Source organism: Pinus tabuliformis, chromosome 3_2 (genome assembly GCF_031772625.1).
Source record: "Pinus tabuliformis cultivar Carrire ecotype Pingquan chromosome 3_2, CPIR1, whole genome shotgun sequence".
Taxonomy (NCBI): domain Eukaryota; kingdom Viridiplantae; phylum Streptophyta; class Pinopsida; order Pinales; family Pinaceae; genus Pinus; species Pinus tabuliformis.
In genome coordinates this window covers 684,678,340-684,822,518 of record NC_142302.1, presented here as the reverse complement: position 1 = coordinate 684,822,518, position 144,179 = coordinate 684,678,340, and positions in this window count along the sequence as shown.

The window sequence follows — 144,179 nt, the reverse complement described above, 5'->3', positions numbered from 1 at the left end:
AAAGAGGATAGTGACAGAGGGGGTGAGACCAATGCAAGTCTCCTTTTTTGTTGTGGTACTGGATCTCAGTGAGACAGAGGAGGCATATCGATATTTGCCGAGATAACTTAGTACAAAAATAATGATTCACCTAGAAACATGAAACTGAGAAATAAAATACATGTTGAATGCTACATGATATGCTGGCATAAATGAGCCAAAAAATAACGTAATGTCTCCCACGTACATAATGCGCCTGGAAAAAACATGAGCCAGGACTGAATACAATAACATCTGAGTACATGAGATATAATGGCCTTTCCCTTAGAAAATGGGTGGTAGGGAGGGTAGAACAATCAAATAAGCCCTGTTGGACAGGAAAGGGCTATGCAAAACTGAATGGATCATATGAAGGAGACATGTATGCTATGAATGATGCAAGCGGCAGGAACCGAACCCATCAGATATGTGGAACTGCATGTGAGGCCGTAACATAATAAGAAGGTATCTGGGCATGTGGGAGGCTACCTGTAGGGCCACCCCCTCATGAGGTCAGAAACATCTCATGCACACAGGGGAATCACTAGTATAATCTGTTACATCACTAGACCGTCAAGTGTATGAATCAAGAGAATGAAACAACCAAGTCAAAGGGTAATGATGATTCCCTTTTCTTGATCCGAGGTACCAAATAGATCGGATGTTGGAACCAAGTAACACCACCCTCTAGGTCATTCTTCTGGAATATATGTGTTGATGTTGATAGAATAGGGCCTGCCATAGGTAAGGCAATGAGGATCCTCAACTAAGGCATGAGGGAAAATAGTAATGTAACTGATCCAATGACACTAGGGAAAATGAAGAAAATGGGATTGAGGGACGAACAGATGACTTCCCTTGTCAAAGCATAAAGTGCATGGTTGACCTGGCAACGACTATCTCAACTCTGGAGGGGATGGTGGACAATATAAATGAAGGTCAAAATGGGCCATGCAGGATGAATGGTATGCAAATATGGATGGAATACTGTGACATGATACAATGGGATGCAAAACATACTCCATAGATGCAAAGGTGACTCATTGTGGATACTCTGAACAAGGGTGACTCGATGACACTGCCACATAGCATAGGCCTAGTGGGGACCATGAAAACATGAGCAAATGATGGTTACTCATGATGAAAACTAACACTTGATATGACAAGCATTAAGAGGAGGTGGTACTCGAGGTACAAGAATTGCATCTGAATATATTCGATTTTGAGAGGCGACGAAGTGGCCCTTATTGGAAAAATGGTTTCCTAGTGAAGTGTTAAATCATCAAAACAAAGAGAGACCCATTAGAGTACTCGGTGAGAGATTTCCAATGGTGATGATAGTTTGTCAAATAGAGCTGAAATCTGGTCACAATGTGCAGTAGAAAAACTGTGGGTTTTCCTAGAAAAGGGTTTTTTCTTCCAATTTAATTCATTTGCTAAGTGAGTTGTGGTGAATTTGGAGAGGAGGAAAAGTCCCTATATCTTATGGAGAAGGTAGTAGAAAAAAAAACCATCAAAAGCGGGGTCTGCGACTTTGACATTAGTGGCCTTACTTGTCTAAAGATGGCCTTAATTCTTCTAGGAATGATGGTTCTTGGTGAAGAACTAAGGGAAGAGGAAAACGAGAATGAACTAATAGAGGAGGTCTAGAATCATCCTCATCGACTAAGTCAAACATGGGGACTATGTGCTATAGAGTAGAATATTTCAAGATGTGGTATCAAACATCTATGATATGGGATGTGAATATGGCTCGTCGGAGAGGCGGGTAGGACAAACTATCCGAGTAATGGGAGGATGATCGACCATACTTAGATTCGGTGGGATCAAGGTCGAGACTTATGTTAATCAATTTAGAAGGTGGCTAGGGAAAGCCATCATGCCCCCAAGCATAGGATACTGCCTGCAAGCATATGTGATGGAGGGGATTGATCTTATATGTAAAGCTGGGAATGATGCCCCCTAATAGGAGGAGTTTGGGAAGCGCCATTGTGTTTCAAGTGATCCAAAATTGATTCAAGCATCTTGGCCCAACTTGGCATGAGATCCTCTAAAGAATGAGAAGGAGATGTAGGGGCCTATGTGCCCACTAGTATTCTATGGGTGTACTCGATGTATTTAGAGTGGTGGTCTCCAAATATGGAAGGAAGTGCACATGATGGTGCATATCATCCCAAGGATAATAAGATGTAGTCGTGGCTTCCATGATGTCCTTGTCAGAATGGAAGATGGGCGGATGGGAGGATGATTGATTACATGATGTGGTAGCGGGACCTGGATTATCATCCTGAGAAAGAATCTTCACATACGCATCATCTAGAATGGTAGACAACGAGCTAGTAGATGGAAAATCTAACGATGTTGAGACCCAGGTTTCCGAAGAGGGAGGTTTGACAAAAGCGCACACAGGAACCTCATAGAGGTTTTCCTGTGAGGATCTCAAGGATGATGACAGGTAAAGTGTATGTACCATGGAGTCTATCATCTTGACAGTGGGGGGAGAGATCACGATGGTGGGACCAAAGTCCCCCTATTTTGGTTTACTAGTGGTACCAAAATCCATAGGTAGAGGAGTAGATGATCCACTATGAGTGGCCTAAAAGTCGTGAAGCACTTGGAGGAAATCACAAAATTCATTGAGACGAGGGAAACAATCGAAATAATGACCATAATGATCGCACAAGGCACAAGGGTGATTTGTGCACAACATTTTAATACTTTTGGCTAAATCCAGTAAGGTAACTTTGACCTAAGGGATACCTGACTTAGGGAATGTTTCATGAACCAATTGTTTGACACGAGGAAGCTCGGGACAATTATTGGTGGCATGCCCAACAACCTCACATACAGTGCACAATGGTATTGACTTTCGACCTTTGGGAGCTGGAGGTGCTTGGGGAGCCTTGTCCTTAGGTTCCTTATTCTTGGCTTTGCCCCGCTGTCGAGATGCTTTCGTAACAGGAGTGGGTTCCTCTTGAGGTGGCGGTGGAACTGGAGCAGTGACAGGGGTTACAGGGACTAGTTGAACCAAGGTCAAAGCATGATATGGTCTTAGCTAACCAAGCGGAGTGTTCCGATGGGGATAAATGTACCACACTGAGATACCCAAAGTCATATTAGGGAGAATCAATGAAGCCGTGACAGGGACAAAAAAGATTCCAGGAGGAGGAAACAAGAAAGTATCTGTCCTGCAGGGTAATTTCATGGTGAAACAACTCTTGTATGGTTGAGACCTAGAGGAATAATTCCTGGTGGGAACAGAGGGGAGTCACCCACAAAAGGAGGAGGTCCTAGGGGGTGGATCCGGATGGCTTGGCCAAAATGGTAACCGTGAGGTGCTGAGGAGTTACTTACATATCAGATGTACCAGACTGCTTTTGAGCAGCTTGTGACGTTTGTAACATTTGAACACTCAAAGAGCTAGGGTGAGAGATAGGAGGGGGAGGACCAAAGAAAGAACCCAACAATGAGGAATCTTTGTAGACTCCGAGTGAAACACCAATGAGAGGCGTAGAAGATTGCTTGTCAGATATCGACGAGATAATGGACTCATGGGAGGTGAAGGATGATGACTCGTAGTATGTCAACTGATCGATGGTGATGATCTTCCCATAATGTGGGAAGCACATGTTGCGGAAAACCGCAGACCTGACAGCTGACATGTCATAAGTTTAACTATGACCCAAAATAATGTTGTAATCTAGAGGGGCATCAATAACCTTGATGTCTACATGAACAGTCTTACTCGCAAGAGTCACTGGACAATTGTGATACATGTCGAGAGGCTAGGAGGACTAATTTTCCCAAGCATGCAAAGTGATGGTGGATGGGGATAGTTCAGGTGACTTGAGTTGCTTCCAAATGACATCAAACATCACGCAGGTTGATGTACCTTCATCAATAATTCATTAGGAGATGATGGCACTACGGACTAGGACTAGTATTTGGAAAGCAACGGATGGAGGTAATGGAGGATGTTCTGACGTATCAACAGGAAATAAAATGAAACAATCATCGGAAGGATCTACTATGCCCAAAGAAGTTAGTAGAGATTTATTTTGAGATGGGCATGACTCGAGCACTTCCAGTGTCGACATGGTAGCAAGTGATTATGCCAAGTCGTCTACTATATTGTATGTATGGGAAACTTAGATAGAAGTCACGTTATGGTTTAGTGGTCCCTTTTGGATCTTAGGAATTGTCAACTTTAGGTTGAGGGATCTATAGCAGACAATTTGGTTTTGTAAGAGGCTCAGTAGATGCTTTAGTTTTGGATTCAGTGCCGGACAAAGTTGATGGCTCGTCATATTGACGTGACCAAGTTTGCAAGTTGACATCAGAGGTATTGACCTCATAAAAATTCTTCATGATCTAGTAGTCACAGGACTGAAGGTTGTGTAAGGTGGATGTGACCAGGTTGGGAAACAATAAATCTTGTGAGGTAAAGGATGAGAATGTCTGAGATTAGGATTATGAGTCGCTGCATGGGCGGTTGACCTCTAGATTGCTTGGGCTATTCGTGCATCTAAGGTAATGGACACTCATGAGATGGCTATATAACATGCACAAGGATTGTTGGTGCGATAATCTTGGGTGTCACCTGTTGCTGATGTTAAGACTGAACAGTTACCCTGGACTTGTTACCTTTCCCTTATAATCTGAAGATTGGTCGTAGTTTACTGTGAAAACACTTGACTAAGCGATGGCTAGGGCTAAGGATGCAGAGGTTCACTAATGCCTGAGGGGCTAGAGTGCTCGGTGAAGCATAGGTATAATATGGTGAGGGGGAACGGTCTTTAGATAGGTTGAGCACTAGTTGGCCCTGACATTTGCTGATGTGGTTGGGTAAAAGCATAAGATGTGCTTTGTCCTGAATACACATTGTTGGAAGGAGGGGCATAAGTGTTGGAGGAACTATTGCCCCCCCTGTAGATAGCCATAACTATCTGAGTATATGTTGAAGGACGTAAAATAGCTCTAACGATACCATCGACAATGTGAGATTCCCCCAACACATTGGCACTGCTAGGACGGGGGAGGTCTGGTATCATGTTATAAACATAATCGGATTGAGCATAAATCAAGTCATATCTCAGATGAGTCTAGAGAGCCTCTTCCTTTGTCTGAGGAAAGTGAGACGCAAAATATTTGGCAATAGGTGCTAAAATAGTCCTAAGAAATGAATCAAGGTAGACACAGTCTTCAAAGGGCGGAGCAAGGCACATGCTCCTCCTTCTACGCCATTCCTAGACATGATCAGAAAGACGGGTGGTAGAGGACTAACACAATGCGGTCAAGAGCTCCATACGAGTGTCGTATAGGAGAGGTAACTGAAAATACAAAAGGAACCCTTTAGTAAGCATCGTGAAAGTGGAGTGGGAGGTAGTGGGTTGGTCAACTTACCACTTGGTAGCATCTCCAGTGAGTGTGCATTGGAACAACCAAAGACGATTAGAATCATTAGTGATGGAGTTGGATGAACACCACATATGGAAGGAGAGGACATGATTGGTGGGGTCCCCTCCAGAATTACCCTCAAACTTGGGAATGTCAGAGGGGAGCTTAGTCGACATAGCTGGTCAACTATCATCGTGGTGTATAGGGTCGTTAATCAACTAGCTAAAATCCAAGAGGCTTAACCCAACCATGAAAGGTAGCATGGGAGCTGTCGGAATGGGTCTTGAGACAGTTTCGCTTGATGTGACTACTGAGGTAGAACCAGAGCCAAAACTAGGTTAGTTTCCTACACCTACAGTCGGTCTTGATATGATGATGGTATGTGGTGAAGGAGTCTTGAAATCAGATGAGGAATCAGATGAAAGAGTGTAGGTTTTAACCCCGTAAAGAAATTACCTGCATACGAATTCTAAAACACATAAAATAAACAATGCGAGAGCATAACACATAAAACACATATACACAGAGATTTTCCCTTGGATCCCAAAACCGGGACTACCAGCTTCATTTTTCATGATGTTCCTTTGAATGTTATAATACATATTTATACATGCCGAAGCATCCAATACCATGGAACGAAAACCATCGTGTCCAAAAACATGTGCGAAAATCATGCACAAAACCATAGGTGGGTCCGCCCAACCTAACATAGGTTCCAAAACCAAAATTTTCTAGGGCGCTGCCCCAGACGCCATACAGTGGGGTTACTTGCACCCCTCAAACCCCCTATGAGCCCCCCGCTACGCAATTGGCGCAACGAAGGGGGGGCTTTGCCTCCCCCTCTAACCCCCCAGTTAACTACATGGCTAGTCGTGGAAAGAATATAACACAACCCAAAAATGAGAAGAGGAGTCGGTATGGGGACCCAGGGGCCTATGAACTCGAACCCTATGAGAAGGAGTAATATGCCCAAGTAGAAACTAGGGATGAAGGCCTAAGATTCTCTGTGACAAATGCCTTGGTGGCGTAATGGTTGTAAGACACAAGTGACACAGAAATGGAGAAGGGAGATCAACAAGATGCTTTTGTCTCTATGTGGGAAGATAAATTAATTAAGTTAAGTCTTGGGTAGGTAGTGTAAAACAAGCGACCTTGCCTTAAGGTTTGCTTATGTGTGTAAGTTTGCTTATTAATTAAGCCCAGATCATGTTTGAAAAAGGAAAAATATTGTTGAAATAAACTGAAACTACAAAAATAAAATAAACAACAAATCAACTTTCTAAACCCCACCCAAACTAGGTTTCCAAACACTGTGATGGTTGGTGGAGAAATCAACTGATAAACAAAAAAATTCCAAGAGGTCTAAGTGTCGATGTGATTGGGATCAAATGGCACTATGATGATGGAAGGTGGTGCAGCAATAGCAAAAAACTAGGGAGGAAAATTGTTGCAGAAAGATAGGGGTATGGGTGTGAAACCTAGGGAAAAAAATGGGACCCTAAGGAAAATGACCAAATGAGGTTTAAGATGAAACTTTGGATGGAAACAACCTACCTTTGAAGATCTAAAATAGGAAGGTATAGATTTGGAAAATATGGTTGAAAGCTCTGCAAAAACTCAGACTTGTTACTCAGTTAAACTCCTCTTATAAAGGTGGAAGTGTACTAGAATCCCTAAAGGGGCTAAATTCCACTTGAACAAGAAAAACAGAGTAGATAGAGGCCTAAGCGGGGTAAGACAATGGTCAACCAACCCAGTAGACAACTCTTAGCAAAACCCAGAAACAAATTAGAAAAAATCCCATAAAACCTAAAAATCGCAGGTACTGACCTGTTTAGGGGGAGATCACACTTTTTGGGCTAGAAAGTGTGATGTGGACCTCCAAATCACACTTTTGGGGTAGAAAAGTGTGATTTTTTCTCCTTGACTCTTGGTCGGAAAGTCTCAGAAAAATTTCCATCTCTTTCACGACTGGTGTCTGTGACCTGCGAAAATGACCAGAAAACTTGAGAAAGTTAGAAATTTGATTGATCTAGGGTTAGAATGCTAGTAAACAACATTAAGAGACTAAAGAAGGAAAACCCTAAACTGAAAAATGAAGATCCCCAAGGTTTTTGGATCAGAATTAAAAACGTAATGGAGTCGCCAATTTGTTATGTAGTTTTCTTCTTGAATGTGTACGAAAGGAAACTACTTTAGGTTGTGGATGACAAACAACCCTAACAATAAAAATGGTTTTGGAATAGTGTAGATCTACAGCAAATGATAGAAACAAGACCTGCTAAAGCCCTGATATATGCCACATTCATAGTTAAACAACAAAATGGAATAGTAAAATAAGCGCAAGTAACTCCAATAATCCAATCCAAACCATATATATAAATAATATATTCTATTAAACAATAGTTGTGAAGGGAACAAATAATGTTACCAGTCCCCCTCTATGGGATGGGTTCTTGGCTATCCTCAAATGTCTTCAACTTTTGTAGAGTCTCTCTCCTATATAATGTGTAAAAGCTAGCAAACAAAATGTTTGAGCTCAATGAGAACTCAAATAAAAAAGAAGATGGTGTGTGACAATGATAATAATCAGAGCTACAATAGTGAGTGCAACAATGAAAATAACCAATAGTGAAGAATGAAGGGAAAACCCTTCTATTTATAACAAAATATTTGGTTATCCTTGAATAATGAGAAATAATAAAATATTATTAACCCCATTCTAGAATTAACCATTTGGAATTTTTTATTATATTTGGTTAGAGGCAAAAATTATTTAAACTTTTATTTAAAAATAAAAAATGAATAAATGATTTATTTATCATTTCAAGAAATATGGTTAAGGAATCATAAACAACTAATAATTTATTTAAGTATTCCTATGGGATTTAGTCAAACTTAACGAGGAATAATAACTAATTAGTGAATAATTAATTATTTCTAGAGAAAAGGAAGATAATTAATGATTTATCTATTTATTTCTTATAACTGGGTCAAATGTGACAAGGAATATTAATAGTGATTTATTTATGGTTTAATTATGGTTTTGGATATACAAATAATCATTTATTTAATTATTCTTCATGATTTAACTATAAATGACTTAACAAATGTGGTTTATTAAGTAATTTTTCACAGTGAAAGAAATTTTACTATGGTAAAATTGGCCCTACGTGGTGTACTTCAATCCATCTAGTAAATTATGGCTAGATGATTAATTTTTTGTGATAACAGGGATAAAAATGGAAGGAATATTCCTTTTAGTGGGATTGAAACTATCTACAGGGACACCTGCCACCATTTCTTCTCCTCGGAGTCTTGATAGTCATAAAAATCCTAGTACCCTTGTTTAGGATATATATTTTCCTACTGCCAAATTTTAAGACTATGAAAGGGTATCCTCAACCTCTTCATTAAGGTGAATTAAATTTGTACAGAGCAAGAAGACAAACTATTCCCATTCATCAGCCAACTCTGCTATGAGACCTATATGAATAATTTATTTCTTGCATCCTCTACCCTAAACTTGTGGTTCTTGAGCCTTTGCATCCACAAGAAAAAAGCATCTTGCACTTCAAGAGCTCTCATTAAAATTTCTGATAAGTTGGAGTTCTTTGATAATATCTACTGTCCAAGTTGTCCAATTTCCAATCATAGGAAATGAGGTCATCAGGGACTTCCATATGATTGAGAAATTATTTATCTTCTTTCTTGGATTGTGAAACTAGTCTATTGTAGAGGCATCTCGGATGTACTTGAACTTCATTACTCACCCCCACCAAGCCATGCTATTTTCAAGGCTCCATAGGCTACTCATAATTAGAGCCTGAGAGAAAAAATGGAAAATTTTCAACCCACATGCCCCCTACGGGTTTGGTGTAGCTACTATTTCCCATTTAACGAGTAGAATTATTTTTTCTTTCCTACTACCAATCCATAAAACTGAAATTATTTCTTCTTGATTTTATTGAGAACCCCTTTGAGGATGTATGCAATCAAGGACCAATAAATTGAAATACTTTGGATTATTGCTTTCAATAAAACCAAATGTCCTCCCAAGGAGAGGAACTAACATTTCAATCAAGTTAGATGTTCTTATATTTTTTTGTAGAGCCACAACTAGTTGACAAATTGATAAGAGTTGGGCTTTAAAAAGAATCCCAAGTACTTGAAGGCCTCAACAATTAGCTTGGTTTAAAGGGAAGCTAGTTGAGTTGATTTTGCAAAACACATTACTAGAGGTTGTTTATTATCATACTTGTTTCTTTACGAAACAAATCCAATGAGTTTTTAATTGCTATCAAATTTCTATCCCATCCATCCCCAAATAGGTAAACATTGTCCATAAATTGTATATTAAGTGAGGGATTCATGCCTTGAAACCTTGACTCCTCTTATATCTCTGGAAGATTTTATGTGGGATAATATCAAACTTAGGCCTTTAGCAATGATGAGAAAGAGAAAAGGAAACAATGGTCATCCTTGGAAAAGCCCCATGGAACAAATAGAGAATCTTGAAGGGGTCCCATAGATTAGAACCCTGATAGAAGTAGATTGAGTACAACCTATGATCCAATCAGGTATGTGACAATATACTCCGATACGAACCAAATCTATCCTAATAAAAATCCAATTTTCCTGTCATAAGATTTCAACAAATTTATCTTTCAGCGAAAACAAGGATAATTTATTCTTCACCATAAAATGCAGGTATTATTGAGCTAATATTACTACACCATGGATTATAGTTCTTTGCGAGAACCCAAACTGCTCCTCCAATATTATTTCACTCAAGAATGGTTAGAGCCCACTTGCTATGATATGAGGAATTAATTTGTATATTACGTTGAAATAAGAGATAGGTTGGAAATCCTGTAGAGAAACTACATCTTTCTTTTAGGGAATCAAGGTGATGAAGGTTGATTAGAATTTGCCTAGAACTCTACCTGAAGCTTTAGATTTGTTAATGATGTTCAAGAGATATTCCTTGATCATGACATAGAACCCAATGTGGAATTCAACTGTGAGCACATAAAAACCTTATCCTTTTCCTTTATTCATAGACAATAAGATATACAAGAGATTTTCTTTAGATACTTATTCCATGAGAGAGGCATTAATTTCTTTCGAAAACGTTGTGGGGAAGAGCCTCACCATATCGATAATTTCGACGATGGTGCATTAAAATGGTTCCTAAAATAGCTGGTGGAAGTAATTTATTCTTGCTTCTTCCTTGTGGTAAAAAGTGGACGTCGCGTTCAAATCTAAATCCTTCAAATCCCATATTGTATTTAATTTCTTTTTATGCTTTGAATAATTATAGAAGAATTTCACGTTGTTGTTCCCTTATTTGATCCATAGGGCTAATTTCTTCAGTCACCAATCCACTTCTTCTTGAACTAGAATCTTGTATTTTTGTTCTTTAGATATTTTAACCTCTAGATTTCCTCGAGGATAATGATTTTCATTCTTTGATGAGGATATTGAGCTTCCCTTCAATCTCTAAAAGGAAGGCCTATTCTCGTTTCCAAAATAGTTTTTACCATTTTCAAGATACATTCTTAACTAGTGCTATCATCAAATTTTTGCATATATTAGCTTTCCCTATCTTCTATCAAAATTCTCCACATGGATGTAATGAGGTCCCTATAGGCTTCCTTCTATATCCAAGTGGTGTTGAATTTAAAGGGGGGAAATGACTTCCATTCTTTTGAGATTATATTTAATCGAATTGGCTGATGATCCAAAATGCTTATGGAGACCACTAATGGCATCAAAAGGAAAGGGCCTTCCTTCTGATATGCTAAAATTAGAAAGAAATACATCCTCTCTACAAGGACCTCCCCATCACTCCAATTGTTCCTCCATGTTGGGACTAATTTTACAAGCTCTATACCCACCGGATAATTAGAATAAAAGATGTGGAAGAAGAAATTTCTTAAAGTACCCGGATGAGGATGATGATCCTATACCTACCAAATTAAGAGGGTGTTGTCCAAATCACCTCCCAAAAGGAGGAGAGGGGTTTTCATGATGTATTGATGAAAAAAATATTCCCAAAATTTGCTTTCTCCCCATGAACGGGACATAAAAATTCAACACACTTATGGTGGCCCTTAACTCCTAGATCTGAAAATCCACACTAATGGATGATTTCCCAGAAGAAGAGGCAAATACCTAAAGGGTAGAGTTCTAATCGATAAAAGACATCTTGAATGGCCATTAATAATAGGCATACAGAAAGACCGTCCTAGTAACCAAGGGCTGTAGAGCTACTTTATCTTTCTCCCTTGGTACCATCGTCTATTGAATGAGGAGGATGTTAGGTGTTGAGGTGCAAAAGAGACCTTTTAGGGACAAGATTTTATGGGCTAATCCGACCCCGCGCATTACAAGAGAGGCACTTTTTCATGGGGCCCTTGGATTGGTAGAAGCTCTAAGGGTGCACGAGATAGTTTTTTTTCCATTTAGACTTAATGCCTTAAGAATGTTGAAGCTAATAATTTCTGAAAATGGACTTACACCATATGGGACGAAAGGAAGGGGGGTCTAGTATTAAATCCCCCAATGGGGGAATAACATCTGAAACAACTAATTTCGAGCTAAGTAGTATAGCCTTACAAATATATTTTACCAAGAGGAATTTTTTTGTAGGGATTAGTTGAAGAGTTGGCCAAATCCTTAGCCTCGAAAATGGAAGAAGATAGGGAATGGGGCATAACTTGGGTGAGTCCCACCTTCAGGGAGGGAGAAACCAATATTTTAACCACTTATTCATTTGGATAATCAACATGAAGAAAGAAGGCATTTTTTAGGGAATGCGATCTTTCTAACTTTTGGACATGATGTGTCTGAGAGAGGCTATTCCTGTGGGGATCCCAAGAATGGGCTTGCCATGTATATTAAGATGGAGGGAGATTCTTCCATATGCTTCGTCTCCTTTTTTTACATATTTATCACATGTTACCTTCATCCTTCTTAGGAAAGCTGAATAATAGGTGACCCACCTCATGGCAACTGAAACACCAAAATGGGATCCACCAATAATTGAGATCTTGCACCCATGTTCAACCTGCAACATGCCCACCTATGGTCCACTTTAGAATCTCATTGTCTCTCGAGTCTTGTGAATTTTCCAATGTTGTTCCCTATTTCTTGCAAGGTTGATTTCTCCTAAAATTTGAGCATAAGGCTTAATAAAATTACTCATACCTCCTTCGTTTTAGAGCCTACTACTATGCATCAAAATTTACTAACCAATGTTGGAGTACTAAACCTAATGTCCCCCATCACCACTGCTTCTCCAAAAGTTTCTCCACATCAGGTTGTGAGTTCTTTAATAAATATAACCTTCCATTTAGCAATTGATAAAAGGAGGGGATATAACTAAACGACTTCTCCCAATTCTCCATTATCCACTTCCTAGTCACTACAATGGATGATGACCCCCTAGATTATAACCTACCTACTACAATTTTTTATAGGAAGAATGCAACCAGATCCAATTCTATTATGTCCCTTATGATCGATTACTCTATTTTATTTTTTTAGAAAATACCTTTGGGGCCATGAATTTTTGTAATCCGTTGTTGAGAGATGGAGGGAGGTAGATTAACAACTTATTTGATTTTCCCACCACCAAATTACTTTGGGAGAATTCATTGCCTGAGGTGTGTTTTTTAGTGCATTCACATGCCCAATCCTTTGTATGAGCACTCATTGTCACCATTAATACCTTGAAATGCTTTTGAAATGAAATAGAGGGGAATCACTGTATTCTCCTTCTGTCAGGCCTCAGTTCATAATCCATTCATATCCATCCATCCCTTCTCCCATCCAGTTCATAATCTACCAAGGCTTGCTTAATTTACTCTGCTAGCTTTGAAAAAATCACAAAACACTAACAAACAACACCTACCGCTAATAAGATAGTTGAAACAAAAAACACACACACCTTTTAAAATTAAATACATAGATTAATATACCTAAATTATTGTTTAAGTTCTTATAACATTAAGAAAATGGGAATTATATTAATCAAATTACTCATACGATAGGTACAAAATTAATAGGAGAATAGGCCTTACTTTGAATTCTCTATACACACAAATTTTAAAATTAAATATATTTGCTACAATTGCATACACTCTCTCTCTCTATATATATTTATATATATTTATTTGAAACTATTGGGTGTTGTTGATATGATTTAATTTTTGAATTTCATTTATTTATAATAATTACAATTTAACTGAATAAAAGTTGAAATTTTTGTATATTTTATTACGAGAATTTTAATTTAAATGGGTCATTTACTTGATTAAAATTAATAATTATTTTTATTTTTTAGAAAACTATTAATTATTATATTTATAATAGATTCATCTTAAAAGTTTTTAAAATAAATCTATTTTAAAAGTTTAAAATTTATTCAATATATTAGTTTTAATAATAATAATAATAATTATTATTATTTAGTATTAGTATTATTATTAATGAATTTTTAGAAACTTTTAAGACATTGTCATTGTTTTGGGAGTACAATTTATAATTCTTTTAAATAAAAATAAAGTAGTAGTTAAAAAAAAAACTATATAAATAAATGTATTCGTAATCATATCAACATTTGTAAGCGTAATGTAAAAGAAAACCTAAAAGACCTATTACCAATAGAACAATGCATATGAATAAACTAAGTATAAAATCATTATGAATAATATATATATTGCAAGGAATTCCATCACTCTAATAATCTATTATCTCTTTTCTTCCTTATATTATTTTTGTTTATTATTCCTTATCTCCATGAGGAACTATAGCTTTCACCTTATGGTCAATGTTTCTTGACCATGTATTGCTTCATGTGTTTTTCTAACTTTAGTAAAAGTTTATGGAAAATGATAAATATTTCCCTTTTCTGTAAAATGAAAAATATTTTTTAAATTTTTGAAAATCTTATTTATAATTTTTCATTGGCTAAGCGAGGCTTGGTGTGACATAATTCCCCTGGTGGAGTGTATTTTTTCTATTATTTTTTATGTTTGAAAAATCATTTTAAATTTGAAAAAAAGAGTAATTTTATAAATGGTTATTATGTTGACAAGTGATTTGCCACTGTTACGCCTAACATTGTTAGTTCTCTACCCAATTCCTTTATGTAAGCGGGAGGTGGGGGAGGGGATTCCACAACTATGGTGAGCTTTCTAAATAAAGTGAAGAGGTAATTGTTCAGAACAACAAGTGTATGGAGTCCATGATGTGTGCAAAATAAAGGATGTACAAAAGAATGGGTATGTGCAGGAGAAAAATGGATGAACACACTTTCTTCTGTAGACATGAAACTCTGCTAACTTTGAGCATAAACTTCAAAATATTCATATTTTAATGTGGATATGTCATTTTATTATTATTATTTAATCTTCAAAAATGATACAATAGAGTAAACATTTGAGAATTTTTTAACCATCAAAACTAATGTCGATCCATTAACCACCATCAAGAATTCACCTTCTTCCAACAACTTCTACTTCGCAATGAATGTATTTCCATTGGTTGAATACCAAGGTTTAATATCATTTTCTTGGTCGGCCCAAGTGGACTTCAATTCTTGATGCATGAAGGCAAATGTTGGAGTTTGAAAAAGGAATTTATGCCAAATATGTTATGGAGGCAGTAAATTATTTAAATATAGAATACAGTGAAGTCCTAGTTGTATATTTAGTCTTTTGTTACAATTTATACTTATGGTAACAAGTGGAAAAAATCAGTGATGGTTGTCCCTTTCATTTTTCTAGTTTATAATTGTTTCTTTTTTCTTTTTAAATATTCATTTATACTAAATTATTGTTTGTATAAAAGGGTTATGTTGTGCATGAATACAATGCATTATCTGTATTTCAAGTAGTTGTCTATATGCAAATTTCATGGATCCCCATTCTTGTTGACCTAGGGTTCAATGATCAAGCATGAGTGGCTAGAAGGTTATTGTAAAAGTTCAACAAACATGCCACCTTTTCATAGTATAATCCCTCAGTGGTAGGTTTAGCGGTTAGGATACTCAAGAAAGTCTTTGTAAATTTACTGAGTAAACCATGTTGCAATGATAAGAATGAGATGCATTGCATTAAAATAGAAAAGGAAAAAAGACTTGCAATCCATGTCATAGTGAATTCACAAGTACTTCAAAGTGTTTTATGAATCCTATAGTATAAATGGATAACAAAGCTTCAAATGGAAAAATGATTTCTACACATAGAGAAATAATGGCGTATGTATTCCCACAATTGATTTGATTTATGCCATATGGATAATATAACAATATTGAAGCTAGTTGATACCTATTTAGTAGTCTTATTTTTAATTCTTGGGATCACAAAAATTCAAATAAATTCATGGATAGTCAACTATACCCATCACTTGACATTCTCTATGCCTAGTGGAAGAAATTGGAATTGTACCAAAGGCGGTATCAAGCATGGGCATAAGTAGTTTAGACAAACCTCAAAGCATCATGATGAGGACATATCTAACTCTCACATAAATTGTGTGATCAAACCACAAAAGAGGTCAACGTCCAATGAGGTGATGTCATGTCATCATACTAGTGTGGGTCATGCTATGTATTGGGTGGTTTGGCAGAGTTAACTAACTCATTACTTTACAACTTGAAATGTCCTCTCCATCATTGATCTCATTGGGGATTCATCCACCATATATCGCTCTAGGGTGCTTTAGATTGCACCATGTGTAGGATCATGTTTTTTGCTTCGTATTACCTTCACGCAACAAAAAACAAAGCACAATACAAAATGAAAAGATTGACATGTCACTCATTTAGTCAGACATTGTTGAGCAACAAAGAGTGTACAACTGGATCTGTAATTGGGTTTCTCATTTTTGTTATGAATAATATCATTTTCCATTTACGTAATAAAATATTATGATGGTGTGAGAAAAATATTCTAGTATTTTATTGATAAAAATGATTTCACATAATCTTTAACTCAAAGCACTATCACTTGTTTCACTACTTAGAGATTTGGATGGAGGGGTTAATTCTCATTTAATATTAGTGAAATGGAACATTGGTAAAAATATAACAAACACAAAGTGGAGATAATGACAATAGTAGTCACAAAATCATGTAGTAGAGTGGAAATAAATGCACACATTAGTAATTTAAAAATCATTAATATACTTGTGTCTTGAAAATATAAACCATATATTTTCTGGGATTGGAGGTTGGAATTATAAATTTGAAAATATAATTCAAGTGGAAAATGTTATACTCATCACATATACAACATGGCATATATTTTATCAACAATTTCCCCATATATATCCAAGATGATATATATATTCGATGATCAATTTCCCCCAATGTATGCCCTTATAGGGAAAACAAACAAAATGCCATGTTATAATATTTTTTAAAAATAATTGAACAACATGGGGACATGCCTTAAAAATGTTGGGGAATGAATTCACAATGCCATGTGATGTTGAAAATGTTGGAAAATTCAAAGAGGGAGATTACTAAATCAATTTTCCTTCACCTTAATATTTTCTTGTGAACTTAGTTAGTCTTATTTTGTTATTTATTTAGATATTTCCATCAATTAAATATTAAGAACATAAACAACAACTTAGGAAACATAAATTAGGCTTTCAGCAAGGGAAAAAACCTCCACGGAGAAAAGCCAAAAAATCCAGCTTCTTATAAAATCCGGTTCCAATGAGGCAATGAAAACCCTCTTGGAAAAATTAACAATGTTCAGTCTTCAATAATGTACTTGATTCATTATGTAATGTACTTGTCAAAAGAATAAAGAAAAATAATTTTTATTCTTATTATTGTGACTGATTAAAGAATGGGTTTCATGCTTGGGTCACCATGTTTTAGTTCAAACTCCCCATTGAGGACTTCTAGGATTTATTCTAAGTCTATAGAATTATTATACATTTAAAGAGACCCTTATTGGGATTTTGGAAAATGTAAAAATGTTAAGAATTGAGTCAAATATGAATTATGTAACCTCCACACCATGTCGGCCTAAGAGAATATCAACTTTGGCTAAGGATGCTATTCGACCCCACAAGAAGCCTATAAAAGGATGGACATCGAATTCATTTGGAGCATCACGTATGAATTCTCCTGTCGCTAGGAAGAAGTGTGAAGCTCTCTTGAACCTGAGAAGGTATGTTGTCGGGAATTTGAAGTGAGTGTGAACTTGGGGAAGTCTAAGGAGACAAGGAAAAACAAAATTTTTGTCTCTCTCTCTCTCTCTCTGTTTTGTGCCCTGGATTGCGAGATCAAAGTCTTCCAAGTTTCCCTATTGCCAGAAGCTTTCAGTTGTTGTATGTTGCTGCATAGTCCAAGTTGCTGGAAAGAGGTCGAAATTTTGGGAGGTTGGCTTGGTGTGGAGGGAAGGTCTGGTCTTGGTCTAGGGTGAAGAGTCTCAAAGAATACTATTGAAAGGAAGAATTACCATAACTAGGTTTTCCACTCAAGGGGGGTTTTGCCCTGGCATGTGCCTACATCTAGTGTGTATTTTTTGATGTGTTGATGCTTTTGGTAATTGCTTGATGAACTAAAGAAGGAAGATATAAAGAATTGTAATAATAAGAAACATCACAAGTAATTATAAAGATCAATAAAATATTTACTTCCTTTCTGATTTTCCAACAAACTAAAACCTTAGACCACGTCCTTCTCCAAGTGCCAATTCAGCCCTCCAACAAGTCATTTATTTGATTCTATACTAACCCACTTCAAACTGCAATTTCGACCTTCTTGCTTCAACATTGCAACTTGAATTGCATCTTTGACCTAAGAGTTACTACTATAAAACTCTAATCCAACTTCCTCTTGAGACCTTCCTTCATAAAGACAACTCCTCCCAATCATCGAGGTCCAAATAGTATATTCGCTCTTCCTGCAACTTGATGTTGCAACCCAATCTCTTGCAACTAAGTTATGAAATTTTATCCCTTCTTAGAAGTTGTAGAAACCCTGATCCTTCACATGTGTGAGAGAGATTATACTTGAAAATAATATTTCCATCCTTCCTTTCTTATTCTAGACATTCATTCTCTTCTTCTTTTATTTCCTAGCTACATATCAAGCTTCTTTCTTAAGATCAAACTTTTGAGACAGAGTGAGTCACAAATGAGGTCAAACTACTCCTTTATATAGCCTTCTCAAGAGGTCAAATCCCTTCATTAGGCTGACTTGAAGCTTCCAAGGATGACTTGTACTTTTGGAGTTTCAAGGACTTTCTAGACTAAAAATAAATTATCTTACAAGATATATGTTGCTTGGAAGGGTTTTATAAACATGATTCAAACCACCCCTCCCACATTTACCCACATTTAGAAGCTCCCAAGGGTAAAAATGAACCTAGGGTCACTATGACATGAACTGATCTCCAAGTTATATTTATGGAAGTGGGACTAACAAATAGATAACTAACTGACGTCCCACAAGGACTACAGACCACTCAGGAGCCTACAAACCACCCCATGTGATCAATCCCTGAGTTGGATCTCTTTTTCACTAGGTTTACACCCCAACCACACCATTGTCACCATGTGCATGTAGTTATGAGGCTTCCAGCACACCCATAAGCCTACCTACATGCAGTTATAACCAAAATTTCCTAGTTCAATACATGCGGTTGCGTGATTTATGCCACTTCTTTCACACAACACTCTAGACCACTGCCTAGAACTTCTTGTAACTTTCAAGAATCATGATTAAGATTAAAAAAATGGAAAAAATTCAAACTTGAACAACACCTTGACTAGGACATGACTAGTACACAGCAAAAATTTCATCAAACATATGGTAAACATGAAAGGTACAGGTCATGAATTCATATCTGATCATAAACTTCTAAAGTTCACCTCAGAATCACCAATAAGGCTCCAAGCCCTCTCTAACTAGCTACAACAACACTTGTTAGTTCATGCTTTCATCAACCATACAATAACTTAACAAATCATGAACAAGATCCATAGCTAGAGAAACTCATATAAATAGGCATGTAACTAGCAGATAACCAAATAAAAGACCATAACAAATCAATCATAATATCATAATGATAATGAGTACAAGTGTTGATAGATCACTATAGAAAAATAACTCATATTAACATATGAAGATTCCAACCAAGTCAAGGACTTGCATGTACCACCCGACCTATTGATGTGAAAACACAACACCCCCATTTTTTACTTATTTATTTCAAACAATGGTGATCCTTCCCGTAAAACTTTCACTAAATCACCTTTTAAATATTTTCTTTTGGTTAAGTGTCCTACAATTTTGCCAATTTCTCATTTTCTTCTAAATTTCCTTTTGATTTCTTGATCGTGTTCTATTTTTCACGAGATTTCTATCAAATTTTGTTTCATCTCATTTGGATGCACGGTTTGCAAATGGTGCTTATCTAATTTTTGATACTTTTTACTACCACAACTAAAAAAATGTATAAAATGTATAAAATGTATATTATCTTAATTTTTTAAAATATTGGTTTTTAGTTAATTTTTTACTAACTAATTCAATTTTCACTAATGATCCTACAAAATCATTGTAGCCAAATTGCAGAGCAATTAAAATTATGTGTTATCAGCATCTCGAAAGTCTATTCCAATTCCCAATTTAAAAAAAAATGAGGATATGAAATATCAATATTACCAAGTGGTTTTAGTTATCGGAAGGGACCCACTCTACGTGGGATCCACTTTACCTTATACCCCCACTCCAACCCTCCCTTGGTACACATCATAATATCAAAACTTTTAAATGAAACCTCTGATGCTCAGATATTAATCTTCTCGATTTCCCATATATTAATTTTGCAATGTCCAATGTATAAAATCCCTAATACCCTTGTAATCCATCAGACCTCAGATTTTGGTTTTATCATAACATTAATTTCTAAAAAGCTCTGATAGTCTTACTGTATCTCCTCTAATAAGCTTACTCTCTCTCCAATGATTTCTCTCTCCTTTGATACTCCCCTCCGCACATAAGGTTTATTGGACCTCAGAAATTTTATAATATCGAAGCTTTCATTATAATATAATCTCCGATGTGTAATAATTCTCCATCCTCTAAGGTTCTCTCACCTGCAATGACAATGGTTCTCTCTCCTCCGACAACATTTATCGGAAGCTCGGCACATGATATGCCATTGGGACCTTTTGATATCAGAAGCAATTGTTTAAAAAACTTATGATATTTGCCACTTTTGATATCACTCTTCTGATATCATAAATAGCCTCCAAGCCTATGATGTCTACCCTTCATTGGACTTCAATGATTCCAATGACTAATTAATATGAGGGTAATTTTATTAAAGTTTGTTTGGTAAAATGGTTATTTAATATGAAACGATTGAAGGATGTGGTGTGTAAGAATTAAACAAATATGGTTTGAAATTTAAATTAAAGTATTTTAATTTTATTGTTTAATAAATCAATAAAATTAAAATAATTTTAATTAAATTTTAATAAAATATTTTTGTATATAATTAATTTTTATATATAACTTAATTAATCGATAAATAAACAAAATTATAATTAATTGTGATCATATTTAATGATTTTAAATTAGATTTTATATAATCAATTTAATAATTGTAATTAATTAGAAAATAATTAATTTTCGTTCTACATTTATTTACAATTAGACTTTTAATTAAATTTTCTAAATTTTAGCCAAGGGAGACATTTTTCTACAATTCATATTATATTGGCAGCTCATCTTTAGAGAGACATATCTCAAGATTTACTCAACCAAATAAAGCCCACAATCACTTGTTGGAAAGCTAAGACAAAGGAGGATAACTTGGGCTGGTTCATTTTAATAAGTATCATCATTTAATAACCCGGAAATCCAACCGAAATGAAAGTGATGAATTTGAAACAAAATTATTATTTTTTATGTTGATTTGGACAAATTTTATTAGCTTTGGAAAACTATTGTTACTAATTCCTCTTCCAGCATTACTCCAAAGTAAATTAGATTCAACATAAGAAATTGCATATTGAAATTTATTTGGATTTTAATATTGTTTTACTTTTAATAATATGTTGAGAATGGGTTTTTGTTTTCTATTTTCTTCATCAAATCTGTTTTAATTATGAATTTCAATTGGTTGTTGTAGGATAGAATTTGAGGAGATAAGGAAGAAACAATTTTGGTCAATAGAATCGCTCCAACAGGAGAGGAAATAAAAATTCTACCAATCAATTTATTGTAGCAAATTTATTCTCCAACAATTCTCTCATTTTAATTCTCTTTTGTAATTATAAATTAGGCTTTTGTTGAATGGAGTTGGAGGAGTTCCAGATCTGAACGTGGGGAGAAATTTTTTTGCAAAGAGAGGGCTTTTTGCACTACTGTAGGAAGCAATATTTTTGTAGAGAATTAGCTAGTTTAGACCAGACTTGAGGAGATTAAAGGAGATGTATTTTAGCTCTAAAAATTTCACGCTATCATGAAAATTTCTGAGAATTTTATGTACTGAAAGGCTATAATCAAATCTTTAATTCTTGTACACTACTAGCATAGATATAGTTTGATTGGTGGCCTACAATTAATAAAATTTGAGGCAATTATTGATCCAGATAAGTATGTGTTTTTGATATTTTCCACTATTATGAATTCATTCGAATACATGCTTGTTTTAATCATTTGAAAGTTATATTTTAATGATGGATCTAATTGATCTCAAGTTAAATTCTGAATTCAAATAGATAAACAGGGCATACTTGTAAACTATTTAGCAGATTCATGACATGTTTATCATGGTTCTAATATGGATTATTTTATGAGAACTATTTCCTTAATGCAGTCACACATATGTTTTAATTTGAATTCATTTTATTTGAATTTGGATGTATGTGTATCAGATATCTAATGATTATTCATTAGATAGTTGAATACATATACTTCCTTGAATTAGTAATAAGTCTTGAAACTCTTTCCTTGGCTTATTGACTTCATTTTTATTCTAGATTCAAAGTAGGTCCAAATCCCCTTTTACATTGCTCTTGGTTGAGAGGGGTACTAATCCTTACTTCAATCGAGATAGATTTAGGATTTATTTTTTGTTAATTGGAGAAGATTTACATTTAGTTTTAAATATTACATTCTAGAACTCCTCTTACTTAGTGGTAGATTTTAGAGTGTCGTGTCTTGGCTAGGCCAATAATTCAGCTTGCGGATCACTTTCTTGCATGAGCTCTATAAGAAGGAAGATTTGATGTCTCTTCTCTTTTGGAAAGTAAAATATATACTATAAGCTAATAAGGTAAGAGAAAGGTAACTAGACCCAATTGAACCAGTCACATCCACCATTTCAAATGAAAATGAGATGCCTTAATTTCTCGACTGGGTAGACTCCCTTATAATGATGAGATGGTAATTTTGGGCCATCAACATTTTTGGCACTAGAAGGAGGGCCTGACGACTTGTTGACTTTTGGAGTTTTTTTATTTTAAAGTTTTATTTTAATCACAATGGATCCCCCCAAACTTCTGATTTGGAGTTGCATCTCTGGACGTTCATCCGCCAATACTCCAACATAAATAGTAACACACTTGTCAAAGGTAAAATTTAATAGTAGGAATAACATTTCTCCATTTGATCATGCCTTGAAATTTATTCAAAATTTTGTAAATTCTTTTTTTCATGATATTGATGAAGGTATTTTGTCTAGGATTTTTACTCTTACATTCTCGAGAAATGCCAGAAGATGGTGTCATTCTCTTCTAGTTGCCTCTATTCAAAGTTGGGATCAATTTATCACAAAGTTACTTTATTAATTTGAAGGTTATTATTATGAAGAGGTATGTGACAAATTTGAAAAATTATGAAGGTTTGAAAATGAATCTTTTATGGATTTTACTATTAGATTTGGATTAAATTGCTTAAGATTCAAATTTGAAGATAAACCTTCAGAAAATGAATTGATGGATTGGTTTGAATATGTTTGTTCCCTTCCTTGCATTCCAAATCCAAATGATACAATTACAAGCTTTGATGAATATTCTTCAACCTTTATTAACACAATTGAGAATTTCAATATGGATGTGCATACCAATCATAACATAGTTACTGATCAAACGAGAAAATTGTTGAGTACCCATTTTTTTGAGGTAGCAAAAAATCACCTGATTTTGAAAATGGTGATTCAGGATACACCTTTTTTTTGGAGCATATTTTGGCACTTTAAATTTCCTTATGTATCAAGTATGAACATTTTTTTTAAAAGTGAGTGATTTTCATGATGATTTTAAAAAATGTTGACGCAACATCAACCCCTTTTTTTAAAGGGTTTATTTTTTACACTTTAAATTTTATATTGTTTTCTTCTTCCCTAAGATATTTATTTTTAAGTTTATTTATGTATTTGTATGTTTCTATTTTTCTTTTCATTTTTTTTTTGTAATGAAAGCTTGATTTTTTCACATAGTTAAAAAAAAATGGTCAATATTTTAAAGTTAGTATTTTCTATATGTTTATGTAATGTTAATTAATATTTCAATGTCATGAAATAATTGTCACTAAAACAAAATTAAATATTTGACCAAAAAATACACATTTTCAATATAAATATAATGAAAAAACTACACATTTTGAGACTTTTTGTCAAAAATGACATGTCAAATAATTTTTTTTTATGGGAAAATCCTAACAAAAAAACTTTAAAAAATACATTATTTTGTGAATTTTATGTTAAAATTAATAGAAATCACAATTTTTTTACCCAAAAAAAATGATTCACATAAAAATTAAAATGAAAATTAGACAATACAAATATTGAACATTTAACAACAATAATTGAATGTGCATTCTTCTAATAAAATCTCAAAGTCAAAACATTACAAATAAAACTAATGAATATCTCTCAAGATTGAGCTTGATTTGCAAGCATAACTTAAAGGTCATAAAAAGTATCATATAATCCATCTTCATCATCTTCTACAACTTCATTATTTTCTTCTTCCACAATATTTTATGCTTGAGTTTCCTCATTTTCCTCTTCTAATAGATCTTTCACGTCTGCAAATATCTCAAAGTGACCTTTTCCAGTGATTCAATATAATGGTGGTTGAGGTTCCTGTTCCTTTTTTTTCCAGATGTGATTCATTAAAATCTCCTTTCCTCAAACCAACTTTCTGCACTACATCTGGAAGGAATTGAAGAGCATGAATTCTTTGTTGAATAAAATTGCATTGTGGTGGGTATTTTTCAATTGCAATGCAATTTCTTCCTTTTTGTAGGTAGCATGCTAGTGTTGTACTTAATTTTCAAGCACAAAAGAAATAAGTAATTAAATTAGCATAAGCACATAAAAAGATAAAACATTAAAATTCAATTTTATATAATAAAACTTTTGTGAACCTGAAAATAAATCCAAAACCCAATTTCCTTCATTTTGACATAAAAATATAAGATATTTAATCAATGTTTGCAATTTTTGGTAGATGTTAACTATCTCTTCTTTGGAAACTTTATCCTCATATGTCAACTTTTTTACGACAACATCCATGAACTAGTACTTGGCTATGTGTTATAGACATATTTGGGCACTTCAACCCAAATCTTATATGTCGATAAACTAGGACTCTTAACCCCCTAAAAGTGTTGTTTCTTACCCTAAAAGATCATGGCCAACTGATTACATCATTCCCCAAAAGTTCCACTTGAAAAACCATCGAGAATTGGCCTAAACTGGACCATACAGACTGCTCCACTTTCATGGTGCGATGCATACTGACTTCTACACTAGCCAAGTGTGATGCATACCGATGAGGCCTTCTGTAGGGTGCTATGAGCGAGGATGGAAAAATGTTCGGGATAGTTCTCTAAGTGGATGCTCATAGTCTTCTAGAGGCTTCCCTTTTGACACTTGCCTCTCTGAATTCACCCAAGGATGAGTAAGAGATCTGAACTTTAGTTATCTCCCCTCTTGTGGAACCAAATTTAACAAGTGGAATGACACTAATCAAAACCGAGAGATGAATCACACCCTTGCACACATCTATAAATGGATCCCTCATCTGAGAGATTTGGAGGCTAGAAGATTGTGAATTGCAAGTAGGTGCTAATAGTTTGTATTTAGGAGAGAGCATTGTATTGTTGGTGTGATCTTGCTATTTCATGAGGTGAAGAGGGTTTCATGCTAGGAGGATGATGCTGGATCAGACAACTGGGTTGTAATTCTCCCTTCTATATAATAAAGTTCTTTGAGTTTTCTTCCATATAACTGTGCAATTGTGAATGTTATTATTCGTGAATGCCATTGTATGTTCATTATATTTCTGATTCCGTAATGATTATGATATAATAGATCAAGATGCTTTGACGGTTCTTTGTTACTGTGTTCCTACAGGTACTCTCCAAGGAGGATAAGTACGGAGAGGAGTTGCAAGCTCTGTCAAGGGGGAGAGAGATCAAGCAAGGAGTTAAGAAGAAGATCCAGGTTGGTTCCTTTGTCTTTCTCTTATCTATTATACATAGAAGAAATCACGAATTGCTTTAAACTATTGTTTCTAGGGTAGCTACCAAACCTAGAGGGTTAGTCAATCGAAAAGACACTAGTTTTCCCAGAAACAAATTGGTGACTCCACTGGGGATCGAATAGATGTTTGTTTGTTGTTATTGTTTGTTTTATAAACTATAGAAAAAGCCTAAAGTCAGCCAGGTAGACTTCGAACTGCTCTTACTTTACAATTACATAGTAGATGAATGCTGCTTCAGTCAATCTCCGGTTTAGTTTATGGATTAAACATTTGAATTACAAGCATTCTAGATGCCCTTTTGGTAGCTCAATAACCTCTTGAGATTATTCCTCCGTACTTTTCTCTTTACTGTCCATCATAGCTCAGCTTTACTCACTGAAATCAGCTGTAATTTTGAGCCAAAACCCACTTCAGTTGTGCTCCTTGGACCATCACATTGTCTGTCACTGTAACCCAGTATGCATCGCACCTTCTAAGTGTAGTAGGTGTGATTCACATTTGTTTCTGTGAAGCCTAGGTGCGATGACTGACTGAACCTATTTCCATTCTTGAAATTTAGGGTTTTTGTTTTTGTTTTCAGTTCTGTTTAGTTGATTAGTTGCTTATGAACAGTGCCTCCTTACTAAAGCCTCTTTGCATCACATAGATCAGCCTCCATTGATTAGGATTAGTAAATTTTTTTATGTATTTTTCCATCATTTACAATCCTTTGTCAAAAAGTTGCTTAAATCGATCTGTCGTTTTGGTACAAAAACTGTCGTAACTGTTGTTTTGTGTCAAAAAGAGAAGTGTCGTTGAGTCTTCCTTCCTTGGATAGTCGATTGAACTTTTTTTCAAGTATTTGATTTGATTTGTTGATATTTGAAGTGTTGAAAGCATTTTCTATTTGAAATTGAAAAGTGTCGTTTAGCCTTCCTTTCTATTTTGAAAAAGAAATTTTCGAAAATGTCGCTTTGAGTAAAATATTTCAGATCTTTGCTACACTTAGTTTTCCTTTTTGGCATTTTTCATATTAAGGGGAATGAAAAACAAATACATGCATTTGCATTTGCATTTGCATTTAGTTTTTGTGCGAAAAATGATTTAGGAAAATGCAATAGTGTGTGCTCTTTTCTCTTTGTTTGAAAGAATTGTAATCTTCTTTCCCTAGTAGCTAAGATTTTCATTGATCAAAATAAACAACACTTGTTTATCATTGTAGATTGAATTTTTAGGAATTTAAATCAACATCACGCGATGAACCATTGAAAGGAAAACTTTAAACAAGATCAACTCTAAAATAAATTTCAATGAACTTAACAACGCTTTGGAACTTAACACAACACATCTAGAGGTCTAGGCTAGAGACGTGTTCTGGTGTCATAAAATCTAGTAACTATCATTTTCATTGAAGGTTGGGTGTTTCCTCCTCCTTGATATGACAAGTGCTATCACGGACTTGTTCTCCCCATACCATCGCGTATATATTGGGAGACCACAATAGGCTTATATCCTTTATCCATAGGAAGCCGAGTCTGCCGCCCTATCGATCGCAATGCACTGAACACAACATTAAGGAAGATTGAATATTGTACATAAGTCCTTGGTAATTTCTCTTTAATTTATCGCCAAGGTGTATTTTTTAGTTTTGCGATTGGTTTGGTAATCTCTCTGTCTAGATTTCCAGAGTAGTCAGTTTCATTCCTTTTCGACTCTTTAAAAGAAAAGGTCCATTTGAGCACTTGTCACTTCAGTCTCATTAAAAATCAAAGGGGACTACAGTCATCTTTAGCTTTTTTTGACTCTTAAAAATTGAAAAAGAAAAGTTGCGTCAAAGTGTCTTTAAAATTTATTAAATTCGAAATGACATCCCTGTTCCTTCGTTGATCTTAGGTTGAGATAATGGAGTCCACCAATCAAGGAATCCATTTGGAGGGGAATCCTAGTCCTTTTACATATTGGGGAATATTGGTGCTCCTCATATGGCCACATTGTCCCTTCCGAGACTTACCATTGGCTTGCTAGTATGGTTGTTCTCAACCTCTGTGGTTCAAAATACCATGATTCCTCAGCAATCAAATCAGCATCTAATTAATACTGAAGTTGAACCTTCACCTTCTTCTTCATTTGTTTCTCCCTCCCCTCCTTCCTCTTCACTTGGTGAAAGTAGTGATGTTAGTAACTAGGTGACTGAGAAGAAGAAGAAAGGGAAGGAGAAGAAGAAGAAGAAGTTAGTTCAGCAAGGGGTCAACCATGAATCATCTAGTGAAAATCCTAAACCCAGATTTCCTTGCATAATTTGTAGAGCAGACCATTTTCATTTAGATTGTCCCTGGCTTCCTCGGATCTTGAGATAATGGTCTTCCCATTCGCACCACCCAGTGTCATCAACCTTTGATGATCATGTTGATATCACACCATCAACTAGTAATAGTGAAGTTCATGGACAGAAAGGAAAGGTCAAAGTTCCATGTAGGTTATGTGAAGGAGACCATACCCTTCCCTGTTGTCCTTTTTTGGATGAATCCAAAAGAGTCGTGCATAACCATCCTGCTTCACCGTAGCGACTTCCATCTGGATACAGGAAAGTCTCCCCATATCCTTTACTAGTTGAAAATCCGACTGACATAACTTAACCTTCGGTCGAGACACCTCTCACTGAGAGTGAATCTTCTAAGTCTATACCCAACCAGAGTCAACAGGTCGAGGTGATAGTTGACCCAGTTTTACCTTCAGAAGATCATACCCTTCCCAAAGAGAGTAAGAACGATACCGTTCAAATTCTTTTTGTTATTTCAGAGTTAGATGAACTTGGGGGAAATCCGCTCGTTCCTTAACAATAGGAGAAAAATCCCCCAGTTCCTGCTACTCAAAGGGTTAATTCAACCATTTATTCAGTACCCCCTCCAAGTAGTCTAGTCACTTCCTTTGATTGGAATCGACTAGCAAGATCCCACCTTCCCTCTTACGTGCCTTTCCGGATCGTAGTACAAGTTTACAAAATGATCTTGTCTGGCACTATCATAGATGAAGGGGCATCAGTGAGTATCCTTTCCTCAACTGCTTGGAAAGTGCTTGGTTTTCCGACGCTTATGCCTGTCACATAAAATTTATCAGGCTTTAACAAAGGAACCAGTCACCGTTAGGGATCCTTCCTAAGTTACCGATAACTTTGGGAAGGAAAATCATTCACTTGAACGTAATGGTAGTCCAAGGACCATTAGATTACAATCTACTCCTTGGACGTGAATATGTTTATAACATGGAGGCTATTGTTTCAACACTCTTTTGAGTGATGTGTTTCCCACATGAAGGCAAAATTTTCATTATTGACCAGCTTTCATTTCCTGATTCAAGCATAACTCCAAGTCGACCATCATCCCTAAATGGTCCTTGTACATTAGCAGTGTCTCTCGAACCTTCATTCCATCCACCTAATTACTGTGAGTAGTTTGGTGGATGTAACAAAGCATAGGGGGCATGCACCCTTGTCTGCGTTGTTGGATGAACCCAGCTGAAAAGATAGGTTTCCCTATAGGTTATGTTATTGGAAGTGCCATCCCACACCATTCACATTTTTCCACTTTGTGGATGAAGCCCAGGAAGTGTTTTGTCTAACCATTGATGAAACCATCCTACCATATGAATTTCCCTGTAAATTAAGTGATTGGTTTGACACACCATTCACCTTTGTTTGCTCTGCAGACAAAGCCAAGGAAGTGTTTTGTCTAACCACTGACAAAAACCATCCTGCTTAACTACAGTGATTTCCATATCGTTACTGGAGATTCTCCTTTTCATCATGTTGGGGGCATGCAAACCTTTTTTAATTTCATTCTCTAGTTTTTTTTAGCCTTTTAGCTTTTTAGTTGTTTAGCTTCTTAGGTGAGGTGATTGGTCTGACCACCATTCACATTCTTCTGCACCGCAGACGAAGAAAAGGAAGTGTTTTCTCTAACCGCTAACAAAAAACCATCCTACCTAACCTCAGTAGTTCCTTAGCTTTTTAGTTTTTCTAGCTTTTTAGTTTTGTCATTTCTAGTTCGCATAAAAAGAAAAACTAAAAACTGAGAATATGTTGTCGTATGGTTCAAGCTCATTAAAAAATAAACCTACCACTGAGCATGGTTCCCCATGGTTCAAGCTAGTTAAAAAATGAACCAACCTTTGGTAAATAACCTTTGTGATTGCCATACTATCAGCCTTTTGAGCCTTGGTTGTGTTCCTACCATCACCTCCATTCTCTTGGCCGATCATACGCTTCCACTTGATTGTTTACCTTTTTTAGGAACAACTATGATGAGTGGTCCTATTAGCCACCCTCTTCACATCACCATGTTTTGAGAATTTCCAAGCTTACCCGGAACCAGTTGTTACCCTAAACACCACTCGTTCCTAAAAAATGAGCCTTCTTTAGACCCCTTTCAGACTTGTTAAATATGAAAACATTATCGAGAAATTGGCCTTTCCAGCTCGTTAAAGTGATTGGAAATTCCATCCCTTCTGTATATTTTAATATTTTTCAGACCTGAGGGATTATCTCAAGAAAAAGTTCGAGCACTTGTCTTTTTTGGCTCGTTAAAGTGATCGAAAAGTCATCCCTTTTTTCTTACTTTAATCTTTTTCAGACTTAAGGGATTATCCTATGAAAAAGAACCTCTAGAGTTTCCTTTTTGTTCCTTTTAAAACTCTCTAAACATGAAAAGGACCAAGTTATCTTTGTCGTTAAACTCATTAAAACAATAGCGACAAACTTGTCCACCTGGACAAGAACGAGTTTCATTGTCGCTAGACTCATTAAAACATAGCGACAGGTTTGCCCGAAGGGAAAATTATAGAACAAGCATATGTTATACTCCTCAAGCTTGACAAAAATAAAGAGGTACTGGTCAGCAATGACTGGAGAAAAAGGGAAGAAAACTTGAAAAATTTATGGTATCAGGTCGCTCTTGAACATGACACTTTCACTCCACCACCATGATTCAGCCGGGTTGGGTTATTCCGTTCACCGATCACTTCACCATTGGTCTTTCACACCATCCATTTTTGGGGTTAACACTACCAATCCATCTCAGTGTCGCCAATATGTTCAAAAGAAGTCATTCAGTTGAGAATTCACCATCCATTTAATGCCTCATTCACTACAATATCTTCAACCTCCATTTTCCATGATTGCCATTCCTGAACCTTGTGTCATCAGATCATTTTCACCTCCAAAAAATAATTTTATTTGTTTCGTGATGTAGATGTGGGATACAGTAAGGCCCTCCTATGACGAGTCACTTCTTGTCGACATTAGCTCATTATCCAAGAAGTTGACTTAAAAACAACCCTTTTAGTACTTTGAAGCTTACATGCCTCAATGGCAAGTTTCTCACTTTTGGCGACAAGTTGACATCAATGGCCTTCAATTGAAAGATTTTACTTGGTGTTCTACATCGGATCATATATTCATGCCACGTGAATTGTACTGTAGTACCTTGAGGGTCATCATCGTTATCAGTGATTCCTCTCATCTCTGTTAACAACTAACATTATTGGCTGGTAATCAGGCGATGTCTTTCCATGTTCGACTTCAGAACATCTTTTCACATGGATCGACTTGTACATTAGGTGAAGATTCAACGAGTTTGAAGACCCCGGATCTAGTTTCATCCATCTGGGCTACGATATATTCAGGGATATAAAGACATCAAATATACACAAAAGCTACATAGATAGTCATCCAAGCTAGGGAGGATGACTCTACATTTGAATAATCACCAATCTGCAACTGCAGACGATTATCTGTTCTATGTACATGAAATGAATTTATAAAGCTGAGCATGGGAATGCCCGCCTCAGCTACATCATTGTTATAGACATATTTGGGCACTGCAACCCCAATCACATATGTCCATAAACCAAGGGCTTCTAAACCCCTAAAAGTATTGTTTCATACCCTAAAGGAACAAGGTCAGCTGATTACATTATTTCCTAGAAGTTCTCCCTAAAAAACTGCTTAGAACTGGTCAAAATTGGACCATACAGACTGCTCCATGTTGAGGATGTGATGAATCTCACTTGTTACACATATGAGGTGCAATGCATAGTGAAAATCCCTTCTGTAGGGTGCGATGAGCGAGAGTAGACAAATGGAAGAAGTAGTTTGCTTCGTGGAAACTCAAAGAATCTTCAAGAAACTGCTCATATGACACTTGCCTCTCTGAATTCGCCTAGGGATGAGTAAGAGATCATGAAATCTCCAAGTGGAACCAAGAACTATCAATGAAATGAAACTAATCAAAATCCCAGAAGCTGACTCACTCTTCTGCAAACATCTATATATGGATCCCTCATCCTAGAGATCCAGAGGCTGGAATTTTGTAATTTGCAAGGAAGTGCGGTTGGTTTCTCTTTCAAGACATTGTTGGGTGATCTTGCTTTGTATGAGGTGAAGAGGGCTTTCATGCTGGGAGGATGATGCTGGATCAGATAGCTTGGTTGTAATCCTCTCTTCTACTACTTCTATCAATAAAGCTATTTGAGTTTTCCTCCATATGCTTGTATATCTCTGAATCTTGTATTTCTATATGCATTTATATGGTTAATATACATCTGATCCTACATTGTTTATGGTTATAGATCTCTATGCTTTGATGGTATTTTGCTGCTTTAACTCTACAGGTGTTCTTTGAAGTGGGACAAGTGAGAAAGAAGTGGTGAAAGCTCTATCAAAGGAGAGAGGAAACAAGTAAGGAGATTAGCAAAAGACTGAGTTTGGTACTCTCTGCTTCTCTCTCATCTATCACTCATAAAGGAAAACACAAGTGACTTTGGTTTGTTTGTTTCTAAGATAGCTACCTGTCTTAGTGGGACTAGCAGCTCTGAATGGACACTAGTTTTCCCCATAATGATCATGAAAAATTATATTTTGATGATGTATTGTATTGTATCTTATACAGGTCACCTTCTAGTTCGAAACCTCAGATCCTCATGTTAAAGGATTTCACCTAACATCAAAGATTTACGACTTAATGCTTTAGGGGGCAACTATTATAGACATATTTGGGCATTTCAACCCCAATCTTATATGTCGATAAACTATGGCTCTTCACCCCCTAAAGGTGTTGTTTCATACCCTAAAAGATCATGGTCAATTGATTACATCATTCCCCAAAAGTTCCACTTGAAAAACCATCTAGAATTGGCCTAAACTGGACCATACTGACTGCTCCACTAGCCAGGTGCGATGCATACTGATGAGGCCTTCTGTAGGGTGTGATGAGCGAGGATGGACAAATGTCTAGGATAGTTTGCTAAGTAGATGCTCATAGAATCTTCAAGAAACTTCCCTTCTGACACTTTCCTCTCTGAATTCACCCAAGGATGAGTAAGAGATCTGAACTTCAGTTATCTCCCCTCTTGTGGAACCAAATGTAACAAGTGAAATGACACTAATCAAAACTCAGAGATGACTCACACCCTTGCACATGTCTATAAATGGATCCCTCATCTGAGAGATCTGGAGGCTAGAAGATTGTGAATTGCAAGTAGGTGTTGATAGTTTGTATTTAGGAGAGAGTGTTGTATTCTTGGTGTGAGATTGCTATTTCATGAGGTGAAGTGGGCTTCATGCTAGGAGGATGATGTTGGATCAGACAACTGGGTTGTAATTCTCCCTTCTATATAATAAAGTTTGTTTTTTCTTCCATATAATTGTGCAATTGTGAATGTTATTATTCATAAATGCCATTGTATGTTCATTATATTTCTAATTACGTAATGATTATGATATAATAGAGCAAGATGCTTTGATGGTTCTTTTTACTGTGTTCCTACAGGTACTCTCCAAGCAGGATAAGTACAGATAGGAGTTGCAAGCTCTGTCAAGGGGGAGAGAGATCAAGCAAGGAGTTAAGTGAAAGATCCAAGTTGGTTCCTTTGTCTTTCTATTATCTATTATACATAGAAGAAATCATGAATTGCTTTAAACTGTTGTTTCTAGGGTACCTACCAAACCTAGAGGGCTAGTCGATCGAAAAGACACTAGTTTTCCCATAAACACTATGACTCCTTCCATCTACTTGACTTAGAAGAATAGACTTATAGTTATCATCTTTTGTGCAACATTCAACATGGATGAAATCACAATCACTTATAATTGGATGATCTCTAGAAGAAATAAGATTTGACTTTTTCTTATAACATGACATAGTAAAAGTTCAATTAACTTGTGCATAAATAAAAAAATTTAACATTAATCAAACAACAATTTCAATGTCTTACCATGTAAGTTATATCCTTGAATTCTATTTTCCCTTGGAGCTTGTTAATGACATTGTAAATTGTGTGTCTAATTGAAATCTCAAAAATATCCAAAGTGGTGATGTTGTGTCTACTTGAAATCTCATAACCACTTTATTAAAATCTCGATAAGTATAAGCCTCACTATGATATCCAATGTCTTTGAAATTCAAACCATGAGGAATGTGTGCAATAAGCAGGCCATGTTCCCTTTTAGGTATGAGTTTTGAAATGTCTTGACAATCACCTTGTGTTATTTGATATTGGATAGTGTCAAGCCCATTCCAAATGAAATGACTAAGAGTAGGATCAAGTTCAACATTCCTAAGACGCTACTTTCTCAGTCTTTCCAACCTAATTTTTTCATAATCTTTTGAAAGTATTTGGTACTCCGCCTGCATCCTTCTTCGACATATTTAATGAAATAAAAAAAAAAAAATATGGGTATAAGTAAAACAATAAAATAAAATTACATATGAATAAAATGAATGTAAAAATCAACATACCATTTTGAATACAAGATGAAAATGTTTAAGTGCTGCTATAGAACTTGATTCTAGGTAGTTGCATAAAACATCATCCTAACTCTCTTCATTCAGGATTCTAACCAAATGTTCTTGTATTTTCATATAAATGTTATTACTCAATAAATAAAGTAAAAATCGTTAATATAGTGATATGTATAACAAATACTACCAGTAAAAATATGTTATATGTAAAAGAAAATTACAATCCAAGAAAAAGTAAAAATAATTCAATAGACGTATTTTTGAAATTCTCAACACATTTCATCCAATGACAATTATCCTAACTTCACACGACATAGTATTGATTTGACTAGTCTGTCATCCTTCACTCCTTTTAATGTTTTCCAAGTTGTGATAGTCATATCATCAGGAATTTGCTGCATTTTGGGACTTGTCTTATTGTTCATACATATTATGGGTTTAGACTTCTTAACCTTCTGATTCTTAATGGAAATATTCTCCCACATGTCAAAAATATCATCAATCAACTCCCATATCTTCCATGTTCTAAATTCCAACTGGAAAATGTTATCCATGCCTCTTAATAATTCAAAATTTACTTTTCCATCTTTTGAATTAATTTTATCCTCAATTTGATAATATTCTTCCATACAACATTCCTTTTGAGATCTTAAATTGACTTTTGTCTTATCCCCGCCGCATTTTTCTCCAAATTAATTATGAATAAATCTGACCCTTTAGATGAAATTCATAGACATTCTATACTCATTAGCTACATTATGTTCCCATGACAATAATGTTTCCTCTGTTTTTGTTAGACCAACATAAATTATGCATTTCAATGTTTCAAAAAGAGAGTTATTGGGATATTCTTCAATCAATTGTCTTTTATCCTTTGTTGAATGGTTCCCTCGAATTACATAATATTTGTATTTGAAACATAGTTTCCTATCAAATCCCTCTTTATTGCAAACTTGATTTGGATCAACAAGAACCACATAATCCACCACAGGTACATATGGATTGTACCTAAACAATGTTTTCAAATTATGGACATGTAGGTGATGTGCCCTTCTAATTTGATATTGAGATTGCCCTTCATCTGACCTATAGAATTAGTTGATATTAACCTGAAATGTTTTAACACCATTAATTAATTTATTCTTCATCAAGTGATCTCAAATGGAATTTTGTTTTGTTTTAATAATGTCATCCTCTAAATCAGCACATGGTGTTATGATTTCTTTACTTCATGTATAACTTTCACTTTGGTCTTCACTATTGCCTATGCTTTTAACAGATTGACAAACTTTTGATTTCTTCTTCTCACTGGTTAACATATCTTCTTATACATAAACAATCTCCTCATCATCAACTCGAAGAGAGACACTTGTGACCATTTTTCGTTTTTGTGTTTTATTTGTTTTCTCCTTTTGAACAAAAATTCTAATATCCTCCTCATTAATGGTAACATATTTTTCATCTTCAGCGTCAACTTCAATTTCCCCATCTTCAAAAGAAACATGGTTATCTTTGCTAGTTTAAACCGCCTTAGGGACTCTTTGATGATCGCTTGTATGTACTATTGTAGTGTCATGGATTGTTGCTCTTTTCTTCCTTCTCCTTTTTTATTTTTTATCTGTATGGAAACTGCTCATAGAATTCATAATATCTGGCTCTAGATAATAAATACCCTCCAACATCATTAAAATAATCTCAGCAAAATCCTATAAAAAAATACAATATGTCAATGATTAATCATTTATAAGAAAGGTAATAATCCTTACAATGATGCACAATGTGTAAATATAAATAAGCATACTTACAATGTTATTTGAAATTCTCACTGTGATTTATTCACACAATGGTGTAGATTCTTCATATGTGTTATACTTGACCTTTGAGAGACGATATCTAACTTTTTCATGTATCTTAGGAAATTTTGGAAGAACATAAATAATGTTTGCATTCGGCACCAAACACATGTCTCGTACTCTCCCCACCACTTCATATGGTTCACCAAAGTTAATCATACCACAGTATATATAGATATGTGTACTATCATCAGTTTCAATATATTTAACATGCCATGTAAAATTTGTTTTATTTATTTCTTGTGAATTAATCCATTCAAAAATAATCTTGAATGTACTTGACAGGTAAGTTGCTTGACTCTTATGATTTTTCTCAGTTCGGGTATGTCTAAATGGAACTTTAGATGATGGAATTGTTGTCTTTGTTCCCAAAACTTTCAGAAGGACCTTCTTTGATGCCATCTTCCTAACACACACACACACACACACACACATAAACATGTAAAGTAGTTAATTAAAAAAACGCATATATTACTTAAAAAAAATTAAAAAATTGATAGTATAAATGTTATTTAAAAAAAATATGGATATAAAAAAAATTTAAATTTAATGTTAATTTTTTTTAAATCAATATAAATTAAAAAAATTATAAATTATTATCCACTTGGGGTAGCTCAATTGGCAATGGTCGTGGAAATGAAGTCTCAATGAACCAGAAGTCTTGGGTTCAAATCTTGTGCTATACCCCTCATTTGGGATGAGAAGTTGGGCATGATGAAGCTGTAGTCCTACCAAGCTTACAATTTTTTTTTTATAAATTATTAATTTGATTTTAATAAAAATTAAACCCTTATAATATATAAATAAAAAAAATAAAGAAATTTAAATAATTTAAATTTAAGTTTAAGGCAGGCCCATCCACGAGCTTGATCTAATGGGGGAGTGAAGGCCTGCAGGTAGGCCTACTCGAGCCCGGGAAGGCCTCAAGCCTTCGCCGCTATTTTTTTTAAATATAAAAAACTATATTAATAAAAAAAAAGGTTTCGTTTTTTCAAATAAAACCATATTGATATAGTTTAAAAAATAAAATCAATTTTAAAACAATTTCAAAAAACAATATAATTATTTCAAAAATAATAATTTTAAATTTTTTTATGCATGTTTGAAAAAAAATAAATAAATGGAATTTGTTTTCAAATGGGATAATGTTTTTTTTTTCGTACAAGAATTGAAATCCTCCCTGTTATCAGGAAAACTAGTGTCCATTTAGAGCTGCTAGTCCCACTAAGATGGGTAGCTATCTTAGAAACAAACAAACTAAAGTTACTTGTGTTTTCCTTTATGAGAGATAGATGAGAGAGAAGCAGAGAGTACCAACCTCAGTCTTTCGCTAGTCTCCTCGCTTGTTTCCTCTCTCCTTTGATAGAGCTTTCGCCACTCCTTTCTCACTTGTCCCGCTTCAAAGAACACCTGTAGAGTCAAAGCAACAAAATACCATCAAAGCATAGAGATCTATAACCATAAAAAATGTAGGATCAGATGTACATTAACCATATAAATGCATATACAAATACAAGATTTAGAGATATACAAGCATATGGAGGAAAACTCAAATAGCTTTATTGATAGAAGTAGTAGAAGAGATGATTACAACCGAGCTGTCTAATCCAGCATCATCCTCCCAGCATGAAAGCCCTCTTCACCTCATACAAAGCAAGATCACCCAACAATGTCTTCAAAGAGAAACCAACAACACTTCCTTGCAAATTACAAAATTCCAACCTCTAGATCTCTAGGATGAGGGATCCATATATAGATGTTTGCAGGAGAGTGAGTCAGCTTCTGGGATTTTGATTAGTGTCATTTCACTGATAGTTCTTGGTTCCACTTGGAGATTTCATGATCTATTACTCATCCCTAGGTGAATTTAAAGAGGCAAGTGTCATATGAGCAGTTTCTAAAAGATTCTTTGAGTTTCCACCTGGCAAACTGCTTCTGCCATTTGTCTGCTCTCGCTCATCACACCCTACAGAAGGGATTTTCAGTATGCATCACACCTCCCATGTGTAACGGGTGAGATGCATCGCACCCTCAACATGGAGCAGTCTGTATGGTCTAGTTTTGATCAGTTCTGAGCAGTTTTTTAGGGAGAACTTCTGGGAAATTATGTAATCAGCTGACCTTGTTCCTTTAGCGTATGAAAAAACACTTTTAGGGGTTTATAAGCCCTTGGTTTATGGACATATGTGATTGGGGTTGCAGTGCCCAAATATGTCTATAACAGTTGCCCCTTAAAGCATGAGGTCGTAAATCTTCTGATGTCGGGTGAAATGCTTTATCATGAGGATCCAAGGTTTTTTGAACTGGAAGGTGACATGTAATAAGATACAATACAATACAATATCTTCTTAATATTTTCATGATCTAGCTGAGGCGGGAATTCCCATGCTCAGATTTTATAAATTCATTTTCATGTACATAGGACAGACAATCATCTGTGTGGCAGAATGATGATTCTGATAGAGCCATCATCCTTTAGCTTCGATGATTATCTGTGCAGCAATGATGTACATTTGATGTTTTTATTTTCTTGAATATATATCGCAGCCCGGATGGATGAAACTAGATCCGGGGTCTTCAAACTCGTTCAATCTTCGCCTGGAGTAGAAGTCAATCCATGTGAAAAGATGTTCTGATGTTGAACATGGAAAGACATTGCCTGATTACTATCCAATGATGTAAGTTGTTAACAGGCGCGAGAGGAGTCACCGATAATGATAATGACCCTCAAGGTACTGCAGCACAAGTCACTTGGTGTGAATACATGAGTTGATTTCGAACACCATAAAAAATCTTTCGGGCGAAGGCCATTGATGTAAACCTATCGCCAGAAGTGAGAAACTTGCCATTGAGGCATGCAAGCTTAAAAGTATTGAAAGTGTTGTTCCTAAGTCAACTCCTTGGATAATGAGCTGATGTCGACAAGAAGTGACTCGTCGTAGGAGGGCCTTAATGAATCCCACATCTACGACACAAAACTGAGCAAATGATTTTGTGGAGGTCAAAATGTTCTGATGATATAAGGTTCAGAGTGGCGGTCATGAAAAATGGAGAGTGAAGGTATTGCAGTGGATGAGACGTTAGCTGGGTTGGTGAATTCTCTGAGTGACTTCTCTTGAATATATCAGTGACACTGAAATGGATTGGTAGTGTTAACCCCAAAATGGATGGTATGGTGGACCAATGGTGATATGACCGGTGAATGGAATAACCCAACCCGACTCAATCATGGTGATGGAGTGAAAGTGTCATGTTCAAGAGCGACCTGCTACCAATGAAGTTATTCAAGTTTTCTTCCCTTTTTCCTCAATCATTGCTGACCAGTACCTCTTTATTCTTGTCAAGCTTGAGGAGGATAACATATGCTTGTTCTATAATTTTCCCTTCAAACAAACCTGTTGCTATGTTTTAACGAGCCTAGCGACAGTGAAACTCGCTCTCGTCTGCATGGACAAGTTTGTCGCTATTGTTTTAACGAGTTTAACGACAAAGATAATTCGGCCCTTTGCAATTTTAGAGAGTCTAAAAAGAGATGTAAAGGCAACTCCAGTAGTCCTTTTTCATAATATAATCCCTTAAGTCTGAAAAAGTATAAAATAATACAAAATGGATGACTTTTCGATAGTTTTAATGAGCCAAACAAGACAAGTGCTCGATATTTTTCTGTAATGACCCCTCAGGTCCAAGAAGATTAAAATCTAGAGGAGGGATGGCACTTACGATTGCTTTAACGAGCTGGAGACACATATTGCTCAACAATCTTTTCATATTTTACGAGTCAGATGAAAATAGCTTAAAGGAGACTCGTTTTTTGAGGAACGAGTGATGTTTTTGGGTAGCAACTGGTTCCAAGTAAGGTTTGGAACTTTTCAATCATGACAGTGGAAAGAAGGTGGCTAATAGAATCACTCGTTGCAGCTGTTCCTCAAAAGGGTAAACAATCAAATGGAGGCATATGATCGGCTAGAAAAGAGTCGAGGTGATGGTAAGAACATGACCAAGGTTCAAAAGCTGATAATTATGTGATCGCAATGGTTATTTACCAAAGGTGGGTTCATTTTTTAATGAGATTGAACTCTAGGGGAAAATTTTCTCATTGCTAGGTTTATTTTTTAACGAGCTTGAACTTCGTGTAAAACTGCTCGTGCCAGTCGTATAATAAGGATGTCTCATCGATAGGTTCATTTTTTAGGGAGTTTTCCCCATTCAAAACTTTTCTTCGAAGCCTTTTATTATGCAAGCTAGGAACAACCAACCTACGAGTTTAAAGGGTTGAGAGCCTACAAACTAAGAAAATAAATGGTCACTTTTCACTTGCATGCAAAAAGGTTTGCATGTCCCCAAGTATAACGAAATAGAGCTTCCAGGTTGCCATGCGGAAGTTCTTGCATCAGCAAGATTTTTCCATCCGCGTAGCATACAAAACACTTCCTCGGCTCTATCCATCGAAATGGATGAAGGTGATTCAAGTTCCAATCACTTAACCTTTGACGGGGGAATCCTTTTCCAGTCTAATCCATTTTCCTAAATGGACAGGATTTTCAGACTAGTCATATTCCTACGCGGAAACCTACCTTATATCTAGGGTTTTCCTACTGAAGCAGACCAGGGCGCATGCCTCTTGGGTTTCAGTCACAGTCACCGAATCACTCGCGATCATCAGGTGGACGAACTAGCGATTGACGAGACATTCCTTGTGCAAAAATTGTAGTTAGGGACGACATTTGACTAATAGATGTGTTTGAACCAGGGAATGAAAGCTGGTTAACTAGGTGGACCACTCTACCTTCATGCGGAAAACACATCACTCGAAAGAGTGAGGAAACAATAGCTCCCATGCTATAAATGTAGTCACACCCAAGGAGTAGATTGTAATCTAGAGGCCCTTGGACTGCCATCACATTTAGATGAACGGTTTTCCTTCTCAAAGTTAGAGGCAAATCTGGAAGGATCCCTAACGGTTGACTGGTTCCTTTGTTGAAGCCTGTCAGATTTCAAATCTCAGGCAGAAGCGATGGTGAACCAAGCTCTTTCCAAGCAGTTGAGGAAAGGATACTCATAGAAGCCCCTTCATCTATGATAGTACCAACCATGATCATTCTGTAAGCTTGTACTATGATTCAGAATGGTACATTAGATGGTAGGCGAGGTCTCCCTAATAGATTCCAATCAAAGGAAATGACTAGATTGCTTGGAGGAGGGACCGAGTAAATGGTTGGGTAGATCCCTGATGAACTTCCTTCCTGCGGTAAAGGAACGGGTAGATTGCCCCCATGTTCATTGAGTTCTGTGTTAACGAAAAGAATTTGAACGGTGTCATTTTCATTCCCTTTGGTGACTATATCATCTGAAGGTGGGCCTTCTGAAGATAAGACTGGGTCGACTGTCATCTTGACCTGTTGACTTTGGTATGGTGTGGACTCAGAGGGTCTATCTTCAATGATAGGTGCTTCTACCGACAACAAAGGTGTGTCAGTCGAATTTTCAACTAGTGAGGGACTCAGCAAGAGTTTCTTGTATCCAGGAGGAAGTCGCTGCAGTGAAGCAGGACGGTTCTCCAAGACTCTTTTAGCTTCATCCAGGAAAGGGCAATGGTGGAGGGCATGATCGCCTTCACACAAGTCTACAAGGAAATTTAGATCTTCCTTTCTTTCCATTGGCTTTGTTTTCACTAGTTGATGGTGTGCTCTCAACATGATCATCAGAGGTTGAAGACACAGGATTGTGCAAGTAGGGAGACTAGTCCCCCAGGATCCGTGGGATGCAGGGACAATCTCGATGATAGTGGTCTCCCTTGCAAATGACACATGGAGATTTAGGTTTGGAAGGTGCAGTGTGTGGATTTTCGCCAGACGATGCATAGTTTATCCCTTTAGCCATTGGCTTCTTCTTCTTCTTCTCCTTCCCTTTCTTCTTCTTCTTAGTTACTTGGTTTTTAGTGTTACTAGTTTCACCAAGCGAACAGGAAGAAGGAGACAGAGAAACAAACAAAGTAGAAGGTGGGGGAGAAGCTTTAGTATCATCTGGTTGCTGATTTTATTGCTGAGGAATTATGGTGTTTTGAATGACAGAGGTCGAGAAAAGCCATACTGGCAGGCCAATTTTGAGTCATGGAAGGGACAATGAAGCCATGTGTGGAGAACCAACATCTCCCCAAGAGGAGAAGTGACTAGGATTTCCCCCAAGGGGAAATCCTTGATTGGTAGACTCCATTTTCTCAACCTAAGACCAATGAGGGAATAGTGACATTATTCTGATTAAAATGAATTTTACGATGCTTTGGCACAACTTGCTTTTTTAATTTTTAAGAGTCGAGAAAAAGTTAAAGATGACTCTAGTCGCCTTCGATTTTTAATGAGCCTGAAGTGACAAGTGCTTAGACGGACCTTTTCTTTTAATGAGTCTAAAAAGGAACGAAAGTGACTTCTCTGGAAATATAGATAGAGGGATTACCAAACCAATCACAAAATTGCAAAATACTTTTTACGGTATGGCAGTCAATCTTCCCGAATGTTGTGTTCAATGCATTGCGATCGATAGGGCGGCAAACATGGCTTCCTAAGGATAAAGGATGTAGCCTATTGTGGTCTCCCAATATATACTCGAAGGTACGTGGGAGCACAAGTCTGTACTGGCACTTGTCGTCTCAAAGAGGAGGAATCACCCAACCTACGTCTCTAGCCTAGACTTCTAAATACGTCTCTAGCCTAGACTTCTAAATGTTGTGCGTTAGGTTCGAAAGCGTTTTTATGTTCATTGAGGTTTATTTTAAAGTTGATCTTTCTTAAGAAGTTTTTCTCTTAAGGTTCACCGCATGATGTAGATATACAATTCCTAAATATGAAATCTAAGATGATAAACAGTCATTTACTTTCTTTTTGCAATGAAAATCCTAGCTACTAAGGAAAGAGAAATGAAATTATTTCAACATAGAGTAGAGAGCACACACTAGATGCACTTTTCCTAAATCAATTTCAGCATGCAGTCTAAATGCAAATGCACATGCATGTATTGTTTTTTAGTTTCCTTAATGTGAGAATGACAAAAAGAAAACTAAGTACAGATCTGAATTATTTTCTTTCAAAGCGACAGTAGTAACAGTTTTCTCTTCAAAAAATGAAAGGAAGACTAAGACGACACTTTGCGATTTCAAATTCAAAAAATGAAAGGGAGACTAAGATGACACTTTGCGATTTCGAATTCAAAAAACAAAAGGAAGACACTTTGCGATTTCGAATTCAAAAATGAAAGGAAGACTAAGACAACACTCTGCGATTTCAAATTCAAAAAAGGAAAGGAAGACTAAGAGTGACACTTTGCGATTTTGAATTTAAAACTGCTTTCGACACTTTGAAATAGTAGTAAATTCAAATCAAATACAATGGCAAAAGTGTAAACGACTATCTAAAAGAGGAAGACTTTACGACACTCTTTTTCTTGACTGAAAATGACACTTGCAACACTTTCAAATCAAACGATGACATTTCGATTAAGCTACTATTTACAAAGGAGAATTGTAAATGATGAAAAATACATAAAAAAAATTCACAATTCTTTCTAATGGAGGCTGAAATAATGCAAAGGAAGAAGGTTTCAACATTGACATACTGATAATAGACAGAAAAACTACTGAATAAAGTTGAATACAATGAAGAAAAAACCAAAATTTGGAGGCAGAAACAGTCTCCCTCAATCATCGCACCTGTAACACAGGGAAACAGGGATGCATCTCACCTGCAACACAAGGGAGGTGCAATGCATCCATATTTCCAATGAGAGATAGTGCAATGGTCCAGGGACGAGACTGAGCTTGTTTTTCACTCACAGTTTGCAGCTAAGTTCAGGGATTTAGGCTGAGCTAATGATAGTCAGTAAACACAAAGTATAGGGGCTGATCTATGAGCTACCACCAGGGCACTTAGGATGTTTGCAAGCTAGATGTTCAGTTCACAAACCAACACGGAGATTGACTGAAGCAGCTTTGATCTACTTTGCAGTTGCATAGCAAAAGCAGTTTGAAGGCTAGTTGGCTTAACTTCACGCTCCCTTTGTGGTTTATAAAGCAAACAACAGTAACAAAACAAACAAACTATTCGCTCCCCAGTGGAGTCGCCATTTTGTTATCGGGAAAACTAGTGTCCATTCAGAGCTGCTAGTCCCACTAAGACGGGTAGTTATCTTAGAAACAAACAAACTAAAGTTACTTGTGTTTTCATTTATGAGAGAGAGATGAGAGAGAAGCAGAGAGTACCAACCTCTGCCTTTCGCTAGTCTCCTTGGTTGTTTCCTTTCTCCTTTGATAGAGCTTTCGCCACTCCTTTCTCACTTGTTCCACTTCAAAGAACACCTGTAGAGTCAAAGTAGCAAAATACCATCTAAGCATAGAGATCTATAACCATAAACAATGTAGGATCAGATGTACATTAACCATATAAATGCATATACAAATACAATATTTAGAGAAATACAAGCATATGGAGGAAAACTCAAACAGCTTTATTGATAGAAGTAGTAGAAGAGAGGATTACAACCAAGCTGTCTGATTCAACATCATCCTCCCAACATGAAAGCCCTCTTCACCTCATACAAAGCAAGATCACCGAACAATGTCTTCAAAGAGAAACCAATAGCACTTCCTTGCAAATTGCAAAATTCCAACTTGTGGATCTCTAGGATGAGGGATCCATATATAGATGTTTGCGGGAGAGTGAGTCAGCTTCTGGGATTTTGATTAGTGTCATTTCACTGATAGTTCTTGGTTCCACTTAGATATTTCATGATCTCTTACTCATCCCTGGGCGAATTCAGAGAGGCAAGTGTCATATGAGCAGTTTCTGGAAGATTCCTTGAGTTTCCACCTAGCAAACTGCTTCTGCCATTTGTTTGCTCTCTCTCATTGCACTCTACAGAAGGGAATTTTAGTATGCATCGCACCTCCTATGTGTAATAGGTGAGATGCATCGCACCCTCAACATGGAATAGTCTATATGGTCCAGTTTTGACTAGTTTTGAGCAGTTTTTCAGGGAGAACTTATGGGAAATGATGTAATCGGCTAACCTTGTTCCTTTAGGGTATGAAACAACACTTTTAGGGGTTTAGAAGCCCTTGTTTTATGGACATATGTGATTGGGGTTGCAGTGCCCAAATATGTCTATAACACTCCCCAAACCGAATTAGAAAAACAAGAAAAATTTAACACCCAAAGTTTCATTTCAAAGTCCTAAAAAAAAATTCTTTATTTTTCTGCTAAAAATCCTACAAATTTGAGTTTTTATTTTTTTATTTTTTATTTTAATCTTTTTGTCTTCATCACTATTAAAATATTAAAAAACTAGAGTTTTTTATTTGGATTTTCCCATAAAACAACAAATTTTCCCCAAATTCCTCTTTAAATAGTCAAAATATATGGAAAACTAACCTTTCAAATGCGAAAATCTCCCATTGAATGTGCTATCGATGACAATGTAGCTCCTTCGCAAAATTGCTCCAAATGTTTTAAAAAAACCCTAAAGACTTGATGTGACGTGACGAATAGAAACAATGAATGTTATTATATAGCAAAGATTATGGGATTCTTTTAGTGTTTCTCGAATGTGGGATTAAAATTAAAACTAAAAAAATTAATATATAGTTAATATTATAGTTTTAGATTAACTTTTATTTGTTGTGGGATAAAAAATAAAATATTAATTATAAAAATCAAGTTAGTTACATAGTCAATGTTAAAAAATTTAAATAGAAAAAATATTTTAATTTTGAAGAAATGCATTAAATGAATCTTTTTGTGGATATTTTGAATACAAAGCAAGGTTAATTTTTTTTAGACCAAAAGTTTACTAATATATTTTCAAGTAAATTTTAGATGAAAATTTTGGAGGGACATATTTCAAAACGAAATTTTTGGAGGAAAACTTTTCAGCGAAATTTTTTGGCGGGAAGCTTTGGAGGGAAAAATTTTGGCGAAAAAATTTGGGGGAAACTTTAGAGGGAAATTTTCAATCTCTAAGCTATAAAATGTCATTGGGAGAGAGTGCATTGGTATCATTCAACATCTTCTCGCTGAAGGTCATGAATTCTTCTTATAGTGATTTTTTTCTTTCTCTAGCATCGACATCTTCGTCATCTAACAACTCTATTCATTTTGATGAATGTAACAAGAATTATTTCACTATGAATAGAGAGAAAAATTTTCCATTTGGTCTTAATCCTAAGGATGATGAGAGAAACATTCATGAAGGGCAACAAAAATAATTTCCTATGAATAGAGAGACATTTTTTCCTCTTAGTCCTAATCCTAAGGGTTATGAGAGCACCACTCACGAAGGGCATGATGAAGAATTTCCAGTAAATAGAGAGTCAAATTTTCCGCTTAGTCCTAATTCTAAGGATTATGAGACCACCATTGATGAAGGGGGGCATGAATAACTTCTAGAGTCAAATATTCCACATATTCCTAATCCTAAGGATTATGAGAGCACCACTGAGGAAGGGGAAGGAAATGATGAACAATTTCCAGTAAATAGAGAATCAAAGTTTCAACTTAGTCCTAATCATAAGGATTATGAAAGCACCACTAACGAAGGGGGGGATGAATACTTTGCATTAAATAGAAATTAGAAGTTTCAATTTAGTCCTAATCCAATGGATTAGGAGACCACCACTAATGAATGGGAGGATGAAGAATTTCCTACAAATGATAATTTGTCTATGAATAGATCGTCATATTTTCCACTTAGTCCTAATCCTAAGGAATATGCGAGAACCTGTTATGAAGGGGAGGATGAAGAGTTTCTTGCAAATGATAATTTTAGAGGCACATATGTGAATAATGCATTTTCTCTAAGTGAGTGTTTCAAAGGCACTCATGGTTATGATGAATTGAATCCTCCAAGGGAGGAATTCAAAAGCAAGGATGAAGATGGTGAATAATTTCATCTGAGTCAGGATTTGAAAATTATAGATGTTGGTAGTGAATAATTTCCTTCAGGTGAGGATGGTAATGAATAGTTTCGAAGCAATGATGGTGATGAATTTTCTAACTATGTTCTAAATGATAATAGTGAGTATAATATTCCTCCTAATGATGATGAAAATGCTTCTATAGAGAATAATTAAATGATGGAGACATTGCAAGAAAATATCGTATCTTGGAGTAAGAGTAAACCTTTTCATATTAATCTGAAATATTCCAGTTATACAAGGTTTAGGAACAATGATCTCACAAGTAGAAGTTCTATCAGTGATTTGATTTCAAGTGAATATTGTTGAAAGGATTTCTTGAAACATATGGGTTTCAAATTTACTTTTGAGCAAAGGAAGAGATATTTGACAACGAATAAAAGCATGAAAAAATCATATTTAGTGTGTTGCATGCAATATAGACCATAAGGTTATGATTATCATATTGGGAATGTATTGCCGTGTAGAAAAAAATTCAAAATGTTGCATTCAATTGGTAATTTTCATTTCTCAAGAATCTAAGAAAGATTGGAAAAAGATCCTACATTTTATTCAGAAGTACGTTATAAAAGAGAGGTTGGACCATCAACAATTAATGCAATGTCATGGATGAAATACTTCTTTTTAAAGCATGGAGAGTGTATCCCAAATAAAGACACAATACATATTCCAGATAATTTCTCAAGACATGAAATCTACAACTTATATAGAGAATATGTACAAGGTGTTGAAGGAGATGGTAATTTTATTACATAATCATATTTTACAGGGATATGGAAGAACGAATTGAACAATGTTTGTATTCATCAGAAGGCAAGGATGGGGATTTGCAGTACATGTGATTATATTAAATAAAAAAGCGATAAATGTCAAGGGGAAGAAAGAGGCATGCATTCATAACATTATTTTTAAAAATTGGATAATTATCAACTACGAAAATATATTTATTAATAGGTTTCTTTCATTTTATGTGTAGATTCCATTGTCAAAGCACTTTAAGAGCATCGCAATCAGCAAACAAGTGAAAGTCAAAAATTGTATAAACATAAAAAAAAGTGCTATGATAATCCAAATAAATGTTTGGGTTTGATAATTGATGGTATGCACCAAAAGAAAATACTTCAGCCACATTTTGTCAGCACACCAAAAACTTTACGGGAGGAAAATTTTATTCAAATTAACTTGGTTTGTTGTATGGTATTTAATGGGAAGATGTTCCCAATAGTTTACTTCATAGCTCCAAATATTCATAATGATGCAAATCTAACCATCAATATAATTTATGACGTGCTTTCTCATTGGTCTTGTATTCTTATTGAAGTTTTATATATGCAATTAGACAACACAAGTCGTGAAAACAAAAATCAAGTTCTTTTTGGATAACTAAACATCCTTGTTGAAATGGGAATTTTTAGAAAGGTAAAGGTTGGTTTCCTTCTTGTTGGGCACACTCATGACCATAATGTTCAAATGTTTAGTCATTTTTCAGTAACATTGAGGAGGAAGGATGTTGGGAGCCTACCATCATTAATTGAATGTATTAAGAAATCATACATTCTAGAGGTTATTTTTCATGTATTGGAAGAAAATATTGACATGCGAAGATTTATTTTTGGATCACATGGTGAGGATAAATGCATTGAACAACTTAATGACATTAGATTCCAACATCAATTCCATATCAAAACAATAGATGGAAAATCACTTATATGGGGCAAGAAGTATTCGATTGTTGCAGAATGGGGGTCATCATCAGGTTTAGCATTTTTCACATTCATTCTACATCATCTAATATTTGCATCAAAGATAATATTATTAAATTTAGTTACTGAACTCAATAATGCATGAAGTTATAAAAGAGAGATAAATTATTATGAATGCCTAGAAGAAATAAAAAGATGTATTAGAGATACATATGAGTACTTTTATTTTGTCGATTCAGTTTGATGGGAGTCTTGTTCAATAATCTAAGTGATATCATTTCAAGATCAAGAAATGAAAATACACTTTTGAAGACTGCACTTATTCGGACGCAAAAGATGTCGAATGAATAGGAGGAAAGACACATTGTTGAACAAAAAAAATATCAAGTCATTATTAATTCTCAATAGGTAGAGGAAAGAGAAATCTATATTGGTTCTAAAATATCATGTGCACAATCTAAAGCCATGGAAGACCTTCACAACGGCTTTGCGTAGTATTTTAAGGAGGGTTGCATGATAGCGGTATTAGCAGATGGAAATCCACTTGGCTACCCATTTTGGATTGCCAAGGTTATCAAGTTCATTAAATAAAATGAAGATATTACACTTGTTTAAGTACATTGGTACGCCAAAAATACCCACCCATTCAAGCCAAAGATGGTAGTTGATAAAGAAATTGGAAGAAAGTGAAAAAGAAAGGGTACAAATATAAATCGCCGCTGCAAATAGCTCTTAAAATTGGAGAATGTTGACATACTTGTCTATGAATTGAATTTAACAAAGAGAGGAATTTTTCATGTCAATACCATAGATATTTTGAAGAAGTTGGTACCAGACAAAATAATGTTGAGATGGGAGTCTTCTGAACCTAGTCGTAGATTTAGAAGACTTTTCAAACTTGAAATGGTGGGCATGAATGTTGACTCGGATGGGGCTTTAGTTGATGAAAGAGAAGAATATGAGTCATCTTCATCTACATCCAGTCATTCATATGAAGATGTAGATTCTGATGGTGTGCCAGAACCTATGGGTGATTTTGAATAAATATCTAAGACATTTATGTAAATGATGTTTGCATGTTAACTTGAAATAATTGTTTTAACTTCCATACGATCTTACATGAAGTTATGAGTCATTTCTATGTTTGTTGGATTACATGTTTTAATTATGAAGAATTCATGTCTATAGAGATGTTTGCATGGTAACTTGAAATAAATATTTTGACTTCCATATGATCTTATATGAAGTTATGAGTAATTTCTATGTTTATTGGATTATATGTTTTAACTATGAAGAATTCATATCATTAGAGATGTTTGCATGGTAACTTGAAATAAATATATTTACTTCCATATGATCTTACATTTATAAGTCATTTCTATGTTTGTTGGATTATATGTTTTAATTATAAATAATTCATCTCTTTAGAATATTCACAATGCAATCAAGGGGCTTCACTTGGGGGGAAATATCATACCACGTGGGTTCATATTGGGGGCTATATATTGAATAAAAAATAACATAATATATTAAGGGATATATAGGGGGTAAAGGGTTTGCATATTGGAAAATATAAAAAAATGGAGCTTAATGTTAATGAGAAAATATAAAGGGGTATAAAAAATATTAAAGAAAAAATGGATACCCACAGTATCTAGTGAAGGTAGGGGTTTTCTAAATTGGCAAGCTCTATTCGGTTCATATTTGTAGGGGGTTAAATAATGTGATTTTTATAAAGGTTTTCCAATATGTAGTCAAATTAAGGCTATTGTTTAATATGCCACAAAGGAATGTGATATGTCAGAGATTCACTAAGTGAATCTCCAATGAATGCAATAATGAATTACAAAAAGAATGTATGTTATATTCAATCTACCAAAGTTTATATTTTGATTAAAATTAAAGAAATAATAGAAATTAAGGTTGATTTTTAAATTTATATAGTGATATTACCATATATTATTTATTGTTATCATTTGGTATAACATAGTTTTAAAAATGTTGAAATTTTAATGCGTCATTAAAAGGGACACTTCGTTTTCATGGTTGATTTTTATGTTTTTGTTGCAATAGGATATGTTGTCTTATGCTAAGATTTGAAAATAACCATAGTTTTAGCCTTTAAAATAAAAAATACTCTTGGAATAATAAATCTTTCGTTTACTTGTTCATTTTTAAAAATTGTTTTAGTCATATAATTTTTCCATAATTTCATGGTTGAAATATATTAAAAACTTAAGGTTTTTAATTCCATGGTTGAAAAAAATTCAAAATATTAAGGTTTTTTTGAGTTATGATATTTGATCTTAAATGTTATTGTTGAAAACAATTACAATTTTAGGGTTTTTTAGAGTAAAGATATTTATCTTTAACAACATGGATGGAAATTGTTGGAATTGTTAGCCTTGAGACATGATATGTTGTCTATAATATCATGTCTAAGAATTATTGGACTTTTACAGTTTTTCTAAGTCCTGATACTTTATCTTTAATTCCACTACTAAAAAGTGTCAAAATTGTAACATGAGGTTTTTTTGTTCCAACATCAACACTTATTGTTTTGAGGGTGATTTTCTCATCCATTTTGCAAAAGAAAATTTGTTTTTACCTCCATTTAAGAAAAATGTTGAAAATTTAACCTGAAAAAAAGACATCATTCTCGCATACAAATTTTTTGTTTTTGGTTTGTTTTTCATGTTTGTTTGGGGTTTTTCAGCTAGAGTTCTTGTTTTTAGGCAAAAGTTATCGTTTGATTGGTAACTATGTTTCATGATGAAGTTGCCTCCACCATGTATCATCAATTCCTTCATTTAGTACACACCTCTTATAACATTGATAATGATCACGATGCTCTCTCTCATGTTAATGAAACACAGTCACAAAAATTGGAAAATTATGCTAATCAACCGCAAGAAGATACCATGAATAATATTCATAAAACCACCTGCCACAAAATCTGAAAATCAACCTGGAATTAATTCAGAAAATCAATCAATGAATTTGCAAGCAAAAGTATAAATTGAAGATTCTAGTATGCAATCTGATGTAGAAATTTTTGAATTTGATCATGTTGATCAAATGCTAAATTTAGCATAGAAAAACAACATTCTTTAAGAAAGTAGAGTTAGCCAATTGAATGGTCTGGAATCTGAAATTTGTAATTAAGAAAACACACAAGAATCTACAAATATAGATAGTTTCAGATTCATTTCTTCATATTCACATTTCTTCCTTTATCTTGATATTTTTGCTGATAATAATTTATCCCCTGTTTGTATTAATATCGTTCTAGAAAATATAGAGGTTGATTTAAATAAATTAGCTATTAGTTTTTAATAGGATAGAGAATCATTCATTGATAATTCTTCCAACATTGATGAACATGTGCATAATAATTCTTGCCTTGATATATCATATGAGAATGAAGAGAATTGTAATGAATATCCTGAAGTCATTTATTATAATTAATTGGACATTGAAGATGATAATTTATCTTCCTCTCCATTAAACCCTCATGATCAAAGTCTAATCATATCTCGGAATGAAGAAAACTCAAATTCAAAAGTTGTTCCACTTAAATATCATTCTCAAGCAAAGGATTATCTTAATGATTTTAGCATTCAAGCATCTATCGAATTTTTTTAGTCTTATGGTGATTAAGTTCTCACTCCTATCAATAGTCCTGAATCATTCTCTCTCTCACAATTTGATGACGATGATCATTCTAATTGTATTATTTAAGCTAGCTCTTGTGAGAAGGAAATTGTTTCAAATAAATCCCAATAGTGTTGTCACATTAATTGTAACAATAGTGTAAATTATGAAGTGATTTGATTGTTATTCCTTCATTTATTTTGTTTGTTTTTCATATTTGTTTTATGTTTTAATTTTTCGATTTTTAGATGTCATTTGTTGGCATATCGAACAGTTAAGTGTTGAAAATTCACAATGCACATTACTAGAATGTGAAGAAGAATGTCAAAATTTAGATGATGACCATAAAGATTTGTTAATCTTCCAATACTATATGATGGACATATCTTGTTAGCTTACTTTTCCTTCTAGAATTCCTATTCAACACGCATCAACACTTGTGAATGCATTGGTCTAATATGACCAACTATCTAACCCAATTGAAAATCATCAACCATATGCACTGAGCCTCCATCCTTACTTAAATGGTCCATTTCTATGTAGTTTGGAAGCTTCAAATTCACAGAAGATTGATAATAGTTTGTTTTATATACATAACACTAATAGTTGCTCGACCTCTCCCACATTTGACTTCTTCCTATCTCCAATGAATACTCATCCATACTTTTATGATACCATAGAGATTTGGTTGGAAGAATCCTTCGAGGATAGAAGGTTTGTAAATAAACCAATTGTAAATAAAATACTTTATGTAAATATGTTAACAATAAGTCTACATATTTTTTTCAAAATTATTTATGTTGGTCTTATTGCAATTGTATTTTTTTTACTGACATTTGACCTGTACATACATGCAGGTAATAGAATGCTTGACTGGTTACATTGGAAGTATGACTATACTTAGTCACGTTTCCTTACATTCATGTAGTATTAGGGATAGATTAATTTAGATTTAGATTCCTTTCCTGTTTTTATTTATTTTATTATGGAAAAATTTTAACAAAAATATAATGAGCCCATGATGCAACCTTGCATCTTCTTAGTTCTCTAACAAAGAGTGTTCGAAAAGTATGATTTCTTAAATTATGCTTATGCTATGCTTTCTTATTCTTCTTGATGAAGCCTCACATATTATTGAATTTTGGAAAGAAAATCAGGAAGGGTGAAGTTCTAAAGAATCTTTACAATCAAGCACTCTTGAGAAATTCAATTTTCAATTCGCAAGTGTTTCTATATGATCACTTTTCCCACGCTTGTCCTTCAATTTTATTATTAAATTGATGCAAATCAATAGCTCATTACTTAGAATTTTAGATTGAATAGTAGATGATTTTGAACATATGAAAATATTGTGAAATGCATGGGAGAACTTGAAGATTCATAAGGTAAACTTGCAGTCAAATATTATTCCAAGTATGCATTGACATGTTCTTCCTCATTTGCTGAAAATTTTGATTTTCATTACTTTACTTCTTATTTTTGTTTTACTTCTCTTTGCAGGTCTTCATTAGCTTCATTTGGAGACTTTATTTTTACATGAGAACCTAGTTAAATTTAGAATTAATCAAGCAACCAATTTTTTATGAACCATAAGCTTGTTCAAGGAAGTATTTTTCTTTCTCATCCAAAATACTTTTGCCTTGTGCTTTGAATTAATGCTTCTCTCAATATTTTCCTTTCTTTGCAAATTTAGTGGCATGAGTCAATAATCATAATTTTTCCTCTCGTTTTTGCTGCTCAAATTAAATTCTTGACTATTTCTTATTTAGTTTTGCCATAAGCAAAAGGAAAATCACACAAATTGATTTTTTCAGCAAGTTATAAAATGCTCCTATCCACCTTTTCTTATTCTGAATCTATATTTGTCTAGTTGATTTGAACCTCTACATTTCACTCATTCATATCACATCCTCTTTAGTCACATTTGTTTCCTCTAAAAAAACTTAGAGCCTTTATCACGTAAATCTTGGAATTATGATCCTTCGTTATTCATTCTTCTCAAATTTCCATTTCTCTCTGTTTTGAGTCATTTAATTGCTTAGATTAGTGAGATATATGATTATATAATCATGTTGTTCTCTAGTCAATTCATCCATTACTATATAGTTTGGCTTATAATTATATTCACATGGAGTCCTCTTTACTTGTCTATGTATCCTTACGTTGACGTCCATGTTACTCTGATATTCGAGAGCTTGGATACATTCTTAATTATAATTTAGTCCAACAACTAAGTATTCATTCCTCAGGATGACTGTGTGACTTTGGGGATATATGTTTTTCATAGAGTGTGCATATGGGCCTCTTTTTACTCTTCTCGGAAAATTTCTTGGCTAATGAAAATTTTCATCACCTATGGTTTGCTTACATTTTTTCCTTTGTCTCACTATTTGGATGCTCATCGTGTCATCTCAATCAAATTTCAGTATCCATGTTTTATTTTCTTTTTAATGATAATTTCGAGAATCCACTATGGTAACACAATAGTTGCTAATGAAATTCAAAAAATTCAAAGGTAATAGATCATGAGAAATCCATGTTTGTATTCTCTTATAGTTTACTTATTTTTTGATCTGTCACTCCATATTTATCATATAAATATTCAAGTCCTCTCCATATTCACGATCACTACATTGTTTGGGACTTTGAATCGATTTGTTGGGAATGTATCAATATTTTGGGGCTGATATAAATTCAAAAGTGAAAACAAAGGGAACAATTGTCATTCTAATTCTTAAAGAAGCATCTCTTTATTCTCATTTCTAATGGATTTGGTTTACTTCAGATTCCTTGAACGTGAGACATCATTTTCTAGTTTTACTGCTCTCCTTAATTTAGATTTAATTAGTAATAATTTTGGGCCAATGAAAATTTCATACAAGGCCACTTCTTCATAATTTAAATTCTAATTAAAAGAAGAGGTTACCTTATGTTGGAGAAACTCAATATCTCTTATGTAAGATTTTAATGAAATTCTCAAAATGGTAAGTTTCATATGCCCATTTTCATCCTTTTTAGTTTCTTCATTTTTGTTTCAAAATTTCTTTAGTTTTTGCTGATATAATACTCTGTCTTGTAGGTCTCCGAAAATTATCTTGCACTTCTATTAGCTCAAATTTGGATCTCATTCTCTTCGCTGTTTTCTTTCAAGTTTTCAAAAAAACAGTGATGATCCTCATTAAATCAGCTAAAATGGGGAGTACGTGAACTTTTTAATCTGTTTCTTTAGCACTAGTTGTATTTAGAAAAATCGTTAACATGCTTTCATTACATGGTTTGTTGTGAAACAAGAAAATTTAAAGCAGTCAGAGACTTCTCATTTAGTTTAATTTCACCACATGATTGATATTCACCTTTATGGTTTGAGGGCCTAATTGCTTTTAACTCTGCAAGATAAAATTCATTAAAATCTCAACATAATATGAACATACACATGGTTTTCCTATTTACTCTTTTGTTGAGACATTTTGTAATTAGTCTTGTTTGGGCTTGTCTTTATATTTGGATTTTTCTTTCAGCGTCTCCTTTCCTTATTTTTACATTTTTGCTGTTTTTTGATTTCTTCTTTCACTTCCGTTTGAAATTGTTTCTCCCTTTTTCTATTGGTTATGGTTTGATATTCATGAATCCACTAAGATTTATGTGGAAGGCCTTTTCCTCACCCAAGTTTGGTTCGCACACATGGGAAATATTTACTTTGTCTATTTGACGAGTTTCATTTACCTTAAAGGTATATCTATATGGAATCATAAACCCTTCTTGCTTTAAATTTTTTTCATGGAGGAACACGCATCATTTCTAAGTAATATAGTTCACCTTTTCAAGGAAACAACTGATTTCATTTTAATTCAATGAATCCCTCCCATCCCTCCACTTCATAAAAAAACCTCTAGGTGATAGTCATAGGGAAAGATATGGAGTCAACATTATGGAATTATTATATCCATTAACATAATTCTCTATTACCATCCCACCTCTTTCACTCTAGTACATCATAAACAAAGCTCACAAATGTGCTTATCAAAAGGGTATTCCAAATTGGAAGCACAGGAAATACAAGTAAACTCATCAGGGCAATGGACGCTCACTATAAGTAGGGTCATCTTTGTATGCCATAAAAGCCAACATCGCAATCATAATGTTCAGGCTCATTGGAAGTGAAGCGATGTCAGATATCATTCAGAGCGATGGATAAATGCTTTATCAAAAACTCCTATCTCTAACTCCTCCTATTTTTCATATGAGGTAATCTTAAAATAAAATATATCCCAAAATTTGGACTCATGATTCTAGACTCAGTAGATTTGACTACTTATCTTTCTGAGCTTATATTCCTTGATCCATTAATGTGGGACCCTTGGAAATGGTTTATTGTTCGACGATTTAATAGAATTCCTCACTTTTAACCTTTGGATAAATTGACGTTCATCATTTTTAACCAAAGATAATTGGATCTTCCCCGTGTGTCGCCATTGTTGATGTGAAAACACAACACCCCCATTTTGTACTTGCTTATTTCAAATAATGGGGACCCTTTCCATAAATTTTTGGCTTAATCACCTCTTTCATATTTTTCCTTTGGTTCAGTGTCCTACAATTTTGCCAATTTTTCATTTTATTTAGATTTTCATTTTGATTTCTTCATTGTGTTCGATTTTCCACAATATTTCCAGCATATTTCAGTTGATCTCATTTGGATGCACGTTTTGCAAATGGCAATTCTCTGAAGTTTGATAATTTTTACCGCGAGGGATAAAAAATGTATACAATGTATATTATGTTAACTTTTGTAAATTATTTGATAATATTGATTTTTAATTATTCTTTTACTAATTAATTCATTTTCCACTAACAATCACACAAAATTGTTGTAGCTAAATTGTAGCACAATTAAAATTATGTGTTATCGGGATCTTGAAAGTCTATTCCAATTCACAATTTCAAAAACTATGAGGATCTAAAATCTTGAAATTACCAAGTGATTTTATTTCTCACAAGGGACCCACTCTATGTGTGCTCCACTTCACTTATAACCCCCACACCAACTATTCCTTGGAGCAAATCATAATATCATAACTTTTAAATGAAACCTTTGATGCTCTGATACTAATCTTCTCTGATATCGAATATATTAATTCTTCGATGTCTAATGTATAAAAGTTGTTATACCCCTCATCATCCATTAGACCTCGGAGTTTAGTTTTATCGTAACATTCATTTCTCAAAACCTCCGATAGGCTTATTCTCTCTCCTTCGATAAGCTTACTCTCTCTCCTCGAATTTCTCTCTCCTCTGATATCCCCCTTTGCACATAAGATTTATCGAACCTTGACACTTTTGTAATATTAGAACTTTTATTTTAATAGAACCTCTGATGTGTAAAAATTCTCGCGCTTCCAAGGTTCTCTCACCTCCAATGGCAAGGGTTCTCTCTCCTCTAATAACATATATCGGAACCTCAACACATGATATGACATCGGGACCTTTTGATATCAGAAGCAATTATTTTAAAAACTTACGATATTTTCCACTTTCAATATCACTCCTCTGATATCCTAAATAGCCTCTGAGCCTCTAATGCCTATCCTTTATTTAACTTCAATGATTCCAATGATCGATTTATATGAGGGTCGTTTGATTAAAGTTTGGTTGGTAAAATGGTTATTTAATATGAAATGTTTGAAGGATGTAGTGTATAAGAATTTAAAAAAAAATGGTTTGAAATTTAAATGAAAGTATTTTAAATTTATTGGTTAATAAATTAGTAAAATTAAAATAATTTTATTTAAATTTTAATAAAGTCTTTTTGTATATAATTAATTTTTATATATAACTTAATTAATTTGTAAATAAACAAACATATAATTAACTGTGATCATATTTACTGATTTTAAATTAGATTGTATATAACTAATTTAGTAATTGTAATTCATTAGCAATTAATTAATTGTAGTTGTATATTTAATTAGAATTAGATTTTTAATTAATTTTTTTAAGATTTAGGTAAGGCAAACATTTTTTCGAGAATTCGGATTATTTTGGCACCTCATCTTTGGAGAGGCATATCTCAACAATTACTAAACCAAATAAATCCCACAATATCTTGTTGGAAAGCGAAGACAGAGGAGGATAATATGGGATGGTTAATTTTTCAAAAATATCATCATTTAGTGACCCAGGAATCTAGTAGAAAGAAAAGTGATGAACTTGAAACAAAATTAATTTGTTATGGTGATTTGGACAAATTTTATTTGCTTTGGAAAATTGTTGTTACTAATCCCTCCTCCAGCATTACTCAAAAGAAAATCAGATTCAACAGAAGCAATCAACTTGAAATTTATTTTGATTTTAATTTATTGTTTTAATTTTAACAATTTGTTCAAAATAGGTTTTTGTTTTCTATTTTGTTCATCAAATCTGTTTTGATTTCTAAATTTCAATTGATTGTTGTAGGAGAGCAGTTGAGGAGATGAAGAAGAAAAAAATTTGATCAATAGAATTTCTCTAGCAAGAGAGGAAATAAAACTTTGGCCAATCAATTTTATTGGAGAAAATTTATTCTCCAACAATTCTCTCATTCTAATTCTCTTTTGTAATTATAAAATGGGCTTTCATTGAATGGAGTTGGAGGGGTTCCAGATTTGAAACTTGGGGAGAAAATTCTCTACAAAGCAAGGGATTTTTGCACTACTGTAGGGGGAAATATCTTTTTAGAGAATTAGCTAGTTTAGACCAAACTCGATAAGATTAGAAGAGATGTATTTCAGGTCTGAAAATTCCATCCTATCATGAAAATTTCTGTGACTTTCATGTACTCACCGGTTGTAATCAGATCTTTAATTATTGTACACTACTGTCATAGATAGAGGGTAATTGGTCGCATGAAGTTAATAAAAATTGAGGCAATTATTGACCCAGATAAGTATGTGTTTTTGAGCTTTTTCACTATCGTGAATTCATTTAAATACATGCTACTTTTAATTATTTGAAAGTTATCTTTTAATAATAGATCTAATTGCTATCAAGTTAAATTCTAAATTCAAATAGATAAATTGGTCATACTTGTTCAATATTTAGCAAATTCATGACATGTTTATCTTGGTTTTAATAATGATTGTTTTATGAGAACCATTTCCTTAATGCAATCATATATATGTTTTAGTTTGAATTCATTTTATTTGAATTTGGATGTATGTGTACCATAGATCTTATGACTATTCATTATATAGTCAAATACATATACTTATTTGAATTAGTAATAAGTATTGGAACTATTTCCTTGGCTTATTGACTTCATTTTTATTCCAAATTCAAAGATGTTCCAAATCCCCTTTTAACTTGTTCTTTATTGAGAGGGGGACTAATACTTCTTTCAATCGAGATATATTTAGGATTTATTTTTTTGTTAATTCAAGTAGATTTGCATTTAGTTTTAAATATTCTATTCTAGAAGTCATCTTACACAGAGGCATATTTTAGAGTGGCGTGGTTGGGCCATTACTTCAACTTAAGGATCACTTACTTTCTTAAGAACTACAAGAAGGAAGATCTAATGTCTCTTCTCTTTTGGCAAGTAAAAGATATACTATAAGCCAGCAGGGTAAGAGAAAGGGTAACTGGACCCAATTGAACTAGTCAGAACCAACATTTCAAACAGAAAATGAGTCGCTTTAAATTCCGAACCGGGTAGTCTCCCTTATAATGTTGACATGGTTATTTTGGGCCATGAAAATGGCCATAGATTCTCTCAACTAAAATCTCTCTTTCATCCAATCTACCACGTGCCCTATTCCAAGCATGAATGTGGGATTATATGGGTTAAACAAAAAAAAAACCAACTAGGGCTTCCAAAGGCCAAACCACCTCAACCCTGAAGCATAGTGATCTCACCAATAAAGTTGATAATTCATTAACATCAACCCGATTTATCTCTACCCAAGCTGTTCAGGGCTCCATGAACTAGTAACTCAACCCCTAGCCTACAGGGAACCTGAGTTGTTCCACAGCTCCAGAGAATTTTTCCCAACCCTAATGCTCTACGGACTAGTAATTCAACCCATAAAATCTAGGGAAACCCATGTTGTTCCACGGTTCCATAGCATTCTTTCAAATCCACATCCATAGCGTACTTGATAACCAATCAGAAAGAAACTAGGAAACCCATGACACCATGATTATATAGGAAATGGCAAGGAAAGGTTGAAACCACTATCACTCCAGACAAATATCCATGCCAATGACAACATATAACCAAGGAATCGCATGCATATACCAGGAATCCAAAAACCAACATGTTAAATCTCACATGCACACTACTACCTACCATCCATAGTTAATTTATTTCCTTACTTATCTTTTTCCAAACATTCTCTTGCACACCCTTGTTTTCCTTTCTTGTTCGTCCAAGTGCTTGTTACTTCTCCTTTGTTGATCTTGATCAAAAGATGAGAAAAAAATATGAGCTGATTCTCAGGTTCCTTTCTATCACTGATTTCTCCTTTTTTCTTCAATTCCCTTCATTTTTCCCTTAATTTCCTTTACATGAAAATTTGTGTCTCGTCACCTTCCTTTTCTCCTATTTTCTTTTATTTCCATAATTACATTCCATTTATTTCTTCTTTTCCTTTGCCAATTCCTTTTCTAATTTCCATAGCCATAAATAAACCACAATTGATGCCAAATAAAGCTTTTTTCCCACCATTCAGCTTGGAATACATGTCCCATGAACTTGGTCTCATTTTTATTTACATGGAAAATCAACCAGGGGTTGTTAAAATGATGTTGACTTATTTGACTCATGACAATAAATCCTATGACCTAACAAACATTGGAAGCATGAAGAACATGGATTTACCTAGAAGACCATCAATAATCAGCATGAAACCCATTCTTTATAAAAAAATAACTTTTTCTTTTCTTCTCATTTTTGTTACATAAGATACATACTAAAATGAGTACAACAATAATTATGAAGACTGAAACTAGTTACATTTCAATAGAAAAGGAAGATGCATCTTACATATTTTCATTTGTCTAGTAGTTAATCAGAGATATTCCAAACATATGAGCTTAATATGACCATAAAAAAAATAAACAGCAAGAAAATAATTTTGACCATAGTTTGAAACCTAAGGATATACACATGTTACACATTAGCATTTAAATTAAAACATTTTATCTTCAAGTTATATATAATACTTATGTTTAAATCCATTATATTATAAACAATAACATTATGTGTGGTAGTATTTGAGTTAAGAGATTTTATTTTCATGTCGAATATAATATTTAATCATTTTTATATTAATTATATGATAAATATAAATATTACGTTTGGTGTACTAAAGAAAATATCAATAAGTAGAGTTATATTTATAAATACTCTTCCTCTCCGCTAGACTACAATATAAATTAATGACATTACAATTGATTCATTTGATCGATATATCCATATATCCATTGTTTTCTAATGTTAAGGGAAATTTTTTTAATTTGACTAAATACCATGTCAATTACTTATGGGAATCCACTACCAACTAATGGTGATATGATTACAATTTTTAGTATTGACAGATGACAGGTTTGTGGGATTATCACAACAACTCTCCTCAAATTCCTTGAAGGAAATCTCCAGGTAATGATTTTAGTCACAAGCAAAGGAACTAATTGGGATGCATTTACTAGTTAAGCACAATGATTTCATTTAATTCCAAGAGACAATGTTGAGAATAATGAATAGCATTGGAAGCTTTCATAACATTAATCATATATATTTAATTTTTTTGGATCTTTATATAATTGATGATTCCAATTATTTGTGAATGTCCTCTCCGATGAAAGAAAGCTATGATTATTGTAACACCCTCCTCCCACATCTACCCAACCAGCCAACCGAGATAAACATGTGATGAGAATCTACTATGATATGATTCGACCTCCTAAGTCACCTTAAGGAAGTGGAATCGACAGAAACACACCATACAAACCTTTGACATCAACAATAGAATTCCCAAGAGTCATCCCAACCACTCAGGTAACTAGTCCCTAGATCCCATTGAGTTTTTAGACCATTAAACACTCAGACCCTCCCTTCATATGGACAACCATGCGACTAGTAAGCTCAAGATGCTCCCACGGCATGGGTATGCATGCGTCTAGGGAATTTTCTCCTTAGACTTGTGCCTATGACTCCAGGATTTGTACGACTTTTCATGCCCATAGCCCAGGCCATTACCCATAACTCAATGGCACTTTAAAAACTGAAAGATAAAAACATAATAATGATACAAATGCAACTACTTCAATAAGGACTTGATTTGACCCCTACTAGCCATTATAATCATTTCATAAAACATGTCACAATTATGTAATCTACAGGTTTAAACAACAAATCTGAGTATAGGGGTCTCATACCCATCTAAGAATTGCAAAGAAGCATTGATGGCTCAACACATTAGCTTTAGTTTCATCCATTAAGCCATAGATATAGTGTTCATTCATTTACAAGTAAAAGTATGATGAGATCCATACATATCCACTGTCATAATGCATGTTCATGACCAACATAATAGCAACAAAAATACCAAGGAAACAACAACCATATAATCCACATATAAACCAATATAAAACTCATGAATTAATAAGGAGAAATAATTTCATATTAATTATGAAAATGTCAACCAAGTTCAGGACTTCCACGAACCACTCGGCCATAGATATGGATGAGCCAAATCTCGCTTCAGTGAGTCACCCCTATGCCATATTTCAAGCATGAATGTGGGATCTCATGAAACACATCAATCAAAACCATCTAGGGCTTCTAGAGGCCAAACCACCTCAACCCATCAAACAATGATTCCACCTCATGGTCGATCATCACAAGACCATCACCAGATTGGTCTCTACCCAAGCCTTCCAAGGCTTTAGAGTGTTTGTTCAAACCAAGGTTTCCAGGACTAGTAACTCAACTGACAACTATCATCGAGCTTCCAAAGTGTTTGTCAAAATAAGACTTCTAGGAATAGTACCTCAACACACCAAGGGCTTTAAGAGGGTTTGTCCAACCAAGGCTTTCAGGACTAGTATCTCATCCTAAGATGTTACAAGGTTTCCAAAGCACTTGTCCAACTAGGGCTTCTAGGAACTAGAAAATCAACCCAAGCTAAACGAAACATTAGAACCAACCAAAACAACAAAGAAATGGACCCAAAACACCATGGCTATCCAGAAAATGGCAAGGCTAGGAAATTCCACTATTAATTTGGGCAATCCTCCATGCTTACGATAGAAAATGAGCAATAAACCACATGCGTGCCAAAACTAGTGAGGAAATCATACATGCAACTTGATAACTACAAGTAAAACCCATTGTAGTTACTGAAACAAATGTCCTCTTGCACTTTCATTATCTTCCTTTTCCTTATTGAACCAAAACTCCAAGTATGCCACACCCCTCTAAGAGTGCTCCAAGAAAACTCTAAGTGTGCATAAGTATGAGAGATAGATAATAGAGAGAGAGCTGAAAACTGAACTGAAAAAGCATGTGAACTGATCCTCATAATCCTTTTTGTTAATGAGGCCTCTATTTTATTTATTTTACATTGTTTTCCTTCATTTTCCTCCTCACATGCAACCTGTGACCTTCCACCTCCCTTTTCTCCTAATTTCCATTATTTTCATAAATAAATGTGCTAGAATGCCACTTTTCCTTTTGAAAGCCTTTGTCATTATCTTTTCCAATTTCCTTACCAATTAATCAATCATGAGTGATCCCCATCACCATGATTTTTCCCAACATCTAGCTTGGAATAAGTGTCCCATCAACCATTTTTATTATTTTTCCTTTATTAACTTTTATTACATGGAATTTTCACTAGAGATGTTACGGAACCCTCCCCCTTGGGGGAACACCATCCTCGGTGTTTAACAACACCTACAACCAAGAAGGTTGCTGTGAGTAAAACATACTTCACATGGAGCTTTATAACTTGGCTCGTTGTAGAATTTACAATGATCATCCTATTGAGAAGAAAACTAACATGACAACATAACAAGTAGAACATCATAATGACATGACACCCATATCACTTATTGGAGTTGTATAACATAGCTTATGGTAGTATTTAAATCCATATACATATGTAAATATATCAAACATCACCAAAACATGTACCAACAACATATACCAAATACATATACCAAAACATCCACTCAACTAGTGAATAAGGAAGGATACATAGCCCACATCTAATCCACCATCTCCCATGTAGCTTCATTGCACCCAAAGTTCTTCCATTGCACTTTAACTTGCTTGATTGCTTGGTTCTAGAGCATGAGAATATTTCTCTACAATATACACTACAGTTCGAGATGGAATTCTCCTTCTAGGTCCACCTACAATACAGACCAATTAATCACATGATCAACATCTTTAGCGTACTTCTTAACCAATGACACATGTAAAACATCATGGAATTTCACTATCAGAGGTAGTGCAAGTCGATAGGCTACTAGCCTAATCCTCTCAATAATCCTGAAAGGTCCACAAAATTGGGGTGCCAACATGGCACATGATCTAATCCGTAAGGGGCTCTTCTTCGGTTTGATGCACAAGTACACATGTTCCCCAACTTGGAACTCCTTCAACAACCTATTATGATCTACATATATTTTTCCTATCATGTGCTAATTTCAATTTCTTCTTGATTACCTTCATTTCCCACTCTATATCATCCAACATGTCTGGTCCAATCAACACGATGTTAACTAGATCACTCTAACTGATGGGAGTATTACAAATTCGCCCATATAATGCCTCAAATGGACTCATCTTCAAGGATTCTTGATACCCATTGTTATAAGTGAACTCTACCCATGGAAGGTACTCTTCCCAATTCCACTACTGATGCATCACATACATCATCGTTGTGTCCTCCAATACCTTGTAGACCCTCTTTATCTGTCCATTTGTCTGCGGATCATAAGTTGTAATGAAGGCCAACTCTAACCCGAAACCTACAAATAACTCCTTCCAAAACTTGTAAGTGAACTTTGCATCTCTGTCTAACACAATATTCTTCAAAACTCCATGCAATATGACCACATCCTTGATGAAGACCTGTTCTACCTCACTCGCTAAGAATGTAAACTTCACTGGAATGAAGTGTGCTACCTTTGTCAACCTATCCACCACTACGATGATCGAATCATTTTGTCTCACTGTCCTTGGCAAACCTGTGATGAAGTCCATGGAAATGACCTCCCATTTCCACTTTGGAATCAGAGTTAGTTGTATCAGTCCACCTCAATGCTTATAATCTACCTTCACCTACTTAAAATCCAAGCACCTAGCCACAAAATCTACTACGTCTCTCTTCAAATTTGGCCAATAATAGAATTTCTTCATTGATGTCAGCGTCTTATAATAACCTAGGTCACCTGAATATGCTTTCAAATGAAACTCCCTCAAGATCACCTTTTTGAGCTCACTAATATCTGGCACATATGTCTTGTCCCTAGATCTAACCATTCCATCTGCCATGAGACGATTGTCCACATCTTGTGCATCTGCATCTATACCCTACCACTACCTATACCTATACCTATACCACCACCTGTACATGTACCTATACATGTGTCAGCAACTATAGTTATACCTATACCTATACCACTACCCATACATGTACCTGTACTGGTAGGTACCTATACTACTAGTGTAACCCCTTATTGTTATTAGTGCAACCCGCTTATTGTATTATTGTGCCCATATAGTCCCCATGTTGTTATTATTCTGCCCCATAGAAGCCCATTATTATTATTTTTGTGTCCCTACAATATTATTGTTATGTAGGCTCTGATTATATTGGGAACCCCTAGACTCCTGTATATAGAAAGGAGGTCTTTTCATTTGTATCATCCAAGAATTTTTCATTTGTGTAATTTAAAGGAGGTTTCCCCCATGAAGAGGCTTATTGTGAAGTCATTTATCTATATTTTCTTCTATTTTGGGAGTTGGTTGCATAACATTTGGTATCAGAGCTTTGGATTCTAGGGTTTCGCTGCTCCAAATAGGTCATAATGGAATCCTTGCTATAACGTTTTGTATACGCTGTTTTAGAAGCTGAAAAAGAAAACCCATTTGATCTGAAATCTTGGTGAGCCCCAGGTCAGAATTTCAGAGTGTGTCTCGCTATATTTTTGGAGCTATGATCCAAGGAAGTTAGGGTTTTTGCAAGATCCTGAATTACATCCCAAATAGATGACCTTGGGAAAATCATCATAACTTTCACTTTGAGTATCAGATAAAAATTTTGTAAGAAGTTACACAAAGAGTATGAACTGTAGTTTGTTTTACATATTTTTCAAGTCTGAATGGTGAAATAGTGACACATAGCACTTCGTACAAGTTCTCTCTACTAAAAAAGTGTATAATCAGGCCATCTTGGGAGCTTGGGCATAACTCTTTCTTGGAGAATCCAATTTTGATCTGACAGGTATCATTGGAAAGAGGACTTAGAGGGCTACCACAAGGCGTAATTTTAGACCTTGGAAATCTAGAATTTCAGAGATACAATAGATTCAAGATCGACCTCCTAAAAGTAAGAAAACGAATGACTCGAATCAAAAAAATAGAAACACATAGTAAGGAAAATTGGAGGGATGATTTGAAGAATGTGATCTAAGATATTATCAATAAGATAAATGGTATAGAAGAAAAATTGAATGGAAACATGGAATATTTGAATAGCGACATGGAAGGTTTGAAGGAATGTGGGACAAAGTCACTACAAGAAAGGCTTCCTAATGCGGGAAAGGTAGTAGAGGAAACTAATGATGAGACAAAAAGACATATTAATCATGATTTCATAGACTCTAACGTTGGATTGAAGACCCACCATGTTCCGAATATACATATGAGAAAATTTGATGGCAAGGATCTGGTAACTTGGATACTATAGATGGAGCAATATTTTGGTCTACACGATGTGCAACCGCCACAAAAGATATGTATTGCATCTTTATATTTAGAACCAAATTAGTTTGTATGGTATCAATGGATTTTCTCTTATAAACAAATTGTCACTTGGTCAATTTTTACAGACAAAATGATATCACATTATGAGAATATAAAGAGAAACACATTCTTTAGCCAATTGATAAATCTCAAACAAAAGGGTTCAATCATAGAGCACATTGAGGACTTCCAAAAATTGAATATAAGAGTAAATGATATTCTAGAGAAGCATAGGATTTAAGTCTTCATAGGGACTTTAAATGATAACATCCAACATGAGGTTCACCTTTGGGAACCTTATTCATTAGAGAAGGCATTCAGGTTGGCAAGTAAATTGAAAAAAAAATGATGGAAACAAGGAAGCCTACCACTCACAACTATATAGATGGAAGCATTGTTGCCCCTAGCCTTCCACAACCTACAAAGTTGACACCACAAGAATTGGAAGAAAAAAGAGCAAAGGGTCTTTGTTACAACTGTGATAGCAAATACACTAAAGGTCATAAGTGTGCTGAGAAGAAATTATTTTACATAGATTGTTAAGAGGAGGAATAAAAGGAACAATAAATGTCGAAAGAAGAGGATATACATCAGGAATCAACCCTAGAGAAATAATAAATAAATCCAACTATATCTTGTAATGCATTGGCATGAATTACTACTCCTTAAACTCTCAAGATAGAAGGACATATCAAGAGGAAAAAGGTAATAGTTTTGATTGATTCGGGTAGCGCCCATAATTTTATTCATTGTAAGGCAGCCAAGGAATTGAATTTCCTCCTATATCTAGCACCAGAGTGTCAAGTGGTGGTTGCAAATGGAGGAACCATAAATTTCTTTGGAAAGTGCCATAATATCAAGCTATCCATGGGAGAATATGTATTGAATATTCCTATGGTTGATATTTCAATCGGTGGTGTTGATGTTGTACTAGGAGTTCAATGGCTACAATCTTCAGGTACGATAGCGTTTAATTTTCAAGAAATTTTCATAAAATATTGTGGGAAGGAAAGGAAGTTTAATTAAGGGGTGTCACAGGGAAACCGAGAAAGATAATCAGCTCTAACGACATGAAAAAGATTCTAAAGAAAGCAATAGGGTGTATTTGCACAATTATGTTCACTAGAAGTTCCCACATTGAAATCATCCATTTCTCCAGATATCTAAAAAGTATTGGATGATTAGTTCAAGGTGTTTGAGACTCCCAAAGGCCTCCCACCTACTCATGATCATGATCATGTTATTCAATTGATTCTACGAAGTGTTCCTCCAAACATTAGGTCTTACATATATCCTTATGCCTGAAAGAGTGAAATTAAATGTATGGTTGCAAAAATGCTGGAGGTTGGTATAACTCAACCTAGTCAAATTTATTTCTCTCCTCCAGTAGTAATGGTGCACAAGAAGGATGGATCATGGCACATGTGTCGAGATTATAGGGAGCTCAACAAGCTCAATATTAAAGATAAATTTCCCATTCCTGTCATTGATGAATTATTGGATGAATTACATGGAGAAATTTACTTCACCAAGTTGGATCTTCGTTAAGGATATCATCAAATTAGAATGAAGACTGAAGACATTCCAAAAACAACATTTAGAACTCATGAGGGTCATTATGAATTTTTGGTCATGCCTTTTGGCCTTACCAGTGCACCTTCTACATTGAGAGGTTTGATGAATTCCATTTTCAAACCCTTCCATAGAAAATTTGTGTTAGTATTTTTTTATGATATACTAATCTACAACATGTCTTGGAAGGATTATGTTCAACATGTTGAAAGGGTGCTCAAATATTGGAGGAGAAACAATTATATTTATAAACCTCCAAATGTTTCCTTGGAGTACAAGAGGTGGAATATTTGGGTCATATTGTATCTCATGACGGTGTTAAGGTAGAGCCTAGCAAAACTAAAGAGGCAATGTGCCAACCACCAGTCTTAGCTATGCCAAAATTCACAAAAACCTTTTTTGTGGAATGTGATGCCTCAGGAAATGGAATTGGTGTTGTTTTAATGTAAGAAGAAAGACCCATTGCTTTCAAAATTCGTCTAATCAAAGGAAAGTATTTACACAAAGCTATTTATGAGAAGGAAATGTTGGAAATACTATATGAACTTAAGAAATGGTGACCTTACCTAATGGGAAGACACTTCAAGGTGAAAACGGATAATGATAGTCTTAAATACTTTTTATAACAAAGATTATCTTCAAAAGAACAACAAAAATGGGTCACATAGATGTTGGGTTATGACTTTGAAATCATCTACAAAAAATGGAAGCAAAAGGTTGTTTTATATGCACTCTCAAGAAAGGATGAGGATGTGGAAGCATTGTTTTGTGCCATTTCTATTATCCAACAAGGTTGGATAAATGAAGCAAGGGATGAATGGAATAATGACGAAGAAGTGTGGCCACTCATTTAAAAGTTGTAGAAGATCCCAGTTCAAATAATATTGCTAGAACTTGATGAGGAAGGAAAAATCATATTGGAACCTGAAGCAGTCACAGAAACAAGAAATTGATAGCTACAAAATCGATCAATTTCAGAGTATCTCACCAAGTGGAATAACTTACCTACTGAAGATTCCACATGGGTGGATGAGAATTTTACACAAAAGCATCCAGGACTACTCAAGTGTTGAGGAAAACACTTTTTGAAGGAGAGGGGCATGTTAGGATCCTATACTACTAGTGTAACCCCTTATTGTTATTAGTGCAAACCCCTAGAACCCCACTATTATTATTGTTGTGCCCCTACAATATTATTGTTATGTAGGCTCTAATTGTATTGGGACCCCTTAGTCTCCTATATATAGAAAGGAGATCTTGTCATTTGTATCATCAAAGAATTGTTCATTTGTGTAATGTAAAGGAGGTTGTCCCCTCGAAGAGGTTTATTTTGAATTTGTTTATCTATCTTTTATTCTATTTTGTGAGTTGGTTGCATAACATGTACTCCACTGCAACCTATGCATAATCTCTATATACCTGTAATCCTATTAACCTGCCTACAAAATCCTATCATGTAAGTCTATCCCATAGGAGTTCATAGCTGCTATGTGATTTACCTGTATCCATCTGCTAAGAACATCTTCCACCCTGTTCTATTTACCTTTTATACATTTTATCTCAAAGTCGAAATAATTGATCGTGGTCAACCACCGAGCCTACCTATCATTCATATTTCATTGGTTAAATAGATACCACAAACCACTATGATTATTCATCAATACAAACCTCCTACCCAAAAGATAGTGCATCCACATCTTCAATGAATTTATGATCACTTCCAACTCAAGATCATGTGTTGGGTAGTTCTGGCCGTGCTCATTCATTTTTCGTGACTCATAGCATACCACTTGTCCATCATGTATAAGGACTCCACTAAGTACTCTCTTGCAAGCATATGTACATAGTACAAACACTTTGTCCGGATCTGCATTCTTTAACACTGATTGATGTGTCAACAACTACTTTAGTTGCTCAAAATTGGCTGCACACTCCTCTATCCATTCAAACTTCTTAGCTTTCCTCTGCAATCATGTGATAGGATAAATAATATGTGATAAGTTCTTGATGAAACTCTCATAATAACCTGCTAACCCCATGAAAGATCTCAACCCATCCATATTCTTGGGATCTTCCCACTTCATGATAGCTCTTACCTTTTTTGGATCCACTGCTATGCCATCCTTGGAAACCACATGTCCCAAGTAGTGTACCTCAGTATGAAAGAAACTACACTTGCTAAGCTTATCATACAACTAATGCTCTCTCAACAATCTCAACACTCCTACTAAATGCTCGGCATGCTCTTCTTCATTTTTTCTAATATACCAATATATCGTCAATGAACACAATAACAAACTTCTCCAAATATGGACACAACACACTATTGATCAGGCACATAATGGTATCTAGAGAATTACTTAAACCAAATGGAACTACAACGAACTCATAATGTTTGTACCTAGACTAGAATGTTGTCTTGTAGATGTCCTCTTCTTTAATTCATACCTAAAGATATCTGGATCCAGGGAAAATTTCAAGGATGGAAAATTATCTTGAAGTTTAAAAACATTGGTGAATCTCACTAGTCCATAATATGAAAACTATAAAATGTTTGTTGATGTATTTGTAAAGTTATTCAAATTTAAATTATTTTATATATACTCTCTATATAATGTTGGCGATTTTTAAGGTAAATTAATTTTATATTCTAAAATTTGGACGAATTATTTTTATAATAAATGGAAATTGGCGAATCTTTTTTCTAGAAAAATCATGGAAAAATAGCCCACCTACAAATATTAGCCCTTAAAATTTTGCATGTCTAGATTTCTAACCAATCTTTGAGAACACTATTTCTCGCTTCAACTAATCGAACAAGTCATCAATCCTCTGTAATGGATACCTGTTCTTGATGGTCAATTTGTTTAACTTAATCAATGCACAACCTGAGAGTGCCATCCTTCTTCTTCACAAACAATACCAGTGAGCCCCATGGTGATACACTTGGCCTAATGTACCCCTTATCAAGAATTTCCTTCAACTGCAGCTTCAAATCCCAACTTAGATGTACTCATCATGTAAGATTCCTTCGATGTCAGAGTTGTCCCTGGCACCAACTCAATAGAAAAGTCTACTTCCCTATGAGGTGGAAACTCTAAAATATCTGCAGAAATACATCCTGAAACTACTGTAGAACTGGGTACCTTCTTAAAACATATACATCCTCAACTTCCTTACCTTTGTCATTAGAAATGTGCACTAAAAATAACATACACCCTTTCTTGTGACTATATTTGGCCTTCATAGCTATCACCATTCTAGCTGAAGTTACTTTATTTTTACCCTATAAAAATCTTTTGTCCCCATTGTCATCCAAGCACACAATGGCTTTGTTATAACAATCTGCCTTGGTTCTATGAAGGCACAACCAATCCATGCCCAAAAACATACTATATGATCCCAACGATAGTACATTCAAATCTGTTGACGTAGGCATACCATTCAAATCAAATGTACAATATATTACCCAGTGATGAACCCTCTTCTTGGTACCGGTAGCCAGATGGACTAACCAAGACTCTGCATGCACTTATTTATTCAAACATCACTTATCCACCATGTCATGATTAACATAACTATAATTAGATTTGTGGTCAATCAAAATAGAAACAACTTGATTACAAATCTTACCGTCCATCTCAATAATAGATGCCTGATGGTCTTCCTGTCTATTATCCAGTGCTGCATGAATCCTCGGAATACTTTGTCCAACATCTCCCATGGTTTGTGTCTCCTAAGCACTGTAGATCTACGATATACCACCCTCATTTTCTAGACAAAATCTCCTATGATTCTCTCCTCCACAAGTCCAACACTATAAAGGCTTATAGCCTTCATCCTTATTATGATCCTCAAATCGAAGTCCTTGTCCTATGTCAGATTCATTGAACTTCTTAGATCATGTTTCATTCTCTTTATTACCTGTACCTTGAGGATTTTCCCTCTTGTGCAATTTTCCTTTGTTCTTTGCATTACCTTTCGAGTTCATCTTAGTCTCAGATCTACGCTCCAATTACTCATAGAAATTATTTAGCTTTCAAATTCCCTCCTCCAATGATCTAGGCTCATCAAAATCAATCATTTATTTTAATTTTATCATAAACCCACTAATAAATCTTTGAATATTTGCCTTCTCCTCCTTGATGTAAGGCACATAACCCAACAATTCTAGAAATATGCTAGTGTACTCCTCATCTTCCATAGATCCCATTTTTAGCTCATAGAATTAATTTTCTCTGTCATCAAAGTATCTCTATGATAGGTACTTCTTCTTGAATAGTCTCTGGAACGTGTTCAAAGTCAAGTCCTCCTCACGAATACCTATGAAATTCCTCACATATTCCCACAAAATATTTTCTTTACCTTTAAGACTGAATGTAGTTATTTTGGCTTTCATGTTCTCTGAATAATCATGAAACCTAATCCAAATAACCATTCCTTTACATCCTATGATTTCTTCATCTCTCCATCAAATGTACGTGGCTTTTCTTTCTTAAGCTTGTCTAAAAAATATCCCTGTCACTCCTCCTCTACAAATGATAACGATGCCAATCATAATGCCCATCAGAACTAGAACTAGAATAATAATTGTATCCATGATCTCTCCTATCTGGAGTATCCAAAAGCCTGTCATCTATAACTGTGTCATCTTTATCTGACTTGTGACCATCGTGAGATCTATTGCCATATGCCCTATTAGTTTTTTCCTCCTTATCATTTCTAATCTGAAGTGCTCCCTATTGCTGCAATTCTGACAAACTATGAAGTATCACTGAATTTACCTCTACTTGTTTCTCTTGTGCCTATATGATTTTGTCATTGTCTTCCTTACAACTCCTTATTTTTTCCTTTAATATTCTCAATTTGTCTACCAAATCAGAGCAGTTCCCTGTTTCTCATATGATCCATAGGAAGAGTCTTGGAAACAATAGTCTACCATCTTTCTAGTCATCTTTGATATTCTTCCTGCATGGTATATCATCAACTAAACCAAATCACAATAAACCAACATAACTTAGTATAATCTAGGGAGGATACCTCGTCTACATGATCAAAAAATCAATGTAATACATGTATAACATAATCATGACAACATATAGAAATATAACACATAAGCATATAACCATATAACCATTATTCTAGCTAGATTCTAGTCATCAATACATGACCATACCAACTACACATATCATAACATCATGCATGACAACAACCACCACATCATTGTACACTTTACCACATGTGAATTCTAACATGCATAAATAGTGCATAATCAACTATACACTCATGATGACACACTCCACAACAACACCATCAACTTCCCATGGAAACCTCATAGCCATAACCCATACCATCCAAATGCAACAAACACATGGTCTTACAACAGAAGAAATACATATGAAACCAACATGAATGCATGACCAACACACATCTTATATAGTCTGAGCGGTGAACCATGCTCTAATACCACTCTGTAACACCCTCCTCCCACATCTACCCAAGTCCCAGGCCAACTGGGGTAAACATGTGATGAGAAGTTACTATGATATGATTCAACCTCCTAAGTCACCATAAGGAAGTAGAACCGATGGAAACAAACCATACAAACCTTCTACATTAGCAACAGAACTCCTAGGAGTCATCCCAACCACTCAGGTAACTAGCTCCTAGGTCCCATTGTGTTTTTAGACCATTAAACCTCCAGAAGCTCTTGATATGGATAGGCATGCGTCGTAGAGGCTTAGAACACTCCCACAACATGGGTATGCATGCATCTGGGAAGTTTTCTCCTCATACATGTGCCTACAACTTCGAGATTTGGGCCAAATTTTTAGACCTAGAGCCAAGGTCATTGCCCAGAACTCAATGACACTTTCAAAACTGAAATATAATAATAGAATAATGATATAAATGAATTACTTGAATAAGGACTTGACTGGCCCCGTACTAGCCATGATAGGATTTTCGTCAAACATGTCAGAATTATGTAATCTATAGGTTTAAAAAACAGATTTGAGCATAGGGGTCTCATACTCATCTGAGAATCACTAAGCATTGATGCCCCAACACATTACCTGAAGTTTCATCCATTAGGGCAGAGATGCATTGTTCATTCATTTACAAGTAAAATCACGACAAAATCCATACATAGCCACTATCATAATACATGTTCATAACCAGCATAATAGCAAAAAAATTACCATCAAAACAACAGCCATGTAATCTAGATATAAACTAGTATAACACTCATGAATTAGAAACGAGAAATAACCTCATATTAATTATGCAAAGGCCAACCAGGTTTGGGTTTTCCATGAACCACCTGATTGTAGACATTACTAAGCTAGGTCTCTCTTCAACCAATCACCCCCATGCCATATTCCAATCATGAATGTGGGATCTCATAAAACACATCAATCAAAACCATCCAGGGCTTCTGGAGGCCAAGCCACCTCAACCATCTAATAGTGATTCCTCCTCACAATTAGACATCACAAAACCATCACTGGATTGGTGTCTACCCAAGCCTTCCAGAGCTCTAGAGCATTTTTTCCAACCAACGCTTCGAGGACAAGTAACTCAACCCACAGTTTTCGTCATTCTTTCAACTATTTTGTCCAACGAGGGCTTTTAGGACTAGTAACTCAACCCACCAAGGGTTTCTAGAGTGCCTGTCCAACCAAGGAGTTGAGGACTAGTAACTCAACTCAAGTTGTTAGAGGGCTTCCAAAGCGTTTGTCCAACCAAGGATTCCAGGAACTAGTAACTCAACCCAAGTTAAAGGAATCATGAGAACCAACAGTAAAAACAAATAAATAAACTCACAAGACCATGGTTTTCAAGGAAATGGAAAGGCTAGGAAAATCCACTATTAATCTAGGCAATCCACCATTCCAATGACAGATCATTACCAATAAACCACATGCATGTGCCATGCGTGCAAAAACTATTGAGGAAAACATATAAGCAACTCGATACTTGCAAGAAAAACCTGTTATAGTTGTTGATCCTGATTTCCTCTGACACTTTCCTTCTCTTCCTTTGCATTCTTGCTCCAAAACTCCAAGTATTCCATACTCCTCCAATAGTGCTCCAAGAAAACCCTAAGTCTCCAAGAGTATGAGAGAGAGAGAATAGAGAGAGAGTGCCAAAAATTAATTGAGAAAAGTCTGTGAACTAATCCTCATAATCCATTTTAATAATGAGGCCTCTATTTTCTTCATTTTCCATTATTTCGTTCATTTTCCTCCTCACATGCAACCTGTGACCTTTCACCTCCATTTTCTCATTATTTCCATTATTTTCATAAATAAATGTGCCAAAATGTCGCCTTACCATTCGAAACCCTTTGCCATTGCCTTTGCAAATTTCCTTAGCCATTAATTAATCACTAGTGATCCCCATCACTATTCTTTTTCAAATCATTGAGTCTTGAATATGTGTCCCATCAACTGTGGTTATTATTTTTCCTTTATTAGCTTTTATTACATGGAATAGTCACCAGGGTTGTTACAATTATCATGCTTCTAATCACCTTAATAGGTTATATTTTGTATGGTCGATTTTGTACAGTTCAAATTCTCTATATATAGATGTACACATATATTTATTAACAAGAATGACTTTTGTGATAGCCCATGAGCATTTGTTTATGGAGAGGAAAACAAAAGGGTCGAATATTCTTTGGGGTCTGGGGCATCTCTCTACAACTTTTCCTTTTCAAAAATCCATATAATAACTAAATGCATTTGTTCGTTGCATGAATGGATGTTTTTAATTGTAAGATAAGGTATTATCCTCCGCAATCTAAACCTCCTTAATTGAATTATCTATCATATGATAGCATATGACTCCAATAAGTTTAGCTTCATTTTAAAATTCTATTGAAAGATCCTTCCTACTCATTTGCGCACTGAACGAACATGTTTTTAATAGAAACGAAGATAACACTTACCTTACAAATACATTATAGGCACATCAAAAAATGATCAACTTATGAAAGTTAATAAGACTACATGCAAGGGGAGTGAGGAATTCTAGCTCTTCTTGGAGGAACTGAGGCAAAGGATGAGCGATATTCAATGCACCCTTAGCTGGGTGGAAAAATTTACCCTTTTTGATAGTTAAACGTATATGATAAAACCTTGGAAACTAACTAGAAGTAGTATAAATCTTAATGAGGTTGGAGCATTATTCACAACCAAATTAGGATCAATTTCATGGATTTGACCTACTGAATAAATTCCATCCAAATATGTCAATACGATAAAGAAGTTTTTAACTCAATACCATATATCCACAATGATCATTTGTAAAGAACACAAGTTTTTCTGTCAATTCCATGAAATTATCCATATTGATATTTACCACAATAAGTAGGCCCAGATGTTGCTGCATTTGTTAACATAATGAATTAAGAGCTAGCAACAACTACTAGAACAAAAATAAACTGCGTAGTTCCTCCATGATTTCATTCATCTTTTCTCTATGCATTATTTTTCTTAACCTTTACATCCTTTGTGGATCCCAATGCTTTACAGTGAACTTTGAAAACTAGGGTTAACCAAGGGAATTATGCATCTAATCTCTCTCTCTCTCTCTCTCTCTCTCTCTCATAGGGAAGCCACATATTAGGCATATACAAAGGGGAGAAGGAACACAAAATCCCTGGACTTTTCAATTCTCCATGAAAACTTTAATGATCACTAGAAATCCACATAATAATTTCCCCTAGTGGCCATCCCAAAAATCCCTTCTCAGGTTTCTCCATCTCCCACTCCCCCATGGACTGCTTATTATTTTAAATAAAATTTCATATGATGGGATAAATGAAGCAACCCAAAGATGTATTATGATTGATGTTTCTCGTGAGAGAATTCCCTATCCATAAATGGATATTAAAGGGTTAGGCTTACACACTAGATGAACAAAGAAATAAAGTAACCAAAAGAGTGGAACTGAAGAAGTAGCTTTGTGGAACAATAGGTGTATGGAGTTAGGGATGTGTGTAAAATAGTAGGTATGTTTGGGAAAATGGATGTCCTATGTAATTTCGCTTTCCTCTAGCCATGAAACATTACGTTACCACAACCAACATTCAATAATTAAATTAAATTAACCAATATTTTAGTGGAAGCGTACATAATATATGAATCCAATTAATGTACACATAATTCTATTGAATCCATTAATGTTATGCAGAAGCTTTTTGGTTTACAAATTTCTATGAATGAGCCCTAGCTCATAGCGAGAGCCCACCTATAATTCTAAGTAAATTAATTATCATATGGGTTTCAACCTTATCATTGAATTTATTGACAATAAATAATTATGAAGCAATATATAATTTCAACTCACATAATCGGGGTTTATACATATAGTTATTTCACTCATTTAGGGTTTATACTAGAAATATCATATCTATTGTAAAAATTTCACAATCCATTCATAAACATGAACACACAACATAAAATATACAATAATAAACCATATCAAACATATAACCTTGAAATTAGGGGTTTAAGAATAAAATACATATTCAACATGGTGGATAAATAAAATACTTATCTATATAAGAATATCGATTGGTTGTAATCTTTCCACATTCCACCAAGCCATAGACCTCGTGGTTCATCAATCTCAACCATGGGTCACCCATGACCTAGGGGTACAACTCCAAAGGAAATAAAAGGATTAATAAGTAACCAAAAGTAACATGTCCATCACAAGGACACCAATCCTGCAACCAGAACTTCAACCTCTTAGCTCTGCTTCCCTTGTACTTGCATCAAAATGGCACCTTATGGTCAAGTATGAATTCCACTTCCCCCGTATATATACCCATGTGGCACCTTATGACAAACTAAGAATTTATCAGCAATCAGATTCCACTTCCCCCATACATGTGCCTACATGGTATCTTACAACCAACAACGAATTCCATAAAAATAATAGTCATCATAGCGATAAAGAGTCATCATAATGTTAGGGGCAAGTATATGTATGTGTGTGTGTGTGTGTGTACTTTTCCCATTGCATGTCTCTCTCTACCATCTGGCGCTCCAAAAACCATGTGGAAGAATTTATGAGCAATCAGATTCCAATTCCCCTGTAACTATGCCTACATGATATCTTACAACCATCGAGGAATTCCATAAACATAGTAGTCATCATAGTGATAAAGAGTTATCATAATGCTAGGGGAAATTATGTATATCTGTATCTATATATATATATATATATATATATATATATATATATATATATATATATATATATATATAGACACACACACACACTTTTCCCATTACATGTCTCTCTCTACCATCTCACACTCCAAAAACCATGTGGGCCCTAGGTTTCGTTTTCACCAACATTTGTGTACAACACACTATTTTACATCACTATGGAGTTGCATTCTCCCCCCCCCATACTCTTACTTTGGAGTGGGCTTTGCAACCAATCTTTTATTATTATTAAAATATTTACAAATTACATTGTATTACAATCCTAGCCCTCTCGCCACTTAACCAACACTGGCACATATACCTGTACAAAGTGTCCCTAAAATATCTAATGTAACCAAATAGGCACGTAGGTCACATATCATAAATACATATGCATGTAGGCCTGTAATATACATCCCACTCACCAGCCTAAAATCAAATACATAAATTTACATCATAAATGGGTGGGGTATTACACTCCCGCGTCCCTTATTTTATCCACTTTCGTTAGTGTAACTTATGCCCTTATGTTGAACTTGTCGTAACAATTCAATCTCTTCATGTATTCCTTCATTATGGGGAATCCTCTATGCTTCTAGTGCCATATGTGCATCAGTAGGTTTTGAAGATCCTTGCTCCACATTGATAATTGTACAGTGCTCGCATGGTAAACCTCATTACACCTAGAAAACATCAAGAAAATATTATTAATGTTAGCCACATTCATTTCTCACATACATAAGTTTATATACATTTGTATATAAATGTTTTCCTCTTTTAGCAAGGGAAATCAAGAAGCAGTGTATACAATCATAAGTAAACAAAAATAATGGCGAATGAAATTTCATATAATGCAAAATCCAAAGTTGAAAGTGGCTTTCAGATGCCTTAATTACAAGCATTGGCCCTGCATACAATTTTTCTATTCACAAAGATATATTCTTAGTTGTTATCCCTACGTATTTGATTTCCTTCACTCTTACAAGTTCATGTCCTCGATACTTTCCATTTCATCTTCTTCTCTTGTAGCTTACTCTCCACAAATTCTATCATCTTGATGCATTCTAAATTTCTACCATCTCTTACTTCTATGGGTCTCTGTATATGCAGTTTTAAACGTCATATATCCAATCCCTTTTTCTACCTATTTTCTAGTATTTTCCTTTACTAGTGCACTAGAATGGACAAGTCCCTATTTTTTTCTCACACACTTTAATCAGTTTCAATTGTTTTTGTTCATTATGCTTCTGTAGTCCATTAACTCTTTGAAATTCCTCTTTATTTCTAAAATTCTTTGCGCTTATGCTTAAGTTCAAGTTTCTGCATCTCCAAATCCCTATTAATATTCCTATATTCTTCATTGTAGTGAATACTTAATATTTGAACTTCTAGATGAACTTTACTCAACTCTATTATCAATTTGTACTAAATCTATTATAGACATTACAACTAATCACTCATCTAGTAGTCGTGTAATTTCCAAATCTTATTATCATAAACAATAACTTGTTGCTCCCATCATCACAGATGTTATGAACTTTCATCAAACCCTTTAAGATTCTTCAGAAGATATGTTACAATATTCCATAAACCTATCATAAGCCTAGTGTAGACCTGTTAGAACTTGTTATCATCTTGTAATGAACTAGATATAAAACGTGTTATTAACTAGTCACTAACCCATGACAAACCTATAGAAACTTGTATATATACCAATTATAGAACCAATGGTACACTTGTCATCCACCTCTAATATGTCTGCGATACTCCTATAAGAAATCCCATGATTGACCAATTCATCTATAGTGGTCTATTGTACCTATTATAACCCTATCATTTCACTATCACATCCTATTATATAACCTATAATATACATATATGAAATTTATTATATCATTGGTGTTATGGTTATACAATCTATACAGGATTATTCCTCCTATGAGTGATCCTATAATAATATTAAGCTCAACCAATATTTACCCGTCATTAGTTTATTACTTGTCTTTCTCAAGTATTTCATAAACCTATAAGATACTAGATGTACCCTATCATAGCTTATTGCATCTGGGTCACTCACCAATGACAAGCCAAACTATGGTAACCTATCAAGAATCTATCATCACCTTATGATTACCATGTTTAAACATGTTACCACTTATTTAGACTTGCTCTATAACAATGTGTGTTATTCTTTTAGAATTATTTTTAGCATTTTTATATAATAGCCACCAATATTTAGTCACCTCCGATAACTACTAAATTGTTAACATTTCATTTCCTACAATTGTATAATAATGAAGAACTTTAATTTTTATATCATATTAGTCCCATCAAGGCTTTTTTGTGGATCAAATATTACCATGCTTAAAATGGTTGATACAATATTGTTACAAACTTGCAATAAATACAATAGAGGTAGGTTTGATTCTTTGAAAGAGGAAATTGTATTTGATATCACCTTTTTCTCTAAAATAAAACATGTATATTACCTTAGCATAAAATACCTATATTCAATATATTGTTTCCTTACTAAATTTTGTTCCAATACATATTTATTGTTATTATACTATCATATAGTATCATAATCTTGTGCCTATTTTGTAGTCAACATGTTGCTATTTCAACATTTAACCTCTATCAATGCACAACTTCATTTATTTACTTATTCCTTACCTTTAGACTTTGGAGTACCAAATATCATCCTCAATGCTATATTTATCAAATCAAACATGATATTATGATACTTGCTTACAAATTAGAAAAGTCCATGAAATCAACAGTTTGTTTATGAATATTCTATTCTTAAGATCTACAATTCACAATCCACGTATTCATCACACCAAAATAGTAGGATATATAAAGGGAATGAACGCTTATAAGATATTCATAAATACCAAGCACATGTTTATATAATACATTGGCATATTCATATAAACATACATGATAAAAATATTTTATAACTCATCAATGATAAAATGCTAAGAAAAACGTTCCTTCTCCCTTTTCCTATAGATCACAAAATTCAATTAACACCACTATCATGTTTTTTGGTTTACTCATTATTCACAACTGGTATACTAGCCATTGCTTGTTCCCAATTATTCATTATGTTCTACTCAAGCCCAGATTTCAAATGATTATCGTCATATTAGAACTCACCATAGTCATGTTGGAATATTGTCACAACTTACCTTCTTACTTGTTATAGATTTCCCTAAAAAAAATTCATCCTACCATGATCTAGTTGTAATACACACCATGACCTAGTTGTAGTCCCATAGATTTTTGGGATATTCTCCTCAAAATTCTCACTTGGATCTAAATTTTTGGTTTAACAACATATTTTGTCGGTCAATAGCTTTCCATTCATTGCTCATTTATTAAACTTGGATACTTGGGCTGATAATTATGTCTTCCAAAAAATTTAACTAGAATACCTATTTTCTAGCACTTTTAGCTTTCAGTGACAATTTTCGTTACAAATATGATTCAATTTTAAATTCGTGGTTTCCTAGAATGTGTTTCTCATCAATAACACTACTCGTTATTTATTTGTGTCATTTTGACTTCTGGGTTCAAAGTTATGCCCTGTAGAATGCTACGGCCTCCATTTTTGCCTCTTTATGACTATTGTAGATTTCTCATAAATTTTCACCAAATTCTAGGACATGAATCAAAATTCTGGGTGGATGATTGCAATCATCTATAAAATATCTTTCTTTGGATTGGGCGCATGTCAAGTTCTAACCTTTGGGCTAAAAGTTATGGCTGCATGAAGTTTAGCCTATTTTTCTCCACTTCTCATATTTCTAAAACTCAAATGATTCTTGTTGTCAATCAAGCCTATAATTATTATCTTGAAACATGTCTCTACCTATAACTTTGAATATAAACCCCTTTTTCCTACTCATTGCGATTCTATGTTTTGCTCATACTTTCTCAAATTCCTTAATGGAGACAAATGGTTTTTCCAACCTTTTCTTCTACATGGTCAATAGTATAACATTTGTTAGACCATAATCCCCTCAATATATGTATACATAGTTATGTTTCTTAAACTATATAAATATCTTCTTATTTTTTCGGTTTAAATTTTTATGCTATATATATATATATATATATATATATATATATATAAAATAAAATCTATTTTTTACCATATCAATCAATATTCAGAGCTTGCCACATAAATATTAACATTATTAAAATAAAATAAATGAATAAAGAAAATGTGGAACTTGTCCCTCAATGGCTCATGTTTCCAGACATGCCTATGATGATTAAAAATTATAACAGATTTACAATATATTATGTTGGGTTTACCATCCCTTTGTTACAAGGTCAAACATTGTAAACATTATATATATTTAAAATGTACATGGCCCCTCCATACTTCCTCTGTGCTCTATGACTCCACGACACCAATCATCCCCATATTACCATATACCAGGAGCATATATATATATATATATATATATATATATATATATATATATATATATATGGGACCATTACAACACCTCTCTTTGCATGGAACCAACACTGCCTGGTTTAATAATCCTAACCTAAAGTTATCATACCCACATACCCTCCATGAGACCATGTAAATGGATTAAACAACAATTTTGATTGCCAAGATTGTATAGAGGAACCCCTCCCCCTCATTATAATGATTATATATATATATGTGTGTGTGTGTGTGTGTGTGTGTGTATAAGGAACCACCACCCACGCCTCTCTTTGCATGGAACCGACATTGCTTGGTTCAATAATCCTAACCTAAAGTTATCAGACCCACATACCCTCCACACGACCATCTAAATGGTCAACAGCTTAGAATCAACAACAAGTTTGATGGCCAATATTAGATATATATATATATATATATATATAAGCGACCACCACCAACGCCTCTCTTTGCATGGAACCGACACTGCACTGCTTGATTCAATAATCCTAACCTAAAGTTATCAAACCCACATACCATCCATGAAACCATCTAAATGGTCGATGGATTAGACTCAACAACAAGTTTGATGGCCACGATTGTATAGAGGAACCCCCCTCCCCACACTGACATTACTTGTGGTGGGTGTCTTCTATTAGAGTTTTGTTTGAATCTTCCATCTTCCCTCAACTAGATATCCACATATAAAATTATATGCAAATGTCACATACAAGCCTTGTACACATTATATCAATCCCATAAATCATTTCAATGATAATCTTTCATTTGAATTGTACCTATCTCAATTCAACCTCATAATTCAAATTTGACATTTTTGTTTTATAAGAAGAGTCTTATATTTATAATTGTATATGTATATGTAGTATATGTTTATGTATATGCATGTATTTATGTAAATGAATCCCTTGTATCACCATTGTTTCTATACATCATTTGGATGTAGAAATCTATGTGTAGATATGCATTCGATGAGATTGGAAATCAACGAGCTCCGCCACACGATACAAAGATAAACTAGAACATTATATAAAGTAAACAAATTTAATTTACGGTAATGGATATTACATGGATTCCCATTTTCAAATAGGGTTATGAAACTTAATTACTTCACATGGACATGTATTGATTTGTATAGATATAGATATATATATATATATATATATATATATATATAGATGACATATATTTAAAAACATGACACATATAAAACATATGCATGGAATAATTTGTGATAATTTAAATAATTTCTACACTATATATATAATTTTCTTACGATACATTGCAACAGTGCCATGTGATAAATTTTTGACATCCATAGCTAAAATTGATCAATTTTCCTTCAAATTTTACTTTGTAGATAATACCAGATTAACCATGAAAGAGATTTTCCTTAGCACCTGTAATTTGTTTCTAGGAGTAATTTCACCATCCTTAAGATTAAAACTTTTGTCAAATAATCGATAGAAAACCTGAAATTCTTCATTATGCTTATAATTTGGTCCAATCTATCCTAGTAACCATAAATTCTTCAATTATACATATACACTTACACTTATAGCTTGTGTTTTGAATGGATTTTAAGAATTCTCACCAATGTGGCCTTCATCAAACAATTGGTGAACAATTCATTTGTCAAAAAAATAACCTGTAACTTGTTATCTAGTAAGAATTTTCTTTAAGCTTTTCCAATTCTGGCCCAATTCAAACTCTTTGTTGTAAATTGAGATTTGATACCACTTTGTAATGTTCCTATCCACCGGTTGGGAAACATTATATTTCTACAACCAAAATTCACGATTTAAATTAAATTAACCAATATTTCAGTGGAAACATACATAATCTATGAATCCCAAGAATTTACCCATTATTTCATTGAATTCATTGATGCTTTGCAAAAGCTTTGTGGTTTAAAATTCCATAAATGATTCCTATCTCATAGCTAGATCTCACTTGAAATTCTAAGTAAATTAATTTTGTCATATGGATTTTAACCTTAGCATCAAATTTATTAAAAGTAAATAATTATAAAGCTATATATAATTTCAACTCACGTAATTGGGCCTCATACATATAGTTATTTCACCCAATTAGGATTTTAGAAAAAATAACATATGTATTGTAAACATTTCACAATTCATTCATAAATATGAACACATAATGTAAAATATAAAATAATCAACCATATCACACATATAACCATGAATTTAGTGTTCCATGCATAAAATCCATATTCAACATCATGCATAAATAGAACAATAGTATGTATAAGAATACATACTAGTTGTGGGATCTCCATGTTCCACCCAACCATAGACCTCATGGTTCATCAATCTCAACCATGGGTCACCCTTGTGACGGGGTTGAAACTCCATAGGAAATAGATGAAATGATAAATAATTGACAGTAACAATTCCATGGCTAAGGCACAAACCCTACAGACACAAATTCAACCTCTCTTCTATGCTTCCTCTATACTTGTTCCTGCATGGCATGTTACATTCGACTAGGAACTCCACTTCCCTTGTACCAATGCCCAGGTGGCCCCTTACTACGATCAAGGAAATTCTCAACAACTAAATTCTACATTCCCCACACGTACACCTAAGTGGTACCTTATGGTCGGCCAAGAATTCCAAAACCATAAAACTCATCATAGTTACAATGAGTCATCATAATGCTACTAGAAAGTACATATATATATATATATATATATATATATATATATATATATATATATATATATATATATATATATATATATATAGTTCCCACTACATGGCTCCCTCTCCATGTGGCACTCTTAAAGCCATTTGGGCCCTAAGTTCCATTTTCACCAACAATTGTCCCCAACACATCATTTCCCATTATTGTGGAGTCGCGTGCCTTCCATACTATTAACTGGAGTTGGATATGTACATAGTATTTTTTTATTATTAAAATGTTTACAAATTACATTGTATTACAAACCTCATCCTCGAGCCACTTAAGCAACACTAGCACATACACATGCGCACACTGTCCCCACGATAGCTAATATATATATGGTCACGTAGGTCACATATCACAAACACATAGGCATGCAAGTTCACAATATACATCTAGCTCACCAACCTAAAATAAAATACGTATATTTACATCATAAACAGGAGGGGGTATTACATGCGGAAAAGGTAACACAAACTAGCTTATACAATTTTGGCTTATTAAAGTTTGGGGCATGAAAATTTGTGTTTAAGTGGACGATAAATAAAGTAGGTCACATGGTAATAACATTATTTAACATAAAATTCAAGTACTATATTAACATGAATTGATGAGGAAGGTGTGAATTGTTGAAAACCAAGACAATACTGAGAGGAGGGCAGGGGGTGAATCAATATTGTAGGAATTTCTATGAATTGAAAACTTTATTTTACTTTCTGCAAGAAAATTGAGACACCATTAAATACTTCCATAATTAATTTAAATAAGCATAACAAGAATCAATACTACAAATCTCAATAGAGCACACAAGTAACATGTAAGTTCTCAAAATTTATCTTCAGTTCATTCATGGGGAAAGCTACGACTTGTTGTTAGAATTCTCTGGCTACAACCAGTAGGAAGCTACAAATCCCTGATTTATCAACTACAACTAAATGGAGCTACAACCCCAACTATTTACCATAAACCTTTGGAAGGAGCACCAACCCCTAATTTGCAAGGTACAACTTGCTAGACAAGCAATGGTTCATCTTTCATTCATTTTCATAGTAGATTCATGAATATCATGTCAAATTTCAAAATAAAACAATTTCTCCTTGATCACAAATACCTTCAGCAATATTTGGTTACTGATAACACCAACAAAATCTCAATCGCAATGTTTTTTTCTAAAAAAGAAACTCTATCTAAATTACACACACTTTGCAATACTCTGCTACTCTTTCATAATATGTTGCACTTGTCCATCACTCTGCTACTCAAATTCTTCTTTTAAGGAATTCTGAACTAATATTTTTGGCATTGGACTTGAGTTATCTTTCTCTTTGATCTACTGCATGGTTTATCTTATTTATTCATTTGTCTTGTTCAAGTTGGTCCTCTAAATGTGTTCATTAAGTTCTCAATCTCTGACCCACAGTTCTTGGCTCAATCTCCTAGTCAAATTGTTTTTTTATCATTCTAGATATTTAACAAAGTTTAGCTAAGGGTTACTAATTTTAGCAATCCTCCAAACTTTTCTAAAACTTGCAAAACTTCCTCTTAATGTGTAATCTCGTCAAAATAAATATTATAGATTTGTCTCTTAATTGTTTGTGCTGCTCTCAGTACTCCAAGTCATTCCTACCTACCATACCAAGCTGCCAACTCATCTGACCATTCCAAGCCTCAAGGAATTTTGACATGTTGTTAATGTTAAAATAGCCTTACTCCTAAATAGAGCTTTCCGGGGCCATTTTATTTTATTAAAGAATAAAATACCAAATTCCGCCGAAATTTTCCTTTATCCCCTTTTGTGTTAGCTCCTAATAATTTTCCATCGTAGGACTGAGTCCTGTGACTTGAGGCTAGGAATTTAGGTGCTAAGCCCTTCAGGGTCCTATTAGAGGCCTATTTCCATGTGTAAATTCTATGCAACCTTAGTTCTCTAGATTACATAAGAAGCAAGCAAACTCCAACTCCAACACCCAAATCTGCCCATATTGACATTTTTTCAAAATGCCATTATAAAAAGGTTACGGGATTCAGGATTTCTTTGGTATGGACCCATCTTAATACACTGCGCCCTTTACTATGTGCTCTCCTAGGTCCCACACAATACCATAGTGGTATTAAAATCCACCTTCAGGACTACCCTCAGTGGTTTCTAAAATTGAGGAGAGTGCGCCCAGAATAACTGTGAGTCATAGATCTAAATTTGTGAAACAATATTATGGGACCTCCTAGTCGATTAACGTTCGATAACCTCGTGTCACCACTCACCATTGGATACTTTATAGTTGATCTTCATTGTTGATTTTTATTGATTGTCATGCACCCACATGTTCCGATTGCCCAAGGTATGTTGTTGGGGTGACACCATGCTTATGTCATCCATGTCATGTGTCAACCTATGATCGGTCCACATGTCGCCCATAAATGGGAAGTATGAGTACCCGAAACACCAAAACTTCTTGCCACGTGTCGACCTCCCAATGGGAAGTTCCTAATGTTAGTTATGACCAATAATATGTTTCCACCTATATTGTCCGAGGAGAGAGAAAGAGTCCCTCAATCCTTGGTTTTGAAGGCAATTTCCTTTGTGAATTTTTCTATGCCCGAAGTGACCTATTGCAAAACTAATGCTTAAATCCCTCAATCCCAGTGCTTTTATAAAATTGATTTAACAAAAGGTTACGGGGTTCTAGGGTTCTGAGGTTTTGTGCCTGTAACATTACACAATTCTATTTCCACTATGTTACGGGCCTTCGAGACTTCCTGGGTTTGCCCGCTTCCAATTAGCCTCTTTTTTGCACCCACCTGGCTTCTTCCTCTGTTGGCTCTTTACTTTCTAGGTATGGCCAACCCAACACTTCTTCTTTGTTGAGTTGGAACCTAGATACCCTGGTGCTCAGATCTTTTGGAAATTCATTTTCAGAAGAGTTACGTGATTCCAACCTTCCGAGGTTTCGCTCTTTCCGTGGTTCCATGATTTTAACTTTTTCACGCTCAACATTGACTTCCTTTATCTTTTGATCCAGGAAGCCATTTGTAGACTTCTTTATACCTTTTGAAAGCTATTTTAGAGCACTTTCTAGTTGATTGGGTATGATGTATTCTTTGAGCTCATTTTCTTCCTGAAAAATGGCTTCAAAATCCCTGTTATTCTTTGCATCTTGACGCTTCTTCTTGTGCCTGGAACTTGTTCTTCTAAGACACACGTTTCACTTGATAACACCATTTTCTTAATGGACACCCTATTAACATCAATGAAAACATATTTCCAACATTTTCCCCCTAAGACGACATTCTCCCCCTAAGACGAAATTGATGGCAATGCAAATATCAAACAAAACATAATTTAGGAGATATGATTGTCTTTTGAGTGATTCTCCCCCTAAGACATAATTCCCTTACTCTTTGTTGCTTCTTCTGCTGCTGCTCATACTAGTCCTTAAGTTGTGGTTGGATCACTAACATCTCTCCTTGTACTCCTTAAAGACACCATCATCCTCCCCCTACCACCATGCTCCTCTAGAAAACAACAATTCTTTGTTATGTGGATCTTGTGGACCTGGCAGCTTCATCATGATATGTTGAAAATACAACAACTACCTTTATTCCTATTTAAGGAAGAGTTAGTGTAGGGAGCCAAGAGGAACAATGTCCAATCTTTTCCTCAAATACTCAAATTGTTTTCTAGGGAGTGGCTTGGTAAAAATATCAACAACTTGTTCTTTTGTAGGAACATACTCAACCTACACAACTTGATTTGTAACTTTCTCTCTCAAGAAGTGATACTTGATTTGAATATGATTTTTCTTGGAGTGAAAAACTAGATTCTTGGAGATGTTTATTGCACTTGTGTTGTCATGAATGATGGGTATAGGTTGATCATAAATGACTAGTACATCCTGTAAGATCCACTTCATCCAAAATAGTCAAGTGCATTTTATTTTTTTTGTAACATATTATTCTTTAGTTCTAGATAATAAAATGGAAGTTTGCTTCTTGTTCATCCATGAGAATAGACATTCTCCAACAAATAAAGAACCACCACTTGTGTTGTTTCTATCATCTACGTCGCCTTCCCAATCAACATCAATATAAATGGTCAATGAAAATTATTCACCTCTGGGGTACGACGGTCCATAGTCCACTATTACTTTGATATATCTAAGAATCCTCTTGGTTGCTAATAGATGGCTTTGTCTGGGAGCTTCATGAAATATTCTAACTATAGAAATGACTTGCATGATTTTTGGTCTTGATCTTGTCAAATGTGAGAGACTACCAATGTTGGATCTATATAAAGTCTAGTCCAGTGGCTGAGATTCATCCATTTTGCTATGTTTGTAGCCTATCACCATTGGAGTGCTCACTAAGGAGAATTCCTCCATGACAAATTTATTCAATATTTCTTTGAGATACTTTCTTTGAGAGATCGAAATTCCTTTGGGTGTCTACACAATCTACAATACAAGGATATAGGAAATCTCTCCAAGCATTGACATTTAAAGGTCTATCTTCATATCAATTACAAATTCATTAGTCAAAAAATCTGAATCACTAGCAAAAGATGATATCATCAACATATACAACCACCATAATGAGTTTGTTATCTTTTGTTTCGACATTTAAGTTTTTGCCAGTTTCACCTCTTTTGAATCCACACTTGAGTAGGTTGTCTAGCCTAGAATACCAAGCTCTAGGGACTTGCTTGAGGCCATAGAAAGACTTCTTAAGTCTAAAAACATAATATGGTTTCTTTGTTATATGAAAACCTTATGGCTTTATGTAGGCTTCCTCCTATAGCTCTCCAATGAGAAAATTATATTTGACATCCATTTGATAGATTATGAATTTCTTAAAGCAAGCAATTGTGAAAAAATTCTTATTACTCCTAATATAGAAATAGGAGAAAAAGTTTCCTCAAAATCCAAACCTTTTATTTGAGCATGGACTTTTCATACCAACCTAGCCTTGTTTCTGATCCAAAATGGATCTTAAACCCTCTAAACCTCTAAGTCTTCAAATATCGGAAAACACTATCACATGGAAAAACACTAAGAATTGGCGAAAACAGAGCTAAGTAGAGGTTCAAAGGGTGTTGCACAGGAGTTGTTGGATCAAACCGATCAATGGTCCAGATCAAATCAACAATATCGCATCGGCAGAGGTTAGCGGTCCATATCGGCACTAACCCTAAGTGAGTTGTGACTGTGATCTAGGGATATAACATGGACCGTCAGATCAGTGTGCAAATCAACAGCGAAGACCACGTATATCACATCATAGATTTAAAAGGGAAGGACTTACTGTAGGCTAGAGACACAAGCGATATGTGATTGCGACTTATCACATCACAATATAACAAAGGAGTGATGCCAAGAGGACCCCGGGCTTTGCGACATGCGATAAAGGCTAGTCCCGATAGGGATTATGGATGCGATTTAAATATATTTGAAGTCTGGTTTTTACGAATTTCTATGTATTTCCCCATGTATTGATGTTGGCCACATATAATGCGATATTGCGATAGAATGGTAGACCCAAAAGGTTTATAAATACGGATTGATATAATTTGAGTTTTTTGGTAAATGGTATTTTGGTCAGACTTCAGGCGGTAAGTGGAATTGGAGAGGCTCTGCCCGATCCCATACACTGGCTGACACGTGGCACGCCACAGGAGAGAGAAAATTGCTTTTTCGGGCCGGTAATCTTTGTGCACATAGGCCACCCGAAATGGCTGTTAGCCGTTGGATTAGGAGATCGTGGATCAATGGTGGATTTGCGATAGCGATCAAGCGCGAACCTGAAAGGATTATGGGGTGGGCTTTATATCATTTGAAGTCTGGCTATGGCATTTTGGTCAGGATTTCTTGTGTTTTTAGTGTTTTCCCAGTATTTCTCTCTGTAAATAGAGAAGTGTAATTTTAGGGGATTTTCACCCGCACCCAAGATCTTTCCTTTTGTGAAGGGCTACCTATGTGCCTTAAGCATTTTGCAATGAGTTTCTAACTCTCAGCAGGGAGATGAAGGGACAAAGGTCGGGAGGCAAAGAACCTGAAAAGGAAGGTGAATAGACAGGGCTGAGAGGCTTAAAAACCACTCAATGGCAGAGACAGAAGGGAGGAAGTTGCTCAGAGACAGAGAGTCAGAGAAAATGTAGCTACGAACAGTTGATTATAGGAACTAAGAAGGAGAGTATGTGTACTCTTTAGACTTAAGGTTTCAAGTGAAATCCCTATGTAATATCACTGTTGTTGTGTTATGGCTCTGATTGAGCTCACACTTGTAAACTCTATTCTTGAAGAAATAATATAGAGGTCGACACTGAAAGCTAGACCAGGAGACACAGCTAGGAAGTCTGGTGAACTCCTTGATTATTTGTTGTGTTGATGTGTGTGTCTGTTATGTTTTCCAACTGCTCATTGTCTATATTATTTGGAATCTTTTAGATCCGTTGCACTAAGTAATATAGGCATTCCTACACATGAGTCTGTAATACCTTAATATTGATTTAAGATCTCATTTACAAATCAAGTGGTATTAGAGTATTTGCTTTTTGTTAAGGTTAGACAAGCTTGTGATGGATTTTGAATGCTAACTAGATTAAAGCTCAGAATAGGAGAAGGAGAACTTGTTGAGGCTAATCCAGAGATTGGAAGAGTCTATTCTTAGAGGAGAATGGCATAAGAAGCTCCATTGGGATCAGAATATCAATTTATATAAAGTTTTATGACAATCCAAGCTATGGTGGAAGAGATGTATATGGAGTTTAAGAAGGGTCGAGGTGAAAGCACTTCAACACCCAAACCAGAAAAAGGAGTAGAGGAATATTTTATAGTTGCCCCTCCAGAAGGAAAAGGAAAAGGATAATTTCCTCTTTCACCATCTCCTCCATCATCACCTTCGTCATCCTCATCATCTTCTAGCTAATCTAAGAAAAAGAAGAAAACTTCCTTAATCAAATTAGTTGTGAAGTTTGATTTGCCAATTTATGATGGAGAACTTAATGCAGAAAATCTAGATAATTGGATAAGACAAATTGATGTATATTGCAGGGTATAGAACGTTGATTCAGAAAGGAAGAAGATATAGCTCGCTAGCCTTTGACTTGGAGGAACTGCACTAGTATGGTGGGAAGGCAAGACACAAGCTGATCTGCAAAAACATGGTAAAATTATTTCTACCTGGAATGAATTTGTTTCTGCTATCAAAAAGCAATTATATCCTTTAGCTTACATGCAGTAGGCAATGATGAGTTGGCAAACTCTTCGTCAGTTGAAGGGTCAGAGTGTACAAAGTTATACTCGGGCATTCAGAAAGAGAGCTTTAACTCTAGGTATATCATTAGATTCACCTGAGACTTTATTGATGTATATAGGTGGTCTTCATAGCTATTTAAAGCATACTATCCTCATGTTTAATCCCACTAGCTTAGATGATGTATCAGTTCAAGCCACACATCTAGAATCTTGAGGTAAGAATGCAAACTTAGAGGTTGGGGGAACATCTAAATATTCTGTAAGCAAGAACAAGGAAAAGAAGAAACAGAAATGGAAGGATAGGAAAGCAAACACTGTACAGAAGGATAAACCTTCATGCACTCATTGCAAGAAAGAAGGACATGATGAGGCACACTGCTCGTTTTTGCATCCAGAACGGAGACCTAAGAAGTTCGGTGGAAAGAAGAAAAAGAATGCTGCAGCTATTCCGAAGGACTTGGGATCCGATTCAGGCGATGAAACAATAGTTACAGCCACAGGTATTAAAGGTAAAGATTCTGAAGCTTCCACAAGTAATTCTGCACAATCTATTGATAATGACAGTAATGAGAGGGAAAGAAATGAGATTTTTTGTATTAGAGTAATTTCCAAGCACAATAACATTGATACTTTGTTTGATAGTGGATCTCAAGTAAATTTGATTTCTGAAACAATTGTAAAGAAGTTTGGATTACAAACAAACCTCATGAGAATCCATATCCATTTGGTTGGGTGTGTGATAAAACAAATCTACGAGTAACGAGACAATGTAAACCTCTGTTTGCTATTGGATCAACATTTATAGATGAGGTTGAGTTAGATATAGTTCCATTGGATATATGTGGTACTGTTTTCGGAAGTCCATACTTGTATGATAGAAAAGTTATTTTCTATAGAGCTGAAAATAAGAATCAACTCACTAAATATGGAATAGAATATATTGTAAGAGCTCATAAACTCAAAGATAACAATTCTCTCATAAGGTCAGCATAGATGAAAAGAATTGTGAATTCAAGTAAGCAATTTTTACTAATGGTTGTATTAGGCAAAGGATCCTGAAAAATCCAATGCATTTGAAGGCTATGATTCTAAATAGAAAGTTGATTTAGTTAAATTTGTTTCAGAGTATGATGTTCTATTTCAAGAACCAAAAGGCCTACCACCCAAGCGAGAAATAGTACATGATATTTGTTTGCAACAAGATGCTCCATTACCTAGCATTGGAATGTACAGGTTATCATCTTTAGAGAATGCAGAGATAAAGAAGCAGGTACAGGAGTTGAGGGTTTATATGACCAAGCACGTCACCATGTAGATCTCCAATCGTGTCGGTGAGAAAGAAAGATGGATCGTGGAGAATGTGCATTGATTATAGAATGCTAAATAAAATAATGATCAAGAATCGTTTTCCTCTTCCTTGTATTGATGATCTATTAGATCAAATGAAAGAAGTAGTTTAATTTTCTAAGTTAGACTTGCAAAGTGGTTATCATTAGGTCAGAGTTACAGAATAGGATGCATGGAAGACTGCTTTCAAGACAAAGCAAGGACTGTATGAATGGTTGGTTATGCCTTTCGGCTTAACTAATGCCTGTACTACATTTATGAGAGTTATGAATGATGTACTCAGACCATTTATTGATGATTTTGTAATTTTTTATTTAGATGACATTGTTGTTTTTAGTAAGACATGGGAAGACCATGTAAACAATGTAAAGCATACTTTAGATGTTTTAAAACGAGAAAATGTCTAAGTAAAACTGTCAAAATGTGAATTTGGCAAAACATCTTTAAATCATCTGGGTTATATTGTAGGGGTTGGTGAATTAGAGATAGATCCCTCTAAGGTTGAATTTATTGTAAACTGGCCTAAATCCAAATATCCTACAGAGGTTAGGAGTTTCCTAGGGGAAGCACAATACTGGAGAAATTTTATTGCTAACTTTTCTTTGATTGTAGCTCCATTACATGCTTTAACAGGATTGAAACATGTGTTTCAATGGGGAGGCAAACAGCAGAAAGCCTTCGACACCTTAAAAGAGAAAATCAGTACAACACCAGTACTAGCACTGCCAAATCTTCAACATCCATTTGAGATTGAGACAGATGCCAGTGACTATGCCATGGGAGCAGTGTTGATGCAACATAGAAAACATATGCTATCATTATGAGACATTTACTTCTGCAGTATTTTATTATCCCACATATGATAAAGAATTGTATGCATTAGTACAAAGTGTGAAAAAGTGGAAACGTTACCTAATGGGTAAAGAAACAATCATACATACAGATCATCAACCACTTTAATATTTACACTCACAAACTAAATTGCAGCAATCAAGACATTATAGGTGGATGGGTTTTCTACAGCAATTTCATCTTGTCATTAGATATAATAAGGGCATACACAATAAGGTTGTAGAGATGTTATCAAGACCAATCATAAATGCATATACTATACTTAAGCATAACTCAATAATGCATGAAAGTTACATTGAACAATATGCTCAAGATGTATATTTTAAATATGTATATGCAACTTTAAGTCATGGCAAGCAAGTAGAAGAATTGGATTATTATGTAAAGGACCAACTCTTATATCATTTGAGAAAGTTATGCATTCCACAAACTGAAAGAGTTAACATAATTCAAGAAGTACACACTTCTCTCATATCAGGTCATTTTGGTGTAAGTAAAACAACTGCACAATTGCAAAGGTTTTGTTATTGGCCAAGAATGCATGAGACAGTTTCTAGATATATAAAAGGTTGTATTATGTGTGATACAAGCAAGCCTATTAATAGAAAATTAGGCTTGTACACTCCACTTCCAATTCCTTCTTGTCCTTGGGAAAGTGTTGCCATGGATTTTGTTGGGGGATTGCCAAAGTCTAGGAAAGGTTAAGATTATTTGTATGTTGTTGTGGATAGGTTTAGTGAAATGTGTATTTTGATACCATGTAACAAGCAGGTTATAGCTAAACCAACAGAAAATTTGTTCTTTCATAATGTATGGGCTCATTTTGGTTTACCCACTTCTATTGTATCTGATCAAGATTCTCGATTTGTTGGGAAGTTTTGGTGAAGTTTATAGGAGTTGATGGACACCAGGTTGAACAAGTGCACAACATTTCATCCACAAACAAATGGTCAGACAGAAGTGGTCAATAGGACAATGATCTAGTTGCTCAGAGGCTATTACATCAAGCATCCCAAGCTTTGGGATGAGCATTTGTGTTATGTGCAGCATGCTTACAACCGTGCCAAGAACTCTTCTACTCAGATATCTCCTTTTGAGACTTGTTTTGGTTTTATACCAAAGCCTCCCTTGGATTTTGTCTTTAGTAAAGACATAATAGTTGATGGACATAGTGATGTGGACAAAGCAACCAACTTCATTGAACAAATCTAGGAAATTCACCAGGAAATACAGAAATAGCTGGAAAGAAGTCAAGCCAAGTACAAGGAAATACATGACAAGCATTGAGTTGAGCATAGTTTTCAAGTTGGTGATCAAGTCTGGTTGTACATCAGCAAAGACAGAATGCAAGGTGAAGGTAAGAAGCTAAAACCAATAAGGTATGGACCTTTCAAGATACTTGATAAAATTGGTGAAAATGCTTTTCACCTTGATTTTCTAGCTTATATGCAGATCTATTTATTCGCTAATGCAGAAAACTTGAGATTGTATGAACCTTCATTGATTGAATATCCTGAAGAGTAAAGTCAGTTGCCTTCTATTGGGGATTTGTTGCCTGAATATCTCAGTGAGTTACAGGAGGACACAGTTCTAGACAGGAAGGTAAGAACTATGCATCAAGGGGATGTTGAGTACCTGAGAGTAGGACTCAAAGGTTCAAATCCAAGCAAAGCACGATGGATAGAAGTTAAACAAGTGAGGGAGTTGTATCCTCACTTGATCGGTGCCTAAAACCAACTTTTGGTGGTCCAAAAGATTTTCAGTGGTAAGGCGTGATCCAAAATGGATCTTAAACCCTCTAAACCTCTAAGTCTTCAAATATTGGAAAACACTATCGCATGGAAAAACACTAAGAATTGGCGGAAACAGAGCTAAGTCAAGGTTCAAATGGTGATGCATAGGAGCCATTGGATCGGATCGATCAACGGTCCAGATCAAATCGATAATATCACATCAGTGAAGGTCAATGAGGCATATCGATGCTAACCCTGAGTGAGTTGCGACTACGATCCAGCGATATAATGTGGACCATCAGATCGGCATGCAGATCAACAGCGAAGACCACGTATATTGCATTGCATATATAAAAGGGAAGGACTTATCACATGCTAGAGACACAAGTGATATGCGATTGCGACTTATCACATCACAATGTCACATCACAATATAACAAAGGGGTGATGCTAAGAGGACCGTGTGCCTTGTGAAATGTGTTAAAGGTTAGACTCGATAGGGATTATGGATGCGATTTAAATATATTTGAAGTCCAGTTTTGCAGATTTCTTTGTATTTCCCCATGTATTGATGTTTGCCACATACAATGCGATATTGTGATATTGCGATAGAATGGTGGACGCAAAAGGTTTATAAATACAGCTTCATATAATTTGAGTTCCATGGTAAACGGTATTTCGGGCGGACTTCAAGCGGTAAGTGGAATTAGAGAGGCTCCACCCGATCCCATACACTGGTCAACACATGGCACACTGCAGGAGAGAGAAAACCACTTTTTCAGGCGGGTAATCTTCGTGCACATAGGCTGCCCGAAATCGCTGTTAGCCATTGGATTGGGAGATCATGGATCAACTAGAGGGTTCTTTATTGTTTTCTACTACAACTACATCATCATGCTCCTCACTAATGCTCACTAGTTTATCAGTGCTATAGCTTTTATGGGTTGTTTCTCTTCTTAATGAGCATGCTAATCCACCTTTACATCGATACAGTCGATGATCCTCTTGGTAAATTTATTATAGCATCCATATCCTTTTTTTTGTGTGAATATCCTAGGAAAATTCCTTCATATGCTCTGGCATCGAACTTGCCAAGTTTTTCATCATTTCTCTTGATGTAGCATCTGCTACCAAAAACTCTCAAGTGTTTAACTATTGCAGGTCTACCATACCAAATCTCATAGGGTATATTGTCACTATTTTGTCTAAAATTAGATTTTTTGATGATAACTACTGTTGTATGAATTTCTTTTTCCCAAAACATTAGTTGAACATTCCTTTCGGTCATAATTGCTTTGGCTAACTCCTACACTGATATGTTTCCTCTTTCTTCTACACCATTTTGTTGGAGAGTCTCTCCAATTGTAAATTACTTTTTGATGCCATTCATTTTACATATTTCATTAAATTATTTTGAAGTGAACTCACCTCCATTGTTGGACCTTATGCTTTTGATTTTTCAATGACTTTAATTCTCAGCCATAGATTTGAACTCTTTAAATTTCTCAAAAGCTTCAAATTTCTCTCTAAGAAAGGTAACACACATCATCCTCTTGAAATCATCAATTATTAACATAAAGTAAAATTTACCTGTGGGTGGATACATTCTATATGGTCGACACAAATCCATATCTATAATTTGTAGTGGCTTCGATGATGAGTTCTCCTTTTTCCATGAATAGAACTTGAGCTTTCTTTCCTAGTTGGAAATATTTACAGATTATATTCTCTAGTTTTGAAAGTTTGGGCAAATCGTTGACAATGTTCTTCTTGATTAGCTTGAATATATAATAAAAGTTCATATTTCCAAGCCCTTTTTCCATACACAACCCTCATTTATCTTTGATAAGTAACACCTTTATTTATTTTCTTTGAGCACATAGACATTATTGTCTACCCTCACAACCTCAAAAACTATCTCACATGTACCTGTGGACTTGATTTGACAATTTCTATCCTTAAAAATCACATCATAACCTTGATCACACATCTAACATACACTTAGTAGGTTATGTTTCATCCCATCAACATATAAAACATTTTAATCTTTACCTTTTCCATTTAATAGACTAATAACTCCTTTTGCAATTATTTTTCTAGGAGCTTTTTTGTCAAAAGTAACATTACCTTTGTCAATTGGATTCCATGTCAAAAACTTGCTTCTATGTCCTGCCATATTCTAGAACATCTATTGTCCACATATCAATGGCTCCCACCATTCTGAGCATAAAAAGTAGTATCACATCCCTATTATTTCTCCTTTTTGTTCCATACCTTGGGGTTTTTTTTCAATTTATTCAATTACTAGTTTTTTCCTTTTTTATTTAAGTCTGCAATTTACTGCTATATGCCCAAGATTTTGACATTTAAAACGTTGTACTTGATAATTCATGGGAACAAAAGGATTATTGTACATAGGTATACTTTTCGTTTGATGAAACATTCTTCTGAATCTCTACCAGTAAGAAATATTGACTCTGTAATTTGTTTCTTTGTGGTAGTGGTTTGTGTATATGAAATAGTACCCTGGGAAAATACCATTGTACCTAGAAGGTAGTCTTCTACACTAGGCTAAATTCTAGGTAGTTTATTTTCTTGGCCAACATTCTTCTTTTATTTCTGATGATTTTCATGGATCTAAGATTTTGGTTCCATGTCTCTCTTTTGTTGTTTCACAAACCATTCTTTAGCTACTGGAACAAAGTTAAACTCCTTGATCCCTTTTAATTCAGCTACTACACTCAACTGAACTTCAAATCCAAGACCACTTTGATCTTTAGATACATGTTGAACCTCCAATATCTCATTTAAATCCTTAGTTCCTTTACTAAATTTATGATTAAAATTGAGTTGTGCCTTTAGCCTTTTCCAACTCCTTCCTTAGCAACACAACTTCTCCTTCTAGCTTCTCACATGCTTGAACCGTTTCATTAAACTATTGGTTCGGGGATTCTTGAATCTTCTTACATTCCTCTATTTTTAGGAGTAATGGCTCCACAACCTCAAATTTTTAGTTTGTCAAAGACTCCTTCATGGCTATATTTTTCTTCCTCAACCTTTATATTTCATCAAGAGAACTTATTTCTTCAAGAGCACTTACGAGTTCCCCTCCAAGATCTACTTCTCCTTCTTCATCATCGGAAATATCCTCGAGTTGAATATTTTCTTTGGCCATCAACATAAACTATTTGGGGCTGTCATCATCTCTATCATCATCTAAGGATTGGCTAGGCTCATTTTCCGAGGAGCTTTCTTCTTAAGCATAAAAACTTTTATTCTTATTCTTTTTTCTGTCCTTTTGAACCTGTTACCGCTCAAACTAGTAGGGGTCCTAGGAGAGGATCTTATACAGAAACTACTAGGCCAAGGGGAAACAGTGCAGCGATAGCCCATTGTCATCACAACTAAATCTCTCTACTTTTTGTAGACTTTCACAGATGAGAGGAGACCCGGTATAAGAGGAATCACATGAATGAGTAGATCAATCAATGCACAAAGGGTAATTCCTAGGGACTATTCACAAGAGACACTAAATTATGTGGCTTACTTTCTTAATAAGCAAGGTTATGGGCTCTTTAGGAAGTGTTCAGAGGATACATAAGCCTAGGGTTTGAGAATATTTCTTGACGAGAGGCTTGCTAGTCTAAGGATCCTTAAGGATAAATGGACTTTATGAAACACTTGTAGAATATGAGTTATGAAGTTGTGGGAATACAAAGAAGCCAAGTGGACCCAAACTAGGTCAAGGGTATGGAGTTGATCACTCAAGGATGGGAATGACCTAGTTGGGGAAGAGAATAGGAACAAAGGCCTTATTTTCTTCAGAATTGAATGAAATTATCCCAATGAGGACACTAACCCAAAATTAGCCTAGGGAAAGAGTTGGTCTTTTAGCTAGGGCTTGCTATATATTGGGATTCAACTATTGGGATTGCTTGAAATTTGGATAACCTCTAGAGAAAGGCACAACGCACTAGTGGACAAAAATCAAGGAGTTTGGATGGTTGTAATGAAATTGATGTGATTCCTTAGGTGACCTACAAGGGTTAGGCCTAAAATTCAGAGAGGTGAAGGAAAGAAGGGTAAATTTGACCACCAAAGGGATACGAGGATTAGTGCCTTATTGCTTTGGATTATTGGAGTCAAGATACACATAGATCATGAACGTTTGTGAGCTAAGGAGATGTAATTAACCTTCTCTAGCCTATTGAAGAGAAGAAACTAGGTATTTAGAGATTTGTACCTCAAATTTTCCAAAGAGAGGAAGTTTCAAGGCTTAAGAAATATGAGGATCCTCTAGAAACATTCACTCACTCTCTTCAAGTACAACACATGCATTAAATCACTTATTCAGGGTTCCTAGAAAAAAAGTGCATTTACTTTCACAAATAAAAGAATAATCATAATGATAACATGTAGTACACCAATAAAATAAAATAAAATAGCATCAAAATTCAACTTACATGAGTGAGAGAGTATATCCATTCATCAACTCCACATTAGAAAGAAGCACCAAAGAATATAGAGAAAATCCACACATCATAGTGCGTCAAGAATACTCCAAAAAGTTTACCTAGCAAAAAGTGTGAAATTCTCTCTAGGGATACTAATCCAATGAAAGTAATGACCGTGAAAATGAATCATCTCACTTCTATTTATACAATTGTTGTAGTGTTTTGTAGAAATTTTGTACCAAAATACACCTTAGCAGTAGGTTGTTCCCTGCAAAGAAAAACACGTAGTTTGGTTCTTGTCAGTGGAAAATCATGAAGAAAAAAATTATTGCAAATGATGAATAAAATACATACACAAACATAAACTAAAACAAAGAGATGAACACACAAACAATACTTAATGAAGAAAACAAGTCAACAAAAGTATGGAAAATGGCTCCTTTTATTGACTATTGGTCGTAGGAAATGAATACAAATAGTAGAATGTTAAACAATTGAATATAATTCTTTTAGCAATGGTGCTAAAACATCCTCAGTAAGGAGGTTATTTTCTTCACTTTCTTTGCAATATTCTCCTCTCTATCCAAGAAGTATCAAGACTCTTTCAATGGTGAAATCATGTCCACACTAGAGTGATGGATTGCTAAGAAGAATTTATGCCAACACAATGGTGTTCTAATTCTTCTCATTCAACAATGAAATGAAGGTTTTCTCTGATAGCAATTTGGCCAGCATAACATTGTCTCATGTTTTGGTTCTCCCATGGCATGTTTATATAGAATTTTTTGAATCCATCTTCCCTCTCTTGGTTCATGAAAGATAATGACTTATGAGTAGGACAAGATGATTCCATTGAGGGTTGCATATGTTCAAGGAAACTCGAATTCAGTTGTCCTTAACTGAGATCCTGTCAGCGAATTGTCTTCCAAGTGTGGGAAGCGGTCTTGAATTGTTGAGTTAGCCATTCCTTTGACTACGTAGATTTCGAATAAAGTATTGCACATAGCACGCCTATCGCAGAAAACCCAAGCTGACATCAATTTTTAAATACCATATACTTTGGACCTCAAGAGAAATTATTTTTTTTTATCTTTATAATGTGTTCCGCTGGAAAATATTCACTTGTGTATTTTTTGGATGATCTCGAGCATATTTTTTATTGTAAAAATATGTGTACGATTTTCTGGTGTTAACAGTTGCCCTCTAATGTGTGAGGTTAGGAGCAAGCATATAGCGAAAATACATCATGTTTTCTTTTTTGACTGAGAGCCTAATAAACTTCTAGATAGATATAATAATTTGTTTCAGAGGTGAGCAAAGAAACAACCTTAACTTAGGATAAAAGATAACCATGCTCTAAAAAAAGTGCATATACGAAGTGGGCATGTCCCATGCTCATTATGATGACTAGTGACATTTTATTACAATCAAACATGAAATATTCCTATCAAGTCACCATTGCAATGGCTTACATGCTGATAGATAATAATTTTAGATATTAACACTCTCAAGGGCGCTTTTGACACATAGACAGAGTCATGTGCCCCCATGCATCAAGAAAAGGTGAAGCATTGTTGGAGTGAGGTTCCCATGAATGCATGGGTCTTCCACTGTGGGTACCTCCCATGAATCAAAATGTAAGTATTATTGAATGAGATGTTGAGTGATGTGTAGGTCTTCGACTAAGTGATATAATTTCAATGGTCATGAAGTACAATACCACCCTGACAAGAGAGATTATTTTGGTTTCAAATACCAGGGGGACTAGTGACATCAATGGGCAATGATGATTCCCATTGTACCTCCTGAGGAAGTCCCTAAAAAGGGGGGGAGCATCCAAGGTACTGCCTTGATCTTGGAAGATGGGTGTTGAGGTTGACGGGAAAGAGGCATCAACCACCCAAAATTCTCATGCAGGAAATCAAGATGTGTAGTGAAACAGATTGTAATAGGGTCGGTCAATGAGGCATGATAATGAAAGTTGGAAATATTACTAGATATGGACAACTTGCCCGAGGTTGAAGCTATAATGCGAGTGGTGACAGTCAAAACAATTTTTTTGAGGCTCATGGTACTGTAGTTAGTAGGACATCTAGGGTAGGTTTGAGGATGTTTTGAATGGCATGAAGAGGGTGCATAAATGTGGATCATGTGCGAGCTCTGACCAAGGGAGACTAGGGACTTTCATTGGGTAAAAGGCATGAAAATATGGGTGAGATCCATTTTCCTCAATAACAAAAATGTACACTTTCCAAAAGAATGAAAAGGTTGTTTGGGATGTACATATATGGAGATGGGTGCCCTATGAAAACAATGACTTGCATGATGATGGGAGTAAAATCTATTTGTGGAAGGCGAGGGCCCCATTGGCTAGTCTTGGTGTTGGGTTGATGAGGCAAATGAAGTGACATAAAAGATATTATTTTGTATGGAGGAATGATGGGCTCAATGTAGAACGCCACAAATCATTCATCTTTATTTGTCGTAAATGACCAAGGTCACCTGAGAGTAGGGTCAGTTAGTAGTAACTAAAGAAAAGGTGAATGAGGCTAACCTACAAGTTATGCAAGTGAGGTGGCTCTCGGGCTGAAGTATATGGTCATGGATTCCACATAAGATGTGGAGGTCTATAACATGAGATAGTCCATGATAGGTGAGGCTTTATTGATCGACATAGACATTTACCATGTGCAAGGGAAGGTGGTGGTAAACGTGGTTGAGATGATGGATCCTATGGTGCCTTTTGTAGAAATGATGTCAGGATATGCAAAGCTTGTTAGGAAGATTATCATGTTGAGTGATGAATGATACCTACTCTGTCGATAGCCACCAAGGTGCTAATTATGGCGAGAATTTGTTGATGTAACTAAGACTTTAACGACCAATACCCCAAGTGAAAACATCTTGATAAGAACATACGCAAGCTAAAAAATGGGCTAACAAAGATGAATAAAAAATAGGAGAAGTGACACCTGAAGTAAAGTTCTGAGAGTGCAACGGGCCCAAAAAATGATTTTGGGGTTGAAATGGAACACAGGGTACCATGATGAAGATGATGTGATCATGATCCTTGTGTCTCTCATAGTTATGGAAATGAAAGTCATGAGCTCCTATATTGGGCTATGGAAAATGTCAAAAAGGGCGATATATAGGCCAAAGTGGGCCCTATGCCACCTCATTTGTACTTTCTATATTTGGAGGCCAGATTTGTTGGTGGAGCTATTTCTTGTCGTTGCGATCAACCTTTGCATCTGGGAAGCACACGAGGAGAGATAGGTTAGAACTCACAACCTTACCTTTGTCATTTTGGTAGACTAGGCTAGGTATGTTGTACAAGGGTGCCCTGTATGACCTTTTTTAGGGTGAAAAAAATCGACCGCATGGGCGACTCAGCTTTAGTCGCATAGTATCTGCATGTATTTCACGGATACATGCACTGATGCCATAGGAAAAGGGCTAACAACCGCACTGGTAGTGCGAGTGGAAGGCCAAAAGCTGTGGCGTTATTGTTTTTGCAACACCACGACTCGACCTACCAATGTCGCGACCTCTGTGCACCTATATTGAGTACATGTGTGCTTTAGCACATCTGCTCAGAGAACACACGCGCAAACCTTGAATAGGGTCGTTGTGGTTTATAGGCTCATAGACATGTGCACTACACATATGTCAGAATAATAGATGCACATCCTGTGTGCCTATCATGGGAAAAATCCCTCGGTTTACTAATAGTTAAATTTGGTAGCCTAAGAAGCTATTTTTTTGAATTTTGATACCCTTTATGGTAGGATGTTGTGGCAAGAGTGGGATTGGGAGCCCCTTCATGTATTGGTTGCAGCAGATGCGGTTGTGAGAAGGACATTTTCCCGTCAAGGGTTGCTGGAGTTCCTTTAGAACCACATTTTGAGGTTGCGGGATGCATTCCTGCACTTCTTGATTCGATGCTGGGATGTGGATCACCAGATCTTCATCATAAGATAGATTGATCTACTTATTACTACTTTGGTAGATATCTATTTTATGACCAGATTAGTGCCTCGTCGGGAGGCATTGTCGTAACCTGTGTGGGCTGGGCATGTGGATATTCTTAATTGGGAAGAACCAGAGGGCCACTATGGGCCCAACCTCTATGATGAGGGGTGCATCTATGTTGCTACTATCAAGGATCTCACCGAGTGAGCAGCGTTGGCAATAATTGTGCATCTGGCAAGGTTAGAATCCCCTCACTGCATATCAGGGCCCCAGATTATAGTATTGCAGAGGTTGCAGGTGGGGCACTTTTTCAACTAGGTTGGATTCATATATTGGGGGATGGTATCCTAGTTGATGGAGGTTCGATAGTTAGGGGCTCAGAGCTTCTTCTATTCCACCATTCTCTATAGTATTTTTTACGAGTGGGTCATGATGCTACGACCTTTCTAGCAGTGCCACCAGATCCTGCTAGGGACCCCTGGATGCGATGATGGGTACCAGTGATGCCACGAGTTGGTGGCGATATTACAGGTCGTTATTGGAATGACAAGGTGGAGTTTTGACTCACGTCCAACCCTTTGATGATTTCTAAGTACTCGTATTGTAGAGTGGACTTTAGGGGTCATCGATATATTAGGGCTTTCACCTGGTGATGCTTGGGGGCTAGCAGGTATGTGATTTGTAATTTTTTCATCTTTGTACTTATTTACATGTATATTTATGATACATATTTGTGTAGGATCCTAATATCATCTATGTTTTCTTACAAACATGGGGCCCCATGGATGAGAATGATCCGCGACACATGGTTGTGGTTGGTGTGCCTGCTATACCACAGTGAAGGAGGGCTGCTAAGGAGTGGGCAGGACTTGAAAGGCCAACACAGAGCCACATGTTCAAGATTGATGGTTCCTCTAGAGAGGGGACCATCTCCTCTACCTTTGAGAAGATGACGAGACTACAAGAGCATGCCAAGGCAGCTGAGGTATGATCAAGAACTTCAAAGGCACAGTTGCAAGATTATGGAGACACTTGGGATCGAGCAAACACCTTGGTGACACTACTACAAAACCATGTGATTAGTGCCCATTTTTGCTTCCTTTTTTGCATCTAGAGCCAATTTTTGGTGCTATTTGTGTCCATTTATCAAATATGGTGCAAAACGTGATGCAAAGTTTGCACCGATTTTGCATCAACTCTTACACCAAGTTTAGCACTAGGTATTGTGATAGGTTTTGCACTAGGTTTTACACCAGATCTTACAACAGGTTTTATGTCATCCTTTGCACAATGTTTTGCATCAATTTTGGCACATAATTTTGTTTCACCAACTTTTTCATCCTCTATTGCATCCACTTTTTGCACCTACACTTGCATCAACTTTTGCATCATTTTTAAAATCCATTTTTGCATCCATTTTTGCATAGTTTTTTTTATCCCCTTTGTACCAAGTTTTGCATCAAGGTTTTTGTCTAGTTTTGCATCTAATTTTGTTGCATCCATTTTTACATCTTGTTTTTCATCCATATTTACATCCTCTTTTTCATCTATTATTGTGTTCACTATTGCATCCAATTTTCTTGTGACATAATTTGCACCTCGTTTGGCACCTCCATTTGCACCCATTTTTTCTTCTATATTTACATCCACGATTGCATCCTCATATACATCTAGGTTTTCATAGACTTTTATATCTATTTTTGCATCCCTTTTTTATCCACTTTTGTGTCAATATTTGCATCAGGTTTTATGTCTCATATTGCATCTACTTTTGAATTGAATTTTGTTGCATCAACCTTTGCATCCTATTTTGCACCCATGTTTACATCCACTTTTTCATCCCTTTTTGCATCTTCGTTTGTTTCTTTTTTTGCATCTATGATTACATCCACTTTTGTTGTGAAAAACATTGTTCCATGTTTTGTATTTATTGTTGTACCCACGTTTTCTTCCAATTTTACATCAATATTCACATCCTCTTTTGCACCTATTTTTGCATCCATGTTTGTGTTGGGTTTTGTGTCTCATTTTGTATCTTCTTTTGCATATACTTCTATTGCATCCATATTTTGCATCCAAATTTGTTTCTCTTGTTGCACCCATTTTTGCATCCACTTTTACATCTCTTATTGCATCTTGTCTTGCATCTAACTTTGCATCTTTTTTTGTGTTTGTTATTACATCCACTTTCTCGTCAACTTTTGTTGTGCCACATCTTGTGACTATCATTGCAACCCACATTTTCTTCCACTTTTTCATCCACATTTGCATCATATTTTGTGTGCAAGTTTGCATCAAATATTTTTTATGTTTTTTGCATCCCAGTTTTCATCTACTTGTACATCCGCTTTTGATGCATCCAATTTTTCATCTAATTTTGTGTCCACTATTGCACCCATGTTTGGTCCATGTTTACATCCCTTTTTGCATCTAATTTTTCCTCCTTTTTGCATCCAAGTTTGTGTCCTTTTTGCATTCATTGTTGTATCCAAATTTGTTTCACCACAATTCATGCTAATTTTTATGCCTACTATTGCACCCATGTTTTCTTCCACTTTTTCATCCATTTTTGCATCCTATTTTGTGTCCAAGTTTGCATCAACTATTGCATCTACTTTTTCATCCACTTTTGTGTCAAATTTTTTGTCTTGTTTTGCATATACTTATGTTGTGTCAACTCTTCAGCCAATTTTACTTCTATTCTTGCCCCCATTTTTTTGTTCACTTTTGCATCCCTTTCCAACACTCATCATATTTTTTGCATTCATGAAATTTTTTCATGAAATTGACAATTGTGAACAACTGATGACAATGTGAATAATTATGATGATGATGATAATGAAGATGGTGATGATGACATGAATTGTGATTATTATGATAATGACAATGATGATAAAGATGATGGGGGTTACAATGACAAGGATGATGATGATGCTAATGACCTTGGCCAATCTTCCCAATTTATAAATGTTTTCATGATAATAATCATAATCATTATCTTTGGCATCACCTTCCAAGTCATCATCATCTGATCATCATTATCATTATTTTCATCTTGGTCATTATCAACAAAAATAATGGCATGGATGATGATTTTGATGTTTATGACGAAAATGACAACGATGATGATAGAAATTACATTAATTATGATGATGGGGATGAGGAAAATTATAATGACGTTGATAATGGTAGTGATGATGATTATCATCAATCACCTCTGAAAAATAAAGCTATTTCCCTTGCATATATCGTGTGTCCTAACAACCCTTTTCGAGAACTTGTAACATTTTTTGGGTTGATGATCTTTCTTATGACACCTATAATTATAAACAATTGATGAAAATGTCCATAATGATGATGACAACATGAATGGTGATTATGACAATAATGCAATGATGAAAATAATGATGATGATGATGGTGGTGGTGATGACGATAATGAAAATGATGACACTCCCTCTAAACTAGGGAGGTACTCATAATGAGACAAAAAAGTACTCTCAAGTTGAGATATTCATATAATAAGGGATCTGGATTGATAAGCATCGACGATGATTTACATCATCATATTCAACATTGTCAAAATAGAAAGGCCTTGACTAACAAGTTCTATCTCTCCATTATATCAGAGCACAATGTTGGGAGGCATAAATTTGGACACCACTGCCTCTCTATGCACTTACCCAGGATGTTCACCAAGTACATCACATGATCATTTCCCAATCCACTGTCATAACGTTTGACACCAAGAAATGTCAATCCTCATGACTTTTCTTATGTTGGATTAATGTGCTTGACTTATTGCAGTTAGTCCTAGTAAAAGTACAAATTCTCAAAGAATATTGGTCCCATATGTTTATCCAATCCACCATTCTCCCTACTGGTTTCTTTACTAGGATTACAACTATTAGTCCTGGCCATAGTACATGACACATGGGTAATATGGTGTCCACCCTCACTCCCTCCCAGCCAGGGAGGAGACATCAACAAGCCTAAGCTTTTCTCAAGAATACCTATCATTTTCATAGAAAATAACATCATTAATTATTTGTCATCGCGTGATGCCTTTATGATTAAGAATTCATAGATTTGTGGCAAAATATTCCCCCTTTTGTCATTTGTGATGAAAGAAAATCAATAAAAGTCAAAATAATTAAAGATGCACTATAATGATTTATCTAAGTCTAAACTATAAGGTTGAAGTGAAAATTCATGTAAATGATATATCTATGAGGTGTGCCAAACTTATGAAAACCTTATTCCCTAAGTCCTATATATAATAAAAAGAAAAAGAAAGACAAATCAGGCCCAATGAATGGTAATTCATGAATTCATTCCCTGTTTGGAAAACATATGAATATATACACTCCTAGTCACACTTGATCAAATTTTTGTGATGGTTAAATCACCAAGTCCTCTTTTCCCCTTGCATTTTCACTTCATCATTTAAGAACCTAATTGAGGATCTAGGGAATGTTTGTTGCCTAAGGGTTTCATGTCTACTCTTCATTTACTTATGTCACACTATAGTCAATTTATGTGACAGAGTGAAATATTTAAGTTTGTGGAGTTATTAGAATAGTGTGTTAAGTTAGTCACCACACACACATGTATTACAGCTCATTGATCCACATGTGTGGGTTGGAGACTCATTGCTTGAGAACTTTAATGGAGACTACTTTAGGGCTTTGATGGTATAGCTTAAAAAATATCTTGGTAAGCATTGTGATTCATCCTTTATTTTCCTAGAGACACTTGATAATATTGAAGTCACTCCCAATAATCCATGGAGATGGGGAGTATAAATTACTTGTGTCTTGGAAATATGATTGAGAAATAGAGGTTTTCCATTTGTGATATTGGATTCATAGACATTGGATATATGGTAGTAGTCCTCGATGTCAATTAACTAAAAATGTATTGTCATAATGCGAAAAGGGGTGAAGATATTGGTAACCTTGATGCCTTGATCATTTCAAATAATAGCCATTCCATCCAAGTATCTCTAAGCATCAATCACTACTACTTTGAAATTCTTCCCCCATTCGCTAATTATTTGTGCTAGAACCTCACTTAATATTTTTGTTTCTTATATCAACGTTATTTATGGGTGCTTTGCGTACCATTTTTATTTTAGGAGTCTTTGTTTTCCTTTAATATTGAGGCCCCTCATGTTCCATGAGACTATTTTCATGGAGAATTTACACAGAAAGGAAGTATAATCTGACTAAAAAAAACATGTTTCAAGATTTTAAGTGTTTGGAAAATGCCACTTCACGACTCTTATATTTCCTTAACCTGGGATTTAATGGTGAACTTGATGGCCTTAAGGGAAATTGACCACTGAAAAATTTCAAAAAGAGGTGATTTTTGAATTTATAACATACAAGTCAATATACTAAACTAATATCCATAACAATTTCATCAATCAATGAATCATTGAAAAACAATATCCAAAATAATTTCATCAAGCATTGAGTTATTACATTATAAAATACAATCTATAAACCTTTTGGGAACTTTTTGATAAACCATGCTTAAAACCAACATATTTAATATTAATATTTAACAATAATATGTAAAATAACACATTTTCATAAATTAAATAAGATGTTATCAAGCCTAAGATATGTCACTAACAGAAAACTAAAAAGCATGCAACTAATGGGAGTGACCACTCAAGGCCACCATAAGACAATTAATCTATTAAGACCAAGATTAATGGGGACAAAGATATGCAAAGGAAAAAGGCAAACCTATTTTAAGTTTACTGTTTTATTAGGTGCAAGTTGAACATCTCAAGATATAATGAAGAGAAAAATTAATTTTATTGCATTAAGAAAACCCAAGCACATTCTTTAACATAGCAAGGAAGAGTTGTATAATACCCATCTCAGAGACACAACACATGGAATTAAGTTACTTTTTTTATATATAATTTAAACTTCTATCATAAAATCACAAATTTAGCATAAATGTAAATTTAAAAATCCATTTTTATAAAAACAAAATATAATTTTTGTTATAAAAGAAAAATATCAAAAACGAAATATATTTTTTTAGAAAATAAAATTAAAAAAAAATACCAAAACTAAATATATATTAAAAAAAATTAAAACATAAGCAAATAATTTTTAGAATTTTTTTAAACACTTCCCTCCTTTCTAATAAGTAAAAATAATAATATAAATAAGGACAAACCAAAATTCTTCCTTTCCCTGGTAAGTATTTCCCATCATTCATTCCACTCACTCGAGTTATTTCATGAAAAAGAGATAAGTGCTATTTCACACTTTTTTGGAAAATCTTGGTGAGCTTTTCCTGTGATATATCTATTCCTTGATGGAGGCCTTGATATATTGGTCAAGTTTTGATTCCTTGGAGATTAATTAGAGAAAATAAAACATGAGTACTCTTAATTCCAAGTTCAATGCCTCTAATGGTGGGCACGAGGCAAGGGAGGGGTTTCTATCGTGGTCAGAACTCCAAGTTCGTTATCTCTGATGCTAGACGAGGCAAGGAAGGTGGTTGCCATCATGGTTGTAGATTTTTCTCTTTTACATTATATATAGGGAGTTCAAAGCAATTTGAATGGAATCATTGTCGTCACTAGGTATAATCGATTAGGTGTGATAATGGATAAAATGAAGTAATTATTTGTGAGCATTTTTTCTTGAATGAACATTAGGATCCATTTATCATAGAGAAAAGTACATGCATTAAAAACAACTCAATATTTCATGTGACATTCATATTGTATGCGACTTATTTTTCATTAGAAACATTTACCTTTCATGTGACATTCTTTTTTTGTTAAAATTTCTTCTATTTCTAATCTAAATTACAATTGTAATTTGACATAAAGCTTCCAATAACTCTTAATTTACCAATTTTGCATGGACATCGTGAGAAACATTCACAATATGATATGAATAACAAATGGGTAAATATATATGCATTAAAAAATTCTTCTACTACTTAATGTGAATTACAAGTGTAATCTTAATTGGATCACCAATATATCTTAAACCATATTTTCATTTTATTTTTTAGTACTATTAAATCTTATTATGTACTACCTCATTTTATAGTTAGCATCGTAATAAAAATATGCATTGTTAGTACTAACATGTTATATTGATTTTTTTTCTAGAACGCTATAGGTAATGACCACAAAAATGATGATACAGACTATGATTATATTACATCATATATCAGAGACGATGATGATGAGAATGGGGATGGAGTTGGTAATGATTATGTGGATGATAGTATCAAGATGGTCATGATGATGACCATGGAAATGATCATGAGGATGATCTTGACTATGATTTTTGTGTATGATGAGATTCCTATTTTTTTATGGATGTTGTGAATTTACCTTAGAATAATGATATCTATGAAATATTTTTATTTGGTAATCATGCATTTACTTTTAGTTGATTTGATTAAATATGATGATGATATTATCATTTTTATCTTGTTATTTTATGTATATATTGAAAATTATCAACAATATTTTGATGGAGAATTATTATGTATGATGATATTTTGATGGATGTTGTGAATTTACCTTATAATAATGGTGTTCACGAAATATTTTGATATGATAATCACATATTTCAATCTTAGTTGATTTGATTAAATATGATGAGGATATTATTAGTATTATATTGTTACTTTATATATGTGTTGAAAATTGTCAATGCTTTTTTATGGAGAATCATTATGTATAATGATATTACTATTTTTGGATGTAATGTTGTGAATTTACCTTGGAATAATGATATTTGCAATAAGTGTTGATTTGGAAGTCATATATGTATATTTAAAATTGTCAATGATTTTTTGATGGAGAATTTTTATATATGAGAATACTGCTATCTTTTTTATGAATGTTGTAAATTACCCTTAAATTTGTTTACAAATATTAAGTTATCAATTTGAATTGTGATATCTTCTTAAATGTTTTATACATGAAAATACCTCCTCACCATCATGGAGGAGAATATTGTGTTGTTGGGTGCAATACCCCTTTCTCTTAGACTATATAAGACTATAATACACGTTATGTACCATGAGGACAACGTTATCCTAGTCTATAACAAGTTTTCCCCTTCATCTACCTTTTGTTACCAAAATTCTCACTTAGTCACGAGGAAAAAAACTCAAGTTAACTAGAATGTGACACTCGTTCACTTTCGTAAACTCATATGGTGGAATGTGATCTCTTTATCCTCATCTTTAGCTTTTTCCTAAAAATGAAAAATATACAAAAGCAGGAAAGAGACATAAAGCATGGGGAAGATTTTACTAAGCACAAAAGCATCTAAAAGGTGGAAAAGGCCATTTTTATATGAGGAAACATTATTCACCCAAAAGCTTTTGCCCAAATTGAACTAATGAGAAATTTGGGAAATCTTCATAGCCTTTTCATTCCTATATATTGGAGACATGTCCATTGAGAAAAGGATGGGAATTCTTGTATTGTCAAACTGCTGAGATCTATCTTGAGAGGGAGAGTTTTGGAGCTAGCAGTTGGGGGAGGTGTTACTACAACTACATCTGATGGTTGTAACTTTCCTCAAACTTCTTTATTGATATAGATTGGTTGTTCTTTCTTCCATATGCTGCTATTCATTCTTTACTTATTCTATTTAACTAATGAATGTATGGGATTTTGGTTTATATTTATTTATTCAGTAATATTTATATGTTTCTGATAGTTTTTATTATCAAGATATTATGATGTGAAGGTTTCTTTGTTCTCTGTCTTATGTGTAGGACCAAGATTTGGAGCTAGCGAAAAACACTTCCTAGCTACACTAAAAACTCCAACAAGACCTGCATGCGAGGAATCACAGGAATTCCTTCTCTTTTTCTTAATCTATACTCTACATCTTGATCTACTAAGAATCCTGAGCCTTAGAACAACCTTTCTCTTAATAGTTCTATCCTAGGTTTCTGGGATAAATTGAGAGGGTTTTATGTTCATCTAACCGTGCATTAAATCCTACAACAAAATGATATTTAGAAACTGTAATATATTTCACTATGTAATTGAAATTAGTAAAATGAACCCATAAAGGGGGTCATAAATGGAAATAAAAGTAAAACTCTAAACAAGAAACCAAAAGTTGATGTAACCATGGATGCAAAATTGGGAGTAGAATTGGATGTTAAATTAGCCAACAAAACAAGATGCAAACAATGACACAAAAAGGGTTTTAAAGTAGTATTAAAAAAGGGTGCAAAACTAGACAAAGAAGGGAACAAAATAGGGCATATAAAAGGATACCAAATTGGGCACAAACAAGGATGCAAAAATGGACACCAAAATGAGGATGCAAAGAATGGTGTAAAATTAGGATGCAAAATTAGGTGCAAAAAGGATGTAATAAAGGACACAAAAATAAATGCAAAATAGGACTAAAAAAGAGTGAAACCAAGAATGCCAACAATGATCCATAACTAGATGAAAATTCAAACTAAAATCTAGGTGCCAAATGAGCTACAAATGAGGACACAAAATGTGGCAGAAAAAAGGATGTAAATTAGGATGCCAAAAAGGATGCAAAATTAGACACCAAAAAGGATACGAAATTGGACATAAAAAATGGTTACAATTGGACACAAAAGTAGGAAACATGGTGCAAAAATGGGCATGAAAATGGCTCAAATTTGGATGAAAATTGAGATGCCACATTGGATGAAAAATGAGGGGCAACAAATGATTCAAAACTTGGTGCAAAAACAAATGAAAAAGTAGACAAAAAAAATGGCTCAAAATTTAACATAACATTAGACACAAAATGGGATGCAAAGGTGGACACAACAAATGGTTCAACATAGGATGCAAATTTAGATACTCAAAAGGATGAAAAATTGGATGCAAGAAATGGTGTTAAAAATGATGCTAAATTGGATGCTACAAATGATGCAAAATATGGTGCAAAATAGGATGCAAAAAAGGGAGACAAATAAAATGCAAAAGTGTATGCAAAAAATGGATGCAAAATTTGGCTTTAATCAAATTCAACATATGGTGTAAAATTGGATGCAAAAAACGGTGTAAAGAAAGCAAAAAAACTGGCACAAAAATAGATGTAAAATTATGTACAAAATTAGAAGCAAAAGATGGCATAAGACTACATGCAAAAACTAGCACAAATTGGATGCAAAAAAAGACACTAAATTAGATGCAAAAGATGGTGTAAAACTCGATGAAAATTAAAACAAAAAACTAGAAGCAAATAATGGCACAAAATAAGAAGCAAAAAATTATGGAAAAATATATGCAAAAAAATGGCACAAAACCAGAAGCAAAACCTGTTGTAAAACCAAATGCAAATCTTGTAGAAACATATGATGCAAAAAATGATGAAAAATTTAGTGGAAAAAAAAGATGCAAAATTTGGCACAAAAACGAAGGCTTTAAAAATTGTACAATAGAGCTAGATAGCACCAAGCTACTCATCCAAATTGACAAAAAATGCACTAAAATCTTGTGCTAAATATGGCACAAATTTCATGTTTTGTTGTAGTGCAAGGAGGATGCCTGAGGAGGGGTGGGATGGATTGGGAGAGGTGGTGGTGGAGATGGTGATTGCACATGATAGGTCACTATGTTTGACTCTTCGACGCCTCGCGACGGTAGTGGCTATGGCACATTCCATTCTAGCTCCAGATGAGGCAGCGGTTCCTTGGGTGGGAGGTGTACAGGCACAAACGTTGGTAGAATTTTATGTATGTTCTAGGGCAAGCTCCCATTATGAGGATGCTCCCCATTTTTTTGACCTATTTTTCTTGCCCTTGAGTCAACAGATTTATATATACTTTTTGTACTCATATACACATATTTTTTGATATAGATATATATATATATATATATATATATATATATATATATATATATATGAGATGTGATTTTTTGTGGCTATGAGGTGTATTTGATGATATGATTCTATACATATGATGTATTTCTGCATTTATGTGATGGATATCATATAATGCGTCATGTTTCTTGATGGTGATATATATGTGATACATGTTAGTCTAGGATTTGATTATCAATGCGACCAGCTATAGGATTTTGATTTCTTGGTATATGTGCAAATGTGATATGATCAAAACTTTGGGCTAACCTTTATGCATCCATATATTTCTAAAAGAGGCATGGATCGTGAACCTTGAAGGTTCTATTCAACTGTGATACAACAAGTTGGGAATCAAGGAATACATGTAGGTGATTGATAACTTAATGGGAAACATTAGACAAGAGGCTTATGAAGGCATCTTACTGAGCTTGGTTATTGGTTTCTGATCCTATACATAGTCCATTGGTGAGATGTGGTGTATGGTCAAGAGAGTATATGTCCCAACTATTGTAGCAAGGTTTTGCGACCGTTGATAAGCACCATCAGTAAACATGTGGTGATAGGATGGCGGATTATGCATCTGCGATACATGATGGAAGAAAGGTTTTAGAATGAATCCATCATGAATTGGTCATCATAAAAATAGGTCATGGTACATCACTTTTCATACTAGGGCTCACTGTAATGTTATGGATGAAATCTTTTAAGATAGAGAACATTGACAAGATCTTTGAGGTAAGTCCCATTGGGCTTTGCTAAGTTGTATGCCCCCTTGAGGAGGAAATGTTTGACAATGTAAGGGCCCTTCCATAATCTCTTGAATTTCCTTGGTCCCAAAGCTTCTTTGGCAACATCATAATGAAGGAATAATTCACCCTCAATAAAGGACACGGGGGTGACATTACGACCAAAGGTGGCTTTCGTCCACTATTTGTGTCCTTCGTTATGCTGGAGAGATTCTCTTCGACTTTCATCAACGTGTTCCAGTTGGACCAACCTTTGTTCTAAAGGTGAAGTGTTGGTGACAAGTGTGATGGTTGCATGCAAAGTAGGGATCTCACACTCAATGGGGAGGACTACTTTGACCCCATATACTAATTGGAAGGGCATGAAACCTGTGGATGCTTTGACTGCCATGCTATATGCCCACTGTATGCTGACAAGGCTGAAAAACCAAATGGTGCCAGTTTGTTTTGTGGTTTTTCACCGTACGCTGCAACATCATTTTGAGGACTTTGTTAATAACTTCTACTAACCAGTGGAATGAGGGTGATATGGGGAAGTGAACTCGTGAGAGAAACCAAGGTGTTGGGATAACTCCTGAGATATTTTGTTTCCAAAATGCTTACCATGATCAAATAACAAATCCTCGGGAACACTGAACCATGTTATGACATGGTTAAAGAAAATTCATGCAATTATTTCTATGTTGTTATTGTATGTGGCCATGGCCTCTACCCATTTATTGAAATAGTCTATGACAATCACAATGTACTTTTGGTTGCCAGATGATGGGGGGTTGAAGGTCATGAAGTCTATCCCCCATTTGCAGAAGGGTTCAATGACGATGCCCAGGTGCAGGGCAGCTAGTGGGGCTCGCGACTTATGAACGTATATTTGGTAACCACTCACATCTGTTGATTGCTTGAATACAGTCATGAAAAACGGTGGGCTTGAAATAACCATCACTAAGGAATTTTTGAGGGGCATCCATCCACAATAGATGGATGGCACAAGAACCACTATGGAAATCATTTAAGACCTACTTAGCTTATACATGAGTAAGACATCGACGAAGTATGGTTTCGACGCCTCATCGATAGAGGACATCCCCCAGATAGAGGTAATGGGGAGCCTGGTGGAATATGCACCTCCAATTTTCATGAGTAAGTAGAGGTTTTTTACCTATGAGTTCGTAAAAAGAGGAGAATGTCATCATACCAAGTATTATCCATTGATATTAAGAACAAATTTTCATCAGGGAATGCATCATTAATGGGGGATCCTTGGGTATCTGTTGGGATATCAATGATGAACTCAGTGAGGATAAGGGCCTTCTTTCTCTTGGGGGAGGTAAATTGAAGATCGAATTCTTGTAGTATAACGGGCCATCAAGCTTATTTTTGGTTTATCACTCAATGAATTACCAAGAATCACAGAGGGTTGATATTTTCTATTACAGCGGTGGTTCATAAGATTATGTAATGTCGAAGCTTATGTAACAAGTGGACGAGGGCTAAGGCTATTTTTCAGTTGATTCTTACTTCAATGTAGGATCAGAGAGGTTATTGCTGATGTAGTAGATTGAGTGATCTCTATTATTAGGTCCTTCTTGGACTAGCACCCTAGCGATGGCTACTTTAGATGCTGAGAGGTAAAGGGTATACTCAAAGGTGCCTGAAGCAATGTGTCTTTTAGTGCTTCAAATAAGTCTTGTGCTTACTAGTCCGAGTTGAAAGGGATATCCCAATGAAGCGAGCTCAAGAACCCTTGTGCATAGGTGTTGTAGTGGGGAAAAAAGTGGCGTAAGTGGTTAGCCTTGCCCTACAAGATTTGGAGCTGCTTTAAAGTTTCTGGAGGTGAAATTTCCTTAATTCCTTGTACTTTGAGAGGATCAACTCTAATACCTTGTTGGGAAACAATGAATCCTAGTATTCATCCAGTGTTAACGTAGAGACACACTTGAGAGGGTTTGAGTGTAGGTTATATTGTTGGTGTCATTGAAATACCAGGCGCAAGGCATCCAAATGGTCATCACGCTTTTTGAATCGTATAGTAAGGTCATCCAAATAGGATAGAATGAGATCAACCATATTATGGGAGATATAATTCATGGCTCATTGGAAGGTCACACAAACACTTTTAAGGTGAGAGAGCATCACTCGATATGAAAATGTTCCCCATGGGGTCGTGAATTCCATTTTATATTGATCAATATGAAGAATTTGAATGTGACTATACCCAGAGAACCTATCCATGAAGGATAGGGCCTCATTTCCTATACAAGCATCAATAACTTGATCGATGAAAGGTGTAGGCTAATTGTCCTTAGGAAATTCTTTGTTCAGATCTTGAAAATTAATAAAAACTTGTATGGTGCCCCATTTTTTCTTAATGGGTACAGGGTCAAAAACCCAAGCCGTGTAAGAGATAGGATAGATGAAACCAACTTTGTGGATTTTCTTAATTTCCTCCCTGATCGCTTCTACCAGACGGGTGTAATTGACACTGTTTCTACCTAACAGGATGGGAATCAAGCCATGTGTCAATATGATGTTCCATAATGGTGGGACTGATGCCTATCATTTCAGAGTAAGCCCATGCAAAGATATCCCTATATTCATGGAATAAGGTAGCGTATAAGGCCACCTCATTCTGGGAGAAATATGTCCCCAACGAGGTCTCTTCAACTATGTTAGGCTTATTCGAAATGTTTACCTTAATGGTAAGTGAAATATTTTCCATGTTCCCTTCCTCAAATGAATCTAGTGTCGCGATGGGATTCTTAAACCAATATACTTATCTTGGAGGAAAGAAATATTTTTTATTCTATGCCACAAATATCAAGGCTATGTGCATCAGTAGTTACAAATTATTTTTCAAGTAGCAAGTACAAGTGATGGTGCATAGAATACCATGGACATTTAGGCTCTTTCATGGCTTCTAGAATATATTTGTGTGAATGAAAAATCTTATCTAGTGTTGAATTAGGTTGTGTTGGGCCTTGAGGTTTCGGTTCAGAACTAGCTGTGCTCATTGAAAAGAAAGAATAAGATTCAGTGGTTGACATCATAGAACCTAGCGAAGTTGACACTGTATAGATAGGATGGGGTTGCATCATTGGTTAAGGTACCACCAATGTGGTGGATTTGTCAGCCTTGATACTAAAAACTGATGAGCACACAACACGAGTAATAGTTCCTACGGATGAGGAAATAAATCGTATGTGATGTTGTGTGTTGTCAGCTTTAGGTGGTGGTAGTATTTTTGTAATTACGAGTTGACAATGAGAGGGAGGAGGTTATTATACCCTAGGTGGTGTCTAAGGGGAAAATTTATCTTCCTCGTGAGGACTTTGACATTGAATCGTAAGTTGTTGAAATCTTTGTAACATATGACATGTCTGAGCACTATGAGAGGTATTGATGCAAATATTGCACACATGACTAGTACTAACACTAAAAATGGTGTGATCATAAATATTGTCCATAGTGTGAGATGATGACACTTGATTGGTGTCATAAGGTAGGGTAGTCCTGGGTGTCGACAACTTTTGGATCTCAGTATCAATATGAGGTGACATCCTAGTGTGGGCAGATATCAATGTTGCTCTCATTGCTGTAAAATGTGGAAGGTACTAACAATTTCACATATGATGTGCTTGAGAGAAAATATGACAATAACATCATGTGAGTCTCTCTTAGTTTGGGAGACAGATTTTTCGTATGTGCACTAATAAGTGAAATATGTCTTTTATCTTGCCCAATTCCCAACATTGATTTACCAGGTGTTTGGGTCTATCACATAGGGAACATGTGAGGGGTGATATTTTTGTCTAGGTGGCTTGAGAACGTTTGGTCTTTTTGCCTAATATAGACCAATGATGGTGACAGGAGATTTGTTGATGCGGGTCTGGCTGAACTTTTGGAAGACATTTTCCCTCCAAAACACATAAGATGAACCTAGATTTTTCATTCCATTATTGTGTGGTGTGATTCGATGATTCAGCATTTGATCAGACTAAGTCAGAATTCTCAGCGATGAATCGCCCCATCAATCCCAACATAGAGTGGAATCGAGGAAGATGGGGGCAGTGTCGCATGTGATGATTTCCTATAGAAATCTGGCAAGTGTGACATATGTGCTTGAGTCTACCACTTTGGCAAATTCTAGTAACCATATATAATCGATTGAATGCCTGTAATTCGGGGAATTAGTTTATCAAATGATCTAGTTCATCGCATAAAGCACATGTGGAGGTATGTTGGGTTGTCAGTGATCCTGATGGTCTCCAAGCATGGCGGGAGGTTAAGGGACCAAACGAGGGATAGGCGCAATAATCTTCTTCCCTCATGATATAAAAAATAGTTTTAAACCCATCATCTATTGGTAGGGGTGTTGGTTTGGGTGAGTGCACCTAACGCATCTCAATATCGAGGGATTCTAGCCAATAATGAGTTTAATGCCCATATTCCATACATATGGTGCATACATGGTTGGTGCACAATTACTTATAATGCACAGGTGTGCTCGTTTCTCCAACACGGGGAGGAGGGTTCACTGGTGCTTTTGGGGCATGCAGAAGAGTTTTGAGCTCGTATAACGCAGGTCACATATTAGTGGGGTGCCCTACTACTTCACACAAGGCATAGGGTGGAGGTACACTAGAGGAGTGAGTGTTTGAAGCTTCAACCTTATTGCCTTTTTTCTTATCCCTTTTTCTGGCACTGGTTGATGTCGGTGCAGACGTTGCTTGTTGTGGGGTGTTATCCTGAGGAGGTATAGGACTGGCACTTGTTGCATCCATACCTAAGCTTTCTGAAATGGTGTGAGGGTCTAGATACTAGACGAAAAATGTTATATTCATATTGGGAAATGAGAGTGTTGCAATGACTTGGTGCGAGAGAAAACCAGGTGGGGTGAATAAGAAGGGTGTTTGGGTGATAGCATATGGTAAGAAAGTAGGACAAGTAACAACATTTTTGTTGGTATCCAAAAATGGTTCTTGATCTTGAGGGGTCATTGATGAACTCATCATGCACACTGGTGATTTTTGGCCGAAGAAATATCTTCTATAACAGGTGGATCTCCTGGGAATGTCCCTAGGAGTGATGATGGCTTAAATTGGCTAGGGTTGAATTCGATGTATGTGGTGACCGATTTGGGAGAAGATGGGACGAAAGGTAGCACACCATCAAGTGTATTTAATGTCTTCTTCTAATATTATGTGAGTTGGCCTATTTTAATAATTCTCTCGTCATAGGGGAACATCATTGTCCTGAATACAAAATATGCTACTAGTGACATATCATACATATAACTTTGGCCCAGCACGATATTGTAATCCAACTCTCTGTCGAATACTTCGATTTTTATTAGCATGGTTTTGCTAGCCAGTTGTCTTCTAACACCTTGGTATAGGCCTATAGGAACTAAAGGGAACCCATCATATGCTCTGAGAATGATGTCAGAAGGTCTGAGTTGACGAGATCCAAGTTTCTGCCAAACTGATTTCGACATTGTACATGAAGATGCCCCTTTTTCGACTATGCAATGATGGATGGTGCTATTATGGACATAGACTGGGATTTGAAAAGCGACGACTGGTGCTATACATGGGGTGGATATATCTAATTCAAAAAACATTAGGTGAGAATTGGTAGAATCGATTTCTCCTAATACAGAAAGTAAGGCTTTCTGTTGGGTTGGGAATTATTGCAAAACTTCCAATGCTGACATAGTTGAAGGTGTAAGGGCTAAGTCACCAACAATATTGTAGTTTTGAGCAGCCTTTGAGTTCTATCTTTATTTCCCTATATAAACTTTAGACATATTTTGGATGGGCTCCATGGCATACCAAGGGATTGTTAAAGGTGTTGTAGGTGATATAGTAGTTGAGGTGGAAGGATTTGTTTCTCGTGGAGTTTCATACTCTCGATTGTGCGTTTGTAGGAGAACATCTTCTCATGCCATGTAAATGTCATGGTTTGAAGCACTTTGCCAACTTCCTCCAGAAGGGTTTTGGGAGTGGTCCTACTGGGTATTTATCACTCCATGGTGGGGGAAGGGATGTTGCATTACTGCATTTTGTTGGTTTTTCTCCCTTGCCCCCCACTACCTTTTATCATTTTCAACTCAAGGAGTTGAGAATAGTGATGGGTGTAATGACCAAAATCATCACAAATGGCACAAATGTGGTTAGTCTGTAGACAATTAATCTTGTTTTTCCTTTGTGGGTGGTTTTTTATTGATCCCTAGTTTGGGTTTTGGCTAGGGTTTCCCCCATCCGGTGCCCGCAGAGGTTGTTGTTGATTTCCCCCTTGGCTAGGCTCTCCTTTTGGCTTGCTCTTTAGGTTTTTCTTAGCAACATTAGGTGGGTTAGCTAAGCTCATTTGTTCCTCTGATTGTTTCTGCTGAGAGACAAAAGGTTGCACTAGATTAACCCCTACATTAGCTTGCTTTGATGGGTTATTCTGTTGAGGTGCGAGGAAAGGGAAATATTTGTTCCCTTGTCCCTAACTGACGAGGAGTTTTGGGAAGGAGTCATTGGTTCCACATTCCTATGGGTATGGGCCACATTGCATGGGAAGGTATTGGCCAACCTACGTGAGTTGGTATTCGTTTACTTGCATAGCAGGATTTCTCATAGGCATAGGTTGTCCAGTGTAATATGATGTGTGGTAAGGTGGTGTTGTGGCACCAAATGGTTGGCAATTGTAGCTGTATCCAGGGTACTAGAAAGTGTTGTTGGGTTGATTTTGGACTATGATCCAACTAACCCACTAGTAGCATTGGATGCGCCTAGTGTCTCTTTATAAGTTTGTAGGCGTGGGGCATATGGAAGCATATGGCAGATATATCCAGACTAGATGTAGATAAGCTATAATTGTTGATCCTTTCTAAAGGCCTCTTCCTCATTATGTGGGGATGAATTTGCCACATATTTTGAAATTTCAGATGTGATGGATCTCAAAAACAGGTCGAGGAGGACTTTGTCTTCAAACTATGCTTTACACAAGCTACGACATTTCCTCCATTCATGGATATGATCCGATATGTGTGTAGCAAGTGTTTGTTTAAAGTGGGTGAGGGGTTTAAGGCCCAAATCGTGATGAACTAGGAGTTGGAAGAATGTGAGGAATATTGTAGCTAGGGAGCTAAAATTTCCATGTGACGCAAAAAGTTAGTTAATATACCATTACGATGTTGGCCCATTAATGGTGTGTTGAAACAGTCGTAATCGAATAGTATCATCTTTTATACTATTAAATGAACACCACAAGTGAAAATTCATGACATACTTTCCTGGGTCTTCTCCATTCTTTGCTTCAAATTTTGGAATGTCTAAAGGGAGTTTGGTGGGCATGGCTGACAACTTTTGGTCATGTGCAATTGGGTCATTGGCTAGCTTACTCAAATTTGGAAGGTTTAAAGAAGCTAATAATGGTACTTACGATTTGTTCACCATTGCAAAATGATTTTGGTAAATAATATGAATGGGGATTCCCTGATGACAGTGGTTACCTGGGTGAGCACCATTTGGACTCCCTCAAGGGGAGTTGTGGGGATCGACTGAGGGCTAGTGTATGGGGTACTTTGATAATGAGGATTTCGAAGAAAATTTGGACCGAAAAAAGAAGATCCTATAATGGTAGTTGAATTGTGTCTTAGGTGCCTAACTGGCGAGAGACCTGGTGCTCCTCCTGGTAATGGAGGAAGGTTTAGAAAACATCTAGATCAAAGAGGAGTTGTGGGTCACGCTATGGTGTCGAGTAGAGTGTGTGTTAATTTTTGTGGTTGAGGGAAGTATATGATAATCAAAGCAAGTATATCACATACATAAAACAAAGCGAAAATAAAATGATTAATTCCCCTTAACTTTATGTGATCACTCAAACTAAAAATGGTTTTCATTTCTTTTTTCATATGATAAAAGATCCTATGAAGACCTATTCATCGTTGCCACTCTCAAGTTAACTATTCCTTTCAAAGATATATTCTGATGGTTAATAGGTAAATGTCCCGAATGAACTAGCGGCACCTTTCGGCAACTGAAGAATCAACCAAGCTAATGGATGAGGCTTTGTTGTTTCCTGCACCTCCACTAATAGGGATGGATTCGCTAGATTTTGGGTACTAAAGTAACTTTGTTGCACTTGAGTATTTGATTCTTTAGCTTCTTGGTAATCAACTACCAGTACCTAGTACTAGACGAGTTTAGTAGCCCCAAATAGTACTACACGCATTGGACCTAAGCCGAACCCCCTTTGAATTGAGTCTCTACCATGCTCGGGGATTCTTTTCCATGGGATGGTTGAAGGATTTTAAGTTGCCTAAAAATTTAAGTGTTATGTCTCAAATATCTAACATGACCATGGCAGCTTATGGGATGCCTACCCCCAATAGTCCTAACCTGAACTGTAAATGCTTTGCTGGCCCCTCTGGGGAATTTAGTTAGCTAAATTTATGGTTGCTTTTATGGGTTCTACTTTTCTTTAGGGTATGATATGTAAGCTAAAATAAACTAAGTATCAAAATCTATGGAAACTGGATGCCTTCTAATACGAAATTTATATAAGATTAGTGTGTGAAGTTTAATTGTATGCAAGTGATCAAGTGAGCATGCAAAGTGTGAGAAGATGTGGATATTCGGTGATCCATTTCAATATCCTCCTAATTACACTAGATTTCAATTGTTATTCACGTGAAATATAAGTGATATGTAGATAATGGGTCGCTTAATCTTTCTCTTATTAAACCATGTGTGACTAAAGGGAGATGGAAAACAAAAGTTCATTAAGAAGGCTTTCATATGATAGCCCAGGTAATCCTTAAGGATGCAAGGGAAGAAGAGATTAATTGCTTTCTATAATGACACCTAGTTCTAGTCCCAAAACTAATGAAATTAAAAAATTCTTTAGTTAGTAACAAGATTTGTGGATGATAGACCACTTAATCCTTTACTAATTAAGCTATGTGATTTGTAAAAACTCGCAAAATAGATTGAAAAATATGTGTGGAATTTCGACACTTACTTTTCCCCCTAATTAAGCTATATGAGAATGAGCAATTAAAGGTAAATATAATATAATTACCCAACAAATCATGATTAGTATGTTAGAGTCGGTATTTTCAGCCCTCCGTTAGAGATCAAAACCTCTTTTGTTGCCTTTCATTTTAGGGGTCTCATTCATGTTCACTCAGTTGCATTTTGCTAGGGGCATGCCATAATCTAACAGAAGTGTCTTGTCATTCATTATGCCTCATGCCTTATCCATGCTGGCTCAAGTATGTTCATCAAAATCAAGTTTTAAAGTCATTCACAGTCCTATTTGGTCTCTTGGTCAGAAAAAGGGTCATTTTAGTCATTAGCTCTAGGGTTTCGTCTTCAAAAGGTCTAATAATGTCCATTGGCACATGAGGGAGGTTCAAAATCAGTTTTCATTGCAAAATTTCATCGTCCATGTGTTTGATCATGATTCTTCTTCAAAACTCTGTTTTGAAAAAGAAATCATCAAATTTATGGTTTGTAATAAATATGTAATTTTTAAAGTTCTTCAGTCATGAGGTGCTTCAGGCACAGCCCTGGTCGTCCTTTGCCGAAATTACATGCCAATCATCCCTGCAAAAATAGACAGAGTTTAATCATTTAGCCAAAAAATCAAAGTGGATTCAAAAATAGAGTTATGTGAAAGTGCCAAAGTCTACAACACTACAAAAGTGGGTTTTCCGAATGAAAAATCAAAATCCATGGCTATATGAGAGATTTTCCATTTTGAGAAATTCATTTGCATGCCAAGAAGCAAAGAGTAAACTATTCAAAGCAAGTTTGGTGCGTAAGAGTGAAATTGGGTGAAGTTAGATGAAGCCGGATCGGCGCGACGCATAGAGCAGGTGACGCGGCGCACTGGAGAGTCGCGGCGTACTGGGAGGAGAAACCCAATGTAAATTTCCTCAGGCACGGCGCACTGGAACAGCGCGGTGCGTTGGGTATGTGGCGCGGCGCATACAGCCCAAAGCCCGAAAACGTTTGAAATTTCTCCAAATTCCCATTTTTTTGCATGGATTTTCCAGGTAGGGTCGACATCTTGATGTTTCATCCATTTTTGTGCTAAGTGATGGTGGTTTATGGATGCTAATGATTGAAACAAAAATCCAAACCCTACTTCAACGTGCCTCAAAAGAAATTGCCGTGGTTTCCACAATTCACTATTTTGCTACCAAAGTCACTTCTCCATCATTCCCTTCTCCCTTATTCCATTTCTCCTAGATTTCATTCTTCCCTATCCCCAAAAATTACTAAACCCCTATCCCCAATTCCCTTCAACACATTTCCAAATGTAAAAACCCCAAACCCTCCTACATTTCCCTAACAAAATTTCTCCCAATATTCCCTAATCCCTTATTGTTTTCCCCTTCCTAACATTCCCTTGTTGCATCTTTTTCCTTTGGTGGCAGAATCCAACTATATTACATTACAAAACAATAGTTTCATACATCAGCAGTCATTCGAGGCAGTTTGTATACGAGTAGTGATGTCATCTGGTCATTCATCTGACTATGAAGTGGAAACCCAAAGTGACTCACCCTTGGAAGGACATGCACCCCGGAGGCCTCATAAAAGTGGCAGACATGTTAGAGAAGAACCGACCACCCTTACAGAATTGCAGGCCTGCCCTCTTGCCGTCTCTTGTTTCCAGTTTCAGTCATGTTATGAATTTTGTGAGAAGGTTGCTACTGTTCGAGTTCATCATGAGTTGGCTCGCTTATTTGTATTACATTTACATGGTGATCGAGTTACTTTGGCTAGTGTTACTTTCACACTTACACTAGATTCTATCTCATTAGCAACCGGCATACCGAACATTGGAGAACCATGGAACAAGAAGCAGAAGATTGACCGGCAACATTATGAGCCATATATTAAACCTGGTTTCTTGAGGCAGCTCAAGAGAGTGTTCCCTTTCCGATATCTCAAAAATGAATATGCTCCATTAATGAAATTAATCATGAAGTATTTCAGTTGTGAAGGTCGCTTCTCCCGAGTATATGCTTATCACATCAGGTTGCTCATGCATTTCACCCGGGTAAGGATGATGAACATTCCTTATTTCATATGCCGAAACATAGAGAGGATGACCGCCCTTGTGCAGCACAAGACCCCTGAGCAGCAGTTCAACAACATTTGCCATTTTGCTCTCATCAAGATTTTGGTGGTTCATCAGCTTGGATTACAGGATATCACTTGGGATGATTTCATCTCTCGTGACTTTTTTAGAGCTTCACAGGGACTTTCAGAGGTTGGGCATGAGACAGGTGGACCTTCTCATCAGTATGAGCGCCATGAGACCGTTAGTGTGCCCGTGTTCATCACATATCAGAGGGGCACTAGACATTTGTTTGCACCAACGAAGCGAGTGTTATCTCCACCTGGGGTGGAAGGGGCCTCGTTTCCTCCATCAGCACCACAGGTACAGGACAAAGGCAAGAGGCCAATGCAGGATGAGGGGCCTTCAGGTGAGCCTTCAGGTGAAAGAGAGACCGACTTCATTCTCATTCATGATTATGATACAGATACGGGCCCACAAAGTGCCAAACTTAGGGAGATCATCCAGGAGCAGCAAACAGAGATCCAGGACTTATCCGTTGACTTGGAAAGGGCTAAGTGGACTATGAAATACTTGGAGCAGAGGAACAAATAGCTTGGAGATCAGCAAGCTATCATGGAGTTACAAAACATCCGCGAGAATCGCCAAGCTGCACAAAGGAGAAGGGTTGAGATCACTTCATTGGAGCAAGAGATTAATGATGATCGAGAGTCTAATCTCCAGAGAGTCAACATTCACTTAAAGAGACTATTGGACAAGGCCAATAAGGAGCATGCATTGCTAAGACACATGGCTTTCCACTACATGGCACGGAACAAGGTCTGCAAGGCACGAATCAGGAATTTCAAGGCAAAATTGAGGAAGGTAATAAGGAAGAAAAAGAGGCAAAGGGAGCTCAATCGTCTTCAGATATTGGCCGAAGCCTCTTTATCCTAGCATGAAACTTAATGAAGAAGCCCCAGCCCAAATTTCAAGAAATTTGGGGCATTTTTGGCATTTTGACAAATTTTGGCACAAAAAACAGGGTTTTTCTCCCTATGCGCCACGCCACGTGGCGTGCGCTTTTGCTAGGGGTCTCTAACTTGCAAAAAGTTTACATCATTGGATTTGACATGAAAAATCATGATCGCTAGTGCACGGCCAAGAAGTTTGGGCAAGTTTTGAATCCTCAAGAGGTCAAAAACACTCACAAAATGACCTCTCTGCCCCTATTTTGACACAAAGGAAGCAGTCTTGGGAGATTACAGTTTTGGAGGGGCAAATGACATCCAAATTGAAACATTCCACTTGGGTTGGAAAGTAGACAGGCAGGGCTTTCCAATGAGATATTTTGGGCTCAATTCTGACTTCAGGAAATGCCTCAAACTCAGCCTCAAATTGGCGTGACGCATAGAGGATTTGGCGCGGCGCATAGAGGATTTTTGCTCAATATTTCACCTTCCAGCTCAAAAATTCAGCCAGTTTGACTAGTTTTGCTTTTTGATGTAATTTTTTATCTATCTTGATGTAATTGGATAAACATGATGTAATTTTCTCCCTTATTTACTTGTTCTAGAGGATTCATTCACTAAAAAGTGAAAATTTAATGAATGAATCAGTTTCCTACCTTATAGAGGCAAGTTGTTTTGATTGCCTAGATTTTAGTGCTTTGTTTAGAATTGGTTGAAACAGCTCCTAGAATGATGAGCTTGACCCCTAGAGGCAAGGGAATGGGTTGGTATAGTCTATATCATGTAATTCCTAAGTCATTTTCAGGGTTGGACACTAGGGATTGCTTTGTTATATCATTGTACATTCTATCTCTGCATTTTTAGCTAAGGAAAGACCAGGGTTTTGCAGCACTGTTTGGGATCCATGTGGCTTTATGTTTTGATGGTGTTCTTCTCTAAGTAATTGTAAGTTCATTAGTGTTGTGTGTATCATTTCCTGTCTCTTCTTCTGAATTTAAACAAATGAGTGATTAAGGTAGAATGCATTAACTGTTATGCTTTGCCTTTGAATTTGTTTAAATTCCCATGTTTTCATCTATTTAAGGAGAATTCTTGAGACTCTCTTGCTCTCCTTAGCTCCTCACCAATATGATCTATCCATTCACTCACTTTAAAGCATCAAAACTATTTTCTTCCTTGCCCCAATCAGAACTCTGCAGAAACTGTGCCTCATCCCTGAGCCCAATTTTCCTTTCCCTGTTTCCAGCACAAAACCCCCAAAAAACTTAAATCAAACCCTTGTACTTCATACCTAGCCTAAAATTAGCTTTTATTTCAGTCATCTCAAGCCCCATCACTTGTCTTTTGCCGAGATCGACCCGAAGAGAACCCTCTCCTGTCCTCGTAGGGCTAGCTACGAGGTTGAGCGTGGTTTGATGCAGACCGAGACCCTTGCCTTTCTAGCCTGCGGCAAATCTAGGCTCTAACATAGTGGCGACTGTACTGGGAAAGAAATTTTATTTTCATTGTTTGGCTTTGTGGACTACAGACGGAGCCTGAAGTTAGCCAAGTAGCCTTCAAAACGCTTTTGCTTTGCATCAGCGAAAGTAGATAAAAGCTGCTTTAGTCAATCTCCGGTCTAGTCTTATAAGCTGAACTTCTGATCTAAACGATCACCCCAGTACATGTATCAAGTTCAGATCTGATGGTTGATGGTGGACAATGATCAGACATAAGAAGTCTGAAATAATTCCCCTGGTGACTCCTGTAAAGACTCCACTGGAGGACTAGCTCTTTCTTTGAGAAAATGGAAGGATCTTACACAAAGTTCGGGTATCCAAAGTGGAATGGTATTCAGGATTTAGTTTGCTTTCTTGTAGATTATGTCTTTGCTGTTCTTGAAGCTATCCTGAAAGTTTTTCAAAATTTGTTGTATGATAAAGGTGATCAAAATCTTCACTCGATCTATTCAAAAAGTGTAAATATTGAGTTTTCCTTTGATCCTGGCCTCCTTACTTTTCCCAAATATCATGATGACTCTCTTCAACGTGATGAGCCTAAAGAAAATAAAACTGATCCATAGATATTGTATATACTCCTACACCTTTTATAGTCCCGAATAGGTATAAACCTCTTGTTTTACCTTCTGTTCTCCATGCTTTCCTTGCAAATTATTACCTATATTTGCCGAGATTTGACGGTGAATGTAAGAATGCTAACGTTGAGCAACATGTGTAGATTTTTGAGTCTTTTCCTGACCTTTTTGAAGTTGATGAAGAGGATGTTAGTATTAGGCTTTTTTCTCTTTCTTTGCAAGCTAAAGTGAAGAGTTGGTTCAAAGCCCTGCCTGATGCGAGCATCTCAGATTTCCAGCAGTTCGTCAAAGTTTTTCTCGACAGGTGGATGATCGGACAGAACCTTTTCTTTATTATAGAAGAGTATAACCAGCTGAAAAGACAGTCAGGGGAGACAATACAACAGTTTTCTACTATATTTAATCAAGTTTATTATTCGATGCCAGTTGATATAAGGCCTCCTCCTAGATTTGCTCTCTTGCACTATCTGGGTGCCTTTGATCCGGAAATGGAGTTTGAACTGAGAGAAAGAAATGTTGCAACACTTGAAGAGATGCAGAACAATGCAGTAAATGTAGAGGCTCATTTGTTTATCAGAAGGCCAAAGTTGAAGGAAGAAGAGATGAAAAATATAGATCCGGAGGAATCGACATCTCTAGAGGTAAAGCTTGACATTTTGGTAAGTGCAGTAGAAGAGATGGTGCGGAAAATGACTGCAAAAAATGAAAATGACATTCATGAACAAGTGGCTGATCCATAACATTTTGTTTCTTATTCCAGCTGTCATAGATCTGACAATGATTATTTTATTTATCATCTTCGAGAAGAGAGATCTGTTGATATGACATGTATGCTTGATGATGTGTTTTATACTGATGATTTGCCTCAATTTGATCAGTATGATGATGATTATGTCCTCCAAACAGAAGCTAATCTTGCAGACAAACCAACAGCTAGTTTGTGGGAGGAGGAAGTTCACTTACAGCAGCTCGAATACAGTGATCAGCCATTACATATCAGCTATGACAATTGCGAGGAAAGTGTAGCAAATTTTGAAGTAAGTGAAGGATCTTTGCTTTTTTGTTTTGATTCATTTTAGTTCATCAGAGACAACTTCCATGCAATCAGAAATCAACTGTCAACAAGTCTTGATTTGGACCATCTTGAGGGCAATAAAAACCTTGTTCAAGACTTCTCATATTCAGATTTCCAGCCCCAAAATGCCATTGATTGTCAAGTTGCACATGAATACATGGAAGCTGGCACATATGATCAAACGATACAGGATGATTCCCTACCTTTCTGTTTTGAATCATTTCAGTTTTTGAAGGGTAAATTGCATAGTAAATCTTCAAATGAGCAGCTTGTAGGAAATCAATAATCTCTCAGCTTTAATGTTGAGGATGAAGGTCAGATTATAGATGAAGGTTTGGCAGCTGAAATACATGATCTAATGATGCAAGAGGATTCTATACCCTTTTGTTTTGAAGCATTTCAGTTTATAAGGCAGAATCTTCATAATATCTCTAAAGAAAAAGATGAACAGCTAGTAGGATGTCAGATAATTTTAATGGATACATCGCAGCAATCTTCTCAAATTTTTGATGATCCTATTGCTCGTGTGTTGGATGATGTTTGCTGTAAAAGTTCTTCCCCATCGACTAACCATGTGACAGAAGAGAATGTTGATAATAATCTGATTCAAAGGTCACCTTCATTGTCTTGTGTAACAGATTTTTCATTACAAAGCTCAGATCAAAGTTTTCAGTCATATGAGGAGATCGATAAAGGATATTTTTTTTTCTGTTTGGAAACAGTAACATAGTTTGGTTATTCACGAAATTCAGTATCCTTTTAACAACTTGTTGCAGTCACCAAAGAAAGATAGCACAGATGTGAGGAAAATCTTAATATCTAGATATGAAGATTACTTGGCCCAAAGCAGTAATGTGTTAATGGAAATCAATAGCAATGTTTATGAAGATCCTTTCGCAGTATTCTTAAAGTCATCTAGTCAATTCATGCTTTGCAAGTTTATCAGCAGTCAACTTGATTCCGACCTTCCATGGGAGTTGTCATTTAGTAGTTTTCTCTTGTTGTTCCTAAGCGAGCACTTGCAGAGAATTCAAATAGCAGCCAGGATGCTTACATGGTTGCATTGGCTGTTCCATTTCACTTGATCGAGTGGTGAAAAGAACACTTAGAGTAGGTTTGTTAGTTATATTTTAGTCATGTTTGGTTTTATTATGGTTTTCAATTTTAGTTTTGAGTCAAAATTTTAGTCAATAAATGAGTTACAAATCTTTTGTGGTTTTGTCAAGTCATTGACTCCATAGCCCAATGGATGAAGGCACTGTCTGCTCACCCAAAGATCTGCTATTCTTGGCACCTCCAAGGAGCTACCATCCCCATTGGAGCCAATGTTAGAGGTGGTCTATTTAGCCCTCCGTCAGAGATCAAAAGCTATTTTGTTGCATTTCATTTTAGGGGTCTCATTCATGTTCAATCAGTTGCATTTCACTAGGGGCATGCCATAATCTGACGGAAGGGTCTTGTCATTCGTTATCCCTCATGCCTTATCCATGCTGGCTCAGGTCTATTCATCAAAATCAAGTTTTAAATTCATTCACAGTCCTATTTGGTCTCTTGGTCAGCAAAAGGGTCATTTTAGTCATTAGGTCTAGGGTTTCATCTTCAAAAGGTCTAATAATGTCCACAGGCACATGAGGGAGGTTCAAAATCAGTTTTCATTGCAAAATTTCATCGTCCATGTGTTTGATCATGATTCTTCTTCAAAACTCTATTTTGAAAAAGAAATCATCAAATTTATGGTTTGTAATAAATATGTAATTTTTAAAGTTCTTCAGTGATGAGGTGCTTCAGGCGCAACCCTGGTCGTCCTTTGCCGAAATTACATGCCAATCATCCCTGCAAAAATAGACAGAGTTTCATCATTCAGCCAAAAAATCAAAGTGGATGCAAAAACAGAGTTATGTGAAAGTGCCAAAGTCTGCAACACTACAAAAGTGGGTTTGCCAAATGAAAAATCAAAATCCATGGCTATATGAGAGATTTTCCATTTTGAGAAATTCATTTTCATGCCAAGAAGCAAAGAGTAAACTATTCAAAGCAAGTTTGGTGCTTAAGAGTGAAATTGGGTGAAGTTGGATGAAGCCGAATCAGCGCGGCACATAGAGTAGGTGGCGCAGCGCACTGGAGAGTCGCGGTGTACTGGGAGGAGAAACCCAGTGTAAATTTCCTTAGGCACGGCGCATTGGGACGGCGCAGCATGTTGGGTATGTGACGCGGCGCAAACAATCCAAAGCCCGAAAACGTTTGAAATTTCTCCAAATTGCCATTTATTTGCGTGGATTTGCCCGGTAGGGTCGACATCTTGATGTTTCATCCATTTTTGTGCTAAGTGATGGTGGTTTATGGACACTAATGATTGAAACAAAATCCAAACCCTACCTCAACGTGCCTCAAAAGAAATTGTCGTGGTTTCCACAATTCAATGTTTTGCTACCAAAGTCACTTCTCCATCATTCCCTTCTCCCTTATTCAATTTCTCCTATATTTCATTCTTCCCTATCCCCAAAAATTACTAAACCCCTATCCCCAATTCCCTTCAACACATTTCCAAATGTAAAAGCCCGAAACCCTCCTACATTTTCCTAGCAAAATTTCTCCCAATATTCCCTAATCCCTTACTGTTTTCCCCTTCCTAACATTCCCTTGTTGCATCTTTTTCCTTTGGTGGCAGAATCCAACTATATTACATTACAAAACAGCAGTTTCATACATCAGCAGTCATTCGAGGCAGTTTGTATACCAGCAGTGATGTCATCTGGTCATTCATCTGACTATGAAGTGGAAACCCAAAGTGACTCACCCTTGGAAGGACATGCACCCCGGAGGCCTCATAAAAGTGGCAAACATGTTAGAGAAGAACAGACCACCCTTACAGAATTGCAGGCCTGCCCTCTTGCCATCTCTTGTTTAAAGTTTCAGTCATGTCATGAATTTTGTGAGAATCTTGCTACTGTTCGAGTTCATCATGAGTTGGCTCGCTTATTTGTATTACATTTACATGGTGATCGAGTTACTTTGGCTGGTGTTACTTTCACACTTACACCAGATTCTATCTCATTAGCAACCGACATACCGAACATTGGAGAACCATGGAGCAAGAAGCAAAAGATTGACCGATAGCATTATGAGCCATATATTAAACCTTGTTTCTTGAGGCAGCTCAAGAGAGTGTTCCCTTTCTGATATCTCAAAAATGAATATGCTCCATTAATCAAGTTAATCATGAAGTATTTCAGTTGTGAAGGTCGCTTCTCCCGAGTATATGCTTATCACATCAGGTTGCTCATGCATTTCACCCGGGTAAGGATGATGAACTTTCCTTATTTCATATGCTGAAACATAGAGAGGATGACCACCCTTGTGCAACACAAGACCCCTGAGCAGTAGTTCAATAGCATTTGCCATTTTGCTCTCATCAAGATTTTGGTGGTTCATCAGCTTGGATTACAGGATATCACTTGGGATGATTTCATCTCTAGTGACTTTTTTAGAGATTCACAGGGACTTTTAGAGGTTGGGCATGAGATAGGTGGACATTATCATCAGTATGAGCGCCATGAGACCATTAGTGTGCCCGTGTTCATCACATATCAGAGGGGCACTAGACATTTGTTTGCAGCAGCAAAGCGAGTGTTATCTCCACCCGGGGTGGAAGGGGCCTCGTTTCCTCCATCAGCACCATAGGTACAGGACAAAGGCAAGAGGCCAATGTAGGATGAGGGGCCTTCAGGTGAGCCTTCAGGTGAAAGAGAGACCGAATTCATTCTCATTCATGATGATGATACAAATACGGGTCCACAAAGTGCCAAACTTAGGGAGATCATCCAGGAGCAGCAAACAGAGATCCAGGGCTTATCCCTTGACTTGGAAAGGGCTAAGTGGACTATGAAATACTTGGAGCAGAGGAACAAATAGCTTGAATATTAGCAAGCTATCATGGAGTTACAAAACATCCGCGAGAATCGCCAAGCTGCACAAAGGAGAAGGGTTGAGATCACTTCATTGGAGCAAGAGATTAATGATGATCAGGAGTCTAATCTCGAGAGAGTCAACATTCACTTAGAGAGACTGTTGGACAAGGCCGATAAGGACCATGCATTGTTGAGACACATGGCTTTCCACTACATGGCACAGAACAAGGTCTGCAAGGCACGAATCAGGAATTTAAAGGCAAAATTGAGGAAGGTAATAAGGAAGCAAAAGAGGAAAAGGGAGCTCAATCGTCTTTAGATATTGGACGAAGCCTCTTTAGACCAACATGAAACTTAATGAAGAAGATCCAACCCAAATTTCAAGAAATTTTGACAAATTTTGGCACAAAAAACAGGGTTTTTCTCCCTATGCACCACGTGGCGCACGCTTTTGCTAGGGCTCTAAATTGCAAAAAGTTTACATCATTGGATTTTGAATGAAAAATCATGACTGTTGGTGCATGGTCAAGAAGTTTTGGCAGGTTTTGAGTCCTCAGGAGGTCAAAAACACTCACAAAATCACCTCTCTGCCCCTATTTTGACACACATGAAGCAGTCTTGGGAGATTGCCGTTTTGGAGGGGAAAACGACATCCAAATTGAAAATTCCACTTGGGTTGGAAAGTAGACAAGAAGGGCTTTCCAATGAGATATTTTGGGCTCAATTTTGACTCAGGAAGTGCCTCAAACTCAGCCTCAAAGTGGCACAATGCATAGAGGATTTGGCGCGGTGCATAGAGGATTTTTGCTCAATTTTTCACCTTCCAGCTCAGAAATTCGCCCAGTTTGACTAGTTTTTCTTTTTGATGTAATTTTTGATCTATATTGATGTAACTGGATAAGCATGATGTAATTTTGGCACTTTTTTACTTGTTCTAGAGGATTCATTCACTAAAAAGTGAAAATTTAATGAATGAATCAGTTTCCTTCCTTAGAGAGGCAAGTTGTTTTGATTGCCTAGATTTTAGTGCTTTGTTTAGAATTGGTTGAAACAGCTCCTAGAATGATGAGCGCGACCCCTAGAGACAAGGGAATGGGTTGGCCTAGTCTATATCATGTAATTCCTAAGTCATTTTCAAGGTTGGACACTAGGGATTGCTTTGGCATATCATTGTACATACTATCTCTCCACTTTTGGCTAAAAAAAGACCAGGGTTTTGTAGCACTGTTTGGGATCCATGTGGCTTTATATTTTGATTGTGTTCTTCTCTAAGTAATTGTAAGTTCATTAGTGTTGTGTGTATCATTTCCTGTCTCTTCTTCTGAATTTGAACAAATGAGTGATTAAGGTAGAATCCATTAACTGCTATGCTCTGCCTTTGAATTTGTTTAAATTTCCATGTTTTCATTTGTTTAAGGATAATTCTTCAGACTCTCTTGCTCTCCTTAGCTCCTCACCAGTCTGATCTATCCATTCACTCACTTTAAAGCATCAAAACGATTGCCTTCCTTGCCCCAATCAGAACTCTGCAGAAACTGTGCCTCATCCCCGAGCCCAATTTGCCTTTCCCTGTTTCCAGCACAAAACCCCCAAAAAACTTAAATCAAACCCTTGTACTTCATACCTAGCCTAAAATTAGCTTTTATTTCAGTCATCTCGAGCCCCATCGCTTGTCTTTTGCCGAGATCGACCCGCAGAGAGCCCTCTCCTGTCCTTGTAGAGCTAGCTACGAGGCTGAGCATGGTTCGATGCGTACCTAGACCCTTGCCTTTCCGGCCTGTGGCAAATCTAGGCTTTAACATAGTAGAGAAATTAAGTAATCTAAACTGACTGGAAAAACATTATAGTGGTGAAGGAAATTAACTAAATGTTTCCAATCACCTGAAAAATGTCAAATTACAAGGATTTTTTAACTCTTTGGAAACCACGTGGGATTTGTTATGCACAGACATAGTCGTGTGTCTATCTCAGAAAACGTCATGTAGTCAATAAAAAATTTTGAACTAGTAAGGTTCTCAGCCAAAAACACGTCCAAAAGGTCCTGCCAAAATTCTAGAGATATGTTGAATGCCTTGTAAGTTAATTATGCGGAGAGAAGGTCATGCAAACACAACCGATTAGATTAAAGAAAATACACTAGTTGATTTTTGAATCTTGTTGTAGTGTTTTTGTAGCAATGGTGTAGCAAAAGACACCTTCTTAGTAGTAGAGTGTTCCCTGCAAAGAAAAACAAGTAGTTTGGTTGTTGTCAGTGGAAAAGTGTGTAGAAAGAAAGTATTGCAAATGATGAAGACAATACATATAAAAACATAGATTAAAATAAAGAGATGAAGACATAAGCAATGTTTAATGAAGTAAACAAGTCAAGACAATTATGGAAAATGGCTCCCTTTATTGACTGATGGTGGTAGGAAATGAATACAAATAGTAGAATGTTAAACACTAAAAGATAATTCTTTAAGCAATGGTGCTAAAAATTCTTCAGCAAGGAGACTCTTTTTGCACGTTTCTCCTCTCTATCTAATAAGTATCAAGACTTTCTAAATGGTGAATTTTTTTCCACACAATGGTGCTCTACTTCTTCTGCTTCAACAATGAAATGAAGGTTCACTTTGATAGAAACTTGGCTAGCATAAAATTGTCTCATGTTTTTTTTCTCCTGTGGCCTGTTTATATAGAATTATTTGGATCCATCCTCCCTCTCTTGGTTCATGAATGATAATGACTTATGAGTAGAACAAGATGATTCCATTGAGAGATGCATATCTTCGCGGTGACTCGAATTTGGTTGTCTTCGACTGAGATCATGTCAGGGAATCATCTTCCAAGTGTGGGAAGTAGTCCTGAATTGCTGATTCATCCATTCATTCGACTGTGTAGATTTTGAATAAAATATCGTGCGTAGCATGGCTATCAAAGAAAAATATGCGCTAACATCAATTTTTAAATACCATATATTTTGGAGCTTAGGAGAAATTAAATTTTTATATCTTTATAATCTCTTCAGCTGTAAAATATTCACTTGTGCATTCTGCTAGACAATCTTGGGCATCTTTTGGATTGTAAGAATATGTGTACGATTTTCCGCTATTAATAACAATCTTCCAAGTGATTCTAATGGCCCAATTTTGACTAGTAATGTCAATAAAATAAAATAACGTGCATAATAACAAAACTTTTGGTGAAAAAACTAGAAAAATAGCTCAATAGCATAAGAATAAGCCTCTCAAGAGGACATAATGATCAATATATTGAGTTGTTGGGCCTTTGAGGAGTCCTAATGAAGTCCAAGGGGTGCCATGATGAAGAACTAGACTCCCAACATAATGGACAAGGGGTTGGCCCAATGTTTTCCAAGAAGAACCTGTCGTGCTCCAAAGTGGATGTGGGGGAACAAGGACATCCTCATGTGTCTCCAAGTGGATCAAAAATTCCTGTAGACCATCTATAATGGCTAGGATGATGACATAATCTCTCCCTCTACAATGGGGGACATCATATGGACCTTGGAAGATCTCCCAAGTGTATAGAGCATGTGTGGAGACTGATGGGCATGGTGAACCAGGTGCGCCATCCTCACCCAAATGGTGGAACACGAGAAATAAATGAGTGGTGCTAGGGATCCATGAAGTACTCTCTAATATGGTGGAGGCCCATGGCTCTCAACGCTCACCCTACAAGTGTCAATGTGGCTCTCTAGAGGGCTAGGACCATGTATAGGGAGACCAAGCCCTAAATGGGGACCCACCTATAATCTTGCATAAGATCCAATGCATCGCCTCACCCTCAAATGCAACAAATCATTAGAATAATCGAGTAAAATAACTTACAAGTCATGGGATCAATGGGGAAGTTCATGGTGGAATTCCCTTCCATAATGCGCTTCGGCATGTACAAGTGTCTCCAAGCTCTATAGGGGTTTAATCAAGGACCATATTAGGTGGTATAAACCTTTAAAGGGGATGTCATGTCCATGGGACATCCTGAAAGTGGTAGGTGGAAAATTACGTAATAATGGAATGGAGTGGAGATAAGGGAGATCATCTAAACCATATGTCATCGTACAAGGGTATCTATAATAGGGGAATCCCACACTTGGGCATGTGAGTGGAGGATAGAGAAAATCATGGTACATCAGTTACCCTGGACTTCATTTTTGCACCCTTCTTCATATGCCTTTTGTATTTGATTGGTTTTTCTTCATAATTGCTCAAGGCTCTAGGGGATGAGAGCATGATGTATAATATATAACAGTGGATACCCCCTGAAGGTAGGGAATTTCATTGCCCACTAGGGGTTGGGACAATCACGGGTTCTTTAATGATGGAGGAGGATCATCTAGGGCCCATAGGAACTAGGGCGATTGCCATGGATAAGGGGTAGAGCTCACGTTTATCTTTTTCCCAAGTGCTAAATTTGTATGTCCCAGACATCTTTTTCATTTTGTGCTACATTTCCTATTCAAAGTGGCCAAATTATGCTTTTTCTTTTTCTTTTAGCTACATCAACCTCCGGGGCATCATTCTATGGACGACCTAAGGTGTGGACAAGGGGAGAGGGAGGCTAACCTTATGTGGACCAGACAAGAAAGGAGATAAATGGGGCTAAAATGAGTGGAAGGGGGTGATGTATGTGGTGTTAGGAATCAAGACCATGCAACTAAAGTTGATATTTCCCAAGTAGTTCCAACCCTAAATCTAGTGGTTAGTGAAGGAGATCCCACAAGACTAGGATACAAGGTTAACCACGAAATCCGTAAATGGAGACAAGAATACAAACCTAGCCCACTCTTTCCTCCGAATCCCCCCACCAATCCATGCCCAAAAGTTCCCATGAAAAGGAAGAAAAATTACTTAACTATACCAAATGAAAAGTGATGGGGACATGTCGAGCTACCCCAATGGTCTCCCAATACCCCAAGATACTACACAAAGAATCCCAAATCTTTTTTTTCATCTAAATTCTAAAAATTCGTAAATTTAACATGAAATGTGTAGTCAAACCAGAAAATCTGGGTTTCGCTTCACAAGTACCATACGAGAGTCTTCTCTCATGCATTCCTACTCTTTCCAAAACTCATTCACCTTACAAGGGCTTCAACTCATCAGGGCATGATCAATAGGCTCAAACCAACCTCTCAAAGCTTCAGATGCAACACAAAACTTGTGATGTTGTAGGCGACAGAAAATATTTTCGTAGCATAGTCAAAACGCTATAGGCGCTACGAAATATTTTGTAGCGCTTGTAGAAACTCATCCTTTCATATTCCGGGAAGCGGAAACAACTCAACCTTACTCCCAATTGACTCTACATGACCCTAAATCACTCCTTAACACCAGAAAGAAACTCATACGCCCTTATTCATGGGGATTTACCCTTCAAAACCAATAATAAAGGGTTATTGAGAGCATTTGCATGACATGGAGCTCCAGTTTCCTATGACAACATTCGATTACTATAAATAATCTACCTTGACATTCCAGAAACACAAGGAACACTCCCCCATAGTTTTGGAACCAAAATACAAGAGGGTCATTAACACCCACATCACCTATCGAAACACTTAAAGAGTTATGAACATGGGTACTCTACTTTGCTCTCATAGCACTCACTCACACACAATTTGACAACAACCACTCCATCACAGGCTTCACATCACAAGCCACATAGACTCAATCATCTCTAGAATGCATAGACACTTCCCCCACAGTTTTGGAACAATTACAACACAACACCCACACTGCATGACTAATGCACACACGGGTTAAATCTACAGGGCATAATCTTAATCGATTCAACAGATTACAAGGTCTCACAACTATACATGAACAACACATGGCTTCTACAATGCATATGTGGTGTTACCATGTACCAACAACAATAATACACATCGCTATTTAGACCAGGAGAATATTCCAAACAAATTATTGACAACTATGACCACAATATGAAGTTATAGCCTCACACACGCCAATGTATAGACCAACAACATCCTCAGTCAACACTATGGAATAGTATGAAGTTACAACTTCATACACTGAAGGTAAATATTCCAGCTTCAAGCTTCATCTAAACCAAAGCATCAATATGACCTAAAGACTTACAACCATGAAATTTCTCAACACATTTTAATTCTTAACATCAAAGCATACAACCATGATACATTTCTCTTCACATTTCACATGATTGATAACTCCAAAAAAAAAATTCATTAATAATATACATACAGAGGAAAATACAAATAGAGAGTTATATAAACAAATTATCCATTAATGAAATTCAACACACATCAAGCTGGCAATATTTTACAATGTGGGCATGTGAAGTGTAGGCCTCTCATACTCTACCTCTCCTCTTATCACTCGAGCTTCTCCACTCTACTATTGCACTTATACCTCTTCTACACACGTCTTCCTACTCTCTTCTCAACATTCATTTCTATATAAAGAAAGGTAAAATGGGTAACCAAGAGTCACAAGTGATGGTTCATTTCCCCTTCTCACAAATATGGGAAACTAAAGCTACATTAATTACATTTACATTAGGAAATATTTCCTCGCACATCCTAATGCAAATATCTATCAAAACATTTGAAATCTTTCCCAGCATCGTCATGTGACCTCCCATCACATTGGCAAGACTTGGTCCAGTCTTCCTCGAACTTTCTTCTCCATCTATGCACTTCCATCAGACTCCCAAGGTACAAAATATATGACCTCCTGGTCATAAGAATCTAGTCTTCTAGAAAAACTTCAACTTGTGAGATGTAACATGCCTCTGCAATAAAAAGTCTCCACCTGCTACATGATACCTCACCAAAACATTCTCCTAATTTTGGGTGTTTGGCATCTTCCAGGTTCTCTTCTCCAGAACCTTGTGATCACTCCTTTCTCTAGGCTACTGTAAATATCTCCACATTCCTCTATTATCACATGTATAGTGAAATAAATCTCTTACCAGATCCTTAACTCAACTCGT